The sequence below is a fragment of the Spermophilus citellus genome (assembly GCF_964194105.1).
Source record: "Spermophilus citellus genome assembly, chromosome: 2".
In the NCBI taxonomy this organism is placed as follows: domain Eukaryota; kingdom Metazoa; phylum Chordata; class Mammalia; order Rodentia; family Sciuridae; genus Spermophilus; species Spermophilus citellus.
Window position 1 is genome coordinate 20,858,933 of NC_138183.1, and position 131,413 is coordinate 20,990,345.

The window sequence follows — 131,413 nt, forward strand, 5'->3', positions numbered from 1 at the left end:
TAAAAGGAGCATCATTAGAATTAAGAAAAATTAAAAACAGAGAGCTATAGAGCCATCAGAAGCTGTGAGGAATCTCTGAAAGCTCCCAAGCAGATGGATTCCAAGAGAGGAAAAGCAGTAAACTCTGAAGACTCCAACCAGCACGGGATGAGCTCCTGAGAATGGACAATTTCCAGAGCCAAGCCTGGGAGGGATGAACACAGGGATCACGGAGCAGCCATCAGGGACACACCGAAGGGCTGACCTCACACTGCCTGACACAGGCCACAGCTGGGACAGAAGAAGATGGATTCTTTATCTCCATGGCCTCTGGTGAGGGGCAGGAAAAGGGTAGAACAGGGCCCCAGTGAACATGGAAAAGGAAAACAAAGGGCCAGTGAACCCACGCTGTGCCTTAGCCCACTCTGCCTTCATCACAGCGTCTTCCTTCTGATGAACCCGACACCCCAGGCCCACGCTAGAGCCTGCACTTAGAGCTCCTCCCCACAGCTCCCATCTTGCAGGTTCACCTGGGGGTGGCATTTCTAAAGAGAAGTGGGTTGTCTTCCACGTCCACAGCTACCTACATCCCTCAGGACACGTCCAGCCTGCCCATCGTCTCCTGGCCCACACACCCTGCAGAAAGGGCAACCTGTTCTCCACCTGATCACTCACCACTTCCAGGATACAGAGACCTGAAGGAGGGTGACAATTTGGTTCAGAGACTGCACACAGGTTAATAAATTGGCTCATCAGGCAAGCTGATACACTGGAATCCCTTCAATAAGACACCCTATAAATATTTATCCATATTTTTGTGAATTTGATTTTTATTTTCTATACAGAATATTCTACCCAAAATTCAGATGGAAACTCAAGGGACCCAGGACAGTCCAAATAATCTTGAAAAAGAAGAACAAATTTCAAAACATAACTACAAAGCAATAGTAAGACAGTGTGGCACTGGCACAATGATTGATAAACAGATCAATGGAATAGAATTGAGAGTCCAGAAATAATCCCATGATCAATTGCTTTTTTAAAATATTCTTTTAGTTGTAGATGGACACAACACCTTTATTTTGTTTATTTATTTTTTTAATGCCCGTGCCTCACACTTCACTTGCAAGGCAAGTGTTCTGCTACTGAGCCACAATCCCATCCTTCAATGCTTTTTAATAAAGGTATCAAGATCATCCAGAGGGGGCATAAAAATATTATCAATAAATGATACTGGGACAACTGGATAGCCATATACAAAAGAATAAAATTGGACCCTGAGCTCATATCATATACAAACATTAACTAAATGTGGATTAAAACATAAATGTAAGAGTCAAAACTATGATACTCTTAGAAGACAGCAGAGTAAATCTTGTGACCTTTCACCTAGCAAGAGATTCAGATTATGACATCAAAAGTACCAACAACAAAAGAAAAGATAAATTGGACTTCTACAAAATTAAAAACACTTGGTCTTCAAAAAACAATATAAAGAAAGTGAAAAAATCTACAGATTGAAATAAAATATTTGCAGATCATATATCTGATAAGGGGTTTACATCTAGAATATAGGAAAAAAACTCTTCTAACTCAGTAATAGAAAAAAACTGCCCAATTTAAAAATGAGCAAAGGAGTCTGAAGAATATTTCTATGAAGAATATATGCAAATATCAATAAGCATATTAAAAAGGCTCAACATCACTGGTGTTTAGGAAAATGCAAATGCAAACCATAATAAGATACCACTTTACAATTCACTGGGATCGCTAGAACTAAAAAGTCAGATAATAAGAAGTATCAGTGAGGATGTGAAGAAAGCAAAACCTGCATTCATTGCTGATGGTGTAAAATGGTGCAGACAGTGTGGAAAAGTTTGACAGTTCCTCAGCTAGATAAACACAGAGTTAACATATGATCCAAGAATTCTACTCATAGGTATAAGAGAGAAAAAAGGACATCTGTCTACACAAAAACTTGTACATAAATGTTTGTGGCAGCATTATTCATAATAGCCAAAAAGTGAAGGCAACTTAAATATTCAACAACAGATGGATGGATAAACAGGATGTGGTATGTCCATACAACAGAATATTATTCAGCCATAAAAATGAATTAAATGATACATGCTACAATATAATTAAACCTTGAAAACATCATAAGTGAAAGAAGTCAGTCCCAGATAAACATGTATTATATGATTCCTTTTATATAAAATGTTCAAAATAGGCAAATCTACAGAGACAGAAAGTAGATTAGTGATCGCCTAGACTTGAGATGAGGCAATGAAAATGTTATAAAATTAACTGTGGTAATGTTTGTGCAATTTCCATTGAATTGTACACTTTAAATGAATTGTATGTATGTGAATTATATCTCAACAAAATTTTTACCAAAAAAATGTTAATGAATATCCATCAAAACAAAAGATATAATCCTGGGGGGAAATATTGTGTATACTTCTAACGTCTTCTTCAAAGTACACCAATTATTACAATGAAGAAAAAATTTCCCTCTAGAGTAGTCAGGTCCTAGACTCAGCTTGCATAACCCTCCCCTGAAGTGAACACCCCCACAGAAGTGAACATTTCCAGAAGGTTCAAGTTCAGGTACAAGTCTTGGCTCATGAGAGATCTTCCTCTCTCTGGGCCCAAGCCTTCACAGAGGAAAAATAACCCCTCTGCACAGGGAGTTGCAAGCCCAGGGAAGAAACAAGGGCTGTACTCTAGAGAAGGGCTGTTATCTTTACTATGGATACTTGGAAGGTCAGGTTTGTCCAGGCCTTTGTGACAGCCGCTGCCCGGCTGGTATTTGGAAGAACTCCATCTGCAAACTTAGCAGCTTGGGAGTGGAGGCCTACTGCCCCTTTCTCCACTTTAAGTTGAAGGGCAGCCCTGGGAGTCTCCCAAGGTCTGTCTTGGAGGAGAGAATTCTCCCACCTCGGCTACAAGCCAGATACCCAATGAAGAAGTCACATTACAGCCTCCAGGGTGCTCCACAGGAGGCAAGGCTACCTGGACTGACCCTGCACCTGTTGAGTCGCTGAGTCAAAGGAAAGTGGGTGAATGAGATATCCAGAAACTGAACCTTGATTGCACTGCAGCTGCCTGCTAATGGGAAACTCCGTGGTGACAAGCCGGGTCTCTGAAAGATTAACTGGAGCGTGATTATTCCAGCCAAGTGAGGCAGAACCAACTGCAGCTGGCACCAGCGGCCGGGCAGCAGGTGGTATCCCGCGACTCGCTGCTCCTGAGCCTGTTCCCTGAGCCCTTCTGGGCGATCAGAGGAGGAAGGAGCCAGAGAAGTCGCTCCCAGATGGGAAGAGAGCTGCCCAACATCGCCTTTCACCACTGAGGGTATGGGGCGGGGGGGGGGGGGGCAGCCTTGCCCCCGAGGCACTTACCAAAGGTGGAGAGGTAGAAGGACAGGTCCCGGCGGGCGCGCTGGTTCCCGAAGGAGACGCGGTGCAGGGAGCCCTCCATAGCGTCCCTGCTGCGGGAGGGGCAGGGTAACCCGAGGTGGCTGTGTTGTGCGGGTAACCGGGGCAGCAGGCTCGCCCGCGCCCTGCACCAGCGCCTCAGAGCTGCGGCGGGCGGGAGCCAAGGCCCGGCTGCGCGGCGCTGGGGATCGGCCGCGCGCGCCCGGCCCTGATTGGCCCGCGCTGGTTTGAATGGGGAGATTTCCACCTGATCTGGCAGACGCCGGCTAAGGGGAGGAGGCGTGGGCGCCCCGAGCAACGAGGACAGTCACCAGCAGTCAGAGGAGCCGGTTGCAGCTGGCGGCTGCGCCAGGACCCCTGGCTCCAGCACCGCACTTGGGGCTCGGAAGTGCCAGCCCTGAAAGGGGCCAGTTGCGCCCACTCGGGCGGGCTTAGCCTGCTCGCCCAGCTCCCCCAGGCTGCAATTAGCCAGAGCTTTGAAGCTCCGACCTGTAATCATCAGACCCAAGCAAGGGCAAAGGAGCACCCTCCTAGCCAGGGACAGTAGGGTTTGGGAAAGTGTTCTCTGCATTTGGACAAGCCACCCCCACCAGAGGTTCCAGCCTCTTTCCAAACGCTGCCAGCCCAGATGGCCCTTCTGAATCTCCCTTGGATGAGAGCATCCTAGGACAGGTACATATGGGAGCAGCTTGTACCAGCCAGCCTCATGGTCCTCCATGTGCAGCCTGGTGCCATCAGACAGTAGGGCAGGCCCCCAGCATCTAAGGACAGGGAGGGGAGTTGGGAAAGTGGGTAGGCACTTTGAATCTCCAGAGCCTGGTGCAAGCCGGCAGAGCTAGAAGGAAGGTCAGCCCTTGTGTGGATTTGTCGGCAAACATTCATGAGACACCTCCAGGGAGCAGATTCACACCAAGACATCTGCTCTGCAAATCTCTGACTGTTGCCACTGTGGGAGGGAAAGCTGCTGGTCTTATGTAAATCTAAAAATGGAAAGTGTTGGTGTTTGTCCCTGATCCCTGACTTCATTACCAAGTGGGTATTTGTGGTTCCATGATCCACTCAAGACAAGATTGGGGGAGGCAAGAGAGAAGAGTTATATATATTGAGTACCAGGTGCCAGAAGCTGAGCTGTGCAATTAACACATATCATCTCATCTGATCTTCCCCTAAGCCTAGGAAGTATTAGCTCCAATTTACCAGGGAGAAATCTGAACCCCAGGTGGAAACGGTAGGTGACATGCCCAAGGTTTGCAGAACTAGGAACAGGCAAAGCTGAAATTGGACCCTCTGCCCCAAAGGCTGTCACCCTTCTGCTCTTCCTTGGCTTCCACACCTGCCCCATGGTCAACAGCAAGTGGAGGCAGCAGACCTGATTTCTTGAGGCAGTAAGGAAACTAAATGCCACAGGTTCAGCTGGCCACCGGTAGGAAGCAGAAACTAGAGGAGGCTTAAAATCAACAAACTACTGGTCAAGTGCAAATGAGTCACATACAAGTGGGTGGATCATTTGAATCCTGGTACTGTGTAAAGCCCTGTCCTGCTCTTGCCTCACCTACCCCACACACACCATGAACACTACCCTTAGCAGGAGTGGGCTCACTCTCCATTGGCAGATGGTCTTACCTGCACCCTGGATTTGGGCACGCTTGATCCTCTTCCTGGCTGGAGAAGTCTGAGTCCAGACATCCATTTTGGGCAGGGAAGTATCCTGGCTTAGCCACTCCACCCAGTCATGGAAAACGGGCAACCTCAGGTTCAAGCCACAGGGTACAGACAGGACACTGCGCTCCAGGGTGCTACTGCACTCCAGGGTGCTGCAGCGCTGCAGGAGCAAGATCAGAGCAGGAGTTAAACATGGTCCAAGGACGCCCACTGTGAGGGCTTGTTCACTCCTGGTAGGAATTATAAAGCAAGGCATTCAGAAGCCAGGGCACAGGAAGGTTACACGAAAGAGAAGGGCTATGCGCCCAAGGTGACAGTCACCCTCTTTACAGCTCTTCCAGCAACCATTGTAGAGCCTTATACTGCGGAAGAGCACCTTGGACAGGAGGCTTCGAGCAACTTGCAGGTGCAACACTCAGGAAGGTGGGACCTGGGAGGAGAATTGCATTGTCTGAATGTAGCCTGGGAGACAAAGGACAGAGGCCCATACTATGCCCTTCACCTGCTATCGGGACCAAGGTCCCACTGCCTCGAAGTTTCTCTCCTGACTCCTTATGCCCCACTCGGCAGCTAACCTGTTCAGTCGGGAGACCCCAAGGCCAGCCTGATCCTGATCCCCTCTGTTGGAACCACCTGTATCACCTTTGCTGCCACAGCAAATGTTCCTTTACTGAGTGGGTCCCTGGAAGTTCCCTTTGCTTAAAGAACAGGTCATTTTTCCTCCCTTAGGAGATGGAGGACAAGTGAGTGGGAGCATGGGCAGTGGCACTGCAGGGACTTGCCCTACTGACCCATATTGCCATCCACAGTTGACATTCAGAAAGAGTCAGGTCCTAGCCCTGTTTTCCCCAAGAAGGAAGGGGGGTTGAGAAGCAAGTCTGGCTCTCTGTGACATGCCCAGGGGACTCAAGCACCCTCTAGGGTCTCAGTATCTCTTTTTCATGCCACTTGCACTCACACACACTCTACATGTACATAAATTCACTTGGCACACACCCACAGCACAAACATACACATGGCACACATCCTGCACACACATAGATCACACATACGTTAACACACCCCACATGCATACACACAACACACTACACTCACACCTCACACCTATATACAAACACACCCTGCATGCTATACATGCATCAAATGCACACACACACATGCACACACATAAAATACATTTAAACATGCCACATGCATACACAGATTGATGATAGACATTTTTTGAAGACTGCAAAAATAATGAATATTTGAGTTTGGAAAGAAGGAACTAAAAGGATTTATTTGGGTGCATTTTTACATTAACTATCAAAGATCTTTGTGACTTTAAGATGCCATCTGGTCCAATAACCAAGAAAATTTTGTAAAATAATAATAAAGGAGACTTGGACTGCCAGATGTTAAATAATGTTTTAATAATGTTATACCAGAAAGAAAGGACAAACAGATCGATAGAATAGAAAGTCCAAGGGGAAAAATCATTTTATTTAGAGAAGAAAAATAGATTCATTTCAAAAAGTTGAAAGATAAATAAGCTAATTCAGAGGAAATTTTTAAAGTTGAAATTTATTTAAAGAAAAAGGAGACTTCAACAATAAAATCAAAACATGGCCTTTGAAAAGATCAATAAAACATCCAGGCACATTGGCGTGCACCTGTAACCCCAGTGGCTCAGGAGGCTGAGACAGGAGGACTGTGAGTTCAAAGCCAGCCTCAGGAAAAGCAAGGCACTAAGCAACTCAAAAAAGATACAAAATAGGGCTGGGGATGTGGCTCAGTGGTTGAGTGCCCCTGAGTTCAATCTCCAGTATCCTGCCCCCCCAAAATCAATGAAATCGACTTCTGGCAAAACTTAGCAAAGAAAGCTACAAATAAGTTTAGAAAAGAGGAGGATAACTAAGATATAAAGGTAATTTTTTAATTATAAGAAAAAATGTTGCAACTTATAAATTTGAAAATTTGAGGGGAAATAAATAATTTTCTAGAAAGTATTAACTAAAATTAATACAAGAGTTTGACTAGATGTCTAGAGCTATACTTGTAGATCTAATAGATGTTTATATCTATACATTATAGATTTATGATGTTTAATAGATCACTAACCAGAAAGAAAATACAAAAGAAAACCAAAACTCTACCGGGAAAAATTCTAAGAAGTCTAGCTGGGCATGGTGGCACATGCCTGTAATCCCAGCAGCTCAGAAGGCTAAAGCAGGAGGATTCTGAGTTCAAAGCCAGCCTCAGCAACTAAGCAAGGCCCTAAGCAACTCAGCAAGAGCTTTCTCTAAATAAAATATTTTATAAAGGGCTGGGGATGTGGCTCAGTGGTAAGAGCCCCTGGGTTCAATCCCTAGAACCAAAAAAAAAAAAAAAAATCTAGGAAGTCCAGACAGTTTTAAAGGCCGATTCTGTAAGACTTTCAAGATTTCATTCCTATTTTAGAAAGATCACTCTAGTGAATCTCACATGGGGGGCGGGGGGATATAAGAGTTGGAAGCAGAAAGTAGTTAAGAGAAGTCTTTTCCAGTCACATTCGTAAAAGATGGCAGCAACCAAGTACTAGAGTAGCAGTAGGGATGGAAAGAAGTAGAGTCAACAGAACTTGGTGATTGAGAGGAAGAGTGAATGCGAAAAGCTCTGACTTGAGAAATTAAATGTTTAGAGGTAACCTTTACAGAGATGGAGAACTGGGGAGGGAGGGCTGAACTGAGGGGGAGGTCCAGACTGAGGCTGTGAGGGGAGAACCCCTCTGTGCCAGCTAAGTGAAGATGGCAAGTGGAAATACTGGTCTGGAGCTCAGGGAAATACAGAGGCTAGAAATGCAGATTCAGGAATTCCCAGGGAAGCCGTCTATGATAAGAGGCCCAAGGAGGGGCTGGGGCTGGGGCTCCGTGGAAGTGCACCTGCCTCGCACATGTGAGGCACTGGGTTAGAAGATCCTTAGCACCACGTAAAAATAAATAAACAAAATAAAGATATCGCATCCATCTATAACTAAAAAATATTACAGAGAGAGAGAGAGAGAGAGAGAGAGCGAGCTCCCCCAAGGAAGACATTCAGTGTAAGAGGAAGGCTGGGGACAGAACCAGGAATAGGACAGATGGAGAAAGAAAGGCCGTAGGAGGAGAAGGAGAACCAGGGACGCATTAAGAAGGAGATAATTGTCAACAATGTCAAATGTTGTTGAGAGGTCAAGTAGGTTAATAACTGAGAAGTGTCCACTGGATTTAGCAACAAGGCAGTCATTGTTGACCTTCCATCCCAGAATAAAATGCTGGGAGGCAACAGTTCCCACATGAATGAAAATGTACCAAATTCACTCAAAAAGGAAAAGGACCCTGGGCTCAAGGCCAGAGATTATTCTTGGGTCAGGTTTTTTCCTTGTCCTAAATTTAACCAGTTGGAAGGCTTTGTGAAGTGCTGTTTTATTCACCCTTGAAAGATGTGCCTCTTCGGAGCATGTCTGTAATTCATCTTTAAGGAAGGACAGTTGTCTTTGGGTGAGTGGTTCTCTACGGGAGCAGATTCTGGTTGCTGTAAATACCACCGAGAAGCTTTTTAATTTGCCTCAGATGGAAAAACCTTTGGTGACCTCAATGTGCAAACAGGGTCTGAGTGGGAACCAAGGAAAAAATGGAAGATTTCAAGTGTGAGCAGAGAGATATTGCCTAAAGGTGAAAGAGACCAAAACCTTCACCACCAAAAGAAAGTGAAATAGTTGAGGCCAAAGATAAAAGCCAAAGACGTAAAAAGGTCCTTTGTATGTAGGTTGGAAGCGCTTTCAGCCTCTTCCAGAAGCACCCCCTCCGCTGGCCTGATAGTCAGCAACTTGATTTGGCAGAGTCTACATTCCAGAAACCCTCAAAAGTGTTTCAAACTTAAAGAACAAGATGACTTCACTTCTAGCCAAGATGGAATAACAGAGACTGGATTTTCCATTTCCCCTAAAACAACTAAAAGAGTGGACAAAATATAGGAAATCATGGTTTTTCAAGCTATTGGACATCAGGGTACAATGTCCCTGGAGGAACAGAAAAGCAGGTGAGTCCTATGGTTGAGCCAACTTATTGCCAGGAGACACTTTCCAAAAGGGAGAGAGTACTTAGGTCAACTCCAGTCCCGTAGTTGAGCTCAGAAGGTGGAGGCAGAGAGGGTTCAGAGGTCAGAACACCAGAGAGGAGAGAACCTCACAAGAGGGACCCCAGAGACCTGCAGGGGTCCTCCCTCAAATCTTCTGATAAGCTCTTGGCTAAGAGGAAAGTGCCCCGAGACTGGGGAAAGAGCCACCCACCCTAAAGGATCACAGAGAACAATCACTGAAGCCTACATAGGGCCAGAAGTAGTTCTTATTCTCCTCAACCAGAGTGGAAAGACCCCCTAATTCATGAGGCACTAGGCAGAGTACTTAGAAGGGTATTGCCTCAGTTGTGCCCTAGATTAAATGCTACTCTGTTCCCATCAAAAGAAGCTTAAAAGAAAGACCCAATAGGATCCAACCAGTCCTAAGCAACTTAACTGCATTCCAGAACAATCCCAAGAATATTTTTAGGAATATAAAGACATCCAGCCTGCAACAAGGTAAGATTCATAATGTCTGGGACCCAGTAAAACGTTCCCAGGCACACAAAGAAGCAGGACCCCTGATAAGGAGAAAAACCAGCTGATAGGAATAAGCCCAGAAATGACACCGATATAGAATCAGTAGGCAAGGACGTTAAAACATTAGAACTACATTCTATATGTTCAAGAAGTGCTTTAAACGTATGCTAAGACATGGAAGATACAAAAAGCTCCAACTAAACATGATAAAGGGAAGCATACAGTGTCTGAGATGAAAATATACCCGGAATGGGATTAATAACAGGTTGAACACTGCCGGGGGAGAAAATAGTGAACTTGAAGACACAGCATAAAAACCACCCAAGATGAAACAGAGACCAATAAAGAAGAAATTTTTAAAATGAGCAGAGCACCAGTGAGACAACTTCAAGCAGCCTAATAGATATGGGACTGGAATCCCTGAAGGAAAGCAGGGACAAAACATATTTGAAAAAATAGTGGTGGGGGGCTGGGGTGTGACTCAGGGGTAGAGCACTTGCCTGCCATGTGCAAGGCCCTGGGTTGCAAAAGGAAAGAATTTCCCAGCACTGCAAAAAGAAAAGAAGAAGGAGGAGAAGAAGAAATAAAAATGGTTGGGTTTTTTTGCAAATTTGATAAAAAAACTATAATTCCACAAATCCAAGGAGCTCCATGAACCTTGAGAAGAAGAAATATGAAGAGGCCCATACCAAAACACATCATGATCAAATTGCTTAAAACGAGCAGAAAGAGAAAATCTTTTAAAAGCAGCCCCCCTGAAAGCCCACATTACATACAGAGGAATAAAGGTGACATCAGACTTCTCATCAGAAACTATGTGCCACAAAAGACAATGAAGCAACATCGCTGAAGTACTGAAAGAAAAAAAAAAAAAAAAAAAAAAAACAATTGTCAACCAAAATTCTTTACCCAGCAAAAATATCTTTCAAGGTGAAGGCAAAATAAAGATTTTTCTCATATTTACAAAATGTAAATGCATGCAACATCTACAAAGATGCATTGAAGGAAATGTTGAAAATCTTCTAAGCTGAGGGAAAACAATAACCATACTGAGTTCTGGACCTACACAAAGAAATGACGAGAACACTAGAAGCGGTAACTATGTGGGTACGTATAGAAAACATTTTTCTTGTTAAGCCTCTGAAAGAACAATATAACTAGGCTGAGGAACTCTTGACTAAAAAACATCCAGAGCTCCCTGCATCCTGGAAGAAATTGTTATATGCTGCCTTGTCTAAATTCTGATGAGATAATTGCACGAAGCCAACCCCAGGGAAGCCATTAGCAAGTTAGCGTTTGCAGTCATGTGGGAGCGTGGATTCTACTTATGGAAGAAAATAATGCAGACATGTTTGGTATAAAATGCAGCCACCACAGCTGACATCTGTGTCTCAGCTGGACTGTAGTCAAGCTTGAATGTAAGGCTTCTGGAGACCAAAGCCTATTTCTGGCTCAGTGTACGGTGACAGTGAAGTGTCCTTCCGGTGGACAGTAGCAGATAACATTGAGAAGAGGCCACGGCCTCCAGAGATCCCAAATGTTCTTCAGGGGGATTTCACTGGGATCTGGGGGACCCATCTAAGTTGGTGTCACTGGCGTGGTAAAGAGAAGTGGCATTCATTCTCTTCATTTCCGCATTCTTTCCAATCTCTCCCGCCCCGCTCTACTGGCATGCCAATCACACAGCAGCCACCGTGGACTCCCTAATCGTAAAAAATGATTGCTTGCTCTCCATCCTCATCCACCTGGCTGCAATTTTCCTCCCACCCCTGATGGTTTCTCTGTCTTATGACTCCCTGCCTTCTGGTGAAGCTGTGTTTGCTGGCCTCCCCTCGCTGGCTCTGTGCTCTCTTCCTCTGCAAATCTGTGTCCCCCTTTTTGCTACTCTCCTCTTTTCTGAAGATGTTACCCAGATCTCTGTTCAGTACCAGGGTTCAGGGCCACTTCGGTCTTGATTCACCCGCCACCAGTCTTCCTCTCTGTGCCCACGGTCTCCCTGACAGCTCACTTAGACTGTAGCCCTGACTGTCTGCTTCTGCCCAGCCAGGCCTTGAGCTGCTCAGATGCAGTGACTGATGTGTCTTCTTCATATCTGCCCACTGCCCACAGGCCCTGGCACACATTCTAAAAAGCTCACTCTTGCCATGGAATTCAGTTCTAAAATCAGCATATAAGACACAGATTGTGAGTAGCCACAACTACCCCTCAAATAATCCCTTATGTCAATCATAAAATACACATGGTTTTGTGAATAAAAAAAGGGAACGGCAAATTTAGCTTCCACATCTTGCCCTCCCTCTGGGAGCTACTTCACCCGAGTGGGAGAGCTGGAGCATCCCGTGAATTACATTATATTATCTCTGCCCCTCCTTCTTCTCACTGTGCTTTTATTTTTAATCCCTCATATTGATTGGATTTCCATAAGTTAAACGCATGTGCAGCCATCACTCCAGGGTGAAGTCTGAGGCATAAACTCCTTTATCTTTCCCTAACCCAGTTGCTTCCCTTGACTTCACCTTTCTGGCAGTGACTGTCCCTCTCTGAATCAGGATGAAAACTCGGACTCCTCCTCCCTCATCTTCTCTTTCTGGTTTCGAGGTCATTGTTCACCCTTCCTCCCTTTGTCTCCATCCTTACTGCCACCTCCTAATCCATGCCTGACCACCTCCCATGGTGAGTTCTCTGATACCTCCTAACTGGCCCTGCTGGACTGGCTCCATGTTGCACAGTGCCCTGAGATGAAGGGCAGGAATTTCTGAAGCAGGAATTCAGTCCCATCACTCCTCCATTCAAAAGCCATCCGTGGCTCCCCATTGGCCCTTCACTCCAGCCCAGGTCCTCTGCAGTGTAGTCACAAGCTGTCTCCAGTCCTACTTCCCACTCTTCCCAGACAGGAACACCATATTCCTTGCCTGTCCTCCAAACTTGTCCACTTATGTCACTTCCCTCCTCCTCAAATGCCCCCTACACAAATATCTCCACTTGCCAAAACCCAACCCAGCTTCAAATGGTAACATCCCTAGTGACCCCTTCTTCCCATCACCATCGTTCTGTTTGTACCACTTACCTCACATGGCTGGATCGGGTACCTTAAAGAATGAGATGGGTCATAAATATTTTTCATTCATTCATCATACATTAGTGAACATTTACAATGTGGCAGGTGCTCACTAGGTGTGGAGAAGTGCAGTGAGACAGGGCCCTGGCACACACAGAACCCATAATCTGACCATGGAAGGTGGCAATGGACAGGTCATGAACCCCAACAGGGACCCCGAGAGAAAAAGTAAAAGAGGTCATCATCTAGACAGTGGTCAGAAAGAAAGTGTATTTCCAAATTAAGGAAGATGTAAACTGAGACCTAAAGAATGATTAGAAAGTAGCCAGGCAGAAGGAGAAAAAAATGTTCCAGGGCTGGGGATGTGGCTCAAGCGGTAGCGCGCTGGCCTGGTGTGCGTTCGGCCGGGGTTGGCCTGGGTTCGATCCTCAGCACCACATGCCAACAAAGATGTTGTGTCCGCCGAGAACTAAAAAATAAATAAAAAAAAAAAAATGTTCCAGATTAAAAGTAAAAACGAAAATAAAAAATGAAAAGTCTGAAAGCAATAGAGGACATGGCTCATTAGAAGACCCCAAAGGAGAAATGAATCACGGCCAGAGCACATAGAACAGGGTGGGAGCAGGGGCGACTGGGGCTGGGGAGACAGCTTGGCCCAGCCTTGCAAGGGTTGTAAACCAAATGAAAGAGGCTGGGTTTGGTGCCAAGACAAGGGAGAGTTTTAAAGAAAGGTACGTTGTGGTCGTCGTTGCTTGTTGGAAAGAAGCAAGAATGGATGGTAGTGGTGCAGATCGGGGTTGATGCAGAAACCAGGTGACAGAAGACAGAGGCCTGCACTAGCACTAACGTATTAGAAGGAACAGAATGAAGTGGAAGATCTGGATGCTGACAACTAAACTCAGAAACCAATGAAGGAAAGGTCAGAGATGACCACATGATCATGGCTGCTCTTGTGGTGTGAATGAATTTATAACAAATAAATGAATAAGAGGCAGAGAAGAGTAAATGACTTTTGGAGATCCTATCCAAAGCAGATCCATCCTTACAAGTAATATGGACTAAAAAAAAATTATTGGTTTACACCCCAATTTTTAGACAATTTTTGGAGTCCAGTAATCTGGGAAAGAATTTCTAAATTTAAAATTTAAAATTTTTTTAATTTAGAAATTCTAAATCCTAAATACTCCTGTATTTTCAACAGATGGAATCTGGTCAAGATAAACATAGGGAATGCAAAGCACTATCAGCCTGTCAGATTGCTTTTAGTATCTCTGCCTTCCCAAAACAGCCTCCTGGAGTGTCTATCCAACTGATGATTTCAGGATCGTCAGTACCTTCCAACTTCCCAAAATCCTAGGCCTCTAAACCCCAGAATTTTCCACACTCTTGAAATGGTTCTTCCAATGACAGTATAAAATTGTTCAGAGGTAGTTTCATTCATTTGTCAGGTTATTTACCCAGCACCTCCTACAATCAGGTTATAACCCTGGGATTGTAACCCTCACAATAGACACAGCCTCATCTCTGTGGGAGCCATCAATCACTTGAGAATTTAAATTGTACCACATATGAAAATGACGAATTTTTGGTTTTTTGTTTGTTTTTCTTCTTTCACTCACAGAAGTGTAAAATGTGTTGGATGTGTAGACACTGGCCTCAAATAACCAGAGGCCTCCCATCTGAAGTGCTAAAGAAAGGGTGCCATTTTCATAGTGTTATACCATCACCTAGTGGTCACTAAGAGTGGTAGCGATTGATCCAAGAAAAATTTCCCACAGAGCTGTTTCTGGAAATGACTTTCTACCATTTCTCCAGAACTTCTCCTTTCTCTATTAAAGATACTCTAGGCATTGACTCTTTAAATAGATGTATAAACACTCTGGTACCTATGGAAACTTAAAGATAAAATTTAGAAATTCTTGGGCTGGGGTTATGGCTCAGTGGTAGCGCACTCATCTGGCATGTGTAAGGCACTGGGTTCCATCCTCAGCACCACATAAAAATGAATAAATAAAATAAAGGTATTGTGTTCATCTACAATTAAAGAAATATTTTCTTAAAAATTTAGAAATTCTTTCCCAGATTACTGGACTCCAAAGAAATTTTACTCATTACCAGGCATACTTCTGGCCTTTATTTAGTTAAAAAAAAAAATTCTTTAGGCACATTTGAATATACTGATTTTTTTTAAGGATTGTTATATGAAATCATGATCCCCCTTCCCCTCACCAAACCCAGGGAACTTTCTATAATTCAAAAACAAAGAGCAGAGTCTGTCACCCCCAAGGTCATCAGGACTAATACCAAAGCAGGACTGTGAGATCTGTGAAAAGGAGAGTGGGAACCCAGGACCCAAGGCATCTGAAGGTGCTTTCATTGTCTGCTTCTACACACAGCACAAACTGGACCAGGGATTGCTGGGAAATGTTCTCAGAAAATCATGGTGACCCAAATCAAGTAGCCCTGTTTCTAGCAGGGATCACAAAGTGGCAAAGAACAAAATAAACTTAGGTGTAGTCTCTTGGGAATATTAGCCTCCTAGGACAATATTTTAGCAAGCTAAACTTTAAGTATTCTTGTCATATTAAATTCTATGTCAGATTCCCAAGCACTCCCAGCTGAGTCCTACCTCTGCTTCCTGTGGCCTGAAGTGGGAAATGACAGTTAACACAGTTACCTGGCTCCTTCCCTCTCAGAACATTGTGGGGCAGAAGCAAAGGGTTGGTGAGGGCTCCCCCCCTCCCTCAGGCAATCAGTTCTTTTCCATATGCCTCCTTCTTCCATTCTGCTTAAGGGTGGCCCAGTCTCAGCTTGCATTAAGAGAAGAAGTGACAGAGGCATCAGAATATAGAGAATGCAGAGAGAGAGGACCCAGATTCTAAGCCCAGACCCCCTTCTCCTGCTGGCCTTTGGCTTTTGGCAAATTACTTAACCTCTCTAGCAGGGCCACCAAGTGCACTGGAAAGGCTGGAGACCAACCCTGGGGGTGCTGCTGACTTGTAATCATCATAGATTTGTAGGACCATTGAGAGATTTCTTTTTAACAAATGTTCATCAAATGTCTTAAGGGGTGCATTTTTTCTATTTCACTCAAAGCCCTACTGGGTTATCTACCATCAGCCCTTTGTTCTGAGCTTTATCTATAAATTGGAGACAATCCACATCTATCTACTGAGTTGGCTAGAGAACCAACCAAAACAGTGGGTGTAAAATACTGAGAAAACTAACGTGGAATGTAGGTTATGTTCCTGCATTTCTGTTGGTGATTATCCAACATCGAGGTATTAGCGTGTCAAAGGTGAAGCAAGTTTTACGCTGCAAGTGTTTTTTCTTTTTGAAAATAGAAACAAAGACCAGGGTTCACATAGCAAATGACTTCTCACTCCACAAGTATGTCATGATTCAAAAGGTAACTTTGTACTCATCAGCAGGACTTACAAGAATATTCCATTTCTAAACAAGGAGAGAAATGAATTACAGTAGATGGGGTAGAGAGAGAAGATGGGAGGGGAGGGGAGGGGGGATAGTAGGGGATAGGAAAGGTAGCAGAATACAACAATTACTAATAGGGCATTATGTAAAATTGTGGATGTGTAACCGACGTGATTCTGCAATCTGCATTTGGGGTAAAATTGGGGGTTCATAACCCACTTCAATCTAATGTATGAAATATGATATGTCAAGAGCTTTGTAATGTTGTGAACAACCAATAAAAAAAAAGAAAAAAAGAATATTCCATTTCTGAGAGTTGTTCACCAAATAAAGTAATTGAGTTGGTTGTAAACCAGTTAGACCTTCTCTTCTTGACCTGAGTCTTCAGATAAAATAAGTAAATAAAAGACAAGCCCTACTCCATTCTTGGCCCCACTGCTAACTGGAGAGTGGGCAGATTTGTCCCTGTGGATAGGTGTGAAGTAGCTTAGAAGTGTTAAAAGTTATAAATTTTTAAAAGTCAGCCCATATAAGTCATTATATAATGGGATGTACATTCCAGAAATTATTTTCAGAAAAACACCCCACATAACACCCCTTTATTGCCTCTCGCCGTTGATTCAGTTTAGTTCAGTCTAGTAACACAAATGATGTCACACAACTTTTATTTGGCTTGGAAAAGAGGAAGGAGTAGGCCACAGATTTGTCTTTCTAATTTGGTCTGTTTTGAGACAATGTTTAATCTGCTCCTCCTGTACAAACTGTACTCAGGGTAGCCAAGTAATGATGAGGGAAAGTTTTCTCTTTAGAGAAAGATCTCTGCCCAGACTATAGTTCCACCTGTGACTCAAAGAGGAGCTTCACAAACCACTCTCCAGAGAAACTGATGAAATCACTTTGAACAAAAAAAGCATTTAAAATCTCTGGAGGGGCCAGGGTATAGCTGAGTCGTACAGCACATGCAAATACAAGGTCTAGGTTTAATCCCCAGCATTGAAAAAAAAATAATAATAAGTTCCCTCAAAATGGCCAAAGGGCATGCAGCAAGTGAAGGCAGGAAAATCTATAGCCAGGTAGATTATACCTGTAATCTCAGGAACTCGGGAGGCTGAGGCAGGAGAACCACAAGTTCAAGGGCAACCTGGACAAATTAGCAAGACCCTGTCTCAGAAATAAAAAGGGCTGGGGATGTAGCTCAGTGATAAAAGTGCCTCTGGGTTTAAACTAAATAATCAAAAAATTCAGTGAGAAGTAGATGAACCAAGATCCATGTTCTCTCTGCCCCCACCCGCAGTGAGACAGAAACTACATTCCAGTCTGCTTCAGCCAGGAACACAGAGCCCTCCCTTCCCCAGCTCCAAGTCAGAGAGCTGTCTTCTTAGGAGGGAAGGATGTCAGCCTTTGTCATCCTTCCTCCGACCTTTAGTCAAGACCAAGTTCTAGGTGAGTTCAGCCAATGTAAGTGGGGATCCCTTCTTCCTGCAGCCCCCACTGTGTAAGGAGGCTCTTCCTTGGGCACAGCAGGAAGAAAAGAGTAACATTAAACAGAGACATGAGGTGGGAGGGAAAGGGAGAGAAAAGGGAAATTGCATGGAAATGAAGGGAGACCCTCATTGCTATACAAAATTACATATAAGAGGTTGTGAGGGGAATGGGAAAATAAACAAGGAGAGAAATGAATTACAGTAGATGGGGTAGAGAGAGAAGATGGGAGGGGAGGGGAGGGGGGATAGTAGGGGATAGGAAAGGTAGCAGAATACAACAATTACTAATAGGGCGTTATGTAAAATTGTGGATGTGTAACCGACGTGATTCTGCAATCTGCATTTGGGGTAAAATTGGGGGTTCATAACCCACTTCAATCTAAGGTATGAAATATGATATGTCAAGAGCTTTGTAATGTTGTTAACAACCAATAAAAAAATAAAAATTAAAAAAAAAGAATACAAGCAATAAGTGCTGGTGAGGACGTGGGGGAAAAGATACACTCACCCATTGCTGGTGGGACTGCAAATTGGCATAACTACTCTAGAAAGCAGTATGGAGATTCCTCAGAAAACCCAGATGTCCCACTCCTTGGCATATACCCAAAGGACTTAAAATCAGGATACTATAATGACGCAGCCACATCAATGTTTATAGCAGCTCAATTCACAAAAGCTAAATATGGAACCAACCTAGATGCCCTTCAACAGATGAATGATAAATAAAATGTGGTACAGTTACACAATGAAATATTACTCAGTCTTAAAGAAGAATGAAATCAGAGCATTTGCAGGTAAATGTATGGAACTGAGAATATCATGCTAAGTGAAATAAGCCAATCCCCCAAAATCAAAAGCCAAATGTTTTCTCTGAGAAGCAGATGCTGATCCATAGTGGGGTGAGGGGAGAGAGAAGAATGAAGGAACTTTGGTTTGTATAGAAGGGAGTCAGGGAGGGGTGTAGTTGTGGAGACGGGAAGGACAGTAGAAAGAGACAGACATTATCACATGTATCTGTAATCATATATATACATGTATGATTACACTAGTGGAGTAACCCAGAACCACACACAACCAGAGGAATGAGAAATTATGCTCCATTTGTGTTCTATATATCAAAATGCATTCTACTGTAAAGTTAATTAATTAATTTTTTTAAAAAAAAAGTACTAGCTGGGAATAGTGGCACACAACTGTAATCCCAGCAGCTCAGGAGGATCGAAAGTTCAAAGCCAGCCTCAGCAAAAGTGAAGCACTAAGCAACTCAGTGAGACCCTGTCTCTAAATAAAATAGAAATAGTACTGAGGAGGTGGCTCAGTGGTCAAGTGCCCCTGAGTTCAATCCATGGTACCAAAAAAAAAAAATTACTAAAAATAATTACATGCTAAAAAGTGATAATTTAGATGAAATGAACAAATTCCTAAAGACACAAACTATAGAGACTGACTCAAGAAGAAATAGGCAATCTGCAAAGAATTCCAATAAGGAGACTGAATTGGTAATCAAAAACTACCCACAAAGAAAAGCCCAGTCCCAGATTGTGTTACTGGTAAATTCTACCGGCATTAAAGAATTAAATACCTTTCTTCCACAAACTCTTCCAAAAAGCAGACAAAATTGGAACATTCATTCTGAGTCCCTGATACTAACACCAAAGATATCACAAGAAAATTACAGACCAATCTCTTGTAATATGGATATGAAAACCCCTAGCAAACTGAATCTACCAACATATAAAAGTAAGTATACATGATGATCCCGTGAAATTTTTCCCAGGATTACAGGTTGGTTTGACATCCAAAAATCAATTAATATAGTGTAGTATTAACAGAATAAAAAAAACATGATCTCACATTAGACAAAAAAGCACTTACAAAATTCAATGTCCTTTCATCATTAAAAAACAAAATAAAAATTCAACAAACTAGGTATAGAAGTGAATTCAATCTAATTAAAACTTCTTTGAAAAACCCACAGCTGATACCATACTGAATGGTGAAAGACTAGATGCTTTCTTCCTAAGATCAGGAATAAGGTGAGGATGTCCACTCTCAACACTTCTATTCAACATTGTACCAGAGGGTCTGGAGAGGGCAGTGAAGCAAGAAAAGAAAATTAAAAGCATCTCAATTGGAATGAAAGAAAGAATAATACCTCTATTTGCAGATGACATATGTAGAGAAAATCCTAAGAAATTCACTTTAAAAAAACAATTCAAACTAATAAACAAGTTCAACAAAGTTATAGGATACAAGTTCAATATACAAAAATCAGGCAAGGATCATGGCCACTAAGACCAGAGAAGAGACCCACAGACATTATGGTCTCCTCATCAAAGTACACAATGACATTTATGAAATGTTTTTTCCACTAAAACCTGAAGCAGGTTGAGACTCCCAATCTAAATAACAGTTTGCAAAAGAATAGAGAAACATGTTAAAACACCAGCTGGGGATGAAATCAGCAAAATCCAGGATGTGGGAAACTACAAACACATTTAACAAATGAATACTAAGAAAAGAGAAAAAAAAAAGGAAGAACCTATAAATTTTTTCCATATTTCATTGGTGCATCATACTTATATATAACATTTGGATTTTCTGTTACATATTCAGACTTGCACATGGTAAAACAATATAATTTGGCCAATATCATTCCCCAGTACTCCCCCTGTCTTTGCCTTCCTCCTTCGCCCTGGCTCCTTTCCTCTACTCTACCAGATTCCCTTCAATTTCTACGAGATGCCACTCTCATACACCTTTCTTTTCCTTTCTACAAGGGAAACATACAATCCTTGATTTTCTGAGTTTGGCTTATTTTATTTAACATAATATTCTCGACTTTTATCCATTTTCCTGCAAATAACAGAATTTTGCTCTTCTTTATGGCTGAATAGAATTCCATTGTGTAGATATACCACATTTTCTTTATCCATTCATTCATTAAGGAACATTTAGGCTGGTTGCATAATTTTGGTTATTGTGAACTATGCTGCTATAAACACAGATATGCATTTATAACTATAGTATGATTACTTTTATTCTTTAAGATAAATACTGAGGAGTTGTATAGTTAGGTCACATGGTGTGAGGAACCTATAAATTCAGAAATTTTACAGCATATCAGTCAAATGCAATTTATGGACCTTGTTTGGATTCTAATTTGAATGTACCAGGTATAAAAATAAAAACTTTTAGACAGGGAAATTTGGATATAATTTGATTATATTAAACAACAACTATTAATTTTTTGTTATGAAATAATTCTGGTTATTTTTAATATCTTTCTTTTAGAGATGCTAGTAAAATATTTAAGGATAAAACAGCTTTTCTTCAAATAATCTAGGAAGGGTGAGAATGATACAAGATTGGCTATAAATTGATAATTGTATGGAATGGGCATGTGAGAGCTCATTATTTTTGTATGTTTCCAGTTTTCCTGATTTAAAAAAAAAAAAAGAGCTGCCATCCTGGAACACACATTAATTTTTTATCGGAGAAGACCAGTAACCCAACAAGAAGAAAAGTCAGCCAGTCCCTAATTAAACATAATGATGAACAATCAAGTGTCGTTCTGGAGATGAAGTAAGAGAGAAATAGCATGCTGAAGGGAGCTCTGACCTGGTACTAGGCATCCCAGATTCAAGTCACCCAGCTCTACCACTTCCCAGATGATGACCTCAGTAAAGTCACATTCTCTCTTAGCCTCACTGATCTCACCTTTAAAATGCAATACAGGGCTTTGGACACAGTTCAGTGGTAGAATTCTTGCTTATGGTGTGAGAGGCCCTGAGTTTGATCCCCAGCACCAAAAAATAAAAATAAATAATTTTTTTAAAAAAATCTCAGATAAGGGGCTGGGGATGTGGCTCAAGCGGTAGCGCACTCACCTGGCATGCGTGCGGCCCGGGTTCGATCCTCAGCACCACATACCAACAAAGATGTTGTGTCCGCCAAGAACTAAAAAATAAATATTAAAAATTCTCTCTCTCTCTCACTCTCTCTCACTCTCTCTCCTCTCTCACTCTCTCTTTAAAAAAAAAAAATCTCAGATAAGCTAATGACCTGTAAATAGTAGTGTTAAATTCTCCTTCCTTAAAATTTCTCCCAATGATATGTGTGGGCCCAACCCTACCTATGACAAGACTCAGGATAAGAATACAAAATCAAAGCTGGGTGCAGTGGCATATGCCTATAATCCCTGCGGCTCAGGAGGCTGAAGCAGGAGAATTGTGAATTCAAAGTCAGCCTCAGCAAAAGCAAGATGCTAAGCAACTCAGTGAGATCCTGTCTCTAAATAAAATACAAAATTGGGCTAGGGATGTGTCTCAGTGGTTGAGTGCCCCTGAGTTCAATCCCCACTACCCCCCTCCAAAAAAATACAAAATCAAGTCTACTAACCATTTGTATACATTTAAAACTTATAAATGGGGCTGGGGTTGTACCTTAATGGTAGAGTGTTTGCCTAGTACATGTGAGGCACTGGGTTTTATCCTCAGCACCACATAAAAATAAATAAAATAAAGGTATTTTATCTACAACTGAAAATTTTTTTATACCTTTATTTATTTATTTTTTATATAGTTCTGAAGATCGAACCTAGGGCCTTGCACGGCACGTGCTAGGTAAGCATTCTACCACTGAGCCACAACCCTAGCCCTGAAAATATTTTTTTAAAAATACTTATAAATCAAGCTACAATTTGTTAAAATAAACATATTCTATTCTCCCACCTTGACCAGTATACCTTTATGACCCAAAAAGCCAGATTCATTCAGAATTCACAGATTCTTTTGAGATTCGACACCTGAAATGCAGCATGAGAAGAACCAGCCACTATCCATGGTCCACCCTTCTCATTCCAGTTCTCACTTGTTTTTTTTTCTTTAAGTTTTATTGTTGGTTGTTCAAAACATTACATAGTTCTTGACATATCATATTTCACACTTTGATTCAAGTGGGTTATGAACTCCCATTTTTACCCCGTATACAGATTGCAGCATCACATCAGTTACACATCCGCTGTTTTACATATTGCTATACTAGTGTCTGTTGTATTCTGCTGCCTTTCCTATCCTCTACTATCCCCCATCCCCTCCCCTCCCGTCTTCTCTCTCTACCCCATCTACTGTATTCATTTCTCCCCCTTGTTTTTTTTTCCCCTTTCCCCTCACTTCCTCTTGTATGTAATTTTGTATAACTCTGAGGGTCTCCTTCCATTTCCATTCAATTTCCCTTCTCTTTCCTTTTCCCTCCCACCTCTCACCCCTGTTTAATGTTAATCTTCTTCTCATGCTCTTCCTCCCAACTCTGTTCTTAGTTACCCTCCTTATATCAAAGAAAACATTTGGCATTTGTTTTTTAGGGATTGGCTAGCTTCACTTAGCATAATCTGTTCTAATGCCATCCATTTCCCTGCAAATTCTATGATTTTGTCATTTTTTAATGCAGAGCAATACTCCATTGTGTATAAATGCCACATTTTTTTTTATCCATTTGTCTATTGAAGGGCATCTAGGTTGGTTCCACAGTCTTGCTATTGTGAATTGTTCCAGCTCTCACTTGTATTGGGAAGAACCCCACAGAGACTCCTGTCCCCATGTCCAAGCTGTAGGCCCACCCCCCTTTAAACAGCTTCCTCTCTGCTACCTCAAACCCAGTGGTGTTCACACTGACAGGGCAGGCTTCCCTGGGGAGAGTGGACCCAGGAAAGAGTACTACACAGGTCACAGAAGTAGGGGTGAGGCCATCTAGGCAGGGAATTTTAGGGTTCCAGATGCCAGATGCAAAATTCAAGAAGAGATACAGTCTCCATGAGGAACCTGTGCCTGTGCCCCTGCCGACTTCTCTCTCCACAAGGAGCAAGGTGGCCAGAAAAGAGTCAGTGCAGGCTTTTCTATAGCATGGGGCAGCTCAAGAGCCTTTCCTGACCATGTTTCAGGTACCATAAACATGAGAGTTCCATGATATTATTCTCTTTACCTTTATGCAGCTATGAAATTCTACTAAATATAAAAGTTTTTTAAGGACTGAAACATGAAAAGAAAATCCTTCTAAAAACTGAACTATAGGACTCCTGAGGCTCTGGGATTCTAAATCTTTGAGTATTCTTGAAACTTCCCTGTAGACTCAATTCCTTAGAAACTGAAGTGATAAGCTCTTCCAAGGAATACCCAGTATCACATACACAAGGACCCAGTGAGTATTATTTAATAATGCCATGGACCCAATCTACAAAATAAACAATTTCCAGAGAATGTGGGGGAAATCTAGAACTATCATGGGGGTGTGCATAGGCCAAATTCAGCTTCCTCAACTGGAAACTTTTCAGAGTTTCAAAGAAAATATAAGAGTAACCCAAAAAAACAGACACTAAGAAACAGAGAATGAGTCTTCTGATTGAGAAGCAGTTGTGTTTAATCATTAAAATTATTCTTCCCAATGGAGAAGTCACCTACGTTTAAATGGACCTTCCCAATGGAGAAGTCACCTACGTTTAAAAGGGCTTCTTCTCCCTCACATATTTTAGAGGCCAATAGAAGTAAATGAAAAATCTCTAAACTCAAGCCCTGGTGAAGCCTCTGGAACAGAATTCCCCTCATTTTTCTACCCTATGTCAAAGGTCACTGTCCTCAGACACCTGGTATCTGAGGTATCTGATAAGGCTGGCCTAAGTGATGCCTTCAACTTATGTCTGCAGAGACTTCCGACTCTGTGCCCCAGAGGGCTGGTTCTTCTCATTCTCGTCATCAGTGGGCTGAAGAGTCCTCAGTAGTTTGAGCTCAGGGTTCCAGCTTTCTCCAGTCATTTGTCCTGAAATGTTTTGTCCACTGGCAACTGGACCTTCCAGAACAGCCTCCTCTGGAGCACTAACGTCCTTGTAAGTGGCTTCTGCCTCAGATATTTCAGGACCTAAAAGAAGACCCAGCCATTAATTGCACATGTAACCTTCTCCCAAAAAACTGTGAAACTGGAGCACAGAAAAGAAAGGGGTGGGTGTCTTCAGGACCACTCTAAAGGATGAGGACTGTGTCCCCAAGCCATTTTAGTTAACACAGGTTCAGTTCTCCCTATCCTCAGTCACCTACTAAAATTCCTCCACCCTAATAACTTACTTCCCATAGTGGTGAGGAAATTCAGGAAGTTCTTCAAATCATCCATCTTTAGTCTCCTTATGGAATCCGAAAATTCACTGGGTAGGTATAAGGAAACTAAAAGGACTTTTCTAAAAGGTTCTTGTCTTGGAGAAATTGGGACAGAGACCTACCTCCTAGGAATGAAGAGAAGTTACACACACTCTTTGCCCCCTGGAATGACCAGATGAAGCCAGAACCCACTTCTCTGTGTTCCCAGCAGTCAACTAAAGGCAGACTGCCTCCAAAGATGGCTGCCAACAACTCCTCCCATCCCATATGAACATGCAGTTTCTTCCATCAAGGGATACAGTCTATTTCCACTCCTCTGAATTTGGGTTGGACCTCTGACTTAGAGAGGTCCAACCTCTGACTTCTTTGATCAATAAAAGGTAGCAGAAGTCACACTATTTTAGTTCTAGTCCCATCACCTACAAAAGTAATTTCTATGTTGTCAATAAGCTCAAACAACAATGGTAGAGCACTTGCCTAGCATGCGTGATTCTACCTCTGGAGCCTGAAAAAAAAAAAAGAGGAAGGAGAGAAAAAATAGCAAATCACTTTGGCTTGTGCTTCAGGTTGGTTATACATAAACTGGGACCTTACACAGTTTGTTGGAAATTCACCTTTTTCAAAGTTGTTCCTTTTTTCTCCATCTACTGTTACTATTTCATGTCACTCTCCTGACCTAGCCAAGCTCTATGACCTATAGACCACCCAGTCAATTCAGTCTCCTTATCAGCATCTCTATCTCATTGTTGGGCTTCTAATTGACCCATGGTCTATAAGTGACTCCCCATTCCAGATAAGGACAAACCCTGATGATTTCTCTAAACAAACATCTTCCAAGCTTCCATAAAAGAAGCTTTCTTTTTGGCATTGGCCATTTTCTAAATCTCCGATTTTTTTAATTAACATATAAAATTGTGCATGCTTATCATATGCTATTTAAATATGCATACATTGTGTAAGGCCTTATGAATTCTATTTGTAATTATATTTAACTACGGCTATAACTACATCTATTACAGAATTACAGAAAAATTGTGTTAAAAGACCCAGAATTCCTCCAAGAAACCTAAGAGGTACTTATCTACACACAATAGCAGCAAAGAAACAGTAACCCCACCTTTCACAGTTTATGAATACTCTTACTAGAACATGATTCACCTTCTTGGCCCACATTGACTTCTAACAAACAAAAACCAAAAAAATAATAAATAAAAATAAAAGTCTCTTGCTTTATGTTTCTTTGGCATTGGCCGTTTCCCTGACTAGTCCCTTTCCTTCCTGAATCCCCCCTTCTCTAAACAAACATCTTCCAAGCTTCCAGCAGAGGTGTGCTAAAGATAGCCCTTTGGCAGGCTCCTATCAGTTCTGCTTCTCACTGTAGCTACACACTGGAAGTGCGGAGGAGCCTTTAAAAGACAGTGAGGCCTGGTTCCCAGCACCAGAAATTCTGATCTGTCTGGGGTATAACCTGGGTGTTGAGAGTTTTTAAAACTTACCAGTTGGTTTCAGTGTGTGGTAAAGGTGGAGACCACTACCCTGAAATATAAAGGCTGAATGCCTTTTCAATCTACATAAGTCCCTACCCACCTCTTTAGCCTGACGTACCACTCTCCCTTAAATACTACAGCCACAGAGAACTTCCAGATGTTCTCTGAGTAGCCATGCTCCTCCAAGGTGCCTTTGTACAAGATAGTCTCACTTCCAGGAGTTCTTTTTCACATTGGGAAAACTCCCAAACCTATTTAAGATCCAATTAAAAATCTCTTCTGTAAAGCCCTTTTCAACTCAGTGAAGACAGGTCATTGCTCTAAGAACATGACTCAAAATGGTCACCCAAGACAAACGGCTCCTATTGGAGGCATTAGGAAGAGGGGGCAAGTAGTGGGCATGGTGGGGCGGGGCACCAGAATGGAATTCGGGGGAGAGGCAGTGATCATTCTGAATAGACACTAACCTTGGACAAGTTACCTCCCACCCTGGGCTACAACCCTGATTCTTCCACCTTCCATGTGAAGCTTAAGAATCTTCTTGGATCTTTGGATTAGAGGACATCTTGGTATCAGAGAGTACAGTGGGATGGAAAGTAAAGCAAGGGTAGCTTCCTTCTCAGGAGACATCTCACCTGAGCCCTCCCAGTGCCCCATGATTAGACAATGAGCTCTCATGATTAAACAGTTGTTTTCAAGTTAGAGCCAGCAAGGTCCAGTCTGAGTAGAGCAGAATAGTCTTACAAGGTTTACGGGGAGACTTTCACCCTCCCTCCCACTCTCCACTCAAGCTGAGAAATGTCAGAGGGACAGGATTAACCATATCCCTCTGGTCAGACAAGATAAAGGCTCCAAAGGGAGAGATATCCATTCCTGCCTCAGCATGAAGAGCAGAGGGAAGGGCTGCCTGTTGGGAACTGGCTGCTGCCTCCTGGATGTGCTGCTTTCAGCCTGAGGTTCCTTAACTCTCCAGCCTGTTTCAAGGAAGAGGGCTCTGGAGTTCTGCTTCCTTAGGATTCTCCAGGGGCCTTTGTGAGGAACCCCAGCTATTCCCTGCCTTATTGGCCAATGAATTCTCAAGGATTTTGTTGATAACCTGGGCTTGTGCCCCCCCTTTGATCCTCAAGCCAGTCTTTTCTAAGATAGGATCTGAGGGAAAAAATGACCATAACTCATGCTCATAGTCAGCTCTCAAATCCCCACATGAAGCAGACATCTTAGTAAATACTTGATGGAAGGATGATGTGTAGACCAGCCAGCCAGACTAAGCATTTCAGTTCCAAGTGCCTGACAAAGGCAGGTCTCAAAATGACAAAATGTGTTGACTTTTCTGGCCTCAGCTACGTCCTGGGATTCCATCACTCAACCGAGCATGTGTTCTCCTTACCATGGAGACGATTAAGATCGATGGAAATGGAATGCTTCTGTGCAGTCGTCTGGCTCCCTGGGTCACTCGTGGCTTTCTCTGTAGCCTCCTGAAACCCATATAAGAAGGAACTAAATTAGGACTTTGGGAAGTAAAGAAAACTTTTGCAAAAGGAGTTGAAAAGAAGGAACTTAACACCTTCAACCAGATAGGAATGTTACTTTCACAACCAGAAAGCGGTCAGGCAGAATCCCTCCTTGCAGACACTCCCTCCATTCCAGCCTGCACTGACTTCTCCCAGCCAGCAAGTGCCAGTGCTTCCCTCACTGTCACCTACCTTTTTCTTAGTAGGCGTTTTCACCTTCCTCTTCTTCTTTTTCTTCTTCTTCTGCTGCTGCTGATGTTGCTGCTGCTTTCTGTAATCTAGTGACCAGAGAACCAACAATTAGATTACATTTCTCACCAACAGTCCCCAGCCTCTCTAGCCACCTGCTCTGACCTCCCCCCCCCCACTACAGTGACTTTCTCACCCCCTCTGGATGGCTCCTTCCTGAAAACAGTTTCCTGAGTTCTACATATAACCCCATGTGACTGTTAACACCCAACGTAACTGAATTGGGACCAAGTTAAAGTAAGAGATATGTGGGCTGAGGGGAAGCAGTACCTGGAAATCCAGTAGTAACAAAAAATTTACCTTCTCCCTGCAGGTTACAATGTAATTTCTTCAAATGTTCAGAATATCTTAATGTTGGTGTCTAGAGGAAGGAGAAGAAGAAAAGCTCTGCTGTGGTTCCTTTCCTTTCCCCCAATGCATTTTTTCATCTAGTGAACGAGCACGTTTGAGAACCCAGTGTTCTGCTGCATAGCATGGCGGGGGCGTGGAGGGGTGGCAAGGAAGAAAGGCGTGGGAAACAGAACACGCTCTTCTCAAGTACCCCCCACACACACTGGAATCCACCTACATAGAGCCCAGACTTCTGGGACACAGGTGAAAGAGCAAAGGCAGCAGAGAAAGGACACGACTTTGGATTTTCATGCAGGCCTCTCCTTCTGGGGCGCCATGGCTCTTACTTGCAGGGTGAGGCGGTGTATAGTCAGAAACATCTTAGAAGAAAGTGCACTCTGGGGTCGGTTCTTTTCCAGGGGAAGCTTCTTTTTCATCATGGCCAATTGTATCTTCATCTCCGGACAAGGCGTGGTTTTCCCTCCATCTGATAAAAGGCTGAAGGGGACAGAGACAGTCAGTCAGCAGCAGCTCTTCCCAGTCTGCGCCACTGACAAGGAAGAGTGTAATGGGCTCTAAATCCCAAGACATTTTCTCTTTGGTTCTGGAAAGGTCTGTGCCAACAGGGACTCATTTGGTAACACCTTTCAGATGCTTCTGTGCTAACCACAGCTGTGTTCATTAAGTATCTGCCCTACATCAGGCTCATATGCATTATACCACTGAACCCTTACAACACCCGGGAGACAGGTATTATAATACCCATTTTGCATACAAAGAAAACAAAGCTCAAAGAAATGAAATAAATTACCAAAATTTACCAAGTCAGTTTCCATACAGACTCCAAAGCCTGTCACATTCCAAACCACATATACCATTTTGCCTCCCACTTATCCATAATTCATCTAGTGCCTCCTGTGGGGGTTTAAATGAGAGTCAGGTAATGAACTTAGCCCAGGGGCTGTAGATGGCAGGTGCTTGGTAAATGGTGGCAGTTGATTACTGTCATCACTACCTGTTGATGAAACTAATAATTCAGTAAGCAAACAGGAGAACACTTTGCTCCCTGTCCTACTCAGAAAGAGCACATGCTTAAGTTCTTCTTAGCTTCAGTGACAAGCAGGGACCCTGTTCTCCCCCAGGCCTTCATGACACTCACTCCTTTAGTAGATCCTGAGGCAGTATGGCAAATTTGCTCCAGGCAGGTATGGATTCAAAAGAGTGTACTGGGGAGGGGGGCGGCACCATCACATCTGGAAATCTCAGCTGCATCTCTGTGTTCTTCCTTTCAGAGTGATCCAGAGGTGGCTTGTTTTCCTGCAAGAGAGGAAAAAAAAAAACAGAAGGAATTCTCTAAAGAACTCTCTTTGAGCCCATTTCTTTCTTCCAACAATATTCCAGCCTGACATGTGAAACTCCTTGTTTCCAGTCCCATTCTAGCCATTCCCACATCCTCTCCACCATGAGGGTCACTCCATTCTCCCCTCATAGGCTCTCAACCCTATTATTGTACTTGGATCATACAGAGCTTAATTGTTTTCATTGTTTTGATTTTCCAAAGAGGTCATAATTTACTCATTCATCAAACTAATAAATAAGTATTGTCTATCTATGTGCCAGGCACAGGGATGTCAACGATGACTGAAATGGACCAAGACAGTACGCTCCTGGACACAGTGATCTATGACTCTGCGACTTACTCAATGTCGCATTTACCCATAAGTGGTAGAATTAGAGTTGGAAGCCCAGGTCTTTTAACTCCTGGACCACTGGAATTTTATTCCATCACATTTTGGCTCAGTTTTTAACTAACCAATAAGTTCCCCTGACTACCCAACAGATCCTCCTGTCACCTCTTCAAGGAGCTCTTTTACTTCCCTACAGGGAACACTTAGGAAAAGGAGTCTCAAGAGGTTTGGAAAATATTCCTAAAGAAGGGTTTTCTTCTGCAGATTCTGTTCATTCAGAGAGAAAACAAAGGTGAGGGTCAGGGAGACTAGAAGGGAAGACAAAAATAAACCATACAGAGGAACGTCGTGAGGGTTGGGACAAAAATCAAACTCACCACTGCCGATTTCTTTCTTTCCTCCTTCTCATCCTGGCTGGGGAAAGTATGTGTCTTCTTAGCTAAGCTTGAAATAAGAATAACCACACTTTTTCTCAGACATCTTGAGCCGAAGCACCCAGGTCACTATGAATAATGAAAATTCTACCTTTCTGGTAAGTACTCAAAGACGGCTGGTTGGGAGCTCAAAAGTATCTATTGCTAAAAAGACTCCTCACTCACACATCTAAATTAGGTCCCCAACATTCCCACAACCTAGTAATTTACTTTTAAAGTGAATATAAATTAGAAATGAGATATGTATGTTTGTGATGTTTGACTCCTCCATATGGCTCAAGGAGGACAGGGACCAAATCTATATGATTCTTCACTGGATTCTCACTGCGAAGCCAGAGAAGGAACTCAAAAAGTATTTCTTGCTCTATTCTCTTTCCTCCTTCTTGTCTGGGAAATGGACATGCTAGACCTTAAAATTAGACCTTAAAAGGCACCTATGAAGCATCTTGGAAGACAGAAGCCATGGGGCAAAGAGAGTGGCCCGAAAGCTACAAGGAGCCCTGGCTTCTGATTGTCTCATGGAGCTGGCTACTAGCCCTATATTTCAGGGCTTGAGGTGTGGCTCAAGGAAGTGCTCTTCTCGAATGCGTAAGGCCCTGGGTTTGATCCCCAGTACCACAAAAAGAAGAAAGGGAAGGAACTAATTCAAACAATCACTTAAGAATCCGAAAGCCTCAGAGATCACAAATATATCCCCCACGGTTGTCAACACTAGCAAATCTTTGAACTTTCACCAAATGATCTTTGTCTTGCTCTGCTTTGTATACAGGTCCTATATGGTATTCATTTTGTACCACTATCCTAGGCCTTAGGGTGGAGATCAGAGGTTCCTATGCTTCACTGAGTGATTTTACGAGTTGCTGAGAGCTAATAAGAAACACTAATAGAAAGCATTTTAATCTTTAATCAAACCACACAAATAAACTAGACCCTATATTGTATGCTATTTACTGTCAAGTAAAATTTGATGAAGAGAAGCTTCACCGGATAAAAGAACTCCAGTGTAGTAAGAAGAAGAAGCAAGAGACCACAATCACCTTCTCTGCTGTTCTCCCACTACTTGCAATAAAGTAGCTAAAAGGGAAATCACAAAAAAGAGGCCTGCAGAGGATTCAGGGATTTGTAAAACACAAATATCAAAGGTACACCAAGTTCTAATCTGATACTCACCTCACATTCTTCTCTGGTTCTGGAATCCAGATTACAACCATATTTCTGACACCTTCAGGACAAGGAAGTTTTGTCTCATTCAAATTTAACACTGGAAGCTAAAAGAAGGATATAAAGGCTATGTATGGTTGAGTTGCCGGGCTCCTGCCTGTATTCAGTACCAGACTAAGGGCTGAACTACCATGGTAAAAAAAGTTCTGCAGCCCAGAAGATGATAAAAAGACATTTCCCATTCCCCAAATAGCTTCATTCTTCCACAAAACAAACTACTTCACCAGGTTTCAGTACCGGTCCTCTGTAAGCATCTTTAAATGAATAATCTCCCTGCTTCCCTGTGACATGAGAGTGGAATTTAGCAACTTCCAACACTATCCCCTTGAGGGTGCCTTGAAGTTTACTTAGGGGAACACCATTCACTCTTCCTTCTCCACTCCTAAGACTGAGATCCCCTGCAGGTAATACCATCAGCATTTGGGGAACAGGGAGAGAACTAGTGCACACAGAACCAAATTTTCTACTTTTATTTATACCCTGTCTACAATTAGAGGCATCTACAAAAAAAGTTAAAGTATTAATTCTTCTCACATCTAGTGATTTAGGATCCTACAACACTGGGGCTCAAGGAAACCTTATTAATCATCTGATCCCTATTCCTTCTAAGATATATACTCCCTCAAAAAAAATTAAAAATAAGGTTGCCCTGAGAAAATGAACTGGTTGGCTTGAGGTGAAAAAAGGAGAATCCTTTTCATTATAAGCACCTTAATGCCTTTTGAATTTAGATTCATGTTCATGTATACCTATTAATATAATTAATTTAGAAATAATTAAACCTAACTCTCTTATTCTAAAGAGGTTAGAGGTAAAGTGATTTGTTCATTCAAACCATCTACCATCTCTTAGTGCCTTACATTAACCACCATAAGACACTGAATAGAAACACATCTCATGAAAAAATAATAATAAAAGGCATCCAGTAGGACTTTAAACTTCATGCAAGTGGGAGGGTCTTTCTTCCTAAAGTTCTAATTTTGCATTAATTTTCCTCTTACTTGCCAACTGCTTCAGCAACACACTTCCCATTTAGAATTCAGTTTCCTTACCTATAAGATATATGAGACAGACCATAATGTTTTTTAAACTATAACTGCAATTATTCATAGGTCATACAATCAAATTTGGTTAATCAAAACCCAAATTGTTTAAAAATTAAATAGAATAGAAAAGAAAATATCAGCACTCTCACATACACATCTAGAGTAAGAATTACTCCAGGAAACTTTCATTGCAAAATTTATTTTTTACCACATATTAAACTTTTAAAGTCTGAAAATCATCAGATTAGATGACCTTAATTAAGGCCCATTTTAGGTCTGACATTTTACTGTTCAAATAACCCTGACTATGAGATGCCAATGTTTATGTTAGAAGCTGAACCTACGCAGGATAGAGACAGAAAATTCTCACCTACACCACATCTCCACATATCAATCCCACTTGTGCTTGGGATTCCTGAAGACAATATAACATATAAAGTCATTAGCATCAGGCCCAGCATATAATAAGGGCCCCAAACTAGACTAAATTATTATCATTATTATTATTGTTGAGATTGCAGTCATCCTGAAAAATAATGTTAAAAGCAATAAAATATTCCCACTGATAAAAAGAAAGCACCTTTTAGTTTATACTTACTTTGGAAGATCTCTTAGCAGAGCTGATCAATCTTTTGTCAGGTAAACCCTTCCGATGCCTAAAAAATTAATTTCAAACATGAAACAGAGACACAAAAGACATTGGAATGATACAATTAGAGCTGTGAGAGAAACCCTTCTACTTATCTATGGGAAACCTGGGGTTTAATACTAACCAAATGAATGTAGAGGCTCTTAACAGACATTGCACCCTGCAAATACTTCAATTGTTTGTTGCATCAAACTAAATTCATAGCCTGTGTCTCTCACACTCTTTGAAAAGTAATGAAATTCTAGGCCACATCTGGTGGCACAACATGTCTGTAATCCAAGCTACCCAGAAGGCTAAGGCAGGAGGATTTCTAATTAGAGGCCAGACTTGAGAATTTAGAAAGACCCTGTCTCAAAATAAAAAACTAAAAGAACTGGCTGGTGTGTCTCTGGGTTCAATCTCAAGTATCAAAAAAAAAGCTGAAATTCTGATAGATGGTACAATATAAATGAACCTTGAAAACACTGTGTCAAGTGAAAGAAGACAAATACAAAAATACAGATACTGAATGATTCCACTTACATGAACTACCTAGGATAAGCAAATTCAAAGAGACATAAAATAGAATAGAGATTACCCAGCTGAAAGGAAGAGAGGTAATGTAGAGTTATTGTTTGATGGATGTTATTTCTACTCTAAGGGAAACTATTCCACCCAAAGGAAACAGTGGGTCTATGAGCCCTGAGGCAGGCAGTGTGAAGTATTTGAGAAACAGAAACAACAACCTGGCTGGAACCTACTTAAAAAGAAAGGGAGAAACATGAGAGAGACAAGGTCCATTAGGAAGACAGACTCTCACAGGGCCATATATAGGCCACAGCAGGGACTTAATGAAGCAGTCTTCATTAAAAAGAGGGCCTTTAGGGGCTGGTTTTGTAGCACTTGCTTGCCTAGAGCATTGTGAGGCCTTGGGTTCAATCCTTAGCACCACATAAAAATAAATAAATTAAATAAAGGTATTGTGTCCATCCACACCTAAAAAAATAAACATAAAAAAAAGAAAGAGAGCTTTTAAGTTGGATGTCAGTTGCAGAAAAGCACAATTAGAAAATCAGTATGACTCTGAGGCAGAGTTGGTGTCAGAGAAGAGAGGACTCAATGACTGGAAGAATCAGATAGTAAAGAGGCTCCACAATGGGCAGGTTTCGTCTATCTACTGTAAATGAAGAGGCATTGTGAGCAAGAGGAGTCAAAGGTCTCAGTCCACGGTAGTCTGGCCCCATAGCTCTAGGCCTATGATGAGGCAGATCATCATGATGGCAGGATACAGTAAGGCCAAGCCGCTCATCTCCTGGCAGTCAGAAGTAGAGAGAGGAGAAGGGACAAGATATAGTTGCCCAGGGCACACCCCCAGTGAACCACTCCCTTTGACTAGATCCCACCTCCTACAGTTTTCCCCACCTCCTGATAGCCCAGTCAGCCATGAATCAATGGATTAACACACTGATGAGGTTCTAGCTCTCATCTTCCAATTACTTTCCCAAAGCCCTACCTCTGAACACTACCTCTGAACACTGCTATCATGAGGACCAAGCCTTCAACATATGAGTCTTTGAGGGATATTCCACATCCAACCATAATCGCACACCTGGGCATGGCAGGAGAGAAAGTATGTTGTGTGTCTGTGTGGATGTGAAACACACTGCAGGTCCTGGCTGGAAGATGCTGCCTTTTTTCCAGGGCTCAAGTCCTAGAGAACCTGAAAGTAGTCTGACCTTTTCCTATTTCACCTTTAGCCTAAGAAAAATCAACAGGGACTGCTTACTTGGAACAGGAAAAAAGAAATCACTGTAAGGGCCAACATTAGTGCTTGGATTCCAGGCTACAAGGTCATTGTATTTTAAAAGTTATTGTTTTCCACAGATACTTGTCGCTTGATTTCATATATTAACAAGATTGGGTGCTTACTTTGTAGGTGAGCCAAAAAGAAAAGCAATTTTTCTATCTCCAGGAGCTTATAAAAAGTTCCATGCCTAAAAATAAAAAGTAAGGATGACAGTATTGTGGACCCCATTTCCTGATGACCTACAGAAGCTGAACTGTGTCTCCCAAGGTTTATCTGTTTAAGTCCTAACCCAAATACTTCAGAATGTGATTATATTTGGAGGGAGGGTCTTTAAAAAGATAATGAAGTCAGTCATGGTGAAAAATCTAGGCAATTTGAGAGGCTAAGGCAAGAAGATTTCAAGTTTAAAGCCAACCTCAGCAACTTAGCAAGGCCCTAAACAATTTAATAAGATTCTGTCTCAAAATTAAAAATAAAAAGGGCTGGGGATGCAATTCAATGGTTAAGTGCCCCTGAGTTTGATCCCTGGTACCAAAAAAAAAAAAAAAGTATTGAAGGAAAATTGAGGTCATATGGTGGGCCCTAATCCCATCTGACAGTTATGCTTATACGATAAGATTAGGGGACACACACACATACACACACACACACACACACACACACACACACACAGGGAAACCACTGAAGACACAGGAGAAGACAGCCATCTCTACAAGCTAAGAAAAGAGGTCTCAAAAGAAATCAAACCTGCTGACACCTTAATCTCAAATTTCCAGCCTCCAGAACGGTGAGAAAATCAATTCATTGTTTAAACCACACAGTCTATGGTACTTTGTAATGAAGTACAAACCAATACAGCCACAAATTAGCCAACTCCCAAAACAGAAGCAAAAATGCTCTTTGTTTCCCATCGCCTACTCACCACTTCTTAAACCAAATTAAACTTTCTTTTTAATCCAGCTTTCTTGAAACCCACTACATGGGCAAGGGAAATCACAACCTACAATTTCTTTTCAGTGATGAGGATTGAACCCAGGACCTTGTACATATAAGGCAACAACTCCATCACTGAGCTACATCCCCAGCACCCCCACAATCTAGAATTTTGAGACAACAGTTGGTTAAAGGAAGAATCCATGATAATTTACCTGCCTTGGAATTTGGCATCAATCTTTGAACACTGAGACAATAAAGGATGAGCCTTGGTGAAGGTAAATTTTGACAATTCTTGATGAGCACATCTCTTGGTCCGGAGGCAGGAATCTGAGATGTTTACAATGGTGAGCACTGGGAGTTTCTCTGAGAAAGCAAACCAGAAGAAAAATGTAACATGTTGGAGAAAGGTGGTCAAACATTAACCCTTTAAGGACCTCTTCAGGAAAAAGACAGGGGTTAGCTAATTCACCTTCAATATCCAGAAAAGTTTTGCAGGGTGAGCCCAGGATTCGAGGATGGCCCCTCTCAATCCTGCGGAGAGCTGCCCAGCATTGCGGATGCTGACAAATAGCCATGTTGCAGGTGGTTTCATCCCATTGACTCTCATCCGGCCAATCCATGGCTTAGGACAGACTAATCCTGCAGCTTTGTAGCCCGCTGGATAATCAACAACCACATGATTAGGGCGTATTACACATTAGTTATGTAGTCAATCTTAATTTGCATTCAAATCATAAAATGTTTCTATTGAACCTCTATGGTAAATAGTGGTCACAAGATAATTTAGGATTCAGTAACAAGCAAGCATGAAAGTATCTCAGCATGAGTTCAAAAGTAAGAGTTTGAAAGCAGATCAACTTCAGCCATGCATGGTGGCCTATGCCTGTAATCCCAGCTACTTGGGAGGCTGAGGCAGGAGGATCTCAAATTCCAAGCCAGCTGTTCAGCAATTTAGCAAAACAGTGTCTCAAATTAAAAGGGGGGGGGGGGGGGAACTGGAGATATCACTCAGTAGCAAAGCACCCCTGGGTTCAATTCCAGGGAAGGGAAGAGAAGGGAAAAAGATTGACTTCAGAAGCTCTCCTAATTGGACATTTAATAGCTGAGTGTCTTTGGACTTAACCAATCTGAGCCTCAGTTTCCTATAAAGTGAGGATAGCCTGTTTCACAGTCATCATGAAAAATTAGTTGATGAATATTAAAAGGTCTGGCATATAGGTAGGACACAGTCAGTAAATGAAAAGCTAAAGGCTTCGGAAGTAGCTGCAAACCTACCGATTTGAGCCAAGCCATTCCTTGCTGGTATTTTATCTGTCTGCCATTCTTCGCTGGTATTTTATCTGTCTGCATGGGAATTATAGCATATTGAAAAATGAAGCATAAATTCCAAAGGTTGTAAACTGATAAAACTTTCTGTAGATGGTGACATCTAATGATTAATGAAGGAGAAAAAGAAAGGGTACAAATATTTTAACAAACTCCCTATCCTAAACAACTTCTAACTTAGATCAAAGATAACAAACTGTTGGCCTGGGATTACACCTAGCCTATGACTTGTTTAGTTTGGTTGGCACTTTGAACCAGTATTTTAAAACTGAAATAGTCCATAATGTCCAGACTTCTGGTTCCTCTTAGAGATCAAAACATCTGACAACACTAGACCCAGTTCCAACTAGACAGCAACTGGCTGGAGCTGAGCAGCTTTTGATGTCTTTAAACCAAGCGTGTTCTATCCAAATGCAGAGTTCCCCCACCAGTCCCAATAGTCTCTAAGGGAAGTAGTTCCAGTTGCCATTTATCATCACATTTGCTTTGTTGTTTTTCTCCTAATAGGGAAATTCTTCTCTGTAATCATGTCTACATCAAAAAAAAAAAAAAAAAAAGTCTCGAGACAATGTGTTTCCAGAAAAAAAAAAAAAAAAAAAAGCAGCATTAGTTCTCAGTGGGAGTGAGAGTTTTTACCCATTTAATATGAAAATAATAAAACTTAAAACGCCACTGCAAAACCTTGGTAACGATTTTGACAGGGAAAGATGTACGATTAACAATTTAATGAACTAAAAATTAGATACGATTTTAAAGGGTTGCTTTTGATGTTGTATTATTCTTATAGGCAGCTGGGCGCTCGATACCTGCCCAGTCCGAAGGGTGCACCGGGGTCTAATCAGGTGTATCGCGACACCGCCAGCATCAGCACTGTGCTGGCAAAACAATTCTCGTTGGGAGAAGAAAAAATGTAAGACTTTTCTTTTACTATTATTACAAACTTGTGAGGGGAGAAAATATTAAGGACAGACATCTGCTCCCGTAGAGTTAAAAAAATTTCCCGCTTCCTTCCGAACAAGGGAAAACATCATTAGCGAGAGACTGACCCCAGAACGCCATCGCTTCGTGAGACCAAAGCTGACCACAAACAGTTAAGATTCTGAACCCTCGGCTACAACGTGCGCAGGCAACGCAGCGGGGCCGTAGCCCCGCCTACCAAGCCCCACCTCTGACCAAAGTAGACCCGCCCAATAGGCTCATTCCTGGCCTCCCCCCCCCCCCCCAGCTAACTGCTTGGCCGTACCGTCGCCTAGTAGCGGCACAGAGCATGATGGGGAACGGACGGAAGCTTCGATGAGCCACAGTTAGGTTCATGAGAAAGTTCCCAGATGAAATAAGGAGAGAAACGAGCACCGCGGGATGGGACGGAAGCCCTGGCGGGCCAAAATCTCTGTAGTGTGGAAACTTCGGAAGCACCAACGATTTGAGATAGAGGCGGGGCTGGGGCCCGAGAGCGGTTTTTGACGCGCGGGGCACTGTGGGACGTAATGTGGGCAACGTGGGATGGAACGGAAGCCTGGAAGGGTCATACCGTAGCGACGCGGGAAGTCCGGACTCGGCAGCTGCCTGAAGAAGAGGCTTGAGGCTGAAGCAGCTTCGGCCCCGGCCGTGGCAATGGCGGAGAGGCCAGAGGACTTAAACCTGCCCAATGCTGTCATCACCAGGATCATTAAAGAGGCGGTGAGCTGCTGGGCTGGGGGCGGACGAGCGGGCAGGAGGGAAGCAGGTCCCGGGCTGGCAGTGTTGCTCACCCCGACTCCCCCCACAGCTCCCGGACGGTGTCAACATCTCCAAGGAGGCCCGGAGCGCCATCTCCCGCGCCGCCAGTGTCTTCGTGCTGTACGCCACATCCTGGTGAGCTGGGCACCGCTAGGGATAGGGGAGGCGCAGGAGACCTGGCTCGGAGTTTGGGGTCTGGAACCTACAGACCCCAACTGGGTCCCATCTCAGTTCAGAGAGGTTCACAGCTTCCTTAATTGTGTGGCAATTTAAAAGACAAAACAACGCTGCTTTAGCCCTTTAGTTCAGAGAAGGAAAGGACTTTCCCGTGTCACACAGCAACACATGCATCTCAGACGCAGACGTCTGTAGGCTCTCCCACCCCTCCGCTGGCACACAGCAAGTGGAGCCTCACAGCCACCGACAGCGCTTGCCCTTTCTTCTTTCAGTGCCAACAACTTTGCAATGAAAGGGAAACGCAAGACGCTCAATGCCAGTGATGTGCTCTCAGCCATGGAAGAGATGGAGTTCCAGCGGTTCATTACCCCCTTAAAAGAAGCTCTGGAAGGTAATGAGCCTTCCATTTTTTAAAGCGCATAGAAGATGGTCATCCTGTATGACCTGTTCACCTGGCCCTGAGGCTTTCAGCATGGGTCCTTGTCAAGTCCAGTAAACCAATACTGGATGTGACTCAGTTCAGTTTGTACCACCTCAGATCTGTTTGCGATGCTGGGCAGGCTGTTTTTCCTCCTGAGCCGCAGCTTTTCCAATTATTACCATGGGGTTAGCTGCTACCTCTTCCACCCCTCCTCCTAATCCCCCTCCTACTTCCTTACAGCTTATAGGCGGGAACAGAAAGGTAAGAAGGAAGCTTCAGAGCAAAAGAAGAAGGACAAAGACAAAAAAACAGACTCAGAAGAGCAAGACAGGAGCAGGGATGAGGACAATGAAGAAGATGAGGAAAGACTGGAAGAAGAAGAACAGAACGAAGAAGAGGACGTAGACAATTGAATAGGGAGGGTAGGCCATGGCACTGTGGAAGCTACCACACTGAAATGTGGAACATGTTTATGCAAAGCTTTTCCCTGCTGAGCAGAGCAGGCAAAGTTTGATGTTTGCCTGAGAAGATCAAAATAAAAACTGACTAGAATTATCATCAAAACCAGCGCTTTCCAGACTCAGAGCATCTGAGTGACAGAATTCTGTTTTGCTTAATCAGTCTGAAGGTTATGACCTTTTTTAAGGGATTCTGAATGGCTAATTTGTCAAATTAATATATCTTGTTTACTTACATGTATGGCTAGGTAGTTTTTGATCCCAAGTCTCTTTGCCTCTCCACAAAAGTAATAACTTCCATGCTGCCTGCCATGTTCCATATTACAGAGGCAGTCAAGGCTCAGGAAAAATTGGTCAGTCTGTTTGTAACAGTATTTGGCAGTAGTACCTTATTAAGAATGATCAGAATGGTTTAGCTTTTTAAAAAAAAACTATTAAAAGGCTATGGGAGAATAATGAACTCTGTAATCTCATCACTTGACAGTTGCATTAATTTGAGTTTCATTTCCTCTAATCCCACTTGGCTTTCAGTCCTTTTAGATTGCTTGTAGACATACAGCCTATAGAATGGCTACACTCTGGGGACATATGCTTTTAAATTAGTATTGATTGGAGTTAGTCCAGCAGGGATGCCAGTGTCTTACTTATTTAAAACAGATGGCATAGTGTTAGATGTCCCTCACTATTTACTACTGTACAGCGTTAGTATTTAATGTCACCTCCTGGAAGGTGCAGAACCCCCCAGGCTTTCTCTTTTTATACTTCATCTCCCAGACTGTGTCTTTGTCTTTTCATTCTTTAATTCATTATGAATTTCAGACTTAATTCCCTCTAGGCACATCTTTTTCCCCTTTTTCTATCTCTTCTGACTCTTCTCTACTTTCTTTCCCTTTTTCACTTAACTTCATCCACAATCTAGGAATTCTGATTACCTGCTTAATATCCCAAAGTGCAGGTTTCTTATATTTCTTAGTTCTAATTTCATATCTTAATATTTTTCTTTGATAAACTCTGAACCTTAAGGGAAATCTGATGGTGCTCATGAATTTAATCTCCCACCCCCACCAAAAAAATTCCCCTTAACTTCTAAAATATCTCTGTTGGCCTTTCTTAGCCTTTTCTCTTTCCATTCAAAGTGCTTCAAAGCATTTTTTTGTCTCAGTTGAGTGCTTGGGATTTGACAAGGTAGTATGGTATAGTTTAACCATTAATTTGTTAAATGAATACAATGGAAGGTTTATTGGTAAACGAAGACTGTTTTAAAGATTATAATGCTTTCTACAAATAAAAAACATTCTTGTTTAAAGTGATGACATACTAGCTGACTTATGGTGTTATGTGCCTATAGTCTCAGCACTTGGGAAGCTGAAGTAGGAGAATCTCTTGAGTCCAGGAGTTCAAGACCCCATCTCAAAAAAAAAAAAAAAAATCATATATTTGAGGATGTGTGTTTCAAGAAGACCCACTAATGGTGCCCCATTTGGTATTTGAGGTGCGGACTGGGCCAGACTTTTTGTAAATGTGGACTCTTGCATCACCTTGCATGACCAGCAGATGCCGCTCCTTCTCAGGGAGGAGTGCTGCCTTTTGTGGCTCTGCTGGGCCCCTATACATAGATTCTCATCAGCTCTGTTTATTGAGCCCATCCTGTGTCTGGCACTGTTCTAAATGCCCTCACGTATTAATCTTAAAACTCTGAAGCAGTCATTTTATCAACCACAACTCTATATAAGTTTTACAAATCACAAATTTATAAATAATATTTTACAAAGGTAGAACCCCAGTGGTTACTTGGTCCAGTGGCTTTTTCCTGCTCCACAGTAGAAACATCCTTTCTTAATTCCCATGAGCACCACTAGAGGTTAAGTCCTCAGGTCCCATCTGGATTCCTGTGGCTTCCTTTGAATTCAATTTCCTGCCTCATCTGCTTCCTCTGTGTTTTGCTTGCCAAGTGGATCTTTCTGGAACATGGCTGTATTACAGTCACTCCCCACTTCCTATTAAATTCAATCTGGGCACAGTGTCATTTATCTAATCCCAGCTGCTCAGGAGGCTGAGGTGAGAATTGCAAGTTCAAGGCCAGCCTGGGCAATTTAAGACCTTGACTCAAAAAAAGGGTTGGCAATATACCTCAGTAGTTGAGCACTTGCCTAGAAAGCATGAACTCTGGGTTCATAAGTCCATACTTACCCAGTTGTAAGGAGCTAACCCTATCATCTATTTTAATTTACAACATAAAACTCTTTATGCTCCAGTTAAAAATGAATCCCCAAAAGCCCCCCTATTTGGTGTTAGTTCATCCTGCCCCATTTTTCACCAAACTAACTTTCTAAGAGCAATGTCTCCTGAAAGAGGAGACTATGATTTAAAATTACAGAATTTAACTGGGAAGAATCTTTGAGGTAGTGGATCAGTTTGCCCTAGCCACACCTGTATCATTCCTGTAGTGGTATCTGGATTTTGAAGGTTTGTTACCAAGCTAAGGTAAAGCTTCTCATCTTTCTTCTTTAAGCACAACACTTTGTGCCCAGAGATTTTGATCTGGATCTGGGGAGTAGGAGATTGTCCTGACCCATTCAAAACTACTTTTGCAGCTTTACCCCTCTTTTTTACCAATGGCAAATTGAGCCTCCTTAGAAGTGAGTTGTCTGGATCTTAGCACTAATTCATGAAAATAGATTGTGTCCCTGCCATCTTTGATGATGCTTTTGTTGTTTTAAATAAACTTTTTAGAGAAATTTTAGAATTACAGAAAACTACAAAGGATGCTGAGTTCCGATAAACCCCTCACCCAGCTTCCCTTCACATTAACATCTTACATAACCATGGCACATTTGTCAAATGAAAGAAAAAAAATTAACTAAAGGACAAACTGTCCTTGTATTTCACCAGTTTTTCTAATACTATCTTTTTTGTTACTGCTCCAATCCAGAATACCACATTGCCTTTAGTGAACTAGTTTTTTAAAAATTGAGATAAAATTCACAGAACATAAACCTTTTCATCTTTTATTTATTTCATGCTGTGGATGAAATCTAGTGGGGCTTTTTCACTAAGCTACATCCCCAGACCTTTTTAATTTTTTTTGAGACAGGTTCTTGCTAAACTGGAGCCACCTTAGTGAGACCCTCAGTAACTTAAGGAGACCCTGTCTCAAGATATAAAATAAAAAGGATTGGGGATATAGCTCAGTGGTAAGGCACCCCTGGGTTCAAGTACCAGTACCCCCCCAAAAAAATTGTGTGTGTGTGTAAAAACGTGGAAGACAGTCTGGTGCTGAACTCAACAACTTTAAATATACATATATGAAGGAATATACACACGAGCGTACACATTTTCAACGCCCTGTAATAAATAGTGGTTGTAATAAATGGTGGTTGCCTTACCTTGCAACCACCAATCTGCTCACTCCGGGCTCATTTCTGCCCATTCCTGTTCCACAGTAGAAACATCCTTTCTTAATTCCCATGAGCACCACTAGAGGTTAAGTCCTCAGGTCCCATCTGGATTCCTGTGGCTTCCTTTGAATTCACCAGACCCCTCCTGCCCCTACAAGTCCTCTCCCACCCAACCAACCATAGACCTTTGCTCAGATCTTTTACTGTACCCATCCTAGTCAGGTGCGATGCCCCTGGGAGTTTTTTTCTAATGCCATGTCTTTTTACATCACGTCTCTCAACCCATGGCACAGAGTAGACCCTGAGTAATCACGCTGGAATAAATCTCTAAAAACTTGGAAGACAGTCTGGTGCTGAACTCAACAACTTTAAATGCTCAATGTGCAAAGATTGATGAAACTATTGTGTTAGGCATTATTTGGTGTCAATGTCCTTGACATCCAATTGTTCTTTCACCAAAAAATGAACCAGGGCCAAACCTGCGGGAGGCTGGGAAGAACTGTAAAGCAAAGCTAGGGGGAACCCAGAGCATGCCAGCCTTCCAGACGCGGTCACTCCCAGAGACCCCTCCCACACGCCAGGGTGGGCTCCCCAGCTCATTCCTCCCGCCCTGTGGCGGGCAGGGACGGGCTGTCCAGTCTCTCGACACACCTAATTGGCTAGGTCCTGAGTCCGATAAGCGTGGGCGGGGCCGCGGGAGGGCTGACCCGCCTGCCCCGAGAGTGGCCGCAGGGGCGTGGCCTCCATGCGGGGAGGGCGGGCCGCGGGGGGAGCTGCTTCCGGGTGAGCCGCCCCGCCCCCGCGTGGGCCCCGGGAGACTAGATCCCGCGCTGCAGTGGCTGGAGCAGCGGTTCGGAGCTTTCAAGGAGATAGGTGAGTGGGGCTGGACTCCGGGAGTTGGAGGGTTTGGAGGTCGGCCTCTGAGAGAGGCGGAGGCTGTTGCACTAAGTCCTGCGTCCGTAGCTTGTGTCGGGCGCCTGAAGCTCCCGACCTGCAGCTGGGGACCGAGACCCCGTGGGCCCCTGCTTGGGTTCGATGGTCCTGCAACAACCGGGGTTGGAAGCCGATTTCCCGCTCCTGTTTCCTCCTTAGGATTCACCCCCGCCCCGGGCACCGCCGGCCTTCTGCATCATTGCGGAGCCGAGGTGCCTGGCAGGCTGGAGAGGAGTGGAAAATATAAGAACCGCTTGTGCTAGGCGTTGCATGCTTGGCCAATCAGTCCTTACGACAACCCATTGAGGTCCGTTCAAGTCCTCACTTACCAGAATAGGAAATTGAGGTCATACAGGTGAAAAGTGCCAGAACCAGGATTTATACTCACATCGGTCGACTCCACTGACCACAAATTTAACCACCCTGGATCGCAGCCGCCTGATAGATTAGGGCTCTACCCCTTCCCTCCCTCCACCCCCTTAGCCTGTGGCTCTTCATAAGTCCAACTGTGCCAAATAAAATGTGAAATCTGTCTCAGTACCAAAGGTCATAGTGGGTATTGAGGACTGGGCTGCTGGAGAACTGAATTTTAGCCCAGATCTGCAGCTAACCAGCTGCAGGATCCAGGGTCAACGTTTTGCCCTTCTCTGAGCCCAGTTTTACCAGAGTTTCAGTGATGAAATCAGCAAGCTTCAAGAAACCTCATAGCAAGGATATTCTAGGAATCTGTGGAAATGGGAGCTTCTCTGGGTTTCAAATTGCTGAACCCAAAGATTAGGGCTTTCAAAGCCCCAGGAGCAGACTGGGTTCTCATTTTTCTCTTTAATCCCTGTATCTAGCACTACAGCAGGTACAGAGTAGAAAATTCAGGAAACGTGGGTTGATTGAACCAGCAACCAGTAGGTTTCTCATCAGAAGTGCCTGACAGCTGCTGTCCTGGGCCTTTCTGGGGCTTTGGGTTTCTAAACCTGACTCTTCTACCTAGCTGGCAATTCTACCTGCCTCCTTCTGAGCCTGCCAGAACTGGCAGCAGTTGCCATCCCTCTGGGCCAAGAGTACAGCCTCTGGAATCAGTGGAGCATAACCTGTGGGACTGAAGCCCTGCAGCTCTGCTTGCCCCCTTGGTGGCAGCTCTCAGGGTCCAAGTTAGGTTAGACCCAGGTTGGGGTGGAGCCAGCCAAGGAAGGCAAGACCTTCAGTGTTCTTTCATCCATGAAGCTGTTCTTGACTCCCAGAGACAGGATCCTCCCACAGCACCTGGGCCACCACACTATTCTGCATCTGTAGGGGGTTGTTTTATTCCTTCTCCACCACATTAGGTGTTAGGAAGCAGGGACTTTGAAACATCTTGTGACCCTCCAGGCCTAAACAAATGTCCTCCCTCCGGGGTGTGATGCAGAAGGCACAGGACTATACCAGGAGATTTTGTTCCAGATCAGTCCTGCCCCTCTTAATATTAAAATTAGGGACTGGGGATATGGCTCAAGTGGTAGCGTGCTCGCCTGGCATGCGTGCGGCCCAGGTTCGATCCTCAGCACCACATACAAACAAAGATGTTGTGTCTGCCGAAAACTAAAATAAAAATATTAAAAATCTCTCTCTCTCTCTCTCTCTCTCTCTCTCTCTCTCTCCTTTAAAAAAAAATAAAAGTCCTTTTAAAAAATAAAATTAGCTTCTTGTTTACTGAATAGCTACTTGGTGCCAGATATATACCTCAGCACTACCTCTAATCTTCTCCACAGCCTCACAAGCTGGATAATGTCAGCCCATTTCGTAGATAATGAAATGAAGGCTCTGAAAAGCTGCTGACCTTGGCCAACATTAGAGTAGAACACAGACCAGACCTGGAATAGCTTGATTCTGAAAGATGGTTCCTTCTGCACTGCCCTGTACTGTCTTCCATAAAACTAACCTGATCTATGTGAGCAAGCGAAGGTGTGGGGCCTCATTGTGTCTTGTTCCTATAAATGGGGTGACACAGTATTTAAGCTGAGGTTTGCAAGCTCCCTTAATTTAGGGGCCATGCCCTTCCCGTGTGCAAAAAAACTCCCAAATTTTGAGGTACTTTTCACAATGCAAAATCCTGGCCTGATTTGACTCTGCAAAGCAGAGGTGTTACTTGGGGCATTTTCCCACTCTGCAGATGTTTATCAAGTGCCTGTTGTAACAGACTGACTATGTGGTCCCAGCAGCCTCAGGCTCATTTCCTAGCTCTGTACCTCACTGGCTGTGTCATTTCAAGCAAGTCCTGTAGCCTCTCTGCACCCAATTTTCCATATTATAATGTAAAAGATTAACTAGGATCAGTGATTTTCAACTTTTTTAAAAATATTTTTTACTTGTAGTTGGACACAATATCTTTATTTGTTTATATCTTTATGTGGTGCTGAGGATTGAACCCAGGGCTTCACACGTGCTAGGTAAACGCTCTACCACTGAGCCACAAACCCAGCTCGATTTTCAACTTTTTAATTCTTCCAGCAGTAGCACCATTTTTCAAACTACTATCTGTCTGACCATAAAAAAAAAAAAAAAAAAAGATCAAAACGGAACTTCTCTAGCAAGGCCTCCCCCTCCAGTTGTACTCTTCCCACCTCTCCCAGGGTCCTCAGGATAAAATTTGGACAGCGCAGCTCCTAGGCAATCCTGCTTGAGGTTTCTTATAGGCAGAAGGCAGTTGCTCTGTGGGCCTTCTAAAGGAAATGGGGGTTGAGGCCAGTGGAATACAGCTGTGAATTCCAGAAGTCCACAGCCTGCTACAAAAGATTGTTGCTCAGGGAAATGAATCAGAGACATGTGAACCTGGTTTCAAAATTTGACTTGACTCTCCAGAATGACATTGAGCAAGTCATGTAAACCCTCTTAGAGCCTTCATTTCCTTATTACTAAAAAGACAGTTCTTACAATTGAGATAATGTAAGCATAAAGTACCCAGCACCTAATTAATACATTCAATATATTTCTCTCTAGCACCCATTGCAGAGACAGTGTGGGCAGAGAGACACCTACTCAATCAAACATTTACCAGTATTGTGGGTGATAGTACATAAAACCCTGCATTTGGACTTTAGAACAAATTTAGTTTCTGGATCAATCACTAAACTCTCTGTGTGGTCTTGGGCAAGTAACTTGACTACTCTGAGCTGAATTAATTCCTGGCAGACCAGGAAGCAAAATCTTGCAGAAAATGGGCAGACAGGACCTCATATCTGCTGAATAATTGCTCATTTAGGGATTAAGACATCTTTGGGGAGCCCTGGCTTGCCCCTGTGTCAGGTGATGAGGCTGACCCACCCTGGGGTGTGGGGATAGGGTGGGTCCATGTGTGGCTCCTGATAACCCCAACCCCACTAAGGAGGAGGATGGGATAAGATGGGCCCCTGGGCTGGGAGGGAGCCAAAGAGATTGGAGAGATTGGGCAGAAAGCACACTGAAGGATCACCAGGGTTCTGCTGTTTTATCCTATAATGCACTGTGTGACCTTAGATAAGTCCCTACCCACCCTGGGCCTTGAGGTCCTGTTTGTCCAAGGAGCAGCTGGACTTGGACCTGCCATCCCCACTTTCTGTGGCTACCCCACACACACACCCCACCTGGCTACTAGCACCTCCAAAAAGAAATGTCTGAAATGAAGCCCTCTGTCTTCTCTGCAAGCCTGGTTTCCTGTCACCCTATTCCTGCCCTGTCCCTGTCCTCTGGCCAATGGGTCAGGCAGACAGCGCATCCGCCCTGAGAGACCGCCTCTTGGCCGCATCACCATGGCCCTTCCTTCTCCACCCTCAGACCTCCCATAGCCCATACTCTGCTTCCGGTCTGTTCTGCTCAGTGGCAAGATTTATCTTCCTAAAGCCAGGTTTTGACCAGCCACTCCCCCACTTCCTGCTCAGAATCTTCCTTGACCTTCAGTCTGGCCCCCTCCCTTCCTCTCCTCTCTCCTCCTTCCACATGGGCTCCATCGCCTCCTGGGGTCCTCAGAACAGTCCACAGCTGTCCTCCAACCCCAACTTTGCCCTTTTTCCCTTCCCAAGGGAGAGCTGTACTTTTCCCTCCTAAGCTGAACCCACTTACCCTGCAAAACTGAGTTCAAGCCCTGGTCTTCCAGTAGCTTCTTCTGCTCTCTAACCCACATAGAAACCATGACTCCTTTGTGGCAGGGCTCCTTCTCTCTGAAGTGCACTCCATCAACCGTGCCTCCCTGGACTGACATGCAAACTCAAGGAGAAGTCACCTATGGGAGAGTCCAGCGTGGCCTGGCACACAGTAAGTGCTCAAGAAACACGTGAATGCCCCGCTTCTTCCTGCCTCATATCATCTCTCTGGCATGGAGGGCATAATATCTTGTACGTAATGTAATTAAATACTTGCTCTGTGCCAGAGTCCACAGGTGGGCAGAGTGTAAGGGGGCAGGGGAAAATAAACTAACCCTGGACCCTGCCCCGCAGAAGTTATTGGTACAAGATGAGACAGATCAACAAAAAACTCTTACGTAAGAGAGGTTGCAAGAAGAAAGCCTCTCCCGGATAGTGGAGGAGAGGCCTGTGGATGTGGGCGTGGTGGGGCCCTGGAGATTGCACAAGCCTTCTCAGAGGGACAAGGTGCCACCACAAAGCAGGAAAGTGCCGGAGTCTCCTTGGCTGGGAGACAGCCTTAATGGTCACCCCGTTGGGGGAGGGTGCAGGAGCACATATGTCCTGCATAACCGGAAGTCCCCATGGCAAGGTATTACCTGCGCTTCACTTGAGGTGGAATTATAGGGAATTCTTCTCTTTTGGCTTACCTGTACTCTTCTAAAATTTCTACTGTGAGCATGGGCATTGTGCAGGGAAATGTTGTCTGGATCAGTGCTTCTCCAAGTATGCCTAGGGAGGGATTAGTTCTGTTTGTCTTTCTTTTTTTAATTTCCAGCCCATTGGTTGTTTGATAAAATCTGGTAAAAAATAATAACCAGAAATTTATTTTTTTTAAATAGCAGTCACATACACAACAAACTCAAAAGTTTCTTCATTGGATTCAAATTGCTATGAAGTTTCTAAAGACTTATGTTCATTTTTTGTCTTTACCATGAGCCCAGCAGGGATTGGTGGACCCCACTAGGCTAGAGAGAGGGGCGGCAGGAAGCTGGAAGAGCTGCCTTTCAGATGTGTCCGTCTCAGGGTCGGAGACCATATTTCATGTGTCTCCGTTGCCCCTTTCAGAGCTCAGCACGCAGCAGACACCCCAAGAACTAGCTGGCTGGCCTCTGGCCCCCACCATGCAGCCCCAGTCTGTTCTGCACAGTGGCTACTTCCACCCCCTGCTTCGGACCTGGCAGACAGCGGCCACCACCCTCAGTGCTTCCAACTTCATTTACCCCATCTTTGTCACGTAAGTCCCCAGGAATGGGCCAGGCCTTTGATCTGTCCATGGTGGGGGCAGGTGTGTGACTGGTCCAGGCATCAGTATTGCTGGTGGGGGGAGGTGTAAATTGGGCCATCACAGCCAGGCATGGTGACACGTGCCTGTAATCCCAGTTACTGAGGAAGCTGAGGCAAGAGGATCACAAGTTCCAGGCCAACCTGGGCAATTTAACAAGACCCTGACTCAAAATAAAAAATAAAAAGGGCTGTGGGTGTAGCTCAGCGGTAGATTGCTTGCCTAGCATAAGCAAGGCCCTGGATTCAGTCCCCAATACCATAGGGGGATGGGAAATGGGCTGTCAGCTGGAAACTCAGAGTATTGGAAGTGGCCAACTGGGATAAGAAGTCTTAAGAATGGCACAAACCTTGAAAAGACCTCAGTTTTCCCATTTGTAAAATAAGAATAACTACTCTTGCCTGCCATCCTGAATCTTTGGAATACAGTAGAAACGTGGAAGGCTCTGTCAGCTGTAAAGTGCTATATCCTCATAAGAGGGGCTTATGAATAATAATCATGCAATCACGATTATTAATAAAGCAACAGCAGACCTACTGTGTACAAGGTACTATTCGAGCAACCTACATACATGATCTGTTCAGTCCTGACAGCATTTGTATGAAGAAGGAATAGACATTTTCTCCAACAGGGTCAACTCCATGAGGACAGGGATTTTTGCCTGTTCTGTTCACTGTTGTATTACCAGCACCTAGACCAGTACCGGACACATAATAAGTGCTCCGTTGGGGCTGGGGTTGTGGCTCAGCAGTAGAGCACTCGCCTAGTACATGCGAGGCCCTGGGTTCGATCCTCAGCACCACATGAAAATAAATAAATATATTGTGTCCAACTAAAAAAATAAATACTTTTTAAAAAATAAGTGCTCAGTAAATTTTTATTGAATGAAGGAATTGATCCCATCCAGGCTCTAGATGAAGGGCCTTGAGGCTCAAAGAAATGATGTAACTTGGCCAAGATCACCCAGTCAGACAGTGACTAGTGGAGGAAGTAAGGACTTCTGATGTCAGAGTCCACATTCTTAACCACTTGATTCCTTCCTGTTGACGCATTACTGTTCTTCTAGTACACTTGCTTTTATTGTCACTGTTATTCTTGTTCCTATTATTATTTCAGGCCAGGGGAGCCAGACACTGGACCCCATCCCCCTCCCTCCATCTCCATTCCCACATTCCTTCCCAGCTTCCCAACCATCCCTCCCAGTCACCCCACCACCACCTGCCCTTCCCACAGCCACCAATCCATAGCCCACCCCCTGCTCTTACAGGGATGTTCCTGATGACGTACAACCTATTGCCAGCCTGCCAGGAGTGGCCAGGTAGGAGGCATGCTGGAGAGGGCAAGGGGATGATCGAGGGAGAAATTTTGCAGGGGGAGGTGCCCGGAGGCAGAAGTAGACCCCGGAGGTAGAAGATCCAGAGACACAAACTGCAGCTCAGTGGAGAGAAGGGCTTCCCTGGGGCCACAGCTGTGCACAGTTAAGGGGCAGCCTCGTGAAGTGACAAGCTTCACCAGGAGCCCTCGGCGAGGTTGTTGCACGCAGAGCTGAACTTGAGAAAGGAGTTCAGTTAGACCACCTTGGAGGAGCTGCTACAGCTGATTCCACAGCTCTAATATTTGGGGTTTGATTTCCCCACCTGTTTGGTGGGTGCATTCCTTCCCAGCCCTGTCCTAGGGGCTGGCACCCTCCTGGTGCCACCAGGACTGGCCCCCCTCAGTCCCTCCCATCCCCTCCCAGGTATGGTGTGAACCGGCTGGAAGAGATGCTGAAGCCCCTGGTGGAAGAGGGCCTGCGCTGTGTCCTCATCTTTGGTGTCCCCAGCAGAGTCCCCAAGGTGAAGAATTGGAGGAAGAGTTAAGAAAAGAGGTGGGGTGAGGGTGGGGACAGGAGTGAATGGCCATTGTCCCAGCCCTTAAGATAGTACTCCTAGGGGTCAGGAAGCTAAGTACCTGGTACCCTGACAGGGTAAGTCAGGTCCCCTCTCTAGGTCCCTGTTTCCTCTGCAGTGGGCACAGTCCTCAGTGCTTCCTTATCCAGGGGTTGTGACCGTGACAGAAAGTGAGGGCCGGGGCTGCTCTCTGCAATGGCTGGCTGCCCTGTCCCCCCAAGGGCTTCATGTGACAGATACATCGCTTTGTTCTTCCCCTGCCCCTAGGATGAAAGGGGCTCTGCAGCCGACTCCGAGGAGTCCCCAACTATCGAGGCAGTCCGTCTGTTGAGAAAGACCTTCCCCAGCCTCTTGGTGGCCTGTGACGTCTGCCTGTGCCCCTACACCTCCCATGGTCACTGTGGTGAGCTTCCTCCCTCCCACCAACCCTGCTGCCACCCACACCCACTGCCCAGTTCTCCCCAGGGTGGACACAGGCCAAGAGCCAAAGCACTCCCCCAACCCCGCCATCTTGTCCTGCAGGGCTCCTGAGTGAGAATGGAGCATTCAAGGCCGAGGAAAGCCGCCAGCGACTGGCAGAGGTGGCACTGGCCTATGCCAAGGCAGGTGAGTGAGTCCCCAGCAGGGGTGGACACCTGTGGGTTGGGGAGCTGGCAGAGTGGATAGAGGGTCCCAGAGTTCTGAAGACCACCCTCTGCCCCTCAGGATGTCAGGTAGTAGCGCCGTCGGACATGATGGACGGACGAGTGGAAGCCATCAAGGACGCCCTGATGGCACATGGACTTGGCAACAGGGTATGTGCCGGGAGTGCAGGGGGAGGGCGGCAGGGTGGAGAGAGCCTGGACAGCCCTGTGTCCATGAGCCTAGAATCACAGAGCAGAGGACAACACTGGATTAGACCTTTGGGGTCCATCTCAGCCTCTGCACCTCGGATGGGGAGATCAAGACCCAGTGTTCCAATGGGATTAGAACTCAGGCACGCCTCTTCTTAGCCTCGGGCCTTCCACTCTGTCACTTCACCCCAGAGCACCTGGAAAGGGCTGCCTGGGCCTCACCGCATTGTCTCCATAGGTATCAGTGATGAGCTACAGTGCCAAATTTGCTTCGTGTTTCTATGGGCCTTTCCGGTGAGTGGGGTGGGCAGGCTTCTGCTGTTAACCCCTGACCCGTAGCCCACAGCTGGAGCTCACAGGGTGACTGTGCTCTGCAGGGACGCTGCTCAGTCAAGCCCAGCTTTTGGAGACCGCCGCTGCTACCAGCTGCCCCCTGGAGCCCGAGGCCTGGCCCTCCGAGCAGTGGTAAGTGACCAGGCTTGAGACACACACACACACACACACACACACACCCTTCCTGCCTGTCCTTTTCCAAGACACTTTACCCTCTTCCCTTAGGACCGGGACGTACGGGAAGGAGCCGACATGCTCATGGTGAAGCCGGGAATGCCCTACCTGGACATCGTGCGGGAGGTGAAGGACAAGGTGAGCACAGAGCAGACTTGAGGACTCAGAGATTGGGAGAGTCCCCAGACGCTGGGACCTTCGATTGAAGGACTCTGGCATCTCAGAGCTAGAAGCAGTCTGCACCTGAGCCGGAGGCCTCTCTTCCCATTCCTGCCCAGAACCAGCACGGCCTCTGTGCCGGGGTTCACAGGGGCCTATGAACGGCTCTGGAAGGACAGCTCTAGATCAGACTGGGCTGCCAGGAGCACAGACTCAGAATAGAGCTCAAGGTGGTCACAGACTGGGCAGGGAGGGAGGGACATTCCAGAGCACAGGTGCCCCCCACCTCAACCCTGTTCCCATGGCTGCTTCTCCACAGCACCCCCAGCTCCCCCTCGCTGTCTACCACGTGTCTGGGGAGTTCGCCATGCTGTGGCACGGCGCCCGGGCTGGGGCATTTGATCTCAAGGCTGCCGTGTTGGAGGCCATGACCGCCTTCCGCAGAGCAGGTAAGCGCAGAACAGAGCAGGTGGGGGTTGTGACCTGTGCCCCAGAGACTGACCGGCACTCTGTCCAGATAGGGAAACGATGTCATGAGACAGCCTGGACTCTTATGCTTGTAAACACAGGTATCTAAAGAGACAAAGTCCAGGCGTGGTGGCACATGCTTGTAATCCCAGCTACTTGGTAGGCTGAGGGAGGAGGATTGCAAGTTCAAGGCTGGCCTCAGCAATTTAGCAAGACCCTGTCTCAAAATAAAAAGGACTAGGAATGTAGTTCAGTAGTAAAGAGCCCCTGGGCACCACTATCCTCTTCCCCACCACCCCCCAAAAAAAACAAATAGACGGACTGAGGAAAGGGAGTGGAAGGACAGAACAGAACATGGGACAATGAAGAAAACAGAGCCCTCTATTGCTTTCTGGTGATGAAAACTTGGACAAGACGCTCTCTCAATCCCAAGATCCTTATCTGTAAGCTAGGGATAAGATAACTAGTACCTGGTTGTCCTGAGGATGAAATGAGATAATATGTTCAATTAGCATATGCCTGTTACTCCATAATGGGAACGGGTTTTGTTAGTATAGCACACTATCCTGGTCATTAGAATGGGCTCCAGCTGTGGGCCAATGGGCCAGGGGTTTAACAGCAGAACCCTGCCCACCCCACTCACCAGAAAGGTCTGGTGAAACAGGAAGCAGATTTGGCACTCTAGCTCATCACTAGGACCTGTGGGAGACAATGGGGTAGAGGCTCAGTCAGCCCCTTCCAGGTGCTCAGGGTGATGTGGCAGGGAGTGAAAGGTCACTGGCTAGGAAGCAGAGTGCTTGTGTTCCGGCCCATTGGAGCGCTGGCCTTGATGTCTCCATCCCAGCCAGGGAAGGGGGCTTGCAGTTACCTACTTCCCCAGCTGTGCATTTCACATGAGGCCCAGAAAGAGAAAGTGACTCACCCAGGGTCTGGAGCTGACTGAAGTGGGCCCAGTCCTGTGTGTGACCCACAGGCTATGCTGATGCCATGCCCCGCCCCTCTTCCCGCCTCTCCCTGACACAGGTGCTGACATCATCATCACCTACTACACACCTCAGCTCCTGCAGTGGCTGAAGGAGTGAGTAACCAGCGTGCAGGACCCAAGATCTAGAACTTGAGAAGACTCCCAGGGCCTTGGAGAAGTGAAAACCAAAGTAAAGGCTGCTTTTAGAACTGTGCCCTGTGCCTGCTTCCTGCTTACATGCCTGCAGGGGCCCAGCGCCCTGGCTGGCTTTTGCCAACTTGCTGAATCTTACCAATCCTGGTCACAGCCTCATGGGCTCTCCGAACTTCCTGCCCCTGCCCAAGCTCAGCCTGAGGCTCATGTTTTCCACCCCCAGCTCTCTCCTCAGGTGTGGCTTCAGCTTGACAGCAACCAAGAGTTCCCCAGGGCAGGCGTGGTGGGGCCTGGGAGAGGGGCTTGGAGCACGAGGCTAGAGGAGAGCAGTTGGACTTTGGATCCCAAGAAGCTCAGGAAAGCCTGGGCCTGAGACCCAGCGTGACAACCCTGGGGGTGGAGCTGAGCCGGGCTTTGGTTCCACACAGGCCAGTGGTCGCCAGGCTGCCTGGGAGCCCCTGTTCTCTTCAGCCTAGACCTGAGGAAGAGTGACGGGTGAATGAGGACCAAACTCCAGAAGCAAAGGGGGAGTTCCTGACTGCTGGAGCGCCACCACCACAGGCTTTCCAGGCACAGGATAGTTCTTGAGAACCTCTGCTCTATGACCAGGCACTGGGTGCCAGGGAGACAGTAGGACAGGCCTGGCTCCTTCTGGAAATTGTACAGAGAGTAGGGAAAACAGTTAAGAAGAAAAGGGACAAAGTGGTTACAAACTGTGATAAGTGCTTTGAAAGAAGGAAAGGGTCTCAGAGAGTAAGGGGTAGGACCCTCTTCAGAGCATGGTCTGGAGACCCTCTCTGAGGCTAAGACTGAGAGGGAAGCTGGGCATGGTGGCGCATGCCTGTAATTCCAGCCACTCAGGAGGCCGAGATAGGAGGATCACAAGTTCAAAGCCAGCCTCAGCAACTTAGGGAGGCACTAGCAACTCAGTAAGACCCTGTCTCTAAATAAAATATAAAAAAAAGGGCTGGGGATGTGGCTTTGTGGTGCAGCACCCCTGAGTTCAATTCCTAGTACAAAAAAAAAAAAAAAAAAAAAAAAGCCTGAGAGGGACAAGAAAAGATCCTGACAAAGATGCAGGTCACAAGAACAAAGAAGAGAAGATGGTATGTACCATGACCCTGTGGTGGGAGGAGCTCAACAGGGCTTTGGAGCAGGTGAGGAAGAGGCATATGGGTAGAAAGGCCAAGTCCCACATCTGGTAATGAGCTTAGATTTTATTTTGTATTTAATGTGCAGCCCACTGAAAGATGTTCTCCTCCCACCCCACCCCGTGCTGGGGGTTAAGCCAGGGCCTCATGCATGCTAGCCAAGAACCTCTACCATTGAACTACACCACTTAGCAAATTTTGCCAATGCTTTAAATCACTGTGGAGAAGGAAACAAGGATGCCTTCATGGGTTTCTGGCTCTAGCAACTTCACAAGTGCTTGTAGTCATTTTAAGACTGACAATGAGTCTCCTCCCAATGAAAGTTAAGGCCCAGTTAAGGAGAATCCATTTTGCAAGTCTACTTGCCCATCTGCAAAGGGATAGGGAATCCCCATCTATGGCCAAAACAAGGTCAATTCAGACCCCAAAACAGTACAGTCCTTCTCCGCCCCTGTATTAGGGATTGAGCCCACAGGCACTTTACCACTAATCTGTAACCCCAGCCCTTCTTAAGTTTTTTAATTTTGAGACAAGGTCTCACTAAGTTGCTGAGACTGTCCTCCAACTTGGGATCCTCCTGCCTCAGCCTCCTCATTTGGGATTACAGCCATACACCACCAACCTGGCAGTACAACCCATTTTTAATGTAGAATAAATTCATTCATTTAGAATTATAAACTCCTGGCAGCTCCTACAGACAATCCAGTCCCTTCCACCTCTTGGTGTCCTTCATCAGAGCTGTGGTTGGCTCACCTTATTAAGGCCTCATCTCACCCTGTTCTCACCTTCTGAAAGGTGGCCAGCCAAGATCAGAGCTTGAAGACTCCCAAAGCTTCTTCCAAGAGCCTGAGCCCGCACCTGTACCTACGACATAGGACCTACATCACCAACTGGGAGATAGTCATTGCTGGGCCAGAGACAGACCAGACCAGAACCTCTAGGTGTCTTAGCTGCTGGGCCTCCTGCCTCCTGGCCCCTGAACTCATTTCTGGTTAAAATGATTGATGTGGAAGCAAAGGTTTGTCAGGCCATCTCAGACTCATCACTGCTAAGCAAGTATAGAGCCTGGCTTGGTTCTAGGCACAGAGAGATGGGGGACAGATGGTGCCCTTTAGGTATAAATAGTTCAAAGTAGGCAGACAAATGTGTGGCCAGACCACTTGGGTAGCACATGGTAAACACTGCACCAAATGAGGATGAATATCCCTGAGAACCAGGAAGCAGATCTACCAGTGACTTGATAGGTGATGTGAAAGAGGCCATAGGACCTGACCTGCTTTGGAGGATCAGAAAATGTTTCATTGAAAGACTGACGTTTGGATGAGTGACCAAGCTATGCTTGGACAACAGCATTTCAGGCAGAAAGAATGGTGGTGCAAAGGCCCTGGGGCTAGAAGGAACTGGAGGAGCATAGGGCTGGTGTGGCTAGAGCACAGGAAGTACAGAAGAAGAATGACCTGCCCTTGCTAGAAGTAATTTTATCCCTGGGCAGAGGACTCAGTTTTCATAGCCTGGCATGACACATGATCTGACCTCTAGGCATCACCATTGAGTTGATGAGTGCTAAGGGCCTTAGTGAGACTTGATTTTCTTGTTTCCCTGTCCTATGTGCCAGCTTAGACTGTGGCTTGTCCCTTCAACAGGCTTTTTAATCAGCCAATTCACTACCTAAAAGCAGAGATCACCAACTGTCCACACAGGGAATGGGGAATCCTAACTGCTCCCTGCTCCGAGCCCCAATTCCAAACATCAGAGCCTATTGTAAGGGACCGGCGAAACATCGGAGGAAGAGACCACCAAGAGACTGTCTCATGTAACAGCAAAAGGGTTTATTTGGGGACCAGCATGCTGGGGCTCAGAGCTCACTAGAGCAAAGAGAGATAAAGCCCTGATGACAGCTTAAGCAGAGCTTATATACTTTCCTTGGAGAGGGTAGGGAGAGAAATTACATTTTGTAGTTTGGCAGTTGGGGACAGCTCATTCTGGGAACAAGATTAGCAAACAGTGTTTTGTTAAGCATATAGAAAAACGGAGTGACAAGTACCTATTTTATTAACCTTTCATTCCCCACTTCTTCTTCTGGCTACTTTTAATCATAAAAGTGATCATTGGGGGGTGTCACATTTTATGTCTGTTAGTGGGGTATATTGTTGTCTGATTACCATAAGTTTGATTTGTCCAATTTGGGCTTGGAGAAAGGAAACTATACGGTTGAGCAAACAGGGTCCTAGAGTTAGCAACAATATAAGAATTATTAAAGGACCGGCCAGGGCTGATAAAAGCGTAGTTAACCAGGGGGACTGTGTGAACCAAGACTCATACCACCCTTTTTGGGCCTCTCTCTCTCTCGCTGACGCTCTTCAAGGCGTCTTTTTAATTTACTCATAGATTTTTTTTTAACTTCAGTATGGTCGGCATAAAAACAACATTCTTCCCTTAATGCAGCACAAAGGCCCTCTTCTCTCATGAAGAGGAGGTCCAGCCCTCGCCTGTTCTGTAAAACAACTTCAGAGAGAGAGGTTAAAGATTCCTGCAAAGCTGTGATGGAGGTTTCTAATATCTTTAAGTTTTGGTCCATTGCTGTTTCTAATTGGGTCATTTGTTGTGTCCCACGGATCAGGGCAGTGGTCCCTGTGCCCACCCCTGCAGCAATTCCCATTCCTAATAAGATGGCTAAAGTGAGGGATACAGGTTCCTGGCGGAACCGGGTTGTATGTCCCCTTATTTGATCTTTAAATGAAACTGCGTCATGATAGAGCACTCTGGGAAACATCTGCACCATTATACAATTAATCACATCTGTTGACCATTTTATGAAAATATATAAATAATGTTCAAGTATATAGAATTATACTGTTGTAGGGACGGACAAGGCAAGGCACCTAAGATAGCACTGAAGACAGGGAAACAGTCCTATTTGGTTGCAACCGGATTCAGAGGGCACTGCTTCTGTTGTAATCAATTAATCCCCTGAACCCCAAGTTTAGGTAGTTTCAGAATTTTGTACTCAACATGTAAGGGAAGGGGCTCAGAAGTTCACAGTCTGCAGAAGTTTACAAAAAGCAGTTTTTGTTTCTTTTTTTTTTTTTTTTTTTTCTCTGTTCTGGGCAAGTTAACTTTTTAAGGACACCTGGGAGGGGGAGAATTTTTTTTTTCTGCCAGCTGTTACCATGGAGCCCTGTTGATAACTTTTTTATCTTAGAAATGTAGCCATCTCTGTGAAGCCCCAACTCAAGGCCAGAGGCCCTGTTCACATATTTTGTGAAAAACTAGTAAGGGGGTGTCTAGCTTAGGAGTGCTGATTTTTCCAGCCAGTGGCCAAGTAGAACAGGGCAACATGAAAAGAGGAAGCTTATCTATACTGAACTCTTTTATAGGGACTCTTTTGCTGAAAGTCCTAAAGTCAGCCATGGTGAAGACTTCTGGAGAAGGTCAGTTAAGACTTTTCTGTGGCCCTGGTACAGAGGGGGAGGACGGGGAAGGCAGTGCTGAGAGCAGCTCCGTGGATCTGAGAATGAGGAAGGAGAGATGTAAAAGAATAATGGGAAAGGGGTTTGGGATTTTCCTTGCAACAAAAACTTGAGTAGTAGAACAGGTAGAGCAGAGGGGAAGACTGGAGTGAGTATCCCAAAAAGCCTGTGAGGGACTTTAAATTTTTAGTAACCTGTTTTCAGTGATGACAAAGCAACTTTAAAGGCCATTTTTATTACATCTTGGATAGGGGTCTGAGGGCTCTCCTCAGCTGGTTTGAGCTTTGGGTTAGCTGGTAAGAGGACCTGGTGGGACCCGGTGTGGGCACTGACAGGAGAAGAGAGGAGTGAATGGGTGGAGAGATACCTCAGTACCTGTTACTTCAGCAAGGGGGCAATGGTCTGAGAACCGGCGGAGGTTTGGGTTCCATCAGGTAGCCCCTGTATGTTTACATCCTTATGACTTACAGGAGAAGTCAGTTTTTCCCCCACACAGCTGTGACTGTTTGTGGCTTTGATAGTCCACCGGGCAAACATAGTAATTTAGGTTAGCCAACCTGCATCTGGCTCGAGTGTCCCTACATCCATAATGTTTGTTTCCATTATCTATGGTACGGAAGGGATTTAATGGAATTTTAGTGGGATCCTCTTCATCAGGGATATCCCAATAGGAAAGACCTATAGCCAGCTGACAAATGTCTGGGTGGAGAGATGGCCATCAGGTCCCTAAGGGGGCTGTATGCAAGATAGATTATACTTCCTGTCCAGTAGGATTTGTGATCAGCCATCGCTGCTGAACGAGCTGATGAGGGTTAGGACTACTGGTGGTCAAGGGGAGAGTCCATAGCCCCATCCACACGGCGAATAGCAATTTGAGAGGGTTACCAGTCTTTTTTAATTTCCAGCCAGAGTCTGGACAGGGCGTAGGCTTGAGATGAGAGGCATGGATCCAGGAAGTGATTCCGTTTACCTTTACCGCTGTAGGTGTTATAAGTAGCACCTGGTATGGTCCTTTCCAGTGGGATTCCAGGGATAACACCTGATGTCATCTTACGTAGATGAAGTTTCCCACACCACTTGATATCAATGTGGAGTTTCTTCGTCCCCAGGTTGGTAGGCAGTGGCCAGCTGTTTCCACAGGTATCACTGAGTTTTTTCAAGAGCTTTAAGTCTGTCAAGCAAGGGGGTGTGGAAGGGATTGTTAGGTCTTAGAGTTGGGGTCAGGTCCCTTACTGGAGGAGGGGCACCATAGAGAATTTCATAGGGGGTGAGGTTACACAAAGAAACAGAGGGAGTATTTCTTGTATGAAACAGTACATAAGGCAGGAGCATAGTCCAATCTTTTATGCCGGTCTCTAAGCTTAATTTCGTTAAGGTCTCTTTAATGGTTCTATTCATTTTTTCTACCTGTCCTGAGCTCTGGGGTCTATAAGCGCAATGTAACCTCCAATTAATCCCCAGGGTCCTGGCTAACTCCTGACTTACCTGGGCCACGAACGCCGGTCCATTACCAGACCCTATTACCTTAGGCAGGCCGTATCTTGGAAAAATATCTTTCAGGATCTTCTTGACCACCATTTGTGCCTTTTTTTTTTTTTTTTTTTTGTAGGGAAGGCTTCAATCCATCCTGAAAATGTATCTACAAAGATTAGGAGATATTTAAGTCCATACCTTGCTGGCTTAATTTCAGTAAAGTCCACTTCCCAAAATTGTCTTGGTCTGGTTCCTCGAAGGCGCCTTCCTGCAGGAAGCTTGGAAGGGTAAGCATTAACCAATTGATAGACCCGACAGGCTTTTGTTACCTGTTCAGCTATTTCCTTTCGCTGTGAGCCAGTTAGTGGAAAACTCTGTTCTTGATCCTTCGAGAATGCCTGCAGTTTCTTTGAACCAAGGTGAGTGAGTTGATGTACATTTTTAATGTAGTGTAGGGCTTTCTGAAATTGCAGGCTCAGCGCAGTAAAGTCGAGGAGTTCAGTGTCTGTGTCCTTATGTTCCCCCGGTGTGGAAAGTGTTAACATGGTTACTCCGTTTAGGGCTGCCAATTTAGCCTCTTTATTTGCCCTCTTGTTAGATGGGGGTGGTATCTGCACAACGGTTTGTTTTCTGGGCTCAGTGAGCCATTGTTTACTGCCCCTAAGGGAATAGTCCAGGAAGATTACTTCTTGCTGGCAAATTTGGGCCTTTTTAGCAGAAGCTCTATACCCGAGTTGAGCAAGCTCAGATAAGAGTGCTTGGGTTCCAGACTCACAGTTTTCCTTGGTATCAGCTGCCAGTAGCAGGTCATCCACATATTGAAGCAGGGTGACTTCGGGGTGCGTAGTTCTGAAGTTGTTGAGATCTCTGTGGAGGGCTTTATCAAAGAGAGTGGGGGAGTTTTTGAACCCCTGTGGAAGTCTGGTCCAAGTTAGTTGATCAGACGTTCCGGTTTCTGGGTTTACCCATTCTAAAGCAAACAGCAACTGACTATCTTTATGCAGAGGCAAGCAAAAGAAAGCATCTTTTAAGTCCAGGACAGTATACCATTTTCGCTCAGGGTTCAGGGTGCTAAGCAGATTGTACGGATTAGGTACTGTGGGGTGAATGTCCTGCACTCTGTTGTTGATCTCTCTTAGGTCTTGAATGGGGCGATAGTCCCCGGTTCCTGGCTTTTTTACTGGTAGCAGGGGAGTTTTCCAGGCCGATTGACAGGGACTTAGGACCAATAAGTCCAGATATTTCTGAATATGGGGCCTTATCCCATCTTTAGCTTCTTTACTCAGAGGATATTGTTTAATATTAATTGGGGAGGCTGAGGTTTTTAACTCCACTGTTATTGGAGGTTGTTTTACGGCTAGGCCTAATTTAGCAGTTTCTGCCCAGGCATCTGGGTAATCTGTTATCCATTTCTGGGATAGCTTGCCTGTTTGATCAGTCTTGGGGTGTGTGAAGCGTTGATGTTCATCTTCTACTGACATAGTTAAAGCCATGACTATAGGAGTTTTTACTGAAGGATTTAGAAATTTCATTTGGGGGCCTTCAGGGTTAAAAGTTATTCTGGCCCAGAGTTTGGTGAGCAGATCTCTGCCCATCAATGGGGCCGGGCATTCTGGGGTCACTAGGAAGGAGTGATGGACTTTTCCTTTCCCCAGGTCCATGGGGTCCATGGTCCTCTTAGTTGTCCAAGCCCAATATTTACTGCCGTTAGCCCCTTGAACTAGAGACCTTTTAGTTGATAGAGGGCTCAATGGGGCCTTAAGGGCTGAGTATACTGCCCATGTATCCACTTCAAAGTTTACTGGGGTCCCCTCCATTTCAAAAGTTACCCTGAGCTCGGGGAGGGGATCCGAGCCCCGACTTTCTTAGTCATCCTCCAGAGTTAGAATGGCTGGCTGGCGTGGCTGTTTCTTTCTAGGGCACTCTTTGGCCCAGTGTCCTTTTTCTCTACAGTAGGCACATTGATCTGAGGCCAGAGGTGGCTTCTGGCGTGGGCCCAGGCATCCCTTTCTGTCTCCCTGTCTCTTAACTTCTGGCGTATTTGTTGTTGTGACCAGGACCTTAGTCAATGCCTCAGTCTGTCTTTTGCTTCTTTCATCCTCCCTTTGCTCCCTTTCTTTCTCCCTCCTTTGTTCCTTCTCTTCCTCAGTTTCTCTCTTATAGTATACCTTCTCGGCTTCTCTGACTAAATCTCTCAAAGTCATATCTTGTAATCCATCTAAGCATTGTAACTTTCTTTTAATATCCAGGGCTGCTTGCCCAATAAAGGCCATCGTAACAGATGCCTTTTGATCCTCTGCCTGAGGATCAAAAGGAGTATATCTCCTATATGCCTCCATAATTCTCTCCAGAAACATAGAGGGAGATTCATTAGGCCCTTGAATAATTTCTCTTACCTTGGCCAAATTAGTTGGCCGTCTAGCGGCTGCTCAGAGACCCGCTATTAGAGCCGGCGATAAGTGGACAGATGCTCCCTACCTTTAAAGGTGTTGGGGTCCCAGTTGGGTCAGTTTAAGGGGAAGTCGGCTTCGATTATGTTGGGAAGTTGTGTCGGTCGCCCATCTGGTCCGATGATATATTTTTTTCTCTAGCTTCCAGGAGGATTCTCTTTTGTTCCTCTGTCATAAAGAGAGTCCCTAGGAGTTGTTGGCAGTCATCCCAAGTAGGCTGGTGTGAAAACATCAATGATTCAATCAGACCTGTGAGCCGGGTGGGGTCCTCGGAAAAAGGGGGATTGTTATTTTTCCAGTTATATAGATCTGAAGAGGAGAAAGGCCAATACTGGTAGGCTTGCATTTCTCCACCATGGCCATCCTCTATCATTGGCCCATAAGGACGGAGGGGAAGTATCACGGGGTCTTCAGGGATTTTAATCATTCGCTGCCGGTGAGTTCCTTTAGCGGGCCAGCTTCCCCCAGGGGAGGAGGGGCTATGTGTGCCTCGGGGAAGTCATCTGGAGGGTGCTGGGCCAGCTTAACCTCTTCTAATGGTGGAGAGGCTGAGTCAGCAGCAGGGGAATCACTTAGAGGGTGTTGGGGGTTGGGGAACAAAGGCAGGGGATAAGGAAAGGGAGGAGAGTCCAGTAGAGTCAAATCTTGAGATTCAGGGAGAACAGAGGGTGGAGGAGGAGCAGAGGGTTTGAGAGATACAATCGTGGGGGGAGGAGTAGGAGCGGGGACAGGGACAAGAAAAGGCTTCACCCATGGAGGAGGAGATTCACAGAGGTCCTGCCAAGTTAAGATATACAGCTGTTGATCTGGATGGCTATGTGGTCCCCGCTGAAAGACAAAGACAATATCTCTGACTTTTCAAATTAGTAGAAAGTAGAAAGATCGTTCTGGGGGCCATCCGACTCCAAAGGTGGGCCATTCTGAGGCACAGAGAGTCTGCCAGGTCCGGCATTTTACTGAAAAAGAAAGATTCTGAGCCCTTAAGTGGACTTCAGTCCAGTGATCAAGGGTCAGGGACAGAAGCGTGGAATGGCTTTGTCCCATAATGAAAGTTACTTGAACAAAGACAGGGACAATACAAACGTGACACAAACACGGACACACACAGTAAACGTGTAACACAAGTCCAGAGGCAAAGATTAAAAACAGACAGTGAATTCAACCTGAGAGAAAGAATTGCCGGCAAGACCAGACGGGTTGGCAGCAGAATATACCAGATGAGGGCACTTCCGTCCCTCTCAGAGTCCTCCAAGCGTCCCTTGAAAGACGTGGCCTGTAGCTTCAGGACACGTCTGTCCACCACCGCCAGGGGGAGCTCACGCTCTCCGCTGGCAACCATACTCTGCCAACCCAAACCGAAAAACCAGAAAAGCTCTGAGAGCTCACGCTCTCCACTGAACCAAAAACCAAACTCTGAGCGATCGCAAAGGAAAAACAAGAAGGAGAAGAAGAGGAAGAAGAAGAAGAGGCGCCTTACTTACCCCCTAAAGAAGTCTGTTGGGGTCTCCCTGTCCGGCGATGCGCACTTCCCGGCCAATGCACCAAATGTAAGGGACCGGCGAAACGTCAAAGAGACCACCAAGAGACTGTCTCATGCAACAGCAAAAGGGTTTATTTGGGGACCAGTATGCTGGGGCTCAGAGCTCACTAGAGCAAAGAGAGAGAGAGCCCTGATGACAGCTTAAGCAGAGCTTATATACTTTCCTTGGAGAGGGCAGGGAGAGAAGTTACATTTTGTAGTTTGGCAGTTGGGGACAGCTCATTCTGGGAACAAGATTAGCAAACAGTTCACAGTTGGGGACAGCACATCCTGGGAACAAGATTAGCAAACAGTGTTTTGTTAAGCATATAGAAAAACGGAGTGACAAGTACCTATTTTATTAACCTTTCACTATGATTTGCAGCAGACCAAACCCTGGATGGTCCCAGGAGCTCTTAGTTGCCAGTGACCGAAACCTGAAAAAATATGAGCCAGCTGATTTACATAACAGGGCCATGAGAAGTTCAAATGTGGGTGGAGCCTGAGTCAAAGACTTTGATCCCCACTAACTCTAGGTTTAAGTGGTCGTTAAGATTTATAATCCCAGGACTGGGGTTGTGGCTCAGCAGTAGAGCACTCGCCTAGCACGTGTGAGGCCCTGGGTTCCATCCTCAGCACCACATAAAAATAAATAAAATAAAGGTATTGTGTCCAACTACAACTAGAAAATAAATATTAAAAAAAGATTTATAATCCCAGAGAAAGATCCTTTCTGTCTCTCAGCTACATAGCAAATCAATATCTGTTTGGTTCTGCTTGGGTCACAAGAACTACCTCTTGGCTCAGTCCCTGAAACGAGCACCACCTTGACTAGGTCTGCCTCAGGTCACAGAGGCTGGCCAGGACACAGAGCTTTGGTTCAGAGGGTTCCTTTGCCTGGAACATTCCGCTCACAATCTGTATGGCTGTCTCCTTTTATGTTGTTAAGATCTCAGTTCCTTAAAGAAACCTGACCTCGTCATTCTCTGCATTTCAGGATTCAGGATCAGTGGGTATGAAAAAAGCCAAACTAACAATGGCTTAAGATAGAAATTTACATCTCTCTAAGCAACCCCAAGCTCGTGTGTCAGCTGCAAGGTGTAGGAGTGGTGGGGTGTCTCGGCTTCTACCTCTTTCATCCTCAACACATCCTGGTTTCCATCTTGTGATCAAAGTGGCAACCCCAGTTTCCTACCGTCAGGTCCTCTTGGCCAACAGGAAGAGAGGGCAGTAGTAGATCATGACCCTTCTTTGTACAGGCAGGATCCAGAAGTTACATCATTTCTGTCCACACACCATTGTTGGGGGGAGGGGGCATATGCTCAGCTAAAACTCCAGGGTTCCAGAGGAAGGAAGATAGAAAGAATGGATACTGGAGACAGTGGCCATCTCTACCACATGAAGTTTCTTGGAATCACAGAAGCTATGAGAATATCAGGCCCTTGGGGATCACTTAGTTTAACACTTATAGATGGGGAGACAGACCCAAAGAGACTTGTCCAAAAATCACACAGCAACATGCATAAGGCCCTGGGTTCAATTCCCAGCACCACAAACACACACACACACACACACACACACACACCAAGACAATAGCAGATCAAGCCTCCTAACTCCAAGCCCAGAGTTCAAAACTGGGGAAGGATTTGTGGAGAGACGGGGTGAGAATTTGGTTTTAGAGGGACTTTATACGTATGATCTCTGTAATCAAGGATACATTCGTGTATAGTTGTGCAAATAAGAATAAATGACTAGCTGTGACTCGGGCTGGGGATGCGGCTCAAGCGGTAGCGCGCTCGCCTGGCATGCGTGCGACCCGGGTTCGATCCTCAGCACCACATACCAACAAAGATGTTGTGTCCACCGAGAACTAAAAAAAAAAAAAAAAAAAAGAATAAATGAAAACTTGGCTAATAGATATATGAAAAAGTATTAACTTCATTAATTGGTGGAGGAATTCAAGTTAAATCCTTGAGATACCACCATACATCCATCACAATACCTATTATTAAAAAGATTGACAGTGCCAATTGTTGAGAATGTGGAAGGACTAGAACTCTCAGATATTACTGTCACAATCACTTCAGAAAACTGGCCCTCTCTTCTGAAGCTGAACATATGCATACCTTATGCCCTTGTGAGTCCACATTGGGTACTTACCCATCGGAAATATATAACTGGGCTGTGGGTGTAGCTAGGTGGAAAAATACTTGCCTAGTATGTGCCCAGCCCTCGGTTCAGTCCTCGGCACTGCAAAACAAAACAAAACAACATATACTTACATTCACCAAGAGACATGTTCATAGCAACGTTTTGTAATATGTGTAATAAATAAAACCTGGAGATAACCCAAATGTTCATCAACCATGAGATGGAATAGGACAGGAATGAGAATGAACTACAGCTTTACATGACAATGTGGTTGAATCTACTGTTACTCAGCTGTGACAAAATATCTGAGATGATCAACTTAAAAGAGAAAAGGTTTATTTTGGCTCACAGTTTCAGAGGTTTCAGTCCATGGTCATTTGACTTGGTTGCTTTTGGAGCTTTGGTGAGGCCGTACATCATGGCAGAAGTGCACAGCAACCAGAGGAAGGAGTGGGGACCCAATATCCAGTCCACAGGCATGTCTCAATGACCTCCACTAGGCCCTACCTCCTAGAGTTTCTGCCACCTCGTGATGGCACCACAGGCAGCTGACCAGTCCTTTAACACATGAACCTTTGGGGGACATTCTGGATCCCAACTGTAATACCAACAAAATTTTGAGTGAAAGGAACAAGATGCAAAAGAATACATGCTGTAAGACTCAAAAACAGTTTAAAACCATGCAATTAGAAATCAGAATCATGATCTTCAGTGGGGGTAAGTGACTGCAAGCAGATGGGCTCTAGAGTTCTAGAAATATTCTTTTGCTTGCTCCAGATGGTGGTTGCACCAGTGAGCTCACTTTGTGAAAATTCAAAGAGATACACACTTCTTTGCCTTTTTCTCTGTTTGCAGCACTGGGATTGAATTCAGGGGTACTTGACCACATCTCCAGCTACATCCTCAGATCTTTTATTTTTTGAGACTGTTGGCCTAAGTTGACCTCAAACTTATGATCCTGCAGCCTCAGCCTCCCAAGTAGCTGGGATTACAGGCATGCAACATTACACCAGCTCTCTCTGGGTATCTTAATTAAAAAATTAAATAATTGGGTTGGGGTTGTGGCTTAGCGGTAGAGCGCTTGCCTAGCATGTTTGGGGCCCTGGGTTTCGATCCTCAGCACCACATGAAAATAAATAAATAAAACAAAAAAGTATTGTGTCTAACTACAACTAAAAAATAAATACTTTTTTAAAAAATTAAATAATAAATAAATGAGAGCTGAGGGTGTAATTTAATCAAAGAGTGCTTTTCCTGTATGCACAAAGCCCTGACTTCTATCCCTAGCATTGAAAAAGAAAGAAAGAAAGAAAGAAAGAAAAGTAAGTGAAAATTAAAAGTAAAGAGAGACATGTACCTAGTTGGCCCAACCTGGATTTATATAGTGCTTTCAATAGGAGATGTCAAGGAAAAAGCTCTCACAAAAACAAAACAACCACAACAAAAACCACTTGGCTTTCCAAAGAGAATAAGCTGGCATCCAGTATATAGTATAACATGCCAGGTGTCCCCAGAAGCAGTCACCAGACCAAATATAAGGTCAATGGATGAAATCATCAGAGGATTCCTGTGATCTAACTGATGCAGGAAAATATCGATTAAATATACCAGTTTTAAATGTGCAAATCAAAACAAAGCTTGTTCCAGTGTATGAGGGACCTGTCGCTGGCTTTCCCCTGATGTAAGATTCCTCTCTCTCCACTGATGAAGTTACCCAGAAAGAGGTAAAGCAGATCCCAGAGGACTAACAGTTAAGTAAGTCGGTTTCATGACTGCAGGGGGCATATTCACAATGAAATGGAAATGCCATTTTCTGGAGGTGTGCAATGAGTGGCCCTGGATTACAATGGTATGTGGGGCTCTCAACTTACTCATCTGAAAAAAATCATCTTTTACTTCTCAAAGAACTTTTCCAGGTGATCTCATTCAACTCTGCTGTAAACATTACTATGCCCTGTTTACATATGGAGAAACTGAGGTTCCATGGGCAAAGTTAATGATCTTAGAAATCAACTTCAAAGATAGTCTGGACATTAATTGGAAGTTATTTTGTCCAAACCCCCCCATTTTGCATATTGGGAGACCGAGGCCCAGAGAGGAAAAGAATTGAGCAGAGGGCTCGCAGAGGGCTGGCAGAGGGTCAGATAGCAGAGTTGGAACCTGAACTTAAGGGTCTGCTTAGGTTTTAGGTGACCTTGAACAGTGGGTGACCTCAGGCATTCCTTGATTCTGTGAAACAAAGGTATACCTCTGACTTCCTTATCACCCTTCCCAACCCCACATCTGTGACACAAAACCTGTTTTGCAGGTAAGTCCCTGGAATCCCCGGCCCCAGCTCTGACTCTTCACTTGGCTTCCTCCCAGGCCCTCAACCTAGCCCGAGGGTGAGTTGGTTCTGACCAAGCAAACAAATGAGTCTTGAGATACCGAAAGTTTCTTTAAAGAGGAGTGGAGGGGAGGAAAGAAGAATGAGGTGTGGAGTGGGGGAGCCCTTCTTTCCTCCCCACCCCTCTCACACCTGAGCCTCCACCGCACTTACCACTCTCTCAACACGTCTTGTTTTTTACTTGATTTTGGTCTGTCCCTCCCATGATTCCGGCAGGCAGGAAGCATCTTGTTTCCCGATGCATCCTCAGTGAGGACCTGCACAGGCACAGAACAGGCACATGTTTACTAAGCAGCTGGTGAACGAATGTCAAGTTTTTTGAAATGACAACGCACTACTTTTGCAAAATCAAGTCCGTCCGTCCTTCCTTCCTTCCTTCCTTCCTTCCTTCCTTCCTTCCTTCCTTCCTTCCTTCCTTCCTTCCTCCCTTCCTCCCTCCCTCCCTTCCTCCCTCCCTTCCTCTCTCCCCCTCCCCCTCCCCCCCCCCTCCCTCCCTCCCTCCCTCTCTCTCTCTCTCTCTCTCTCTCTCTCTCTCTCTCTCAAGAATTTTTTAAAGCCTCTAGGTTACTGTAGGGGACTCTACCCACCCTCAGGGTGGCAGCGCAGGATGCACGGTGACGGTGAGACTCGGGCTGGAGGCTGAAGAGCGCGGGATAGGGAGCCAAGGAGGTGCAGGGAGGGGACGAAGGGGCGGGGAGGGTGCAAAGTGACTAAAGGGGGGTGGAGGGGCGCAGCAAGAATAGATGACTCGGGCTGGGGATGTGGCTCAAGCGGTAACGCGCTCGCCTGGCATGCGTGCGGCCCGGGTTCGATCCTCAGCACCACATACAAACAAAGATTTTGTGTCTGCTGAAAACTAAAAAATAAATATTTAAAAAAAAAAAAAAAAAGTAGCATCAAATGACTACTCCTTTAAAAAAAAAAATAGGTGACTCGCCTAGCGCCGCCAGGGTTGGGGGCGAGGGGCGGGGCGAGGGCGAGGGGCGGGGCGAGGGCGATGGGCGGGGCGGGGCGAGGGCGGGGCGGGGCGAGGGCGGGGCGAGGGCGGGGCGGGAGCTTGGAGTCCCCGGAGCTGCTGCCCGCTGTAGCCATACCCGAGCTGGGAGGGTCTGCAGCGGCCCTCTGCCACCTTCTCTGCGAGCCAGGTAGGTGCTGGGCCCCGGTTAGACCTCGAGCCGAGGGAGCGCACTGGAACCGGGAAGGGGACCCAGGCCTAGTCGCGGACCCTGGGACTTCGCGCTCCGGGTCACGCAGCACACGCACTGTAGCCGGGTAGATTTTGCTTGAACTCCCGGCACCTGGACGTTGCTCCACCGAGCCCCGGAGGAAGGAAGGGAGGGTGAACCATTCCGCCTGTAGCCCAGGGTCCCCAGCCCCAGATTCCAAAAATGGAAAACTCTGTATATCGTTCTGGTTCCGGTCTTAGCGGAGCTAACGGCGCCCTGTGCTATTCGGGACAAGTTCCCGCCCCTCACTGGGCCTCCATCTGCCCACCTGCAAAATGAGAGGCTCTTTGAGTGGGTCTCTCTAAGCTCCTGGCAGACAAATCCACTTCCTTGTCTCACTTCCTCGAAGACTGATCCCCAGATTCACCAGTGTGCCCCTCCTTCAGCGACAGCTTGATTACTCTGTGAACTCTGACCCCTTGGATTCAACTGAATAGCATATCTGGAATCAGCTCTGTCTAGGAAAGAAGCTACTTGCAGCCTCTGTTCACCAGCCTGACAAATGCATTTCCTATGCTTTGAGTCAGTAATTTTTTCATGGCTGAGCCTAGGCAGAATGAAGGAAGGATGCAGAAACCAGGCTCAGGAAGGGTTAAGGATAGAAGCAGGCTGCTCTGTCCTTGTGTCCTGTGATAATACAAGTTCACCAGAATGAAGTGCTTTTTAAGATCCAAATGTGTCCAAGCATCCTGCAGAGGAAGGGAGCACTCACCAGAGGTTCTAGAAGTTTGGGTTCTAGTCCTGACAGTGTATATTGGCTTACCGTGACCTTAGGCTGGTAACTGTCCCTCTGACTCAGTCTTCTCTGCTCAGCAGCCAGGATGTTGGTCAGATGGTCTGAAAGGGCCCTTCTGTCTTTGAACATTGGTAGTGTTAGACCAGGACGCAAGAAAAGACCACTGACTCCAATTAAAATCAAATTAAAGCAAGCTTATTATTTCGACCGGCCGGGCTGCCTTTCCCTCCCAAAACGGCGGGAACAAGACAGCCACCCCACCTTTCCTATAGCCCAGCTTTATAGTCCAGAAAGTTACACAAAAGGAGGGTTACAGATAACAGAACTCTGACAAGCATCACACTAATGGTAGTTTACATTTTTTTTTTTTTTTTTTGCTGGCCCCAACATCAGAATTTATGAGGACCATTAGAGCCTCAGAGAGGGTCGTTGTCTGGCCAGGGAAGGCCAATATTTATGAGGTGTCACTAAAGTTTTGATACTGCTGTTGACTGGTGATGAGTCCTTGCTTCCCCAATGCTGAAGAATAACACCAAAGAAGCACGCCAAGGCAAGGTCATAGTAGAAATTAGAAGTTTATTAAAGGACAGCAGAAAAGACTTCTCCCGGAGGAAGAAGGGGACCCAAGAGGTGGAATCCGTGGAAGTGCGGTTGTTTCCCCTTTTTATAGTTTTGGTGATCAATGTAGGTTGGAAGGCCCAAGGGGTGGGACACTTCTTTGTGATGGGCTATCTTTAAGTTTGCTGGGGGCTGTTCATTAACACTTCTTTGAGGTGGACTTTGGCCTAGGGCCTTTTCGGGACTTCATTAACACTCCATGAATTGTCCTGTGTTTTCCCTGAGTCATTCTCAGCATGGCCTCCATTTTAGATTTCACCCGGTATTAGACCAGATTTACCTAACTACACTGACTACCTAACTTTAAATCTGGCTTCAGTTTCAGAGAGGGCTGCTATCTGGTCAGAGAGCCAGGCATGGGTGAGTTCAAGGCACGGGCAGGCATACCAAGCAGGTTCAGAATTTGCAGTAATTTATAGTAAAGCCGAAATTAGCTTTTCATGGCTTTGTGGCAAGATGGCTTCCAATTTTAATAAAAGATCAGGTTGGGTCTATCAGTAGTAACGTTAATAAAAATCATAATTGTTTCCTTACTTTGATCTGTAAGACTTGCCTTAGGTGGACAATCTTCGTAAGTACCAGACTCTTTCATTGCACTTGTCATTTCTACTGCCAGGAACACTTAACCACCTCCACTTCCTGCACATTTGTGCCGCAGTCTGGCTGGGCACAAAATCACAAGCCACTCACAGCTTTGTAGATTCAAACAGCAATTCTTTATTCCCGAACTCACACCGGCCCTCTACAAACACGTTCTGGGGAAATCCAAGTTCTGCCGCAAAATTCACGTACTCCACCAGGCTCTAATCAGCAGGATACGCCCTATTCCCGGCAGGGTACACCTTAAACCTGGAACCGCCCTAAACCCAAGGACGGGATACTCCCTAAACCTGGATCCGCTCTGGTCCTTGAGCAAGATCACCTTACTAATGCATACATGCAATGTCACTGCGAATGTCCAAGGCAAGTCCGTTTCCACGAGTCCTTCCTCTAAGCAACATGGGGTACGCTGGCAGGGAAATTTTGATGCGTCATTCCTACTTGGCAATGGCTCTCAGCACATTTGCTCTTCAGATCTTCACCAAAATATCACTTGCTTAGGATGCTCCCTACTTCAAAGACTAGGAGTTTTCTTCCCCTATGTGAACTGTACCCCACCCACCGCAGCCTCCAAACCTGTTCTGGTGATACAGCAATGAGGGCTGGGCTTTTAACCTTGCCACGTTGACCAGCTCTAGGTCTCTGAGCTCACACATTATACCCGTGTTCCTTTTCTACCATGAGTCCCCCTCACCTCCATCCATATTCCCAGAGGGCCCAACTAACATCAGTTGGGTCTCTGAATTTATGTCCCTGTGGTATATACTGACTTCTTTATGCTTCATTAAGTGCTTGTGTACTTCTTTGTCTAATATCTGAGTCCCCTATTCTTTTTTCCCCCCAGTACTGGGAATGGAACCTAGGTCCTTGCATGGCTAGGTAGCAAGCACTCTACTACTGAGGCATATGCCCAGGACCTTTTTTTTTTTTTTTAAGACAAAGTCCCACTAAGGACCTCAAACTTGTAATCCTCCTGCCTCAGTCTCCCAAGTAGCTGGTATTACAAGCATGCACCACTGCAGCTGCCCTGTATCCCCTATTCTTTAGTGCCTATAAATGCCACAAAGGCAGGAAACCTGTCTTATTGCCCAACATCTAGCTCAAAGATGTACCTGAAAGTTTGTTTTGGAATGAATGTGATATACACTCTCATTTAGCCCAAGATTTTGTAAGGTTAATGTCATTGTGTTCCTCTTACACATGAGACATGGATTCAGAGTGACTTTCCTAGGGTCACACCTTGGCAGCACTGATGTGAAACCAATGTCTCTAACAGCAGGGCCTTGACTTCAACCTCACCTGCTATTTCTCATTCTAGGATCTTCTGCTGTGAAGACGTTTCCAAAGTGCCTTAGGTCAAGCAGAAAATCTGTCCCACAGGCCGGGAAAAAAAAGACTGTTAGGTTGTGGAGGGGTAGTCTTGTCCAGCTCATTATCTTCCTGGACTGTGGGACCCAAGGTGGACTTGTCCTTCTCCATGGCACACCGGCTGCAGCTACGTCTCCTGACATGGGATGTGAAGGACACACTGCTCAGGCTTCGGCGTCCTGTAGGGGAGGAGTATGCCAGCAAGGCCCGGGCCCATGGGCTGGAGGTGGAGGCCACAACACTGGGACAAGCCTTCAGCCAGGTGTTCAAGGCTCAGAACCACAGCTTCCCTAACTACGGCCTGAGCCATGGCCTCACCTCCCGTCAGTGGTGGCTGGATGTGATCCTGCAGACCTTCCACCTGGCAGGTGTCCGGGATGCCCAAGCTATGGCCCCCATTGCTGATGAGCTATATGAAGACTTAAAACACCCCTACAACTGGCAGGTATTGGATGGGGCTGAGAACACCCTGAGAGGGTGCCGCAAGCGTGGTCTGAAGCTGGCAGCAGTCTCCAACTTTGACCACCGGCTACAGGACATCCTGGTGGGTCTTGGCCTGCGGGAACACTTTGACTTTGTGTTGACTTCTGAAGCTGCTGGCTGGCCCAAGCCAGACCCCCGCATTTTCCATGAGGCCTTGCGGCTTGCTCACATGCAACCAGCAGTAGCAGCCCATATTGGGGACAATTACCTCTGTGATTACCAGGGGGCTCGGGCTATAGGCATGCACAGCTTTCTGGTGGTTGGCCCAGAGCCTCTGGACCCTGCCATCAGGGCTTCTGTACCTGAAGAACATATTCTTCCATCACTGTCCCATGTCCTGCCTGCCCTTGACCGCCTGGAGGGATCAACCCCTGGGTTGTGAGTCTGGTGAGGAAGTGCCTGGGCCAAAATAAACATTGGAGACCAGGAGCCCTTTCTTTCTTCTCAGATGTGGACTGTGCTCTTCCCCTGCAGCCTCCAAACCTGTTCTGATGATAACAGTAACAAGGGCTGGGCTTTTAGCCTTGCCACACTAACCAGCTCCAGGTCACAGCTCACTCATTCACTCCTGCGTTCCTTTTCTCCCATGAGCCCCCCTCACCTCCATCTGGATTCTTTGAGGGCCCAAATAGTTTCAAAATCAAGCACTTTCTAGGACTGGGAGTGTGGCTCAGTGGTAAAGTGCTTGCCTAGCATATATGAGCCCTGGATTCTATCCCCAGCACCACCACTAAAAAAAAAAAAAAAAAACAGGCATTTAAAAACTATTAGTAGCAAGGTCCTTTTGTCATTGGAGACCTAAAACCCTATTATGAAATAATAATAATTTGAAGCAGAATTCTTATTATTCAATCTTTGAGACCCACCTCCTCACCAAGCCTGAGTTTAGAACTTAATTTGATGCTAAGCCATTGCTGTAGGACACTGAATAGCCTAAACAGGAAATTTGACATAAGAAACAACCATGATTAGTCACAGAGTTAGACTGATGGCTATGCCTGCCCTGTGTTAGGTACTCTGCTAAGTTCTCAATGTGACCCTTGAAGCTCCCAAGTGGGCATAACTATCCCACCCACACACACACCCCTCCCCCTTTTTTTTCAAATGAAGAAATGGAGATTAGGGGTTAGGTGATGTGGTAATGCAGCTGCAGTCAGCATGCGCAGGAACCAGGGTTCCAATTTAAACCCAACCAATTCCAAAGCCCATTGACTTGGACCACTAGGTTTCAAGTGGACAGGGAGCCTTGTCACATAAAACAGTGCAGTAGAGATCCTGGGAGAAGAGGAACGTCATCATGAGCAATGTCATTCCCAAAGGGCACCCTAGTCACAGGGGCCAGCATGGGGGTAGGAGATCAAGGGAACAAGGATGAGCTCAGGACATGGGGAAAGTAACTGGAGGCTGAAAGAGTAGGTTGGGTTTTAAAACTCCATGTCTCTTTCTGCCTCACCAATGCACTTGTTTTCCAGATCTCTCTGCCTTGCCCAGTGCCAGGCACAGGTTTTAACCATAGACTTAAAAACATAGGCAGGCACAAATGTGGGTTCTGGTGCCAGTGGACAAGGAGGGCTCTGGACAGAACCTTAAGCTGGTGGTGAGGTTGGGCAGAGGTTTGAGGGGACATTCCTGCAGTGTGCCCATGACCTGTGAAGGCTCTGTGGGAGGTGGAAGGAGCATGGTATGGGGGCCATCCAGTGCCAAAGAGGAGAGGGTGGTTTTAACCCAGATTTCTGGGCAGGGGCTGTGCCCAGGAAAAGGTGGGAAAGACCCCTTCAAGCTTGATCAAACCATTTGTGTCTGTCTTCCTTGGGCCTGGCACCAAGACCAGGTGACTCAACAGTAATGCCCAAGTGTCCCAGCAATGAAGACACAGGTCATGAACTTTAGTCTCAGAGCTGCAAGGGACTTGGAGATCATCTCCACCTAGAGTTGCCAACCAGAGGCCTGTGGGTTTAATCAGCCCAGTTTGTTTAAGTAAACTGTTAAGCAGTCTAATGAGATTTCTCAAAAAAAAAGGGCAGGGATGTGACTGAGTGGTAGAGCGCTTGCCTAGCATGCATGAGGCCACAAGTTCTATTCTGGCACTGGAATAAAAAAAAAAAAAATCTTTTTTTTTTTCCACCTCAAGATGGGGATTTTTTTCAGCTTTTCTCTGAAGACCTCTGCCCCCATCCATTCTGGGGCCACATTACTGCATGGCCAGAAATGGCTGAGGCAGAGGAATGGTTGTCTTTGAATCTTAAGACTATTTTATTTCATTGTCCTCTGACCCCAGCAACCTTATTTTGTGACCTCCCCTGATTAAGCAGTGATTTTCAAACAGTGATTTTCAAGTGGGGAGGGCTCTGGTTCACATCCTCTTTGAACCCAGAGCCCTAAGTTGCAGGTAGTATTTTGTTTTTGCAATGCTAGGGATAGAACCCAAATGGGCCTCTCACAAACTAGGCAAGAGCTCTACCACTGAACTCCAGCACCAGCCCTGATAAAGCTTTTTTTGGTACTGGGTATTGAACGGAGGTGCTTTACTACTGCACTACATCCCCAGCCCTTTTTATTTTTCATTTTGAGGCAGAGTCTCCCTAAGTTACTGAGGTTGGCCTCGAACTTGCAATTGAATGTGCCTCTGGAGTTGCTGAGATTACAGGAGCACATCACCATGCCCAGAGTAAGGCTGCTTTTTAAGAGTGTTCCTGAATAAAAGTTTGAAGAACACTATTCTTGGGTCAGCTCATGAAGGAGAACACTAAGGGCTTTGCCCTTGATCCCAGTAAATGTCTGCAGAGTCTTTCTGCTAGGCCTCGCTGTGTGTGAGGGTTAAGACTGAGCCAGCACAGTCTGTAGCCAATTACTAACAAAGAACATACAAGAAGTCTTCAAGTCTTTTAAGACCTTTAATCATGTCCATGTTCCCTAAGGTCAGTCCTCAGTTCTTACTTGAAGCTCTTTTAGACCTGAAACTCTTACCCTAGGTCTTTAAGTCAGAGGGGCACCACCAGTAAATGTTTCAAGGGAAACATTTACTTATTCCAACCATTATCACGGGTGGGCACAAGCTGGCGCTCAGCCTCTGGGTCTGGGGCAAATGCCCATGGCTGTGCTGCCGTTAGGTTTCCTGGAGGTAGGATCCCTCAGTCTTCTGAGTGCCAAGGCAGGACCTGGGCATTCCCAGGCCAGACTATTCTGCCCAAGAGCAGCCTCACAGAAGTTCTAAATCTCTTCCAGGTGGTCCTTGTGTACTAAAAAAATATTTTCTCATTGTGCCATGTCCTGAAAAAGATGGAGAAGTACTGAACTAAGAGGACAGTCTTCAGCCATAGGCTTCTCTGCAGAGAATCCCTTCCATATGTGAGAAGCTGGGGGGAGGGGGCTGAAGTGCTTCTCCAGAAACTACATCTGCCCAGTCACCTGTCCATCTGTCCATCCATCTACTCACTCACCATATAATTACTGCTCCCTCATTATGCACCAGATACCATGCTGGTTGCCAGAGATAAAGTGGTGAAGGAGACACCTCACAGGGGCAGATGCGTGGTAGCCTGGGAGTAAAGTCCAGGAGCCACACACGGCCAGGATTTAAAGGATGTGTCCAGGTCTGAAACAATATCTACTGCTCCTAAGCTGCCCATTGGGCATGGTCCCTGCTTCCCTTAGAAACCCCACACCATTTGGGGAAAGGACACCCAGTAGACATGTGGCCTGGCCTGAGAAGGTGATGGGAGGTAGAGCTGGCCTCCCTGTGGCCCAAGGTCAGTGGATGATGGAAATGGTCTGGTGGGCCACAGCGAAGACTGGGCGGAGGGGCCGAGGGAAGGCTGTGCGGTAAGAGTAGAGCACAGTGCCCGAGGCCGGCTCGAAGAAGAGCAGCTCTTGTGCCTGCAGGTCCAGCAGCACGCCCAGCTGTGCGGGGCACTGCAGCAGCCCCAGGGGCTCGTGCCGCCCGTTGTGCGAGAAGCAGAACTCCTGATCATAGCGGGAGAAGACCCAGGAGTAGGCATTGTGGCCCAGGCGGCAGTCACTACCAGAACCCTTGCGGGGCAGCTGGCTTGAGGCCACGCCCACTTTATAGGCACAACTGTTCTGGACATTCACCATCCAGGCATGGAGCCCCTCCTGGAAGGAGGTGGCAGCCAGAGCATTGGGCCAGTGGTCGAAGCGCTCTGGGCCATCTGCACAGGCCTTGGACTTCTTGGCACTGAAGGTCAGGGTCCTTCGATCATCTGACAATCGCAGAGAGGGGCTGATGGTCTTCTCATCAATGTGGACCTCCTCCATGCCTGCCAGAAAGAATTCTGAGTCATCCAGGCCCCTCCCAGAAAGCCCCAACCTGATCCCATAAGGTAGCAAAGAGATTCCTCATCACTCACTGGCATTCAGACTCAGACAAGCCATTTATTCTCTCTGAGCCTCATTGTTGGTAAAACAGCTATCAAATAGAATATCACAGGGTGGTCATGAACATTAAATAAAATTTTAAAAAATACATGTAAGTGCTCAATAAACTATACCCATGGTTAACAGTAGTTATTACTAGCTGAAGATTTCAATTGTAAACTTTGACAGAAGTAAGGCAGAAAGAGCAGTGAGTTGCTCAGGGTTCCATGCTGAGTGGGAGGCAGGGTCAAATGAAGACTCAACATTTTGTTGGTGCATCTAGCACAGGTCATACTGATTGCTAGCTGGTCATATCTGTGTCCTCCAGATATGATTCACCCTGGAGACAGAGCTCCTGAAGCTAGGAAGCATGAGACATGCAGTTTCCAAAAGTTAACAGGCTGCTGAAAACTCAGGTGCCATCTGACACTAGAACCTAATGTAGACAAGCTATAGCTTAGGTCAAAAATTTAAGGATAATATGCAGGGGGAGGGTTAAAATAGAAAAAAGAGTCAGTCTACTAATCTAACCTTCCCATGAACTGTGCAAAGACTACCACTGAAGAACAGAAGCTTCTATCCAGCCTTGGAGAAGCCTGCTTTGAGACCCCCATGCTAAGTGGGAATCCCTGGAGGTAGAAGACAGCGTCACATTAACCTGTGTGGCCCTAGGATGCAGCACAGAGCCAGACCCACGGTCAGTCTGAGTCTCTGTAAAGCGCACGGATGAGACAAAGCCAGGCAGTGTCCTCCCTGGTTCATCTGCCCTCCAGATGGCCATCAGTTATATTTTCTTAAAGAGAAAGCTGAGGTTTCCAAGAAATCATAATGAGCTGCCCTAGAAGGGCAGAAAGTAGGAGGATGTGCTTTACAGGAAGAAAATTAATCCTAGATCCAACCACAGGGCAGACTGGTCTAGCAATGAGAGGGACCTGGCCCAGCTGCTCAGCCCTATCCACAGCCACAGCCCCCTGAGCAGCCAACTTCAGGCACCACAGGTTGCCTGAGCTACTGTTCCAGAAGCAAACCCCAGGCAGACAGACAGACAGACAGACAGACAGAAGCCCAGTTGCTCCTGAAGGTGTCAGGCTCTTGCAGCTCCTAACCTGAGAGAGACCCAAGAACCGCCGTTGCCCAGAGCTGGGTCAGTAGTGGACTCCAAGTGCACTTCTCATTAAAGTTTAATTTTTCTGATTCCTGGGGATCCAAAATGCCCTCTGCTTCCTCGGTCCTTATGCAGGGGGAAAAAAAAAAGAGATTCAAGAAGCTTCTGGAAATACACCTGGATCATTATGGGGTGAGTGGAGGAGGAGAGAAGTAAAATTCTCCTACTACTACAGTGACATCAAGACTGGCAGCCAGCCAGGTATAGTGGCGCACGCCTGTAGTCCCAGCTATTCAGAACTTAGGAGGCTGAGGCTGGAGGATCACAGGTTCAAAGCCAGTCTCAGCAACTTAGTGAGGCTGTAAGCAACCTCATTTAGACCCTGTCTCTGAATAAAGAAATTAAAAAGGCCTGGGGATGTGGTTCAGTGGTTAAGTGTCCCTGGGATCAATCCTTGGTATCAGAAAGAAAAAAGATTTAGCAGCCAATTCCACCCAGAAGCCACTAAAGGGGTTCAAACCGGGGGCCTGGTACATGTGAGGCAAGCACTCTACCAACTAAGCTATATCCCCAGCCCCTCTAAATACATTTAAAAAAAAAGGGGAGGGGGGGGCTGAGGATGTGGCTTAGTGGTCAAGCGTCCCTGGGTTCAACACCCAATACCAAAAAAACAAAACAAAACAAAAACAGAAAGAAAGCTCATGGTGATCTGAGGGTGAGGCAAAGCACTTGCCTAGCATGGAAGAGCTGCTGGGTTCAATGCCAGCACGGCAAAAAAAAAAAAAAAAAAAAAAAAAAAGTTTTTAAAAGCCCATGGCGAGGGCCTGGGGCTGCAGCTCGGTGATTGAGCACTTGCCTAGCATATAGGCCCCAGTTCAATCCTCTCCTGCAAAAACACCAAACCAAAACAAAGCAATCAAAAAGAGGCCATGGCAAGGCTCTGGTTAATAAGTATATGTTCAGTGCTCCTCCGTGTGGGTCTAAAGCAACTGTCTAGACCAGGGGCAGGAAGACCCTGACCATCAAGCCATCCAGGGATGTCACTCAGTCACATGCCTGACACTTTCTCCAAAGAGCAGAGACTGGGGAGAGGGCTAGGGTCTGTGACTACCTAAGCAAACCTCAGGACCATACTCACCTCTCAAAAATCTCCTGCTCCTTTTGCTGCAAAGAAAGAAAACAATGTCAGACTTGGCACCAGACACCCAGCAGGCAGTCAAAACTTGACTGCCTTGTAGAGAGGGTTCCATGTAGACACAGACTCTAGGACCAAAGCTCCTACTCCTTCCCCTAAAGCCAAAATCAAGTTGTATGGGTTGCTTTTCTCCCACTCACCCCCGTGACACATGCACAGGATGAATCACTCTACTGCTCCTACCCTGGGGTATCCTGGGTTTCCCTCAACTCCACTTCAAGACCGTCACCCATTTGCCAATATCCCCCATGAAGACTGTCAGCTCTTGGACAGCTGAGACTCTCTGGATCCTCTATTGTGACTTTCCCAGTGTCTAGGACAGAATGTGCTCTGTGCAGGGAAGCTGGGTGACTTGTGAAAGCACAATGCAGGGCAGTCATGGAAACTGCCCTACTGAAAATGCAGTGGGAGGGCCCAGTTGTTCCACATTCTCCTTCCTCTGCTTGGCCTTTACCTCCGATGTCACACTGTCCCTTCAAAACTAAAGGTATCTGTATATCTACACAATATTCTGAAAGATTATAAGCCAAATGTTAATCATGGTAATTTCTGGCAGGATTGGAGATGAGCAGTGTTTCATTGGAGCCCTCGTCAGCTCCCTCAAGCGCAGCGTGCCCTGGGCACACTCCTAAACTCTCTCCACCTTGCCACTTCCTTTCCCATGCGACTCTTATCACTTCTACGTCACTTCATCCAGCAAGCCTTCCCTGACCCTTTCCTTCCCGCAGCCCAGATTGTGAGGTCCCTAGCTCTGAGTGATTACATATCCTTTAACATCCCAGTTCTCAATTTACATATTCATCTCCTTCATAAGGCTGGGAGCAGCTGGCAGCTGTATTCTGAAACTCTGCCCCATAGGGGCATGCCTAGCATGAAACAGTAAACATTTGTGTACTACTGAAAGAATATCACTACCAGCTGTCCCAAACCCTCTTATAATTTGATTTTCTGGCCTCATGTTAAAGAAGAAAATATTCAGTGGTACTTATTAAAGCACAGTATGGAAGACTTATTCAGGAACATGGAGATAGGTACAGGAACCATTGCAACCAGGAAGAGATTGGGCTCAACTCTGAATTCAACATGGGCAGGTGGGAATTCACAGCCCAGGAACATCTTGGAAGTCAGTGAATGGAAAATTACCAAGAGGAAATATAAGGATAAGGGGAATTTTGGCTAAATCAACTTATTAGGACTCTTGCTGAAGACAAGCCGGGATGATCAGACATCATCTGAAGATGATGGAGGATGAGAAGCCCAATTAGGTATTGAGAAAAATCAGAAATCAAGAATGGGTCTCAGTGGTAGAGTGCTTGCCTAGCATGCACGAGTCACTGAGTTCGATCCGTGGCACCCCATAAAAATAAACAAATAAAATAAAGTTATTTAAAAAAAATAAAAAGAATGAAGGGGTTCTGGCTAAACTGACTTAGCGGGATTCTTTTGCTAAAAGTAGACTTTACAAAGAAGTACACAGATGGGCCTAGGAGAACATTCAGAAGCCAGACTAAAATTTAGCCAAGCAAGTAATCTTTGTCACTCAGCCCTGCTTCAAATCCTCTTTGCCACGCACCTCCTACCAATAAACATTTCCAGTGTTTTCAAACTCTGGGGCGTCTGGACTTCACCCTTGCCTGACTTACAATCAGCTGGAAGTCATCCAGATGGGTGAGCATGTCCACTAGGCTGGTGCGGATGGTGTCAAGCTTCTGCAGAGCCTCGGCCCAGTGTACCCGCTGGGTCAGGATGCTCTGGTGGGCCCGCTCCTCTTCACCATGCACCTGTTCCAGTAACCGCTGCTCCTCGCTCTCGCACAGACTCCTCACCAGGCTCAACCGCTGGATAACCAGCTCCCGTGCTGAACTGGCCATGCTCTGTCAGGGAGTAAAATGAAGAGTAAGGTCCTGGCAATGTCTCAGTCTGGATTAGAGCGTTTGGGCTCAGAAGAAGGGAGTGTGAGATGGACTAGCAATGTCCACAATGGACATGCCAAGGGGAATGACAGTGTTGAAGTGATTTACTTCACATCCCAGCCTTAGACTTCCAAAATATGGTTTAGGGGGAAAAAAATAAGATCCAGATGACAGGCTGTACCTCATGAGGCCATGATCACAGGATGAAGGAACTGAGCAGGATGTGGAGATCAACTGGAACCACCTGCTTATTGTCACAGTTGGGAATAGCAAGGCCAAGGGACCAAAGTCAGAGAATTACAGAAACTGCAGGGCAGAAGAGCCTATAAAGTCCTCCCTATTTCACTATGTAGAAGGACAAAAAGCATTACTTCCTAAGATTGTTCCAACTAATTCCTAATAGTTTTTATCTGCCACAGAAGAGACCTGAAAGAAATTCCCAGCCAAAGAAATTACTGAGTGTCTTCTAACTGCTGGCACAGTGTCTGACATACAGTAGGTACCCAAATATTCACTGGATGACTGAGTGGGACATTTTTCCTGACAATCACGAATCTTTCTTGGAAGCATGCACATGACAAATGGGTGGCAGAGCAGGGACCAGGACCCAATTCTCTTGATTCTCGGGCCAACTCTATTCTCCAACACCAAATGCCATCGGATAACCAATCCTCCCCAAAGGCATCAGTTGCAAAAGCACCTGCACTTGTACTCTTGCCAGAAAACAGAGCAGAACTGTTTTCGTGTCAGAGAGCCAGGGACACCCAGCCACTTTCCTGTGTCCTGTCCCTGAAGGCTTGTTTTGTACAGTGCAGGAAATAGTCATTCCTGTTTGACAGAAGCTCCTCAATTTTGGGGAGAAAAGAGTAACCTAGTGAATCTGCGTGGGTATGAACCACTCTCTACCACCTGGGCTATTATAACTGTTTCCTAATTGGTGTCCCTGCTTTTACTTTTGCTGTCCATAGTCACTGCTCAATATAGCGGCCAAAATGTTTTTCTTTAATCTTAAATTATAGCATTTACTCTGCTCAAAAATTTCCTATGGTTTCCTATTGTACCCACAATGAAAGGCAAAGTCGCTGCATGGCCGATGAGGATACAATCCCACTCTCCTCTCCCACTGCCCTTGGGATCTCATCTCCTCCTGCCTCCCCCCTGTTTACTCTGTATCAGCCTCCCAGGCCTCCAGGCTGCTCCTCCAACCAGGGCTTCTGAACTTGCCCTCTTTCTTGAGCACTCTTCGCTCAAATGTGTGGTCTGTTCCCCCACCTCCTAGGTGTTAGTGAAAATATCAGCCTCCTTAATGAGGTCACTTACGATCATAGCACATGTGGCTGCAACCCCTATCCTCCGAACATCCTATCCCCTTCCTATTTTACATTTCCCCTTATCAGGTATCCCTTCTGATGCAATATGTTTTTATTTGTTATTGTCCCTTTCTCACAACAAGAATGTAGGCTTCATGAAAAGAGGAACTTTTATATGGTTTGTTCACCGTGGAATGCCTAGCACATAGGATAACAGTGTCTAGCACATGGTTAGTACTCAAAAAGAATTTGTTAAATAAATGAATGATAAAATGTTGGAAGGTTCCCCTTAAAGTTAGGATCTGCTATAGTAGCTTTCAATCAACATTGTACTAAGATCATAACCAGTGCAATAAGACAAGAAAATAAAAAGGATGAGCAGGGGGGCAGGCAGGTTGAGGGGATTAAGACATGGAGATCACCATGCAAACTAAAGCAAAGATGAACAGGGTAGCTGCCTGGACTCCTAGCAGCTTTTTGGTTCCTGATACTAGTTCCGTTTAAACTTCAAGGATCCATATACCCTGCCAGGAAATTCCGTTTTATTTATGCTAATTCAACTGGGTTCTGTTTCATGAAATTAAAAGAACCTTGATTAGGTCAGTGACAAGTCTGCTCCAGGTATTATGGCGGAAGGAGGGAGGGTATGTGCAGAAACAAAAGCATAGCCCCTTCCCTGAAGGGCATATTGAGAGTGAAGACACAGCAGTGGCAATAAGTCCACCAAGGAAAGGATTGACAGTGGATGTAGGAAAAGAGGCACTGTTCTGGACCTCTGAAGGTCCAGGTCATAGAACTGACTCTCTCAGGAGGCAGTGTGGCCTTGGGCAAATCAATTAACCTCCATGGAACCCAATTCCCCATGTATAAATGGGGATGTTACCGCCACCAGCTACATAAGATTATCATATGGAATACTCAGTGTCAAAGTCCCTAAATAATTTATAAGTCTGGGACTGAGTATGAAATAATCATATTTTACAGAATAATTAGATAATTAGAATGCTACTCTTGCCAGGCAAAGTGGCACATACCTGGAATCCCAGCTACTTATGAGGCTGAGACAGGAGAATCACAAGTTCAAAGCCAGGCTTGACAACTTAGCAAGACCCTATCACAGAATAAAAAATAAACAGGGCTGGGAATGTAATTAAGTAGTAGAGTACTTCTTGATTAAAAAAAAATGCTACCCTTCTCTCTACGCTAAGACACCCAAGAAAGTAATTTTCTAGCAGTCTTTGTACGCAATGTGGTACTAGAGACAAGCTTACTCTGTCCAGATGGCAAAATCATGTCTCAGAGAAATGGGAAACCATTCTTCCTGGACATCTGGCTTTGTTAGTACCACAATGAGTTTGTGAGGTTGGGAAGGGATCCTAGACTTGTCTAAGTTCCTAGGGTTAGGGTCTTATCCTGGGGAGGGGGCACAGAGAGAAAGGAAGAATTACCACTGCTCTCTGGTTCTTCCCTGACAGGACCTCGGCCATGTACTTGGAGATGCCAGCACTCTGTAACTGCAGCCTCTCACACTGGTCCACGATCTTGTTCTGCAACACAAACAACCCTCATAGTGTCTTTGGCCATGCATATGAGCCATTCACTCATTCCAACGATTTTCCCCTTTTCCCCTACCTCAGCCACCCACTCCCATGGTCATGTCTACAACTGCATCATTATCAAAAATGATATTGTCTCCAAATCTTCATGTGAAGGATGCCACATCCTGCCCACCACGTCCTATTCTCTTAGCTCACTAACTCTAGAGTGCAAGCTCAGTTGGGGTCACCAATACACTAGTCTTACCAAGTTTTGCTACCCATCATCCCTTTTGTAGCTTTCACCTCCTTTTTTTTTAAAGATATTTATTTTTTAGCTTTAGGTGGACACAATATCTTTTATTTTTTTTTTATGTGGTGCTGAGGATCGAACCCAGTGCCTCACGCATGCCAGGCGAGTACGCTACTTGAGCCATATTCCCAGCCCTCACCTACTTCTTTATCCCCACATCCCATGACCTATTATTATAATCACTTCCTCCCATACACTCTCAATCTTCCTTCATACCCAGCTGACTCTCCACACCTGCTCCTGAGCAGAACATGGCTTCTCAAACCACTCTCCCCGAAGTTATCTCCATTCATGAAACAGCACCACGTTATCAAACTGTGACCCAGACCTTAAAAACCCAGAAGTTTCTCCCCAACCCCATGTCTAAATTATCAGTGAGCCTAATCAGCCCTCTCTTCAAAACCTGTGTCTTCTGACTACTTGGGATCACCTCCACTCCTGTTATTCTACCCAGATGACCATCATCTCTCACAGGAACCCTGTTAGGCCTGCAAGCAGGATTCCACTCTCAACCTCTACCCTCCTCATTGGCTGCCTTTTGTAAGGAAGTCAGATAAAGCCATACCCTACTCAAAACCCTCCAATGGCTTTCCTGAGTATTCCTGGTGAGCCCAATCTTTCTACCTTAGCCAACAAGGGCCTACCTGACATGATTCTGCCTATGTCTCTAATGTCACCTCCTACCACTCTCCACAATGGCCTTCTTTATGTTCCTTAAGAACACCAAACTTGTCCTGACCTCAGAGCCTTTGCACCTTCCTTCTTTCTTCTGCAGTAGTCTCCATGTGTGGCTTCTTCACTCCATCCAGATATCACTTCTTTGAGTGCCTTTCCTGACATTCCCCCTCCCCTGATCTTTTCCTTGCTTTATTTTTCTCCCTTGAACTTGTAACTCTCTGATTATATGCTGTGTGTTTACTTTTACTGCTTATGTTCCCACCACTGGAATATAAGCACCATGACTTTGACCTGTTCTCTTCGTCCTACTCCCTAGAAAGGAGTTCCTGCACAAAAGGGCCCTAAATAAATATTTGTGGAATGAATGAACACCCACTGCCTTGACTGCAAGAGGGCCAGCAATTCACAGCTCCCAAAGCTACTAGCATCAACTATGGGGACAGGGAAGAGTTTCAGAAATGAGGCAAATGAGGCCCACAGAGAAGTATCCCACTCCAAGTGACATGGTAAGGCCCTTGCTTTACACTCCATCTTTCCAGATAACAGCTGGGGCACTCCCAAGAAGCAGTCCTTCCATGATTTCCCCTTAAGAGTTTTGCTTCATTCCATCTACTGAAAAGCAACTCAGTTATCTCTTCCAGGAAGCCCTCATAAATATTTCCTCCCACAAGTAGAAATTAGCCTGGCAATTCACAGGTGCAGATGCAAAGTCTTAGTACTGAACTGACTCAAGGAGGCTGTGATCAGCGTGCACCACAGGACTGGGAGAACTGAGACCAGCTTTTGAAAAGCAACTTGGCAGGAATCCAGAAGGTAAGAGAGCTGTTGAACTGGTGCTGTTTTGATCCAGTTCAGTAACAGTCTTGCCCTGGTGTGAAATTTCTTTGCTGGAGAGATAGGGGATAGTGTGCTAAAGACATTTCTGCTCTAAACTGAAAGGGGCTGAGGGCAAAGCCCACCTCCCTTCAGGCAAAGGGGGTGAATAGGAGAAGTTAGGGGAGAAGGGTCAGGTAAGATGCCCTGAGGCAGAGTACATTCCAAAATAAGCACCAGGTCTGCCACCTTGCTCCAGCCTTCACCACTTTCACCATTCAGATATGCCCATGGCTACTTTTCAAGGTTTTCATGAAATTCTCCATCTCATTAGCATTACTTCCTCCCTCCAACCCCTGAAGCAAAGAGGTGGCTTTCTCTAGCCTAGTCAGTAAGTGCCCCACCTCCAGCCGTTGACAATTCGAAACCTAGAAGGAGTTACTGCCCTGCTCTAGGCCTCAGTTTCCTCATCTATAAAATGCTGAGTAGCACTGCCACTTCCAAGACTTGTCTGGATGGAATGAGAAGACAGATGTTTAAGTACTTTGGAATTTGAGAGGTTCCTATTCCTAATGCAAGTTGATTATATCATATCATCCAAGTTTATTTTCATCATCGCTATTGTTGACAGGTAAGACCAATCAAGATGTCACTAAATAACTGAACCCCTGCTGGCCCTAGCACCCGTAAGGTATGTGTATTACAGTCCACTCTAAGTAGGTGAAGTCCCCAGTGAGAGCACTCAAGTGCACAGCAGGGCTGAACTCCAGGGTGGGGTTGGGCGACTCCAATTGCAAGGAAATCCCCAGGGGCCACAGCTAAAGTGGAAGGAGGGAGGAAGCACCAAAGTGACTGACTCTCCAATCTCAGCAGCTCAGAGGAGGGGTAGTGACAGGTGACCAGCCTGGAACCAAGCTGAAAGTGGAGGTGAGAAGAAACCTCAAGTGAAAGGGAACCTCCAGTTATCTTCCCCATCCCCTCCCCATCCAGGTGAAACCAGCTCAAGCACAGTCGAGGCCAATCCTGGAAGGGAAAAAGAGCGCCTCACCAGGAAACCAGTAAAGAGGGGTGTGGGTCTGAATCCAGGGGTGAGGAGGGACCCACTTTTATCAAAGGTCAACTATAATAAACACATGCCACTATTATTATTATTGCCCCCAATTACAGATGAAGACACTGAGGCTCAGGGAGTTTTGTGACTCACAGGGAGCACGGAAGAGGGTGGGATTCGAACTCGGATGAACCCGATTCCAGAAGCCACACCTTCAACGGCCTCGCTCTACAGGCCAAACCACTGAGGAGCCCGACCCAGGCCGCCGGGTTCCTGCCTGTCCGGCCCTGCGCGCCACCGCCGCCCGGAGTCCCCCGCCTTCCGGGCCCACGCCCGCTCACCCGCAGCTCCTCGGCGCGCTGCTCCGCCCGGCGGATGCGGTGCCCCTCGCAGCGGCCGCCCACCCCGGCGCAGGCGGCGCACACGGGCCGCCGCTCGGAGCCGCAGAACCAGCTGAGATCCTGGCCGTGCTCGGGGCACAGCGGGCCCCGCTCGGACGCCGGTCCGAGCCCCGTCCCCGGCCCGGCTCCATCCGCAGACATGGCCGAGCGCCGCGCGCTCCGCGCTCCACCTGTCGCAGGTGCTGCTGGGCGGGGCCTCCCAGACCCCGCCGCGGCCCCGCCCCGGAGCGCCGAGCGCCCGGCTCCGCCTCCTTCCGTCCGGAGCCCGCCCTCTTGGCAGCCGAGTTCCATCGTGTTGTGCGCGTGTTTTTAAAACAACAAACTTAAAACACCGAACCGTAACGAGACTGTAGGAAAATTTATTGCGCACTTACTAAGTGCCAGGCTTTTGCTAAGCGCTTTACGAGCATTCTTACCGGGTAATCCTTGCAACAGCCCTTTTTGAGAGGCCGTTTAGACAGTAGTTTAAAACTAGGCTGAGGTCACGCTGCCGGCTCAAAGCGCTCTTAGCGGTTCAGTGGCCTCGCCAGTAAAATGCGGGTGAGAGGACCCGCCTCGTAGACTTGGGCTGAGGAGTAAATGAACTGAAACTCAAAACAGGGCTACGTGTGATGTACCCCTAACCCCAGCTACTCCGGAGGCTGAAGCAGGAGGTTCACCAAATCCGAGGCCAGCATCAACAATTTAGTGAGATCCTGTCTCAGAATTAAAAGGTCTGGGCTGGGGTTGTGGTTCAATGGGAGAGCGCCTGCCTAGTACACGCGAAGCAGTGGGTTTGATCCCCAGCACTACATAAAAAAACCAAAAAAAAAAAAAAAAAAAAAAACACCAAATACGCAAAATAAAGGTATTGTTTCCATCTACAACTAAATATATATATATATATATATATATATATATATATATATATATATATATATTTTTTTTTTTTTTTTTTTAATTAAAAGGTTTGGAGATGTAACCCACGGGTAAAGCACCCTGGGCTTGATCCCCGGTGGCGGGAAGGGGGATTACTATGATGAATACGTTTTAAATTCCATGATGAGGCCCAGTGAAAAGCGTCTAAGGTCGATTTTCCAGAAGTACAGTATCTGCATCCAGATTTTCTCAATTTGAATCTTTGGATGTTTTTCAATTAGCACTGAGAAAAAGTAACAAATATTTATTTTAAAGAAAATGGAATGTGTATATAAGCATGTAAAAGAAAAAAAAAAAAAGCCCACTTCAGAAAGAACTGCTTACATGTACCTGAATTATTTTAAGGCTTTTTACCAGTCTGAAGCCAGATTGAGCCCTCTGCTGGGGACCCAGTCCAGCCCATGGAAGGAAGCCCTGCTCCTCAAGCCCAAACTCCATCTGAAGGGATCTTGGCAGAGAGCTGGATAGACAGCTCAGCCAAAAGGGGAAGGGCCCAGGCCTTGAGTGTTGGAGAGCTTTCTTAAATTCATCTCCCCTGGACACAGGTGGAAGCAAAATCTGGAAGAGATCCTGAAGCTCACAGGGGCTCAGAAACCTCTCCTGTGAAGTCCCTCTGAATCACACTACTTAAAGGGGACAGAATCCTTCTCTCTGCAGCCCGTAGCTTTAGTATCTGAGGGATAAAGGAGCTGCTAACAGCCTGGAACCACACCCCAGCCCTTCTGAGTGGGGTCGTCTTCCAGCATGGACACTGGTTGCCTCAAATAGACAAATATTACACCAGGTTACCAGAGAGAGCAGAGTGGAATATAAGGTCATTGTTCCATCCCAACTATACTACCTATAGCTGTGGGACCTTGGTTAGGTTACTTGATCCTTCTGGTCTCAGTTTCCTCATCTCTACCGTGGGAGTGATGAGGATAGTGTCTAGCTTAGAGGGCTGCTTCAAGAGTTAAATGTGATCTTATCTGTGCTTAGCTTGGGAGTTTGACACACACTAGGGGCTAATGTTTTTATAATACGTATGAGAGTCTGTAAATATATTTGTAGAGGTTTCCAAATGTAAGTTTCTGTGAGGTTCTTTGGAGAGGTGGTAGTGTCCCTGGCACAGAAAGCAGAGAGAAAGATTATTGCATATCCCAGTGGGAGGGTGATGACCTCATAACACTTCCTCTGGGGGTGGGGGTGGAAATGGGCCATGATAATTAGAGACTGTGGTTAGAATTTTTTGTTTCATTTTGTTATAAATGTGAAGAGGCTGTGGGAGACATGGGGAGGAAGAAGCTGGGTGGTCCTTGGGGGAAAACTGGCTCTCTTTCTTGGGTGGGCCAGGTCTAGAAAGCCACAGCAAAATCACTAGACATGTTTCCAGGCAGAGGGACAAGCAGATGCAAAGGACTAAGATGTGAGTGGACACAGTGGCTCTGGAGGCTGAGGCAGGAGGGTCCTGAGTTCAAAGCCAGCCTCAGCAACTTAATGAGGCCCTGAGCAACTCAGCCAAGACCTTTTTCTAAAGGAAAAAAACAGAATTTTTTTTTAAGGGTAGGGATGTGGCTCAGTAGTTAAGTAGCCCTGGGTTCAATTGCAGGTACAAATCTTTTTTTTTTTTCTTAATTAAATACATAAAAATAAAGATGGCGGGGGGGGGAGGGGCTGGGGTTGTGGCTCAGCGGTAGAGGGCTCACCTAGCACGCGCAAGGCTCTGGGTTTGGTCCTCAGCACCACATAAAAAATAAAGGTATTGTGTCCAACTACAACTAAAAAAATAATAAATAAATTTTTTAAAAAATAAATAAAGATGGGAGTGGATTTACTTTTAGAAAGTCGAGTGTATCTGTTCAAGAAGTAAGGAAAGAACTGAAAAAGAAAAGGAAGGAAGGAAGGAAAGAAAGAGTGAGCAAGCTCCCAACACGTAACTGCTATATCAGTTACGCACATGTCGTTAAACAAAGTTTATGGAAAGCAATTATTTTGGACTAGGCTCCAACAGACCAGACAGACCAGACCAAAACAGAGTCAATCATGCTCATGCTAAAGCATATAAAGTACACACACACACACACACACACACACACACACACACGCCCTAGGGATAGAATGTATTTCTTCCAAGGATCATGGTTAAAAAAGTTTGAAAGCTGCTTAGAGCTCTGCAGGGCTCTCTGGGATTACAGGCACTGGCACACTTGAATTTTTAAGGCTTGTATAGGCAGGACACCCTGAGCTGGGGACAGAGAAGAATGGACATCTTTGTTACATGTTAGGCATTCAACAGATTTACTGAGCACCTTCCTGTGTGCCAGTCCTTATTTTAAGACACTAGAAATATGAGAGTCAAGAAGAACAAAGTCTACTTCCATGTACCAATAAAACAAATGGATAAGTAATATAATGTCAGTACTGATAAGAGGTATGGAAAAAATCAATCATTATATGGTCAGAGAAAAAAATTCTGGGATGTCCTAAACTGAATTACAAAGGTTGGAGGCAACTAGGGAGGAGAGATGGGGAAAGTTAATCAGTTAACAAACTATAGGCCAATGTGTTAAAACCTTAACTCAGGGCTGCGGGTGCAGCTCAGTGGCAGAGCACCTGCCCAGCACGCGTGGGCCCCTGGGTTTGATCCCCAACACTGCAAAAACAAAACCAATTTAAAACCCCAAATCCTTAACTCAAATTCCATCATGACCCCCCAGGTACCACAGCATCCTGCTTAGAACCCAAACAGTTGGATGCACAAGCACTTCTCCCTGCTTCCTTGGTATAATCCCCTGCCTCTTCTCTATGTCCAATGTAAGTACAATGTAAACAATTTACATCTTCCTTCTCCAAGGTTTTTCTTTTTTTAGTTGTAGATGGACACATGCCTTTATTTAATTTACTTATTAATTATATGTGGTGCTGAGAATCAAACCCAGTTCCTCACACACGCCAGGTAAGCGCTCTACCATTGAGCCACAACCCCAAACACCCCCATTACTTTTTTTTTTGGTACCAGAGATTGAACTCAGGGGCACTCAACACTGAGTCACATCCCCAGCCCTATTTTGTATTTTATTTAAAGACAGGTTCTCATTGAGTTGCTTAGCACCTTGCTTTTGCTGAGGCTGGCTTTGAACTCTCAAGATCCTCCTGCCTCAACCTTCAGAGCCGCTGGGATTACAGGTGCAATCCCACTTTGCGCCACCTTGCCCAGCCTTACATGAGGTTTCCTTCCTTCCTTCCTTCCTTCCTTCCTTCCTTCCTTCCTTCCTTCCTTCCTTCCTTTTTTCTTTCTTCTTTCTTTTATTTTTTAAATAATTTGTAGTTGAAGATGAACACAATAATTTTATTTATTTATTTATTTGTTTATATGTGGTGCTAAGGATCAAACCCAGTGCCTTACACTTGCTAGGCAAGCACTCTACCACTGAGCCACAACCCCAGCCACCAAGTTTTTATTACTAAAAAAAGCTCTTAACTCTGCTCTTTCATCAATAATCCTCATACAATTTACATGGTGTGAAAACCTGCCTCAAGTATGTTTATAGATCTTCATTAGGACAAAGCATTTATTAGCACCTATGGCGGAAGCATATATATTCTCATAAAAATGGAATTAGTTAGTCATAGCAGTGAAACACATGGCAAGGTCACAGGTTTTGAGTTACTTTCTTTTTATAATTTTTTTTAGCTGTAGTTGGACACAATACCTTTATTTTACTTATTTATTTATTTTTATTTGGTGCTGAGGATCGAACCCAGTGCTTTGCATGTGCTAGATGAGTGCTCTACCACTGAACCACAACCCCAGCCTCTTAAGTTACTTTTTAAGGTTGCCTTTTGCTTTTAAATTACTTGTAGAGCAAATGGATAATCAGACAACTTGCAGAAAAATGCCAAGTGCATAAACTTTGAGAATGAACAGATAGCAACCAAGAGAAAGAAAGGATTAGGGCTGGGGCTGGGGCTCAGTGGTGGAGCACTTGCCTAGTATGTGTGAGGCACTGGGTTCGATTCTCAGCACCGCATGTAACTAACTAAATAAGTAAATAAAGGTCCATTGACAACTAAAAAAATATATTAAAAAAAGAAAGAAAGAAGGAAAGAAGGATTAATGGAAGTAACTCTACTGAGGTCAGTGTAAAACAGGTACATGGCCATGGGTGTCTCCGTGTATCTCAGAAGAGAGGTTTGTTAGTAGTGCAGGTGCACTAAGGTAAATCCTGGCCAGCCACAGACCCCAAGACCCACATTAACACTGGACTGACATGCAAATGAAGCTCCCCTGAATAGGCTGGCCACCTGACAGTGCTGGAGAGGACCAACTAGGACCAAAAACCCCACCGCTGGACCACCTGAAGGACTTGAACACCTGATTGGTGGAAAGTGCAGAAGGCAGACCCCAAACCCGCACAGTGGCACACTCGTAATCCCAGTGGCTTGGGAGGCTGAGACAGGAGAATAGAAAGTTCAAAGCCAGCCTCAGCAGCTGCGAGGCGACTCTAAATAAAATACAAAAGAGGGCTGGGGATGTGGCTCACTGGTCAAGTGCCCACCCCTGAGTTCAATCCCTGGTACCAAAAAAGAAGAAAGCAGACCCCCGTCCCTTCTCAGGGCCAACGTCCAACAGTGATAAATTTAGAAGCAGTATTGTTTCCTTTGTCATTCTCTACTCAGTGACAACCAACTCTCCCTCTCTCAAAAATGCTTTCCCTCCCATCCCCGCCCCGTGGGTTTGGTGTGTGTGTGTGTATGGGGGGGGGGGGTGTTAACCAGAGATTGAACCCAGGGGTGTTTAAACACTGAGCTACATTCCCAGACCCTTTTTAATATTTTATTTTGAGACAGGGTCTTGTTGAGTTAGATCCTCCTCCCTCAGCCTCCAATTTTCTAAACCGCTGGGATTAGAAAATGCTTTTTGCATGAGCCTTACTTTACTTTGACCGTATTGATAAAGTTCTCTTGTACAACTTTTGGTGTCGGACTTTAAATTTTCTCTCGTTGGAACACAAGAACTGAGTTTGGAGCTCCACTCAGCTGTGATAATCCTGCTTTATACCCTGCCCTTTGACTTGCTTGTCTACAGTATTTGATTTGGGTTTTTATTTATTTAGTTATTTATTTTGTGGTGCTGGGGATTGAGCCCAGGGCTTGAGCATGCTGGGCAAGCTCTCTACCATGGAGCTAAACCCCAGTCCAAGGTTTGGTTTTTAAGTGAATATCTAGAAAGTCTTTTGGAAAGAACTCTGTTCCCCTGCCTCTCCCCTCCCTTGGGTCCACTCCTCAATGGCAAACCCAGCCTCCCTCCCTGCTTAGTGGGGTCCTGTGCCCATTCTAATCCAGTATCTATGGTGCCAGGCTGGGAGTCATTTAACCAGGGTTTGCACTGTTTCCTGGAGTAGCAATAAGGCTATCAACAATGTGGCTTCTTTTCCTCCTGTGATGTTTTCCCAGAAAACCAGCTTCAACTGCCACTGTTAAAATGACCTGGCAGCATGCCAATGCAGAAAAACTGAGAGCATATAAGTCCCATGTAATGAAGTCCAGGCCCCCAAGGGGAGAATCCTTTCTACTCTGGTCAGACCAAACCAGATGAGCCCAGATATTGTCTCCAGAGGGCTTTTAAGACCAGCTTGTTTTATGGGAGGAACAGTACCAAACCGGACAAGTTTGGTTGAGAGAACAACTAATTCAGACATTCAGAGAGCTCTTTCATCAATAATCCTCATACAATTTACATGGTGTGAAAACCTGCCTCAAGTATGTTTATAGATCTTCATTAGGACAAAGCATTTATTAGCACCTATGGCGGAAGCATATATATTCTCATAAAAATGGAATTAGTTAGTCATAGCAGTGAAACACATGGCAAGGTCACAGGTTTTGAGTTACTTTCTTTTTATAATTTTTTTTAGCTGTAGTTGGACACAATACCTTTATTTTACTTATTTATTTATTTTTATTTGGTGCTGAGGATCGAACCCAGTGCTTTGCATGTGCTAGATGAGTGCTCTACCACTGAACCACAACCCCAGCCTCTTAAGTTACTTTTTATATGAATGTACACATTTATACATATGTGTATTCCAGCTGAGTGTGGTGCCGGCATGCCTGTAATCCCAGTGGCTTGGGTGGCTGAGGCAGGAGGATCGAAAGTTCAAAGCCAGCCTCAGCAACTTAGCGAGGCACTAAGCAATTCAGTGCCTGTCTCTAAATAAAATACAAAATGGGCATGGGGATGTGGCTCAGTGGTCAAGTGCCCTTGAGTTCAATCCCAGGTACCCTTCCCAAAAAAAGAACATGTATTCCTGTGTGTGTGTGTGTGTGTGTGTGTGTGTGTGTGTATCTCCCCAGTAAGCAGTATGTGTGTATATATGTTGTGTGTATATGTGTGGTTCTGGGGTTACAACCCAGGGCCTTGTGCATGCTAGGTAAGCACTCTACCACTGAGTTACATCTCTAGCCCTAGAATTGTACTTATCTAAGGTAGAATTAAAGGCACTGATAGTGTGAGGCTGAGATGAGAGGTGGGGGGGCCCCAAGAAATATACATGAAATTATGTTTCTTATACCTGTGACATTCTATTTTGTACTCTAATTGTTTCTCAATGACTGTCTTCTTCTTTCATTCTTTTTTAAAAATTCATTTGTTCTTTTTAGTTATATGCGCTTTCATTTTTTTTTAATACCTAATAAGGGGCTGGAGATATAGTTCAGTGATACAGTTCTTCCCTAGCATGTGCAAGGCCCTATGTTTGATCTCTATTAAAAAAATTTTTAAAAAAGAATTTTGATTAAGTATCTACTATGGGCTAGAACTGCCCTGTCCAATCCCAAAGCCACTAGCCTCAGATGGCTTTTTAAGTCTAAAGTTAAATTAATTTAAATGAATAAAATTTAAAATTCAGTTCTTCAGTTGCACTAGGTACATTTTCAAATATTCAGTAGCTACATGGGGCTGGTGGCTAAGGTATTGAATGATATGGAATTATAACACTTTCATTAATAAGTTTCTTTTATCTTTAAAACTGTCTTTGAATAAAACTTATTTTCCTATAAATTTGACTCCAATTGTTTCTGGAGCAGAGAGCAGTTTAGCTCAGCCTCTTCCTCCAGGCTGGTATTAGTGTCACCTGTTAACACTTTTGGTGACCCGGGCAGGAGCTGAACCCATTCTCTTCTGATCTGCAGTCAGGCATTTTATTCATTAGGCCAATAAAAATCCCAGTCACTCAGAAGGATGAGGCAGGAGGATCTCAAGTTCAACCTGGTCAATTTAGTGAGACCCTGTCTCAATATAAAATTTTAAAGGGCTGGGGATGTGGCTCAAGCGGTAGCGCGCTTGCCTGGCATGTGTGCGGCCCGGGTTCGATCCTCAGCACCACATACAAAAATGTTGTGTCCGCCGAGAACTAAAAAATAATAAATATTTAAAAAAATTCTCTTTCTCTCTCTCTCTCTCTCTCTCTCTCTCTCCCCCCCCCTCTCTCACTAATATATATATATATATATATATATAAAATTTTAAAAAGGTTTGGGGATGTAGCTCAGTGCTTGCTTAGCGTGAGTGAGAACCCTGGGTTCAATCTCCAATATCAAAAACAAAACAAGACAAACAAAATCCTCAAAACAAAAACTAACAAAACCTCAAGAAAGTGAAGGAGGAGTGCTCCAGGTGTGTGGCTCAATGGTAGAGTGTTTGCCTACTGTGCATGAGAATTTGGGTTCTATTTTAGCACTACAAAAAATAATAAAATGAAACAAAATTATTAGATATGGACAGTGGCAAACCCCAAAAGTAGTGAGACCCGGGGAAAGGTGAGTGAGAAGGAAAGCCATACATTGAGAGCATTGATCCTTTCCCAATACATTCTTTCCAGATGATAAAACAAAGCCTGGGGAAGAGGTATCCATCAAACCTGGAAAGGCAGTCTCTGGGAAGAGGCTGAAGCATTAACTCTTCTGTAAACAAATCCTTTTCAGATACCAACCAGTGGCCCCAGGCCCTCTATCAGGTCCAGTACAATAAATTCCAGAAAGTTACCACTGATCCTACACTCCCTCCCATTTGCCCGGTAAAACAGACCCTAAATTCCTAAGCACTAAAACTGACCCCTTCACTGATTGATAGAACAAACTCCAAATTCCTGGGTGTCCAAAGAAAACTGATATGCTCACTAGACCACCTCTCAGAATAACCTAAATAAGCCCAGGCCCTTTCTTTGTTCAGTGGCTCATTTTCCACCAGGAAAGTGGGTGCCACCACAGCGTCATTTCGTCCCTGCATTCCCTGCTCCTGTGTGACACTTCATTCCTGAATAAAGCACTGAGCTGATTTGTGAAGTTTTTGTGTGTCCCGTTCCCCCCCCCCCAACAAAGACAATAAGGGGGGTGGGAAGTAAGATGCTGGGAAATGTTGAAAGGAGGGATATTTGGCTGGAATCAGGGAAAACTCCAAAGAAACAAGACAATACTATTTTTCTGGACAAATACTAATTTTTAAAAATAATATTTATTAAATGCTTTCTCCGTGGTTATCACAGAGGTGCTACTTTCCTCGGAACATGTAGTTTTGTTTTCTGCAGTAGTGGGAGTCAAATCCAGGGCCTGGCACACAGGTAACTCTACCGCTGAGCTACAGCCCCATCCCTTTCCATTTTGAGAGCGGGTCTTGCTCAGTTGCTGAGGCTGGCCTCTAACTTGCGATGCTCCTGCCTCCCAAGTAGACGGAGATTGTACGGATTGTTTAGGCAACACGGTCTTGGGCACATCCCTCTTCTCTGGATCTCATCAGGGCATTGTAAAGAAAACAAAATGAAATTATGCCATTTGCAGGAAAATGGATGGAACTAGAGACCGTTATGTTAAGCGAAGTAAATCAAACTCACAAGGTCCAGGAACGTATGTTTTCAAAGGCGGAAGTAGACAGGAAAGAGGAAAAGAAAGGTGGAAACAGACCTCATGAAAATCAAAGGGAGCTGAGTAGAGAATAGAGGACCAAGGAATGGGAGGTGGAAAGAGCGGGGGAAGGGCTGAGAAGTGATACTGGACAAATTATATTGTTATATTGTGTGCATGTATGGATATGTAACAATACCTACAACTATAATGCACCAATAAAAAAAATATGGGTGGGGGGGAATAAAGCAAGCAAGGCTCTCTCGCTCGCTCTCTCTCTCTCTCTCTCTCTCCCCCCCCCCCCCGCCCCCAGGGAGACTTCCGGCGAGCGGAACCTAGGTTCCTATTCTGAGGGAGACGCCCGGAGATTTTTCACCGGGACTCTCACCTTAGCGACGCGCGCCTCGTTGCTAGGGGCGGAGGCGCGGGAGGCAGTGGAGGGCTGTGGGTGCTCTGCGGCTCCGTGGCTCCGCCGGCCCGGCGCCAGCCTGACCCAGCTGCGGGTGGGTATGGAACCCGAAGTGGGAGAAACGGGGGAAGCGGGAGGTGGGAGTCCTGGCGCTTTCTGGGCCGCAGCCACCCACCTGGCCAAGCTGCGAGGAGGTTTCTGGGGGGTCACAGTTGGTCTGGGTGGCGTAAGGTTTCCCTCTTGAGGGACTGTTCCTTGCCCACATGCACTTCAAAAATAAGCTTTAGCGGTTCACATAATGGACAGGGAGAGGAATTTTTGTGGTCTGAAGCGCCAGAAAAAAAAAAAAAACTGCACAGGTTGTCCGCAGCCTTCGGAGTTCTGACCTAGAACTGACTCGCTGTGTGACTCTGGGCCACGGTTTCCCTTATCTGTACCATTAGAGGGTCTAACCACACCACCTTCCATATTTCTACCCGTCGCTGTTTCTATATGAGCATTGGTTTAGATGCCTTGGTCTTGGGATGGGATATGTAGCTCACTCAGTTAGAGTGCTCACCTAGCATGTATGAGCCCCCCTCCCCCCCCCCCCCGTTCAATCCCCAGTACACAAAGAAAAATAAAAGGATTCCTTGGTCTTCCAGAGTGTGGATTAGAGGTGTGCAGAGGAAGATTTGGGAAGAGGGAGGAAGATAAGAAACTATCATTTGCATCAACTCTGGACCAGGAAAATCCAAGGAAATAAGGTCTAGTTCACCCAGCTCTGCCCCTATGACCTTTATCAAGCCTTTATTAGCCTTAGGAGTTCTGACCTAGAACTGACTCGCTGTGTGACTCTGGGCCACGGTTTCCCTTATCTGTACCATTAGAGGGTCTAACCACACCACCTTCCATATTTCTACCCGTCGCTGTTTCTATCTGAGCATTGGTTTAGATGCCTCTGGGTCCCAGTTTCATGGTACAATATAATGGTTGCATATGCAGTGACATATATCAAGAGTATTGCACTAGAGAGTTAAAAAAGAATTCTCTGTGTTGTTTAGAGTGGTTACTGTGTATCTCAAGGTCTTTGAAAAACAGATTTGGGGCAGAAATAGGTCCTGGGGTCCAGATTTATTTATTTATTGCTACACTGGGGGTTGAACCCAGGTATGCTCTACCATTGAGCTATATCCCTAGATCTTTTTATTTTTTTATTTTTTGAGACAAGGTCTTACTAAGTTGTTCAGGCCAGCCTCAAACTTGCAACCCTCCTGCCTCAGCTTCCCAAGTAGCTGGAATTACAGACTTGCATCACTCCACTTGGCCTATTCTCAAGATTTTAAATTGCCTCACTGTATGACATAATCTTAAGAGCTATTTTTAACCTTAACAGAAAACAGTGAAGAGTTATTACCCCATTTTGCACATTAGGAACCTGAGACTTAGGTTCAGCAATTTGCCTAATACCTCAGAAGAATTGTAATTCAGACCTAATCCTGTCGAATTCAGACAGTAAGACATTTAATCAAATGTTATTCTGTGCTGCTCATAATTCTCAAAATAAACTACATTGTCAATCAGTGCTTAGAATGTATTTAGATAGGCATAGTGGTGCGCCCCCATAATCCCATCTACTTGTGATGCTGAGGCAGGAGGATCAAAAGTTCAAGGCCAGCCTTGCAATTCATCAAGACCCTGTCTCAAAATAAAACAATTCTTTTAAAAAGGGTGGTGGTGCTCTCTCTCTCTCTCTCTCTCTCTCTCTCTCTCTCTCTCTCACACTCTCTCTTTAAAAAAAAAAAAAAAAAGGGCTGGGGATGTGGCTCAAGTGGTAGCGCGCTCGCCTGGCATGCGTGCGGCCCGGGTTCGATTCTCAGCACCACATACCAACAAAGATGTTGTGTCCGCCGAGAACTAAAAAATAAAGATTAAAAAATTCTCTCTCTCTCTCTCTCTCTCTCTCTCTCTGTCTCTCACTCTCTCTTTAAAAAAAAAAAAAAAAAAAGGGTGGTGGTGTAATTCAGTGGTTGAATACCTTTGTGTTTAGTACCAAGTACTGAACAAAAATTTTTTTAGAGTGTACTTAAAAACTCTTAGAGTTGTTAAAATGTAGGGGCTGGGATTGTGGCTCAGCGGTAGAGCACTCACCTAGCACGTGCAAGGCCCACATAAAAATAAGATAAAGATATTGTGTTCAACTACAACTAAAAAATAAATATTTAAAAAATGTAGTAAAACTCTTCTGTGTAGAGGTTTATAATGGGCATTCTGGGCTAGAAGTCAAAAGATTATCTGATTATGAATTTTTTTTGCAGTACTGGGGATTAAGCCCAGTGATGCTCTACCACAAAGCTACATCCCAGCCCTTTTTATTTAATTTTTTAAAAGTTAAAAAAAATTTAAAAATTTGTTCTAATTATACATGACAATAGAATGCATTTTGACACTTTAAACACAAATGGAGCATAATTTCTCATTCCTCTGGCTGTACATGGTGCAGAGACACATCAGTTGTGTAATCATACATGTATATAGAGTTAAATTTTTTAAAGTTTTGAGACAGAATCTCTTTAAGTTGCCAGGCTGACCTTGATTTTTTTTAAGTTGTAGATGGACACAATACCTTTATTTATTTTGTTTATTTATATATGGTACTGAGGATCAAACCCAGGGCCTCACAGTGCTAGGCAAGTGCTCTACCACTGAGTCACAACCCCAGTCCTCCTGCTACAGCCTGAGTTGCTGGGTTCACAGGCTTATGCTACCACGTTCATCTTGGTTATAATTTTGAACAAATAATATATCTGCTTTCTGCAGGTCTCAAAGTAAAGGATTTATATGTGATGATTTTGAAAAGCTCTTTCATCTCAGGTTTTGTGGTTTATACTTAATTATTTTTTAATCTAATTAAAAATTTTCCCACTTTTTAATTGGTGCATTATAATGATGGGATTTGTTGTTACATATTTGTACTTACACACAATATGACAATATAATTTAGCCAGTACCACTCCCCAGTACTTCTCCCTCCCTCCTCTTATACTTATTTAAAACAAGAAATCTTCCTTTTTACAAAAGCAGTGAACTCTGAAAGTAAATAATCAACTCTGAAGGTTTTCAGTGAACAGAAGAACTATACTATGAGTAAAATAAAAATATTTCATGATGTAATTAAATATATTTTGCATATTTAAAACTAGATGTATAATCGACATTAAAATTATACTTTCCCTCATGGGTGGAAATGTGAACCTTATAATCTTGGAATATTGTAAGCTATCCTTTTTATTGTGAGAGAAAATGACACTTAGCAATCTTTTTAACCAAACAAGGTCTTTATTTACCTTGTAAATCTCTTTTCAGTGCAAAGAGATGCTTAGAGAAGAGATTAACCTGAGCATCTTTTCCCTAATTACAGAGATTAGGAAGTGGCTGCCTGAATTATTTTCCAAAGGATAAACATTACAAATAATTAAAAATGCAACTCACCAGAAGATCCTTTTGATTTGGGGGTAAGTACCTTTTCCTTTAGAATGTCCCATGAATATTCTTCACTTGGGAGGTATGGCTCTCTGGAGATACAAGCTAAGAATCCAATCAGATTTAAGCACAGCCAGTCCATTTATAGCACCTGCAATTTCCCATGACCTAGATCTATGGGTGGCACATCTTTTTAGTTGGATGATAATGTTGAAAAATGGGTTAGACTGGCAGATAGGAAGCCCTGCACCCTCTGTCTATGAACAATACAACATTCCAAGCTTTTGGGAAACTATTCTGAAATTTTTTTTTATCACATCTTGTGATCTATCATATAGAATCCTAGAATATCTGAACTTGAGGGGACTAGGTAGATTCACTACTTCACAACAATTATTTTTGTTGTATTGGTGAGCCTCATGGGATACAGAGATGAATAATCAGAGCCCTTCTTTTTTTTTGGTACTGGGAGTTGAACCCAGGGATGCTTAGCCATGGAACCGCATCCCCAGCCTTTTTTTTTTTTTTTTTAATTTAGAGGCAGAATCTCACTGAGTGCTTAGGGCCTCACTAAGTTGCTGAGGCTGACTTTGAACTCGTGATCCTCCTGCCTTAGCCTCCTGAGTTGCTGGGATTATAGGCATGTGCCACTGCCCAGCAGAGTCCTTCTTATGGAGCTCATAGTCTACTAAAAATCATTTAGTCTAGTGTCCTGATTTTTTAAATGAGGAGGATGAGGCACAGAGTGAGAACTGCAGCCACTGAAGGACACATAAGATGAGACAGAGTTGGGCCAGAGCCCAGGGCTCTTGATGCCACACACAGTGTTCTTGCCACTGCATTGCTAGTGTCTAGTTACCTTCTGTACTAGTTACCTGTTCTTCCCAAGAGATCAGTTCTGACAGTTCCTCAAAATGTAGGCTGAAGTTCTTCTGGAAAACTCCAGTTTTTAAGGTAATGGTGTGAATGAGAATTCTTAACTTGGTGACTTTTAGATGCTCTGTGCAGCCTGTTCTTCCTAGAGTAGGCTGCTTGTGCCCATAAGAAACTCATCTCATATTCTGCAAGCAGAACCCCAGAAGAAACGGGCAGTGGGCATTCTCACTGCCCCATTTACTCCCCTTAGCTTTCCGGCATCTCAGGGGACAGATAGTTATAGAGGACATGGGACCTGAAGCAGCTGAAATTAGCCCCATGTCAGAGTTCTTCAGTCCCAGTGAATGTTCTTGCTGGTCACATCTTTGGTGTGCTCTCTCTCTCCCCTTCTCTATCTCCCTCCCCCCATCCCTCTCTTCCTCTGATTCACCAGCATGAGTAAATTAGGTGCTTACAGAGTATTTCTGAGTGAAGGACTGGATGGACATCTTTTTTTAAAATTTTTTTTTTTTAAAGAGAGAGAGGGAATTTTAAATATTTTATTTTTTTAGTTTTCGGCGGACACAACATCTTTGTTTGTATGTGGTGCTGAGGATCGAACCTGGGCCACAAGCATTCCAGGCAAGCACGCTACCGCTTGAGCCACATCCCCAGCCCCAGATGGACATCTTTGATTGCATAATTTATTTATTTTTTCTTTTTAGTTCTGGCCTTGTTAGTTGATAGGAACAATGTAAATAAATCTGGAAAACAATTATTGCTTTTATTCTTTATGACTAATACAGGTCATCCTATATTAATATGATTTAATTTCTAGATCCGTTGTTCTCAAACTTTTGTCATCAAGTCTCCTTAATACTCTTTTTTAAAATTTTAAAATTTTATTTTTTTATTTATTTGGTACCAGGGATTGAACCCAGTTTTGCTGAACCATTGAGCCATGTCCCCAGCTTTTAAAAATATTTTATTTAGAGACGAGGTCTTGCTGAGGTGCTTTGGGACTTCTCTCAGTTGCTGAGGCTGGCTTTGAACTTGTGACTCTCCTGCCTCAGCCTCCTGAGCTGCTGGGATTACACGCGTGCACCACCATGCCCAGCCTCTTTACACTCTTAAAAATCATCAAGGACCACAAAGAAGTTTTGTTTATGTAAGTTATAGATTGGGTTCAGGTTCCTGCTTGTCCAACCTCTTATTGATATGAAAACTGATAAATTTCAAATTAGAATACTTGTCTAGCATCTCAGGTGTGATTCCTCAGCCCCACAAAACAAAAACAAAAGTCTAACAACAAAAAACCTATTACTCATTAAGATGAATAATATAATTTCATGAAAATAAACTTTCCCAAAAAATTTAGTAGGAAAGAATGGTATTGTTATAATTTCTTTGAAATCTCTTTAATATTTGGCTTAAACAAAGACAACTAGATTCTCGTATCTGCTTCTGCACTCAGTCTATTGCAATATATTGTTTAGGTTGAAGTATGAAAGGAAAATCATGCCTCACACAGACAGCTGGAGAGAGGAGGACCCTGGACTCCTTAAAGAACCAGAAATCCCCCCTGGTCCCCAGATCACACTTGGAGAACTGCTGGTCTAAGTCATTATCTATATTGTCTCGGTGTCATCATCTCTAGCATCTCATTACAGAATAATTTCATGATCTTTTATGCTGATTTAAGTACCACAGTGAAATTATTTAAAAACAGTTCAGGGGCTGGGATGTGGCTCAAGCGGTAGCGCGCTCGCCTGGCATGCGTGCGGCCTGGGTTCGATCCTCAGCACCACATACAAACAAAGATGTTGTGTCTGCCGAGAACTAAAAAATAAATATTAAAAATTCTCTCTCTCTCTCTCTCTCTTAAAAAAAAAGCAGTTCAGCATAAGAAGGGTTATAACTTTTTAGAATGTCGAAAGCTCTTCTCTTCCAAGAAGCTTCACTAATATGGATTTAAATTTTTTTTTTCAGTTACATGCTTAGTATTTATCTTATTGTGATAGAGTGTACATAACATAAAATTTACCATTAGTGACATTTAGTACCCAGACAGTGTTGTGAGACCATTACTATGGTCTAGTTCCACAACATTCTCATCACCCCCAAAGGACACCAGACCTATTGTTCCCTCCTTGTCTCAACTCTTGGCAGCCACTAATCTGCTTTCTGTTGCTGTAATTTGCCAACTGTGCGTACTTCACGTAAGTGGAATCATACTTTGCATGATACTTTGAAGGTTCCCTTTTGCTGTAGCATGTGTCAGTGCTTCATTCCTTTCTGTGTCTGAATAATATTTCATTATATGGGTAGACCACATTTGTTTATCCACTCATCCCATTGATGAGTTTTGTCACCTTTTGGCTATAGTGAACAGTATTACTGCCATGAGCATTGGGTACCAACTTTTGTGTGAACACCAGTTTTTAATTCTTTGGGATTGGAATTGCTGAATCATAGGGCAATTTTATGTTTAACTATTGAGGAACTTCTTAATGTTTTTTTAAAACTAATGCATGAAAACAAAAATTGTACATGTTAATGGAGTACCATGTAATGTTGCAATACATGTATACATTGCGTAATATTTAAATTAGTTTAAACATAATTCTTAAGTGTTTTTAAAAGTTGGTTTTGTTTTTGTTTGTCTGCTAATGGTTTGTTGGCACCTGTAATCCCTTCAAAGTAAAGCAGGAAAAAGAGGAAAAGCACATGCATTCAATTAGTCTTTTTTGTTTTAAAATAATTTCACATAACCATTCTACCGTTGTTGTGTCTAACAAAATTAACAGTACACATTCTTCTTTTTACTAAACAGGAAACACAACTTCCATCAACCACAAGGGATGCTGCTACTCAGATGCCACCTGAAACACACTTCTCTTTCTCAGGCTTCGTGTGGGCTCTGTGCCATAATGGGGAAACTGCAGAGCAAACTCAAACACAGCAGTTACAAATACAGGTACAGCAGTCTTCCCTAGGGTTCTTTTATTTTGGGCAGTTCTGAGTATTGAACCCAGGTTCTCACACACACTAGACAAGTGCTCTACCGCTGAGACAGGATCTCACTAAGTTGCCGAGGCTACTCTTGAATTTGCGAATCTCTTGCTTCAGCCTCCTTGGTCGCTGGGATTCCAAGCATATACCACTGTGGCTGACTTGGGGTCCTTAACTTTATCATGCCTCCATTAAACTCAAGAAAGAGAACAAGGTTACCCCAATAAATTAACGAGCTTAATAATCATCCTTTAACAATGAGAACATATGAGAACATTAAAATAAAGAGTTCAGAAAATACAACATCCATCCGTATTTATTTGGGAACAAAATAAAAAAGAAAGATGAAAAAAAGGGGAACAAAGTTAATGACCTTCCCTGAACTGTTTGGTCTGTTTTCTTTTAGCTAAGAAATAGATTATTAGCTAATATCTGCACCCATTAACGGGGGTGCAGAATAGCCTTTGGGATTTGTGGCTAGTGTGAGCAGACTCCTGTCTTAGGATTCCTTTATCATTTTCAATCATTGAGTCATTCTGAGCATTGTCAGAATTCACAGGGAGGCAGTGTCAGTGTTTCCTTTCTCTACTCCTTTCCCTGGATCCATCCCCTCAGCCCGCCTGACTTGCTACTGTCGCCTGCACCGCTGCTCCCCTGTCCGTCCCAGCATTAGGCCTCTCATTTTCCACCTCTCTTTAGCAGGCCTGACGGAATCATGGAAGAGAGAATTCAAACTAAAGCTTCTCAAGAGTATAGCCCCGCTCATGTGGACGCTGTCTCTGCCGTTGCTGCTCTGAACTCAGACCTTTGTGTCTCTGGAGGAAAAGATAAGGTGAGGTCTGCAGCATTTCCAAGGAAGACAACTCATTTTCAGGAGAGGGAAGATACTCAGAAAATCTAGGTTTTCACTTCATTTCTGGCAGCCAGGCTATTAGTGTAACTGTATGGGCTTAAAGTTAGAAGGGCTGGGTTTACACACACCTGCAACCCCAATGACTTGGGAGGTTGAGGCAGAGAATTGCAAGTTTGAGGCCAGTCTCAGCAATTTATCAAGGTCTTAAGCAACTTAGCAGTGAGACCCTGTGTTCAAATAAAAAAAATTTTTTTGAAAAGGCTGGGGATATGGCTCAAATGTTAAGCTCCCCTGGGATCTGGTGCCCCAAAAAAACGATTGGGTGTAAATCCCTGCTTTGCTTCTATTACTTTAGGTAAGTCTAATTTTTCTGAGCTTCAGTTTCCTCATCTGATAAGTGTAGATAACATCAACCTCACTGGATGATTTCAAGGAGTAAATGAGAGACCATAAGTAAGATCCTTAACACTCTGCCCGACATGACCACCTGCATGACTTCTATAAGTGGCAGGTGTTACTGTTCCAGCCCATACATGTTTACAGCAGAAACAGAAGTTGTCAGCAAAAAAAGAACATCATACTTTCTTCTCTTGTGGGTGCATCTATTCTTCCTTGTATGTTTTTGTCTTTTCTCCCGTCGTCATTTTGAATCCAAGTGCTTCCTCTCCTTCATATTGGTTGTGTCCTCATACTCACTGCTAGGAGTAGCAAAAATGCTGCTGCTTTTTGCAGTAAATAATGTCTCTCACTGTCAATAGCCTTTTCAAATCTTCCAATTTCATTTGCTTACTGTATTTCACTGGTTTTAACATGCACTTGTTTTCAAATTTGCCTCTCTGAAATCAGGATGTATCTCAATATTTTAACACTCAAGAGCATTTTGTTTTAAAATCTGTATCATCTTAAATGCAAGAAATTTCATTTATATGACCCTCCCTTGCATCTGTTAGGGTTAAACAGGGCGAGGATTATCCTCTCCATTTTGCAGATTAGGAAACTGGTGTTTAATTAGGTCAGATGCAGAGGGGGCTGGGCCCACGACAGCACATGCTCTTTGCTCTTTAGCAATGAGCCGTGGGGACTCAGAAAATTTTAAAGTCCTGTTTGGGGAGAGGGATGCTTATGGTATTATATTAACGTGTACACCTGGAAACAGGGTGCAAAAGAATTTTAACAACAGTTCTCTTTGGAAGATGGTATTATGAATGCGGGTTTTTAAAATTAAAAAATGTAGTCTGTTTTATAATACTGTGAATATATTCAACAGTACTGAACTGTACAGTTAGAAATGGTGAATTTTAAAAAGATACTCTAAGGGCTAAGGTTGTAGTTCAGTGACAGAGTGCATGCCTGGCATATGTGAGGCACTAGATTTGATCCTCAGCATCACATAAAAATAAATTTTAAAAAATAGTTATTTAAAAAAATTTTTTAAAAAGATACTTTAAGAAAGTACAGGGCTAGGGTCATAGCTCAGTGAAGATTACTTGCCTAGCATGTGTGAGGCACTGAGTTTGATTATCAATATCACATATAAGTAAATTAATTAAAAAGAAAGAATGTGCAATATAATAGGGAAAAATAATCTAATCCCAGGCAGAATTCTTCAGAATATACAACCAGAATCTCAAGGTGAATCCATGTTTCTTGGGGAATGTTTTCCTGAACCATAGTAAGGTTTAGAGGAGTGGCCCTGTTTGGACAGACACAGGGGAATGATCAAGAGGAAACAAAAGAAATTCAAAGCAGGGGACATAAGGAGGGGCACAAAATAAAACTCTAGGGCTTGAAGCAAGTCCCCTTAGAGAGGCTAGGAGAGGGAGGAAGTAACATGGAAATGGAGTGACTAAACTGCTCTAATGACTCTCTGCAGACAGTCGTGGCCTATAATTGGAAAACTGGAAACATGGTGAAAAGGTTCAAAGGACATGAACGTGAAATCACCAAGGTAATTGTCAAATGATTACCCTGAAGGGAATCTGGAACTGAATCAAGGAATATCTAATAACTCTAGATATTAAGAGTGATTGTTTAGTCCTAAGGAAAAATACCCAGGCTTTATTTGATTCTGTGAAGTTCTACTCCAGGCAAAGCAAAGTAGAGCAAAACAAAGGTGGAAATATGCAAGATGGCCACCAAAAGGCACACAGATGAACAAAATGTGGGAATATATGCACAATGGAGTATTATTCAACCTTGAAAAAGAATAAAATTCTGATGGGTGCTGTGGCACATGCCTGTAATCCCAGGGCTCGGGAGTTTCAGGTAGGAGGATCACCAGTTCAAAGCCAGCCTCAGCAACTTAGCAAGGCCCTAACCAATTCAGTGAGACCCTTTCTCTAAGTAAAATACAAAAGGGGCTTCGGATGTTGCTCAATGGTTAAGCACCCCTGGGTTCAATCCCCAGTTCCAAAAAATAAAAGATCTTAGCTTCCATCTTCAAAATCACCTCTTATTCACATTATGACTGCTGCAGCTCCCTTCTCATGTCTGATCTTGAGGCAGCAGGAAGAAAGAAAGGGCAAGAACAAAGGATTGTATCTGTCAGCCCCCTTTAAAGTGTTTCCTATAAATCCCACTTCTACTTATATTTCATTGGTTATCTGTATGTTCAAGTGGGTTGGGAAATATTAATTGATAGGAGTACATTGCCATATCCAAAAATATAGAGGTTTTGTGTTAAATAAGAATGGGAAAATGGGGGCTGTGGTTGTGGCTCAGCAGTAGAGTGCTCACCTAGCAAGTGTGAGGCACTGGGTTTGATCCTCAGCACCATGTAAAAATAAAATAAAGGTATTGTGTCCAACTACAACTAAAAAAAAAAAAATTAAAAAATGGGGAAATGGGTCATGAGTACACTACTTGTAGACTGCTACAAGTATTGAAAAAAATTCTTAATGAAATATTAGCAAATAGAGTTTAACTTTCCTAGAAAAACACATACCATGACTAACTGAGCTTTATTCCAGGGATGCAGAAATGATTTGTTATTAAGAAATTGATAAATACGGTTCTCTGATCATCTTAGTAGAGATGAGAAGATCCAGTATTAATTCTGAAACAGAATTCCGTGGTCACTTGGTAAAGTAGAAATAAATGGATCTTTATGTGATTAAAAATAAATATGATTCAAACCCCTCTCTGAAACAAAATAAAATGCATGACATTACAACATGAAGTAGGAGAAACACAAGGGGATGCCGAGACGGGTGGAGGTGCGGTGCACTGCACGCTTGTTGAGCGGTGCCAATGGTGCCGCGGGAGCACACGGGGGATGTTCTGTAGGAGCCCCCAAAGCCGGCGGGGAGGGCCTTGGAGGTGAGGTGGTCTGGGAAGAGGTGAGGTTTTAACGGCTGCCTTGGAGGATGGGAGAGAGTCTGCTTTACACAGAGTCGGCACACCATGGAGAGAGGCGGGAGGCAGCCTCCCACCTTTCCCATCACAGACTCCCGTTTAGGAATTGCTCACTGAAAGTGGGGGGCTGCGCGGAGCCACCCTTCCCCGCATTGAAATCCAGTCCCGAGGCACAGCGGCGGGTTTCTGTTCTGTTTCCTCTGAGCAGGTGGCCTGCAGTCCCCGGTCGGGCCAGTTCTTCAGCGCCTCTCGGGACAGGCGGGTCCTGATGTGGGACTTGCACGAGGCCTCACAGCCCAGGCAGCAGCTGTGCGGCCACGCTCTGGCGGTCACCGGCTTGGCCGTGAGTCCAGGTAAGGTGGAGCAGCTCTGCCCGGCGCCCTCGGGCTCTCCCCGCCTGTGCAAGTCCTGCCCCATGGGTGTCTTCTCGCTTTGCTTCCAAAGACGCGTCCCAGCTGTGCACTGGTTCTCGGGACAACGCCCTGCTTCTGTGGGACGTGGGGACAGGACGGTGTGTGGAGAGAGCCTCCGTCTCCAGGAACCTGGTATGAATCCCAACTCGGTGCAGGGCAGGGTAGCAGAGGGGGCCCCCGGGCAGGGAAGGGCACTGGAAGCTCGCACCTGAGCTCTGTTGGCAGAGCACGTGCGCAGTGTGGGGAGGCCCAGGGCTCCAGCTCCAGCACCAAAAAGGAAATAGAGAGAGAAAAGGCCCAGGAAAGAGATCCAGAGACCCACGGCCAGGCCTCAGAGCCTGGTCCTGATGGCAGCCCCTGCTGACCTCTCGGGATATTGAATTGGACGATGGCAAGCCTTCTGCTGTAGAGAATGACCCCACTAGTGTGTGCTGACGTCTAAAATGATATCTTCATCTATCTCTTCAACATATATCTAATCCATTTCTTCTGTGGGTTCGACACTGCTAGGAACATGATTAGTGACAGATCTCAGATCTGTCTACCAAGAACTCACAGCTGGTGTACTGTGTGGGGGCTGCTCTCCTTGGTGTAACATAATAACAAAGAAATAAGCCTCACCTTTTTCTCCTTGTATAATTTGCTGTTTTTGTTTTTGTTTTTTCCTGGCCCTGGAGATTGAATCCAGGGGGGCGTAATTACCCACTGAGCCATATCCCCAGCCCTTTTTATTTTTTATTTTGAAACAAGGTCTCGCTAAGTTTCTCAGGGACTCACTAAGTTGCTGAGGCTGGCTTTGAACTTGTTATCCTCCTGCCTCAGTCTCCTGAGCCATTGGGTTTACAGTATGCGTCACTGTGCCCAGCTTTGCTATGTTTTTGAAGACCTGTTGTTTTCTGGTAGATTTTCATGGTATATAAATTCCATGGCCTTTGGGGTCAGTCATACCTGGTTTCAAATATTTGTGAGTTTGTTCTTCATTTTTTTTTTTTTTTTTTAATCCAGGGCCTTGAGTATGTTAGCAAGCACTCTGCCCCTTCTACATCCCAGTCCTGGCTTCACACTTACCACTTACTTTTTTTTTTTTTTAAAGAGAGAGAGAGAATTTTTTAATATTTATTTTTCAGTTTTCGGCAGACACAACATCTTTATTTTATTTTTATGTGGTGCTGAGGATGAACCCAGCGCCCCGTGCATGCCAGGCAAGCGTGTTACCACTTGAGCCACATCCCCAGCCCCACACTTAACACTTACTGGCTGTCCTACACCAAGTTACTTAAGCTCTTAGAGTCTCAGTGTCTTCATTTATCAGATGAGGAGGATTACGTTGCTAGTTAAGGTGAAATGAGATAACCTGTGTATGTGAAACACCTGTCATCATCCCTGCCACGTGGCAGATGCTTCTTTAGTGGTCGTCAAAGTTCATCTTCTCTGATTTTGAAGACAGCTGTCGATAGAGTGAACTTGCTGATGCCCTCTCTGTCTGTGGGCGTTTGCTGTACTGAAGAAACAAAAATCCCGTTTCCTTGTTTTTTGATAACTGTTCTATCCTGCCCTGAGGGGAACTGCAGGGATAAAAAGGACAATGGTCACTCTTCTGAACCCCTTGAGGTAGTAGACCAGAGTTTCCCTGGTCCCACCTCAGAACAGGGCCTGCTCTCCTGGCTGCCACTGCCAACAGGTCCCTGCCACTTGACTGGCTTTCAGGTGCTCTTAGGGTGCCTGCGAGCTTCTGGTTCATAGCTGCCCCAGTGCCACCACTGCTGCTGATAACCAAGGAGATGCAGCCAGAGCTGGCTGAAAAGTGTCTGTAAGACATTAAATCCCTTTAAATCAAACTTACTAGTTTGGAATTCCTGAGATGAGGTACAGAGATGCTCTTTAGCACCATGTACAGGAATCACAGCAAAAGAATGACTTGGTATGGAGAAGTGTTGAAAGTTTTCCTTTTTCTAGGTCACTCACCTGTGCTGGGTCCCCAATGAACCATATATCCTGCAGTCCTCTGAAGATAAAACCATCAGGTGGGCCACTAAGTGGAGTGAAGGTGTTTCTGGTGAAGGTTTGTGGCTCCCGTGCCTACATCACTTTGCTCCACTCTGCTTCTCCCCTCTGCTCTGCCCTTTCCTGGGACTCCCACCTGTCTGCCCCATGCTGGTGCTGAACTGATGTGGCCCCTTGGATCATCTGGGTACAGGTGATGGTTTTGAGAGCAGCCGACCCATCCAGCTCCCACTATGTGAGTGGGTTCAGGTTAACCCTAGGATAGGCCACTCAGCCTCCCTGGCTCCACTTGCCACCCCTGCATGGCTCCGGGGGTTCTCTGTCACCAGCATTCATTTGAAAACCTTCTTAGGGAGTCAGTCAGGAACTACATCAAGGGATTCAAATTAAGTCAGTAGTGTGTAGAGTGGAGTGCATGACTAGAAACTTTGGTTCTCAAAAGAGATTTTATTTAGAAAATGGTTAGAAATGAGATAAAGTGATAAAAATGAGACGAAGCAAAACAAAACACTCTCCTGTGAACTCCAGGGTCAGGGCTTCTGAATCTGTTTATCTGTTCTGAAATGAAGACTGCGCTCTAGATCATAGAAAGTATCTTTTAAAAAACAAAATCATAGGCATAGAAATAGTCTCTTGTCTAAAGCAGTGTCCTGAAGGACCAAATTAACAAATTGACTTGTACAATTAAATGTGGTCTAAATTCTTACTAACGGATCTCAAAATAGAAAACTCAGGTGTCACTCAGTTTGGTTACTTCCTGTCAACTTTAGCATCCTAGAGATTGCACCAATTCAGGCGGCTATATTCAGGTAAATCATGGTATTACATTCTGACTGACCTCCGTAGCAAGGAGCCAAGACTTTATGTGAGTGAGATATTACAGATCTGTTTCAGGCACATTTACCGTAAACTCATTTCCTGCTTTAATTTATTTCAGACTATGGGACAGTCGGGGGCTACAGGTGGCTCACATGTTTCCCACAAAGCAACACATTCAGACCTACTGTGAGGTCAGCATGGATGGTCACAAGTGCATCTCCTGCAGCAACGGTTTTGGAGGCGAAGGCTGTGAAGCCACAGTAAGAGACTGTGTGGGATCCAGGGGCCTGGTTACTGAGGAGCAAATTACTTCCTCTGGCTTCATGACTTTAGCTGGACTAACAGGCTCTGCTATTGGCTCAGGCCTATTTTAGGTGTAACTGTGGGTGATTCTTTACAGTCCAGATGCTTCTTTTAAGAAATATCCATTAACCTAAGCCTCTCTAAATTGGTAGTAGACAAGAGGAACAGGATAACAGTCAAGATTGAGAGGAGCTAATGTCACTACTCCCAGCAGAGTATATGGGGAAGGTCAACTGAAGAGCCAGATGTATTCCCATTGTGCTGGGTCCCTAATGAACCATATATATACTACAGTCCTCTGAAGATAAACCATCAGCCTTAGTAAAGGAAGTTTGAGCTCTTTAGGGAATGTGGAGCTCCTGGGTTAGTCTAGAGCCCACTCCATCCCTATCCATGTGCCTTCCATGCAATTAATTTCAGGATAGATTGTCTAGACTCCTCCGGAGTATCTTAGATTCATCATTATAGAGTATCGTTATCACATGCACTATCTTCTTTAATCCTTAAAACAACCCTATGACTTAGGTACTGATGAGGGAATAGAGGCCTGGCCAGCTGAAATCTCTTGCACATAATCACACCCCTGCTAAATGGCAGATTGGGGTGTTGTAAGCTTTGGATGCAGGATTTCATCTCCAGGCTAATGTATGGCATGGTTTCCAGTGACTTCATTGTTTTTGGACACAGTTCAGTTTGCTCTCCTCCCTGAACGTTACTCTCCAGGTGTGACCTGATCTGTACCAATGAATGGAACTGGTGGGACTGTCACTTCCCTTATTATAGACTCTAGGCATTACCCTAGAATGTTTGTACTTACATGTATTTATGAGAAGGTGTTCCTAACTACAGGGTCACACAAGACCCACAAATGCCAAAAAGCTGGTAAAAGGCAGCTCTTGAGTTGTCGTGGAAAGCAAGAAATTCCATACTATTCCATTACACTGCAGGCCTGAGAGCTTTTACAACTCATGAAAAAGGCAACAGCACTTCTGGCACATTCTTAACCAGTGTTGTTTGGGACATAGTTGTTGCAAAATAATCACCTGGTGGGTGGATGGGTGGATGGGTATGATGGTTGAAAGAAGAAGTTCATGTAGTTACAGGAGCAGGTAAGTGGAGGACACAGGAGGATCATGGGCGGCTGGGAAGATGGATAGTAGTGAATGAAGTGCATGTGAAGCTGAGGAATGTGTATGTACAAGCTGGTCCATAAAAATTTACTTTGCAGTTGTGGGACCTAAGGCAGACAAGAAACAGAATACGTGAGTATAAGGGGCATTTCCAGACAGTTGCATCCTGTGTTTTTCTACCAAGAACATTGGCCTTGGTGCCTGCGATTGCTACCTCATCCCATGATGCCAAGGTGAAGATATGGAACCAAGATACTGGAGGTAAGGAGACTGCTGTAGTGCTGCTCAAAGATACGCGGGGTTCTAAAACTCCTGCTTCCCATTGGTCATCATGTTCAAAGCCAGCCATCTCCTGCCACCGTCTAGTTCCCTAAGTGGTTAAGAGATAACACCTAGATGCTAGTCTCTCTCTGGCTGACCTCTGGATAGAAACTATCACCATGTATCCCGTGATGCATAGAGTCATTCCTGAGAACCCAAACAAAGTCTATTTGGCTCTTATGTTCCTTTTTCCCTGAAGTTTCTCATCAAGTTTTAACTGGTGATGCTCAAGATGTCTGGAAAAGGGACCAAGAATTGCCATATTTGAATTCCTTTTTCAAGGACTAAATCAAGAGCTTGGTGGGATTCAGGGACAGTAAGAATAGTCTCAGAAAGATTTGTTTCATTTGGACTCTAGAACTGGTTAAGATCATAGTAAGGCTATGACACTTCAAAGCACCAGAGAAAAGGTGTCTGTGGATCGTGGCTCCCCACAGTCCTGGACATGCTGGAGCTGGCTCCTACTGGTCAATTGATTTTTTTTTTTTTTTTTTTTTGGCACTGGGGTTTGAACCCAGGGGTGCTAAACCACTGAGCCATATCCCCAGCCTTTTTTATTTTTTATTTTGAGACAGGGCCTCACTAAGTTGCTGAGGCTGTCTTTGAGATATTCAGCAATTTTGTGAGCTAGTTTTTAAACCTTTGATAGCATGAAAGCTGGTCATGATGGGGGCAAGTGCTATGAATACGTGTTGGAAACCAGAAAGCTGGCTGCCCAGCACCCTGCTGCTCCTGTGTTGCTCCGCCCTAGGCAGGTCAACCTCTCTGTAAGGATAAGAATGCATTATTGAGAGAACTTCAAACCACATCCTTCCAACAGAAGTCCTCCAAAAACTCAGTTCCCCCAAGGGGAGAAAGGGTACCCTCTCAAAAGAGTTGGGACCATGTCTAATGGCACTCTGCAAACAGCTGGGGCCACAAGCCTTAGTACAGACAGGCCTGTTGTCCCCTTACCTGGGGTGCCCTTTCCCAGCTGTCCAGGTGTAGCAGTCGTGGGTGGTAGGCAAGCACAAGTTTTTGGTTTAGTAATCATGAACCTAAGACCAGGGAAGTGAGGGCCTGATAGTGTTGACCTGAATGGATGGCACTGATGCCCTGCCCACTGGGTGTGTACCTGAAGTTCTTAGAAGAGTGGCCTTTGAGATGCAGATGGAAGGAGACTGAGTCAGCTGGATACCCCCAAAGACTGCCTGCAGGTCCCCATTCTCTTTTATCTTGAAGGGAGCCAAGAGCTACAGATGTGTCCTTGTCTGTTTTCCCTGTCCCTGCTCTGCCTTGGTCTCTGAGTAGGTAAGGCCCCAATTGTTTGCACACATTTCTTGGTGGCATCGATCTTGTTTGGCCTGGGCCCCTTTCTGTGCAGTTGAATTCATGACATTGACCCAAGTTCTGCCTTACCTGCTGGTGCACCTTCCCATGAAGCAAGTGGGGCCTTGTGTGTTAGACGCTTGTGCATTAGACGGTCCAGCACATGCTTTATTCCCTTGAATTTCTCAGGAGGACCTGGCACATTGATACAGTCACTCACTGCATAATGACGTTTCAGTCAACCTCAGACCACATAAATACTGGCTTATTCCACATGGCCTCGGTGTGTAGTAGGCTGTACCACTTAAGTTTGCTTAGTACACTCTGTGATATTTGCATAACAATAAAATTGTCTAATGATGCATTTCTCAAATTCATTCTGTCATTAAGCCATGTGTGACTTCATTGCACTCTGGCCTAAACTGTGGATATCCCCTTCCCCTCAGCCTGCCTTTTCACCTTGTCTCTGGATGGATCTGGACCCTTAACTTCCCTGGCTGTTGGTGATCCCATCTCCTTATTATGTGCAAGTTTCAACAGAGGAATTCACCTACTCAGAGTGGACCACAGCCGAGGGCTGGAACTGGAGGAAGTGGCAGCATTCTGAAGCCGGGTGACATTCACCAAACAATATCAAACCATGGCCCTCTGTGTGGCTTTGTTTTTCCATGTTATCTTGGGGCGGGTGGAATATAGGGCTGGTGTTCTTTGCTTAGGTTTACTTAGAAGGTATATCAGTGTTAGAAGTCAATTTAAGTTCAGTGGTTCAAAATCAGGTATGAAATTTGGAAACACGGACTAAACATAAAGTTTACAATCTAAGTTAAACCCAAATGCAGTGTTTTAGTGAGCATTTGGGACAACTCTTCAGGGAAAAAAAAATGTTTATTCAAAATGATGATCTTAAGATATAGGAGTGATGGACCTGCGACTGTGAGAAGAAGCATGGAGCTTGATTCTATCCGTCTCTCCACAAAAATAAATAAATAGATAGATAAGAAGAAATAAAAGGCAACAGGAATAGAATCTGCTTTAGTTGCCTCAGAAAATAATTGAGGTGGGAAAGTAGCTTGGCCCATAGAGGACATGGATCGTCTACATAGTTTAAGCTCTGGGCATCGCTCCTCAGCACCGAAGGATCAAAGCTGGGCGAGAAAGCCAAAGCCTTGGCTTCTACCCAGAGCAGGGGAGGTGGTAAACCCCTGCCCTTGCATGTGCCTTCCTAGACCAGCGCTGCTGAAGTGCTTCAAGAGGCTGACCAGCACAAGGACATCACCCAGATCATAAGAGTTATCTCATTTCCATGGATAAGAAAATGGACAGAGATTAAGGTTGAAAAAGTATATTTGTAATTTGAACATTTTATATAAATAAAATTTCATACATATATATACACATACATACATACACATACGTATATATATGCATATATAATATACATATTTATAAAATATATACATATTTATAAAATATGTATATAGCTATATTAAAATATAAATATACGAATATTAAATTATATAAATATGTTAAATATATAATATAGAAATGTATATATATTTAATATCTTTATGTGGTGCTGAGGATCAAACCCAGTGCCTCACACATGCGAGGCAGGCGCTCTACCACTGAGCTACAGCCCCAGCCCCAAAAGGAGAGAATTTTTAAAAGGGAAAAATCATCACAATAACATCTGCATAATGACATTATCTGCTTCACTTTTCTTTTTTATTTATATATAATAGCAGAATGCATTACAATTCTTATTACATATAGAGCTCAATTTTTCATATCTCTGGTTGTATACATAGTATACTCACACCAATTCATGTCTTCATACATGTACTTTGGATAGTAATGTCCATCACATTCCACCATCATTAATTATCCCATGCCCCCTCCTTTCCCTCCCACCCTTCCGCCCTATCTAGAGTTCATCTATTCCTCCCATGCTCCCCCTCCCTATCCCACTATGCATCATCTTCCTCATAACAATGAAAACATTGGGCATTTGGTTTTTTGGGATTGGCTAACTTCACTTAGCATTATCTTTTCTAACTTCATCCATTTAGCTGCAAATGCCATGATTTTATTCTCTTTTATTGCTGAGTAATATTCCATTGTGTATATATTTCACATTTTTTTAATCCATCTATTGAAGGGCATCAGGTTGGTTCCACAATGTAGTGACTGTGAATTGTGCTTCTATAAACATTGATGTGTCTGTGTCCCTGTAGTATGTTGTTTTTAAGCCACTGTATAATTTTTATCTTTTATCTCAAGTGTAATAATTATACAAAAATATCAGATGCCATTAAGGGTATAACTTGCTGAATTTTTATTAACTGAATAAACTCTGATAAGCAGACTCAGATGCAGAAGGGTAAATATCCAGGAACCTGAATGGTTGCCACGGCACTCCTCTCCATGCCTGTTTGCTAAGGAATTTGTCACAGCATACATTGATTGTGCCACTTTTCTATGTTATGTAACTGCTTTGTGATAGATAGAAAATATGGCCACAAGTTTCTCCCATAGCTGAATGTGTATCCCTTTATGACATGAATTCCTCTCCTCTAGAGGGACAGTCTATTCCATGCACCTTTAACCTGGGCTGGTCTTTTGACTCAGTTTGACCAACACAATACAGAGGAATGGACTCTGCACCTCCTGAGGCTGGACCTTGAGATGCTTTGCCGGTCTGCTTTGGCCCTCTAGGACTGCTGCTCTCAGACTGCCACATAAAGAGGGTCATCTAGGCCACATGGAGAAGAACCAAGCATCACCAGAGCAAGGTCATGCGAATGAGGTCACCTTGGGCCATCCATCCCAGCCAGCTCTGCAGCTCAGTGCTAAGTAAACTCAGGATATCAGAAGAGAAACTCCACAGCTAGCCCCACGAGATCATGAGAAATAATAAATCATTGTTGGGCTGGGGATGTGGCTCAAGTGGTAGCGCGCTCGCCTGGCATTCGTGCGGCCCGGGTTCGATCCCCAGCACCACATACAAAACAAAAGATGTTGTGTCCGCCGATAACTAAAAAATAAATATTAAAATTCTCTCTCTCACTCTCTCTTTAAAAAAATAAAAAAATAAATCATTGTTTTAAGACCCTGAGTTTCAGAATGGCTTGTTACGCAGCAAGACATTTAAGTGGAACAAGCATGTACTCTTTTTTATTTTTGGTCAGGCTTCTTTTGCTCAACACGTTTATGAGATTCATCCATATTGTATGTAGCTGAATACCCCTCATTTTCATTGCTCATTGTACATTATGTGAAAATGCCGTGATTTATCCATTTAACTATGGATGGGCCTTCAGGTGGTTTCTAGTTTCAGATTCTCACAGGTAGCGCTGCTGTGGACATTTCTGCCAACAGGTCCTCTGGTGAACATCTGCATGTATATGTGCTCATTCTGTAACCAGCAATGGACTTGATGGGCTATCCTGTACTCACACATGGTCACTTTCATAGCCCAACAGTTTTCCAAGGAAATTGTGCTATGGCTGTAGAAGAGTTAGAGTTTCAGTTGTCCCACAAACCCTAGCCAACACTCTGTGCTCTTGAACTCTCCAGTCTTGTTTTAAAGACAAGTGTGCAGATGCTGAGGAGTGCCCCATGGGAGTGTTAGCTCCGGGAGCCAGCAACAGAGGAACCTGGACCAACTGGTTTTGACATCCATCCCCCTCCCTGGTGTCTTCAGTAAAGAGGCCATAATTCAACAAAAAACTTTATACAGTGCTCTGCATTTTCCATAGAACTTTCATAATCATCATTTCATCCGAGTCTTTCAAGAAAATAATACTTAGATGGGCAGGGTGGAGATCATTACCTCTGGTCTATCTATGGGAAAAAGTGGCTCAAGGTCAAACAGATGGGAGCTCAGGTCTTGGGACATGGAGCCTGGTTCTTCTTCCAGGTTTATGAAATAGAGAATACATTCACATAGTCACAGGAGTACAAAAGGTTGCTGGATGGAAAGCCTCCCTCTCCAGGCCAGCTGCCTCCCATCTGGCGCCCTCTGGAGGTATCCATCAGCTGGTGCATCCTATTTCATGCACATAACAACAACAACAACAACAAAAACCAGGTTTTTCCCTAATACCACTTTTACCATCAAAAGACAGTATGAGTTCATCTTGAAGAAAAAGCTGTGAAAGACTGTTTCATTAGATAGAAAGATGATAAAGTGAAAAGGGAGACTTTAAAATGGGGATCACATGATTTATAAAAAAATTTCTATATAGAGAGACGTGTCAGAGATTGTCTCTGCTTGAAATCCCAGCATGCCTCTTCCTAGCCCTGTGACCTTGGGAAAGTGGCTTAACCTCTCTGTACCTCAGGGTCTTTATAAAATTAAGAAGATGGTGATAATAGCACCTACACATAGAAATGTCATCATGGCTAAGGAATACAATTTAGGAAGAGCCCCTAGAATATGCCCTAAATGTTGAGGCTTATTATATTCATCTGAGTTTCCTAATTTTCCTACAGTGGACCTATCTTACAGTAAAAGTTAAAGATTAAATTTCCTGAGAGAAGGGAAGTTGTACAGCTATAGAGAGGGGCACAGATGAGAGAGACAGTGTGGGCACAGAGAAAGGGGAGAGGCCAGGAGGCCCGAGGGGAAGCAGGAACAGGAGCCTGCAGACCAGAAGAAGTGGGACATGTCTGGATTCCTGGTTGTGACACTGCCAAAGACCCGAGAGTCCTGTCATGCTCTGTTTATTGTTGCTGTAATGGAACACCTGAGACTGGATAATTTACACAGGAGAAAAGTTCATTTGGCTCATGGTTCTGGAGGCTGGAAACCTAAGGCCATGGTGCAGGCTTCTAGTGAGGTCTTTGTGCTGCTTCAACTTATTGCAGAAAGTGGAAGGGCAGATGGGCCTATATGGAAGAGAGGAGCAGCAGGAGTGGGTTTGTAACAACCCATTTTCATGAGACTGAACCCACTCCAGAGAGAAAGGCATTAATCCTTTGTAATGGCCTGATGCCCTGTTACAGGCCCTTACACCTCTTACCACTCACAGTGGCAAATATCAACATAAGTTTTGGAGGGGACAAACCATATTCAAACCTTAGCATTTACCTCTCAGGCAGAAATAAAATAATTCCATCCACAAATCTTAACTTGTTCCCAAAATCTATCTCCGAAGTCTTAACTTTTTCCAGCACTAACTGAAAAGTCCAAAATCTCATCTGTGTACCTGTGAAATCAAAATAAGTTATCTACTTACAAAATGCTATGGTGAGCACCTATAATCCCAACCACTCAGGAGGCTGAGACAGGGGGATCACAAATTTGAGAGCCACCTTAGTAATTTCCACACTTAGCAACTTAATGAGACCCCATCTCAAAATGAGTAGTAAAGCATCCCTGGGTTCAATTCCCAGTGGTGACAGGGAACAAAACAGGACAGGTTTAGGGTGGACATTCCCACTCCAAAAGGGAAAAATGGTACAGAAGGAAGGAATGACAGGTCCCAAGCCAGGTCAACTCCAGGAAGGCAGACATTTAAATCTTTTTTTGGAAGGGCGGGTACCAGGGGTTGAACCCAGAGTGTTTAACCACTGAGCCACATGCCCAGTTTTAAAAATTTATTTATTTATTTATTTATTTTGTTACTGGGGATTGAACTCAGGGGCGCTGGACCACTGAGCCATATCCCCAGCCCTATTTTGTATGTTATTTAGAGACAGGGTCTCAGTGAGTTGCTTAGTGCCTTGCTTTTGCTGAGGCTGGCTTTGAATTCACAATCCTCCTGTCTCAGCCTCCTAAACTGCTGGGATTACAGGCGTGAGCCATAGTGCCAAGCCCCAGTCTTTTATTTATTTTTTATTTTTATGTGGTGCTGAAGATCGAACTCGGTGCCTCACATGTGCTAGGCAAGCCCTCTACCGCTGAGCCACAACCCAGCACCCCCCACACCGGTTCCTTTTTTATATTTATTTAGAGACAAGGTCTTGCTAAATTGCTGAGGCTGGCTTTGATCCTCCTGCCTCAGCCTCCTGAGCTGCCGGGATTACAGGCGTGCGCTGCCATGCCTGTGCAGACGTTGAGTCTTAAAGATCACCTCTCACTCCAGGTACCGCATACTTGGATGTGAGGCAGCCCCACCCCAGGGCTCAGTCCCTGCGTCAGCTCCCCCAGGTTGGAGTTGCGCACTGGTGCTGCAGCTTTCCCAGACAGGCATCCCATGCTGTAAATGGCTCTGCTGTTTGGGGGTCCCTGGGGTGGTCTCGTTCCGTTGGCTTCCCCAAGGATTGCTGCAGTGGGGAATCTGCAGTGGCCCCACCCCGTGGCTGACCTTGGCCTGGCTCCCCGTAGGCTGTTTGCAGCATCCTTTAAAATCTAGGTGGAGGTCGCTATAACAGACTACTTGAGACTGGATAAAAAGGAAAGTTTATTTAGCTCACAGTTCTGGAGGCTTCTGTCCAGCTCTGGTAAGGGCTTTGGCTGCTTCAACTCATTGCAGAGAGCAGATGAGCAAACGGGCACATGTGGAGAAACCAGTGAGAGGGCCTGAGCTTGTTTGATATCAACCCACCATTGCAAGAATGATCCTCCTCCTGTGAGAAAAGCAGCAATCCCTCTTAGTACCTGATCACCTCTTTAAAAGGCCCCACAAACCGGGCACAGTAACACATGTCTGTAATCCTATCTATTTGGGACGCTGAAGCAGGAAAATCACAAGTTCAAGGCCAGCCTGGGCAACTCAGCAAGACTCTGTCTCAAAATAAGAAACAAAAGGGCTGAAAATGTGACTCAGTGCTGGAGCACCTCTGGGCTCAACTCCCAGTACTGCAAATAAGTTAGTTAATTAATTAATTAATTTTAAAAGGCCCAGGATGTAGTCCAGTAGTAGACCACCTGCCCAGCACATGTGAAGCCCTGAGTTCAAACTCTTGTACTTAAAAAAAAAAAAATACCCCATCACTTTTCAACATTGTCACCATGGCAAATTTCAACCTACATTTGAAAGGGGATCACCATACCAGGTCCCTTTGCCAGTGTTGCCATCTAAGCATTTCAAGAGCAGAGGTGGAGCCCGGCCTGACAGCCTTCTCGCCTGCCATTTGGAGGAGGTCCTTGAGACCTTCCTTGTACAAAGAGTCCTCAATTAATTCTGCCAATGTCTTCGTGGCAGGACTCATGCAGAGAATGCTTCAGAATATATGGGAGGACTGGCCTGCGCGCCTGGGCCAGCTCACACCAAGGACCTCCTGTGCGGGCAGTTTGAGAGGTTGAAAGACCAAATGCTTTATGCTCAGACCAGCTGGTGAAGAACTGTGAGTTGCAGTCCTATGTTTCTAAACATATCAGCCACCGCATGCAGAAGGTATTTTGTCCTTTGGCTGCAGCTGGAGCCTGCCCTCTGCACACAGGGCACAAAGACTTGAAAAGCCAGAGGCCTGTCCTCAGGAACACGGGGAAGTACAGCACTGGACCACCAAGCTTCCAGCCTCAGCTCTGACATTTAGTGTCTATGGGGGTGAAATGGCTTAATTTCACCAAAATCCAACTGCTCCTCACAGAGCCCCTTGAGTTAAACTGGGAATATTCACGCCACCTGAGATGTGACATGATTAAAAAGATGAAGTATGGGGCTAGGGTTGTGGCTCTGTGGTAGAGCGCTCACCTAGCATGCATGAGGCACTGGGTTCAATCCTCAGCACCACATAAAAATAAAATAAAGATATTGTGTCCACCTAAAACTAACTAACTAAATATTTTTTAAAAAGATGAAGTATGTGAAGGAATATCTAGTTCTTGTGAGGCTGAGGCAGGAGGATATCAAGTTTGAGGCCAACTTGGGCAATTTAGCAAGACCCTGTCTCAAAATTTTTTAAAAAGGACTGGGGATGAGCTCAGTGGTGGAGCAATTGCCTAGCCTGTGTAAGGTCAGGTCTTGGGTTCAATCCCGGTACTGAAAAAAAAAAAAAATCCAGATCATGTAATTCCTGCAAAGTCTGAGGCTGGGAAGTAGCATCATGTCAGTGTTTCTATCTTTATTCAAGTGACGCAGTCTAAAAGTAAAATAAAATAACAAAACAAAGCAGTCCATAATCCTTAGTCACAATTTTAAAATCTCAAGCTCTGAAAAAATTTTTCCCATTAAATTTTGTATCCACACTTAATCTGATCTTGTTTTTATTATTTTTGGTGTCAATGTTCATGAAAAACTGCAGAATATTGTCCCAGATCACATTGGGAGAGTTGTTCAATGGATGACAAATGCATATTACCTTCCTAAAATATGAAAAGCTCTAAAACACATTTGGCTGCAAAGGTTTTGCATAAGAGACTGTGACTTGCAATGGAAATTCTGACGATACACAAAGCCAATGCGGGGGACTCCTAATCCCAGGTGGGGACTCACCAGCCTCCCTAGGCTGTCGTGTCCTTGGGGATCCCTTATGAACCTAGAGATGAGTAAATCAGTTCGAGCCAAGGAGCATGTTGAGTGGTTTTCTCCCAAATCACCACTCACACTGCATTGTGTCTCTGAATCTCCTAAGGATCTTGTAAAATGCAGATTCTACTTCAGAATGAGTGTGAGTCCTGCATTTCTCATCCCCAGGCCATGTGTGTGGGGCTGGGGCTGTCCTAGACTCTGGGCAGTCCTAAGCAACACAAGTGAGTGGAGATGGGGAGTCACCCGCCTTTGGCTGGGACCTGCCAAACAATGGCCATCACCTAATCATAAAGCCCACCCACCTCGGTCACGGTCTTCTTCTCCATCCTTCATTGCCCACTGACCTGTTTCCCTGTTCCTTCCCAGATGGCTTGTAGCAGCAGCACCTGCCTCTGCACCACGCCTGGCTTGGCTCCACCAAGTCTCATGACTCTGCTTGCCCAGATCCAGGGTACTGCTTAGGCCAGGCGCTTTTCCAGCTGGCTGACCTCCCCCCCCACCCCCACCCCAGGCATAAACTAAATTAAACTCCCAGATTCCTGAGATGCCTCACTATCTCTCCTGGGAATCTCCCCAGAAAAATTTTCCACTGTTTGCAAAGGGCTCGGTGGCCCTGACCACCCACAGACATTATGATGATGCGTTTACTCACTAGACACTTAGTGACCGCTAAACAACCAGTGATCCGGAAAATGGCCCCCACCTGTGTTGTTTATCTCACCGCTTGCTGTGCCCTGACTGCTTTCTTACCTGCCCCACCTGCTTACCTTTAAGTTCTGGATTCTGAGTTGCAGAAAACTCTGACTTATTTTCCAAGATAGCTTTCTTACTACAAAAGTCATATGTATTCATTTGAAAACTTAGGAAATACAGATGGCAAGAAGAAAATGAAAATGTTAGCACCTCTCACCCAGAGATAACCAGGGATGTTTAGTCTTTATACATAAATTTGACTTTATAAAATCTGCCTCATACTATACAAATCTGTTGGTAAACTGTTTTCCCTCTTGCATTTATAGTATATTGTGACCATATTTACAAGTCAATGAAAATTCTTCTGGAACATCATTTTATTTTTATTTTTATTTATTTATTTATTTTTTAGAATTTTCATATTTATTTTTTAGTTATTGGCAGACACAACATCTTTGTTTTTTGTATGTGGTGCTGAGGATCGAACCCGGGCCGCACGCATGCCAGGCGAGCGCGCTACCGCTTGAGCCACATCCCCAGCCCCTGGAACATCATTTTAAATGATGATAAAGTTTTCTACTTAACTGATGGGCTTTGGGCTGTTTTCAATCATTTGTGGTTAAAAATAAAACTGCAATGAACATCTTCATGCAACCAAAACATATCTCTTGGCTACTCCTGGGGAATTAAATTATTAAAACAGATATATGAACATGTCATGTTTTGCACTGGTATTGTCAAGCCGGGATGCATGACTTCCAAACTGTCAAATACACACTGGATCCTCAGTGTCTTGAATCCCCACTGACCTTAGTTAACCAGCAGAGAGAGAGGAAAGCGGGGAATTCCGAATCAGAGAGGAACCAGAAGGACTGTGTATTAATTTGAATCACATCACACTGTCTCCACTCAGAAAACTGTTTCGAGGTCTTCTTCAGAGATCTCAAACTTCCCAAAGTCTACAATTTTATTTTCACACAATCTAAGCTAGGCTGAAGTCTGTAGTCATTTCTGCATTTATTCTTCCATCCAATTTTTATATATTTAAAATTAAGGGATTAGATCAATAAGGAATTGGTTAAGCAATTTATGGTATAGCTAGTCAGTGAAATTTAAAAACTGAAGAAAACTATGTACTCACACAGAATGACATCTCAGACACATTATTAAGTGAAAAAAAGAGAGGCTTATTACGGCCCATACAATGTGCACATTTGGGTAAAAGGAGAAAGAGGAACACGTGGACATTTTGTTTGAATTTTTGCCTTTGGAAAGAAGCAAAGAAACATATTACCTTAATTTCTAGGGAAATTAGGTAGCTGGAAGAGGAGAGTTGCCTTGCAAAATCAAACCTCTCTCAGGTGATCCATGGGAATGTATTGCCTATTCAAAAATAGAATTGAATAACAAAATCAAATGGGGTAATTGGGGCATTTGATTACATCCCCAATCAGATACGTTTATTTATTTCTGTTTATTCTCCAAATGCCATTGAAAAGATCACTAATAGAATCAGAGGACTATAAGTACAAGGAGAAGGTTAGAGGGGACATGAATATAATTGGGGACATGATATGGGTGATGGAAGACATCCTCGCTGTCTTTTGGAAGACAGCGAGGCCATGGCACAGATCGCAGAACCAAACATACTTGTTTATATTTTCATGTGTATAATAATCACATATATATGTATACAAATACATATATTCCATTTGCATTTCTTTTCTCATGACTTGCCTGATTGTAAAAAATTTTAACAGGTCTAGTTAACATTTACTTGGGTTTCTGAGTGCCATTCACTGTTATAGTCTGTGTATTATCTCATTTAATCTGCTGGTCAAGTACATGGATTATTGTCCCCATTTTCAGGGAGGAAACTGAGACTTGGAGAAGTAGTTTGCTTATCTCTGCTGCTAGTAAGGAGAGTCTGGATTCTGAGCGAGGACTCTGACCCCATACAGATCTACAAGTCTGACTTGCTGGAGAACCCAGACTCTCCCTGCCTATCCTAAACTGCCTCTCCTCTGACATTTTTTCCACTGGATTATTTGCATTTTGCAAGAGCTCCTTGTCTTTTTATTGCAGGTGTTTAGAAGGGGGAAGGGTGGGAGGGTCTGTAGGGTACCCTGCCTTTGGTCAAAGCCCGGCTGGGCAGGAGTCAGGAGAGGTCAGCAGGAAGCAGCCAGAACAGTCTAAGACAGCGGAAGAAGACGAGCCCCACACAGAACAGAGGCCTGCGAGGGTGAGTGGACTTCCACCCCCCTCAGAGACAGAGCGAGAGTGACTCACAGGGTGGGGGTGGGGGATGAAGAGACCGAAGCTCCCAGGTGCCCCCTGTACACACAGACGGTCCAAAGTCATCAGAGGAAAGCCTGCAGCAGAGAGAGCTAGACACGCTGCAAATGAGACCCACCCCAGGCAGGCTGGAGGCAGAAGTCTCAGCGCAGAGCACATGCTTGCAGGGTGGCACTCAGGAAGGAGAAGGGGCTCCAAGGGAGCAGGTAAGGGTAAGGGAGCCAGGGAGGGTCATGGAGACATGGGGTCACAGGGCCTGGAGTCTGGAGACAGCACTGCCTCATGGTGGGCTCTGGCCTAGGATGCAGGCTCCTGGGCTCATCCTTCAACAGTTTTTAGCTCTGAAGACTTGGACAAGTACCTCCACCATCTTGTTCCTTGGCTTCCCCATCTGTCAAATGGGTGTAAAAATGGTCAAGCTAACTCTTCACTGAACTCTTGCTGAGTTGTGCTGGGCACTCCACAGGCTACAAAGTGGGGTCATTGGCCTCTTTAACAGAAGAACATGAAGTGCAGAGATTTAGCCATTCAGGATCAGCAAGGGTCTGGTTTCAAAGGCTGCCTGCTCTTTACTCCCATTCTGCCTCCTTCATAGGGTGGTTTTAGAGAATCAAACGGCCTTTTGCAAATAGAAACAAGCGGTTAAAGGCGATTATATTATCTAGTGGTGTTGCCACTGTTGATATTTGGTTGCTTATCTTTCCAGACAGTTTTCTTTGAAAATAGGATTGTGTTGTAATGTGGTTTTATAGCTGGTTCTTTTTCACATTACATCATGGATATAGTTCCATATTAATAAATGTTCTATCACATCATTTCCAAGGCTGCAGAATGTCTCTTCCACAGATAGAGCAGAATTCACCTCGTCAGCCTCCTAGTATTCGATAACGAGGTGATTATCTGTATCTCACCACTGCTCAAGGCCTTGGGCATCTCTGTAGTCAAATCTTTGCACAGGCCCTTGATTAATTCCATGGAATAGATTCCCAGTTCTGAGTCAAGGCTATGAACACTTTAAGGTTTTTGATAATGATTGAAGTTCTGTTTGTGATGCTGGAATTCAGGGGCTCCTCAAAGATCAGTGGAGAAAATGTTCTCATGGCTTTGAAGTCAACTGTAACTCTTCCTCTCTCTCTAATCAGTTTGCAGAAATAAGGCCAACCACCTCTTACACAGTCCTTAACTGGGCACTGGGCCTACCTAAAAGTCTCGCTCCTCTTAGCTTTCTTTTCACAAGAGAAAATTGAGGCCTGTGGGATGCAGCACCTGTGGGATGCAGCAGATCTGGGCTCGTGAGCTCCACAGCTTGGCTCCAGGGTCTACATCTGGTTCTGGGAAGTTGGTTGATTCTGTCTCCAAAGACATCATTAATGTTGTCCCCTTTTGTCCTCTCCACCCTCAGCTCACTAATGTCACACATCACCGTCACCTAACTGGCCTTCCATTTCCAGTCTTGTCCCTCTCAGTCTGTCCTCTGCTCTGAAGCTGGAATGCCATTTGAAACATGGAAATAGTAACACAGATCAGACCACCTCCCCGAGAGAAATTCACATGCTTCCTGAGCTTCAAGCCCTTCCACCTCCTGCCCTTCTCCGGCTGCACTTCTTCATTGCTCATCACTCATTACATATCTCCTTGCCTCACTAGCTCCAAGTGCCACGAGGTCAAAGACGGGTTGATTCTGCCCACTGATGCAATGCCTTGCACAGCGCCTGGCATACAGTAAGCACTCAATAACTATGAATGAATGAATGGTCCACTGAATAAAGCACTGGTACAGACCTTTGGTCAAGTGCTTCTGTTAGGGCTGAGCCATCTTATCTTGCTTATCCTCATTTCCTTCTTCCCTGTGTGGTGCAGTGACCGAGTTTCTAGAAGAAAACCAGGACGCCATGGGTGAGAGAGTAAGTAGGTTCTGCTCCAGGTGCCAGGTCAGTCAGGGGAGATGAGGCCATATCAGGGTTCCAAGGGACTCACAGCCCCCAAAGCTGCCCTTGCATAGTTCCTACCATTAGATTCTTATGGCTGTAAAGAACCAGTAAAAGGAGAGCACTTCTGCCTAGCCAACAGCACACACCCGGCTGTGGGCTAAGTGGATGCTGTTCTGTTTCTGTGACAGCAGCATGGTGGTGGACTTGGAATCCAAAGACTCGGGTCCCAGTGTCACCAGAACCAGCTAGGTGGCTTGGGGTGAGTCACTTATCTCCATCTGCAAAGTGAGTGTTAGGAGGGAGAAGTGGTTTTTAAACCTTCCCCCACCAAAAAACTCAGCTATTTAAATAATTGAAAGGACCAAGATGAGAAATAGATAACAAGCCAAGCATTTCGATTTGAAACAGGGAAGCAGGGCTGGGGCTGCTCCCTTCTGACTGCTCTCCTTAAGTCCCCAAGGCTGGCAGGATGGCCAGCTGTGGGACTGGAAGATCTCAGCGCTGGCTGGCTGTGTTCTAAGAACAAAGCAGAAGGCAGCAAGGTTTGCAGGCTGTGTGGGCATGGTAAGAGATCAGGAGAGGACAAGGGGGCCGGAGGAGGCTGGCGTGCAGAGTTTTAGACCGTGAACCAGGTGAATTTTGCAGCAATAGAAGCACAGGGCAGGCAGCCCTTTTGTGCAAGGAAGAGATTCCAGCCATTTGAGAAAAGAAATGAGGGGAGAGGAAGCCCGGACGACTCACTTACCCTTTCCATGATCCAGAAA

At 44.8% G+C, this 131,413-nt stretch overlaps 7 protein-coding genes across 13 annotated transcripts in view; 4 read left to right on the forward strand and 3 right to left on the reverse strand.

Moving 5' to 3' along the window:
* Positions 1-3,606, reverse strand: part of LOC308641482 (uncharacterized protein) — a gene marked incomplete at its 3' end in the record, with an annotated part of 20,026 nt that extends 16,420 nt beyond the window's left edge. The window contains exon 1 of the mRNA XM_081280179.1: positions 3,384-3,606. Within this exon, the coding sequence (XP_081136305.1) occupies positions 3,384-3,462 (79 nt within the window). The 5' untranslated portion in view covers positions 3,463-3,606. The remainder of the gene's footprint in view (positions 1-3,383) is intronic.
* A 20,095-nt stretch (positions 3,607-23,701) lies between these two features.
* LOC308641002 (uncharacterized protein C9orf43) lies at positions 23,702-38,832 on the reverse strand. 4 transcript variants are annotated; one of them, XM_081279093.1, is made up of 13 exons: positions 38,703-38,816; positions 37,409-37,477; positions 36,603-36,790; positions 36,346-36,496; positions 33,361-33,418; positions 31,666-31,763; positions 30,439-30,505; positions 29,533-29,690; positions 28,721-28,871; positions 28,344-28,404; positions 27,987-28,072; positions 27,671-27,758; positions 23,702-24,563 (listed from the first exon to the last, which is right to left on the reverse strand). In XM_081279093.1, the coding sequence occupies exons 3-13, from the start codon at positions 36,751-36,753 to the stop codon at positions 24,340-24,342; spliced, it is 1,293 nt and encodes a 430-aa protein (XP_081135219.1). In that variant the 5' UTR covers positions 36,754-36,790; positions 37,409-37,477; positions 38,703-38,816; the 3' UTR covers positions 23,702-24,339. The 4 variants fall into 4 exon arrangements, with proteins under 4 accessions (XP_081135219.1, XP_081135218.1, XP_081135221.1 ...); XM_081279092.1 differs by lacking the exon at positions 38,703-38,816 and adding an exon at positions 38,506-38,583; XM_081279095.1 differs by lacking the exon at positions 37,409-37,477 and having other exon boundaries at positions 38,703-38,832.
* Positions 38,833-38,936: 104 nt separating this feature from the next.
* POLE3 (DNA polymerase epsilon 3, accessory subunit) lies at positions 38,937-41,544 on the forward strand. The gene is made up of 4 exons (XM_081279096.1): positions 38,937-39,139; positions 39,228-39,313; positions 39,628-39,746; positions 40,017-41,544. The coding sequence occupies exons 1-4, from the start codon at positions 39,074-39,076 to the stop codon at positions 40,187-40,189; spliced, it is 444 nt and encodes a 147-aa protein (XP_081135222.1). The 5' UTR covers positions 38,937-39,073; the 3' UTR covers positions 40,190-41,544.
* A 2,805-nt stretch (positions 41,545-44,349) lies between these two features.
* ALAD (aminolevulinate dehydratase) lies at positions 44,350-55,011 on the forward strand. Of its 2 annotated transcripts, none has more exons than XM_081273886.1 (13): positions 44,350-44,505; positions 48,720-48,825; positions 49,761-49,929; positions 51,245-51,295; positions 51,716-51,812; positions 52,134-52,269; positions 52,389-52,472; positions 52,572-52,660; positions 52,938-52,993; positions 53,077-53,164; positions 53,258-53,344; positions 53,685-53,814; positions 54,857-55,011. In XM_081273886.1, exons 2-13 carry the CDS (start codon positions 48,771-48,773, stop codon positions 54,913-54,915), a joined length of 1,101 nt encoding a protein of 366 aa, XP_081130012.1. In that variant the 5' UTR covers positions 44,350-44,505; positions 48,720-48,770; the 3' UTR covers positions 54,916-55,011. The 2 variants fall into 2 exon arrangements, with proteins under 2 accessions (XP_081130012.1, XP_081130011.1); XM_081273885.1 differs by having other exon boundaries at positions 44,372-44,505; positions 48,697-48,825.
* A 15,581-nt stretch (positions 55,012-70,592) lies between these two features.
* HDHD3 (haloacid dehalogenase like hydrolase domain containing 3) lies at positions 70,593-75,765 on the forward strand. The gene is made up of 2 exons (XM_081282229.1): positions 70,593-70,695; positions 74,049-75,765. Exon 2 carries the CDS (start codon positions 74,208-74,210, stop codon positions 74,961-74,963), a length of 756 nt encoding a protein of 251 aa, XP_081138355.1. The 5' UTR covers positions 70,593-70,695; positions 74,049-74,207; the 3' UTR covers positions 74,964-75,765.
* Positions 75,766-77,499: 1,734 nt separating this feature from the next.
* On the reverse strand, positions 77,500-89,453 carry BSPRY (B-box and SPRY domain containing). The gene is made up of 6 exons (XM_081268193.1): positions 89,210-89,453; positions 85,927-86,025; positions 82,899-83,129; positions 81,199-81,224; positions 80,062-80,186; positions 77,500-78,858 (listed from the first exon to the last, which is right to left on the reverse strand). The coding sequence occupies exons 1-6, from the start codon at positions 89,408-89,410 to the stop codon at positions 78,332-78,334; spliced, it is 1,209 nt and encodes a 402-aa protein (XP_081124319.1). The 5' UTR covers positions 89,411-89,453; the 3' UTR covers positions 77,500-78,331.
* Positions 89,454-99,483: 10,030 nt separating this feature from the next.
* On the forward strand, positions 99,484-118,699 carry WDR31 (WD repeat domain 31). Of its 3 annotated transcripts, none has more exons than XM_081273908.1 (11): positions 99,484-99,570; positions 102,877-102,970; positions 106,627-106,770; positions 107,505-107,637; positions 109,532-109,606; positions 111,221-111,365; positions 111,457-111,557; positions 113,382-113,449; positions 114,367-114,508; positions 115,780-115,942; positions 117,757-118,699. In XM_081273908.1, exons 3-11 carry the CDS (start codon positions 106,655-106,657, stop codon positions 117,915-117,917), a joined length of 1,104 nt encoding a protein of 367 aa, XP_081130034.1. In that variant the 5' UTR covers positions 99,484-99,570; positions 102,877-102,970; positions 106,627-106,654; the 3' UTR covers positions 117,918-118,699. The 3 variants fall into 3 exon arrangements, with proteins under 3 accessions (XP_081130034.1, XP_081130036.1, XP_081130035.1); XM_081273910.1 differs by having other exon boundaries at positions 107,508-107,637; XM_081273909.1 differs by lacking the exon at positions 102,877-102,970 and having other exon boundaries at positions 99,510-99,570.
* Positions 118,700-131,413: the final 12,714 nt, after the last annotated feature.

Bases quoted from the DNA above. Each gene is read 5' to 3' on its own strand.
- LOC308641002 (XM_081279095.1), bottom strand. From the start codon at position 36,753: ATGGATTGGCCGGATGAGAGTCAATGGGATGAAACCACCTGCAACATG. The intron at 33,419-36,345 runs GTAAATTATCAT...TTAATTTTTTAG, and splicing joins GATGCCAAATTCCAAGGCAG to GCATCGGAAGGGTTTACCTG. The intron at 30,506-31,665 runs GTGAGTATCAGA...TCTTATTTCAAG, and splicing joins GAACCAGAGAAGAATGTGAG to CTTAGCTAAGAAGACACATA.
- POLE3 (XM_081279096.1), top strand. From the start codon at position 39,074: ATGGCGGAGAGGCCAGAGGACTTAAACCTGCCCAATGCTGTCATCACC. The intron at 39,140-39,227 runs GTGAGCTGCTGG...CTCCCCCCACAG, and splicing joins CCAGGATCATTAAAGAGGCG to CTCCCGGACGGTGTCAACAT. The intron at 39,747-40,016 runs GTAATGAGCCTT...ACTTCCTTACAG, and splicing joins CTTAAAAGAAGCTCTGGAAG to CTTATAGGCGGGAACAGAAA.
- ALAD (XM_081273885.1), top strand. From the start codon at position 48,702: ATGACTCCTTTGTGGCAGGGCTCCTTCTCTCTGAAGTGCACTCCATCA. The intron at 52,473-52,571 runs GTGAGTGAGTCC...TCTGCCCCTCAG, and splicing joins ACTGGCCTATGCCAAGGCAG to GATGTCAGGTAGTAGCGCCG. The intron at 52,661-52,937 runs GTATGTGCCGGG...TTGTCTCCATAG, and splicing joins CACATGGACTTGGCAACAGG to GTATCAGTGATGAGCTACAG.
- HDHD3 (XM_081282229.1), top strand. From the start codon at position 74,208: ATGGCACACCGGCTGCAGCTACGTCTCCTGACATGGGATGTGAAGGAC.
- BSPRY (XM_081268193.1), bottom strand. From the start codon at position 89,410: ATGTCTGCGGATGGAGCCGGGCCGGGGACGGGGCTCGGACCGGCGTCC. The intron at 86,026-89,209 runs GTGAGCGGGCGT...TTTGTGTTGCAG, and splicing joins AGCGCGCCGAGGAGCTGCGG to AACAAGATCGTGGACCAGTG. The intron at 81,225-82,898 runs GTAAGTCAGGCA...CTTTCTTTGCAG, and splicing joins TGGATGACTTCCAGCTGATT to CAAAAGGAGCAGGAGATTTT.
- WDR31 (XM_081273908.1), top strand. From the start codon at position 106,655: ATGCTGCTACTCAGATGCCACCTGAAACACACTTCTCTTTCTCAGGCT. The intron at 111,558-113,381 runs GTATGAATCCCA...TCCTTTTTCTAG, and splicing joins CCTCCGTCTCCAGGAACCTG to GTCACTCACCTGTGCTGGGT. The intron at 114,509-115,779 runs GTAAGAGACTGT...TTTACTTTGCAG, and splicing joins GCGAAGGCTGTGAAGCCACA to TTGTGGGACCTAAGGCAGAC.